Source organism: Saccostrea cucullata, unplaced genomic scaffold (assembly GCF_032062105.1).
Source record: "Saccostrea cucullata isolate Sc308-1 unplaced genomic scaffold, CSIRO_AGI_Scuc_v1 ctg2287, whole genome shotgun sequence".
NCBI classification, from domain to species: domain Eukaryota; kingdom Metazoa; phylum Mollusca; class Bivalvia; order Ostreida; family Ostreidae; genus Saccostrea; species Saccostrea cuccullata.
The window spans coordinates 1-144,179 of NW_026918818.1; the positions used below are offsets into that span (position 1 = coordinate 1).

Genomic DNA, 144,179 nt, shown 5'->3' on the forward strand with positions numbered 1-144,179 from the left:
TTTTGTGAAATAATTTTTCTCTAACCTGCAGTGTACTAAAAGTTTAGGTTGAATAGAATTCCCTGAAACCGATCTCAAGAAATGCTGATGGAAAATGACAAGGTTTATAGCTTCAGGGACCCCATGATCTGGCCACTGGGTATAGTGAAACATCCTCACGTCTCGTTCTTTGTGTTCCTGCATCCAGAAAGAAAGAGAGCAATGAAAGTCAGAAAAAAGGTGAGCTCGAGATTCATTATACCTTAAGTCAAGTGTTTTTATGGTAATCATGCGGTTTACGTTTAATGTTTTAGTAAGTAAAATATGTACACTAAAATAGCGAAACTTAAGTAAGGAGACTTACAGCAATATTTTGCACATGGAACTTCCTCGTCACATAATTTGCATAGGTCTTTTCTTCATTGCTTCGAATGGTAAAATGTCCATGTTGGATTTTCTCACTGTTGTTTGGCCAATATTGTTTACATTTTTCCTATTATTAGAAATGAAAATTCATAAATAAACAAATAGCAATTAATCAGGAATTTAGAAGGGTTGTTGAAAATAATTATATACTTGAAAGACCCAACTGTACTGGAGAATCAAAACACTAAATCGATCAATATTATAAACCAAATATGGAGGAAAGCGAACAGTAATCAAAGTCAAATGTCCATTGAAACAATACAAATGAGGACCAGATCAAACATGAACATATACAACCTTAGAGGTCGGATCAGGTGCCATGAAAGAATAAGCTATCCTTTTGACAGGTCACATCCATGTACCATATCATACTTGTCATGATTGGGTTTACTAAACAGAATTTTTTTGACAATTCAGTGCGTAAATAAAAGCTTAAGAATTGGTATGATAAAAATTCAGTTGGCACCGACCTTATGATTAATTGTGTTCTGGCAAAGTTTTATCGACCATGATTTGCGGAATGAATACTGAAAAGATACAGCTGATAAGCTCGTTCGATCAACTTGTTTGTTAAAAGTTTGCCTCGTTTTGGAAATTGTTCAATATGTAGAACATGTTTTTGCATATCTACAGCTGAAATTGAAAAACATATAGGGTCGAATGGTATATCACTACATTAGTGAGAGAAATAAATGTTGAAGGCATCGCGTTTATATAAGGATTTAAAGCTAAACTAACACAAAAACTCACAACGAATCCTAATTGATTATATGTCGTGGATATGTATAAATGTTGACTTAAGGTACACAGGTCTTTCAATTATTCTTTGTTTAGACATTTTGATAAATTCTGCCTCATATAAATTCAAAATTAAGTTTGATAAAAGTACGATTTCAGTGTTATTGTACACTTCGGCTGATGTGCCAGGACAATTACATATGTACATGTAACATAATGGTAAAAAAGCAAAACTAAAACAGTTTGAAAACCTTCACGCATCAATAATTTAACCTTTTTTGTAAACATTGGTATTTTCAAGTTGAATATAGTTCAATGGAAAACATATTTAGAAAACAGGTAATTATGATCCTATATAAGTGTACAATCGAGAAACACAAGTAGGGTTTGGTCATCTCTCAGAATCTTATCAGAGATGTACCTGTAGAGTAAGGTATATATGCTTTATATAGAAGAGCGAAGTGGTAACCTTATCTTTTAAGGACATGAAGGGTGCTTTATTTTTTATGTAACAGTTTTTAATGTATCTTGAAATCCATAATTCAAATTAATCAATCATATTGTTTACAAACCTTTGTCCCCTCTTTAAGGTTTGTCAAGCAAACAATCGTTGTAACTGCTTCTTGCCATACCATTTCCCAAAAGTCAATAATTGTTTTCTTTCTTGGACCTGTTTAAAAGGAAGATCGAGAGTTGTTAATACACAAATAAATTTTAAACAATTTAAGGGCTATATGCTTTTTCTTGCCTGAATTAATCTTTATGTTTCTTCACATTTATGCAATAAATTGTTTATTATACTGAAAAGAGCTTAAACGTAAAAATATGTAGTTTCGATTTCAATTTTAACTAGATGCTGTCATGAGACAGTAATACCCGCACTAAGGTGTTTGCCTCTAAATACACGCTCCTACATATTGGGCGGCTTTCCAAGGAAAAAGTCAAAATAATTCTATAATTTACATGTATTCATCAAATTGAGTATGAAATTCTCGGACCCTGTGACCTATAACTCAGAACTTCTTATATTTATTTTACATACTTAATTCATTATATACCAGTTTGAATTCTATTAATGATGTAAATCAGATTTTGATAAATGTTTTGCTCATAATAGGACCTTTTTAAATTTACTAATCCCCCCCCCCTCGACACTACAATCACACAGCACATACTTTTTGGAATAGGCTAGATGGAAAAGTTTTGTTAAAACATCGTTTTATGGATTAATTTAAAATTTGTTCTTGTACTATACATGTTAACATGTAAATTTCTACATCACATCACGTTGCGTCACCCATTATCATATTTTTAGATTAAACACCATTTGGCACACCTCGGCCGATTCCCACTTCATCTGATAAGGTGACGGAATCGGCCGAGGTGTGTCAAATGGAATTAGCACATGGCTGCAGTCTGGTGTGCATTGGATTAATTCATTTTGTGTTATAATTGGATTTATATTTCATGAAGTTGACGAGACCTGTGGTAGTTGGTAAGTACAAGTTTAAGTATAGTGGGGGGTAAAATAAACCCAAACGATTAGGTTAAAGTTCAAAAAGGGTCAAAGATCATCGCATGCCACACTAGACGAATTTCATATTGTGAAGTTATCTCCCGTTGTCGATGTGACATTCAGTTACTGCCAATACTGGTGCGGATCCAGAATTTTTTTTCAGGAGTAGGGAGGGGGGTTCACATCTCAGTCAAAAAATTCCAGCCCAGAATTTCCTGACAAGCAGGAGAAAAAAAACTGAAAACAAATAAACAAAATAAAAACAATGATAGTGTGGTCAATGTTTTCTAAGTTAGGGGGAGTATGTCCAAAGTCAGTTTTTATTTGCTTCAGTATATAGTCTTGTTTAGATAACAAAGCAAATTCCAGGGGGGGGGGGATGGGGGGATTCCAATCTCCCTACCCACTCCCTGTCCCTGAAATAACAATCTATTTTGTGATTCCAATTAAATAGTATATTTTTTTTCCATTTGACTAATTATACATATTTTGTTTCTTGTGTTTATATTATATCTGTCTAAATTATAACCTTGCCCATAAGTTTTAACTGGGATGGGCTATATAAATGGCTTCCACATTTTATAGGTTTATTTCCTTGTGACAATTAAGACCTTTTATTTGGGTACCATTAATTTTTACCTCTGATCGCTTGACCTAGGATACACATTTTTACAAGAAAAATACCAAACTTTAAACTTGGCCTAAATTTTGATCAGTAGGTGCTAGGGCTTTAATGCTTAACATGTGTATTCATTGTGAACTGTCAACAGGTATAAATATGTTTGACCTTGACCCTAGAGTTTGAACCACTTAAAAAAAATTAACCTTGGCAATTAACTTTTGAACAGGAATTACTAGGGATTTCTTTATTTCACATGTGCTTTCCTTGTGACAAGACTTTCTTCTGATATTAACACTTCAACCTTCGCCATAGGCTTCCATACAGGGACATCAGTGTTTCACAAACACATTTTGTCTTCATTATTATTTGGTGGTGTCACCATATGAGGGAAAAATTCCCAAGAGAGATGTATTCACAACAAACAAACAAATTACTAGAGAAAATATAAAACATGAAAATGTTGGTCATGCATATCTCTGCATGAAAAAAACAGCTTTTCAAATACTGCAACCATATTGTAACCCTTTCAAAACACTCATTTGAGCTTTTCTGGTTTCCTTAGCATATAACGTCTGTCGTGACGTATCGTCCATCTGTTTGTCTGAAAACTTTTTACATTTTGAACTTCTCTAGAACCACTGGGCCAATTTTACCCAATTCATATAGAAATATGTACATTTGTATGTCAGACTGTCCATCTGTCTCAATAAATTTAACCTTGCATGGTCATCACGGTCATATCTACTGAATGAGAAGAGACATTCATATTAAACTTATGTATTAGTATTTACCTGTGAGAATGGCATGGGTTTTTTTTTTAACGTGACCTAGAAGTTTGACCTACTTGCAAAAAAATTAAATTGTTATAAATTCATCATTTTGAAAGAGAAAAGTTAGGGCATTCATATCATAATGCATGTATATTATTACCTGTGATAAGACCTTTCCAAATAAATCATGACTTTTACTCTGTGACCTTGACCTTGAAGCGGTCAAGCCTAACCTACTTTTCAAAAATGTTGCATTTGCTTATAACTTTTGATTGAGATCAGATATGACTCTCACATTTGACATGTACATTAATTACTCTTAAGAATTCAAGGTGTTTCCCAGCATGCGATGCTTTTTTACCCCTTGACGTTGATGTTTTACATAATTTTCAAAATATTTAACTCTCCTAAAAGATGATTAGGCTTCTGAGGAACATTAAGGAAGACTTCAGGGAAGACAGGGCTTTTTGCACAAAAAACGTCATTTTTCGACCCACATTTGACCCCCCGCGGCAAAATCTAAATTCCAAAACCTTACTGCACATCTACCTGACACCACCAACCATCTCCCAAAAGATGATTAGGCTACTGTGTAAAATGTAGGAGAAGTTCAGGGAAGACGGGGCTTTTTGCATAAAAAACGTCATTTTTTGACCCCCATTTAAACCCCTGGGGCAAAATCAAAATTCAGAAACCTTACTGCACATTTACATGACACCACCAACCATCTCCCAAAAGGTGATTAGGCTGCTGAGTAAAATGTAAGAGGAGTTCAGAGAAGACGGGGCTTTTAGCATAAAAAACATCATTTTTCGACCCCCATTTGACCCCCCAGGGCAAAATCAAAATTCCGAAACCTTACTGCACATCTACATGACACAACCAACCATCTCCCAAAAGATGATTAGGCTGCTGAGTAAAATGTAAGAGGAGTTCAGGGAAAACAGGGCTTTTTGCATAAAAAACGTTATTTTTCGACCCCCATTTGACCCCTGGGGCAAAATCTAAATTCCAAAACCTTACTGCCCATCTACCTGACACCACCAACCATCTCCCAAAAGATGATCAGGCTACTGTGCAAAATGTAGGAGAAGTTCAGGGAAGACGGGGCGTTTTGCATAAAAAACGTCATTTTTTTTACCCCCATTTGACCCCCTGGGGCAAAATCAAAATTCCGAAACCTTACTGCACATCTACATGACACCACCAATCATCCCCCAAAAGATGATTAGGCTACTGAGTAAAATGTAAGAGGAGTTCAGGGAAGATGGGGCTTTTTGCATAAAAAAACGTCATTTTTCGACCCCCATTTGACCCCCTGGGGCAAAATCAAAATTCCGAAACCTTACTGCACATCTACATGACACCACCAATCATCCCCCAAAAGGTGATTAGGCTGCTGAGTAAAATGTAGAAGGAGTTCAGGGAAGACGGGACTTTTTGCACAAAAAAACATCATTTTTCGACCCCCATTTGACCCCCCGGGGCAAAATCAAAATTCCGAAACTTTACTGCACATCTACATGACACCACCAACCATCTCCCAAAAGATGATTAAGCTACTGTGTAAAATGTAGGAGGAGTTCAGGGAAGAAAAGTGTGACAGACGGACGGACGGACGGACGGACGGACATGAGTAACAACAATATACCCGAACTTTCTTTAGAAAGTGCGGGTATAATTACTGGTAGTTACTGAAACCCTTGGACATATAACACTGATAAAACAAGCAGCAATTTCGTTCAAGGAACAATAACTTTTACACTAGGTATTTGAAGAGGTTGAACATGATGAAATGTATGTCGACGACAGGGAAATTTGGAATATAACGTTGTATTACTTATTAGGAATGATTTTCAAAAGCATGTATATAGAATTTATCTTACCTTGAGTAGCAATATATTTCTTTTCTCCACAAAGGTCCTATTTATAAATAAATGGGAATTAATTATCAATTTTTTGAGTACCAAAGGTACAACAATTCTACAGAGATAAAAGAAAATAAGAAAATATATACATATATTTGAACATATTAATTTTACATTAATGCTCATGAAGTCTACATTATTTGAAAAAGTGAATCTTGAAATAACTTTCTGAGGTGTAAAAGAAGTAAATTACGAAAATTATGTATACAGAATTTATATAATAAAATCTTAAAGGTAAATCGCTTTTGGGAATTGGTTAAAAAAACGACTCAGGACAGTTAAGGTATTATAATACATGTTTTGGGAATTTTTTTCCACTCTGATGAGTCCCATTCCTTAATGCAAATATAATGTATGTATTTTTAGTATCATGGTACATGTAATTGTGAAAAAATAGGTGGAAAAGATGAAATTACCATAAGTATCAAGCATGCACATCATAGGGAAAGAGTACTTAAACATTGCCTTTCTTGATTAATAATGTATGAAATTACCATGTTTGATTTATATTATATCATTTCTTAGGAAAGAAAAAGAGTAAATGGCTATGCATGCACAAATTCTCTTTTAAAATATTTACCCGACACCTATTTTAGTCTTAGCCCTGTCGAGAAAAAAAGCCATTGTCTTAAACTCGGTTAGAATTAACAAATTAATTTCATTTTGATTGTTTTTCTCCATACTAAAAAAAAATCATGTAATTGGTCAATTAAAAACAATTCCTCTTTATTTTTACTTGACATGAGTAAAAGTCTGTTCATATAGTAATTAATTTACCTTGATGTAGTTAGCATTGATATAACCGTCGTTCTTGTTAGATTCTTGTAGAATGATACGAGTATGATCGTCTAGAATGAATGAGACATAAATAGGTTATACGCAATATTTCTTTCTTAATTTTGAATTGGTTTTGATTTCCAGTTTCACCTTCATTTTCATGAAAAAAATTGTTTCATTAAAATTCAACAGTAAAATTTTTTCTTTTTTTGTGTGCTATTTTAATATTGTAAACTGCTTTATCTAAAAAGAAAACCTTGTGATTATGTGACTTCGCATATGAACAAATACTGTAAATCACTAAATTTTCGCAACACCTTATTTTGGCGAGAAAGTCATTGACTCTTGATTAGCGAGACAAAATTTTCACGAGTTGTGGTTATTGCTCTATTTAATCTTAAGGAAACTATTATACGCGAGAATTAAATTTTCGCGAGCACACTGTCTCGCGTAAGTACGCGAAAATAAAGTTCTCGCAAATAAAGAGTTATTTACAGTAATACAAAAAGTATTACTTCTCTCTTTAAAAATCTTCTCAATAATTTTTTTGGAAGAGATAAAAGCCTTAATGTTATAGCCAACAAATTGTAAACAAGGTCGTCTTCAAAATTATAATAACATATTTTTTTTTATTTTAGTTTTTTTTTGTATTGATAAGGTCCTAATTTCTTACAGGGAAATGTCGTCGTGTATCTGTTCTTGTCTTTGTTTTCTTCTCTTTGACCAACTTCACATGGATGTAATTCACCCTTTGGAATCTCCTAAATAACAGGTAAAAAACAAATTTGTAAAAGGTAATTAAATACATTCCCTGATAAAAATAAAATACGTAATGTGTAATAGCAATTTAAAAATAAAAGAAAACATTAAACAAATTGATTTATATTCTAGATGAACTATCTTTATGATTTAATTTAATCTTTTGTGTAGCTTAAGTTATCATGACTATAAATTTAAAACTAAACTTTTTTTTAGCCTTAATACCATTGTTACAACGCACTTTGAAAAACTACGCACTTTGAAATTTTTTTTCAAAGTGCGTTAAAATTTGGGACCAAGATAACGCACTTTGAAAAAAAAATTAAGGTAAATACATAATTATATGAATGATTTGAGTATAGCATAGACATCGAGACTGGGCGAAGGGCCAGGGGAGTGGAGGGGGGGGGGGCTAAGCCCCCCGCTTATTTTGGAAAGATATATACATCGTATAAGCATTGAAAATGCAGCGTACCCTTTTTAGGTTTATTGCTCCCCTCCCCCGTTTGTTACCGAAACCTATGTATTGGAATGATAAAGATTTGAACTGAGGGATCTTATACCCGTCTTCTCCTCTTTTCGACGGGAGTAAATCAATTCATTTTTGAGGTTAGGGTTAGGCTTAGTTTTTTGAAAGATAAATAACAAATAAAATCTTTCCATGACTAAAATATGATTTTTTTTTCAAAGTGCGTTAAGTGTCTCCATGGTAAAATATATTGATGTAGACTCTTAACGAACTTTGAAAAATCTTTTCAAAGTGCGTTGAGTTGGTCCCAAATTTAACGCAGTTTGAAAAAATTTTCAAAGTGCGTTGATTTTGTCCCAATTTTAACGCACTTTGAAATTTTTTTTAAAGTGTGTAATTTTTTCAAAGTGCGTTGCCACATACCATATACTCTTCTGTGAACCCTGCATTTCCCTGAAGTGACAATTTCCTTATTGTTGTCCATAGATCTTTTATTTGAATACACCCTTGTTTTTTGATAAGTTTAGTCCTTTTGGGCATCTCATTTTTGTTTGAATGTATTTCATCTTCTTCTAATAAAAAAATCTGTATATTAAGAAAATGCACTTTCCGCTCCCAATTTCACTTTCCTTAACGTCGAATGATTTATATAATATAAATTACATAAAAGTATGAATTGTATTTCTTTCTGAATCTTAAGTATCATTTTTGTTTTCAATTAGAAATAAGGCATTGTTTGATTACACTTAAAACAAAAAAAAAATTAAGATCTTAATATAAATACCATGTGTTAGTTTATCTTCATGAGTGTTGTGTACAACGAATTCCAAACTTTGTTGACTTCCGTCATTTTTCTTTGTTACGGATCTCGCTTTTCGTCTCCTTTATAGTAAGAAAAAACTATTTTAACATGTTATTTAATGACGATTATTATCGGAGAAAACGAAACATGATTATGTGCAAAATTAAGATTACAACGTTTATTAACTAGCTAATACATTAAAAGAATCCTTGCCATATGAATACCACCACAACTACCAGGACTATAACAACCACCGCTACAACACCACTGACCACGCCGTATGTGACATTTCCTGCATTCGTCTCAGATGTCTTTAACGCCGATCCTGTAACATAATTTTATCTACCAGATAAATAAATACATGTCAAAAATACTAGTTTATATTTTACCCGAGGTTAGTTAAAGCGGCATTGTGACGCATAAAGGGGAAAATTGACAAATGTAGAATTTTTGCATGACCCTTGTTAATTTCGTTCAATTCCTAAAAGTATTAGGTTTAAGAAAATTACAGGTTTCAGAACTTAAAAATTCTATTTTTAAGGAGAAAAATAAAAGTAAAAATAGTTTTTGTATGCCCCAGACCGAAAATATTGCTCAATACTTCTTACACACCACTGTACGCGTGCGCAGAAAAGTTGAATAAGTTTCCATAGTTACCATGGTCTCGAATACCCAGGAATGAATGTAAGTGGACCAAAAATTTAGAGACGATTTTTTAAAACGTTGTTAGAATATATTTCTACCTTTGCATGTTCCAGTTAAATGTTTTTACAAGTAAGGCTAAAAATAAAAATGGCGTGACCTTCACAAACACGAAAACAACGAAACGGTACTTACAACCTTTGTTTTTCCGGCACTTATATCGTGCAGTTTTTTCTTGCAGTTTAAGTGTCATATCTAAGCTCGTATACGCATAATTTTCATAAGTCTTTCTCTGTATGCTACAGATAGCTTAAAAGAAAGACATGATTTTGACTCATTGTGCCCTTTTAATGTTATTCGTAATATTGATATTCAAGGAGGTGTTATATATATTTGACTGCTAACCTGCGAACTGACAGTTTGTATGCAAAATAAATTAAACTTAATGTGCATGCATTATATTTCATATTGTAAATACAATTAACTTAAACATTATAGGGGGTGTAGAGTACTACTTCGAATAAATCACTCAAATATTGATGAAATCATTAGTAGAATTACCTTTTCGTTGCTTACATGTATCACCCTCATATTCCTCTTGACAGCCATAAGGACAACTTCCATTTATAATATCACAAGTCTCGTTCTTCAGACAGTGTGAACTGCACGGTTCTTCACAATTGTGACCATAAGAACCAGAGCACACTATAAATATTATAATAATCACATGTACATGTTTTGTAAAACTGAATTTAAAAAAAAATTAAGCAAAGAGGTCTTTGCATGGGAAGCATAAAATAATATATTTGTGAAACATACTTTGGGAACAATTTCTATCAGTCCACCCTTTCTTGCATCGGCATTGTCCTTTTATAGTATCACAATCATCATGACAATTTAGAGAACACTTCGACAAACAATTTTTACCGAAGTATCCCGATTCACAATCTAAAAATACCAATAGATAAATAAATCTAATCAATAAGTGTCAAACATCGAAGCAATGATGCGAATGTTTCGCTTACTTATTGATAAATTGCAACATGAGAAACAATAAGCCTGGTGTTCCGAATGAAAAGTTAACTTACGTGCGTCACATTTCTTGCCTTGAAATCCCGCCTCACATCCCATCAAACAATGACCGTTTGTGTGAAAACAAGTTTCATTGTTTAAACAATTTCCACTGCAATCCTCTTTACACATTTTACCAAACTTTCCATGGCTACATTCTTCATACAATTAAAAAAATAGATCAGCATATTCAATCAAATTACTACACTGTCCTTCGACTCCCCACGGGCCTTATAATTCACCTGAGTATTAGGCAACAACATACAAACATTTAAATTTGATTCGTGTTTTAAACCAGAGGCCATGAAATTCACAATTTTGAAAGAGGCACCATTGCTTATTATAATTATAAACTTAGCATTTTACTCTATTTACTTAAAGGTACTTAGACACAGACTTGAAGTTATCATTTTCTCTATAATATTAGGACTCATACATTGTAATAGCATTTCACACAAAAATTAATTAAAAATCTTTTTTCATAAAAAAAGATATTAACATTTCAAATTTTTTGGCGGGTTTAGTAATAACAGTAATAAGTAATAATATTATAGAGAAAATATTGACTTCAAATCTGTGTCCAAGTACCTTTAATACCAAGAGGTAGATCAAAGTAACAAAGAGAAAATGCACCTCCACTTTATAACCAGTTATGCACATCACCCCAAAGGAACCACTAACCCTTGGGTCACATATTTGAACATTTTGCAAATTTTATTATAAAATGGTTGATTAATACCAATGAGCAGATTTCAAAGCATTTATTTATTTTCAGAATATGTATCCCCCGACCCAGGGGGATACATATGCACCATTCTTCATCATATATATATATATATATATATATATATATATATATATATATATATATATATATATATATATATATATATATATATATATACTTGGATCATTGGCATAAAACCCAGGAGCAAAGGAAAAGATTTTCAAAGAATTAATGCATTTTCACTATATAATCAATAGAGCCCCACCCTAATACCAGAACCCTTGATCCTGGGGCCATAAAATTCACAATTTTTGGAAGAGGCACTCTTGCTCATCATAACTATGTCCTTAGTTTATTTAATTCCCAGAAACAGAAGATTTTCAAAGAATAAATGCATTTTCACTATATGATCAATAGAGCCCCGCCCTAACACCAGAACCCTTCACTCTGGGGCCATAAAATTTACAATTTTAGAAGAGGCACTCTTGCTCATCATGACTTTGTACTCAGTTAATTTATGTAATACCCAGAATGAGAGAAGAAGATTTTCAAAGAATAAATGCATTGTCACAATATAATCAATAGAGCCCCGCCCTGATACCAGAACCCATGACGCTGGGGCCATAAATTGACGGTTTTGGAAGAGGCACTCTTGCACATCATAACTATGAATGTACTTAGTTAATTTGTTTATTACCCAGAAGCAGAGAAGAAGATTTTCAAAGAGTTCATGTATTTTCACTATATAATAAAAAGAGACCCAACCTAACACCAGTACCCCTGACCCTGGGGCCATAAAATTCACAATTCTGGAAGAGGCACTTTTGCTCATCATAACTATCTACTTAGTTAGTTTACTTAATGCCCAGGAGCACAGAAGAAGATTTTCAAAGAAATAATGCATTTTCACTATATAACTTATAAAGCCCCACCTTAGCACTAGAACCGCTTACCCTCAGCCTGGGACCATGAATTTCACAATTTTGGTGGAGGACTCAATACTCATTACATTCAAATATTAATACATGACGCACGACGACGGACGAAAACGGATAGCAATAGGTTACCTAAGTTACTCGGGTGACCTAAAAATTAGAAGTAAATTTAATCTGAACATAAATAGGTTATTATTCTTTTTTAACTTAAAACTATTATCAAAATATCAGTTAGTATAGCATATGAATATATACTGCTCTTGTTTAATCGAACATATTATGAATCAAATTAATTACTTTCATGGCATTTGTCATTCCTCCATCCTGGATTGCAACCATTATCACAGGATCCAGATACGTGATTACAAGAACTGTTCACACAGTGCAAGCTGCATAACCCAGAACAGTTTGATCCGAATGTGCCATGTTCACAAGCTTGATGTGAGAATAAAAGATCAGAATGAATATCAAAACCAAAAGGTTAGACATATTTTTTCACTTTTCAGCTTTCGTCCAAGTAGACCGGTAATGGTAACCTATGGTATGAAAAAGTATGGAGATAGTCTCTTCGATCGGTAGGCCAGGTTAATTTTTTTTGTTTGCCACCTCTTTTTCAACCTAAGATGTAAACACAGATAGTGACCATTCCTTTGTCAACCACACTGCATTAAAAGTGAATTGCACGAGTTTTTGTATGAAAAATAAAAAACCCATGGCCCATATTACGGTTCATGTTCGAGAACCCTTAATGCAATGCTTAATGGCTCTGAGTGCTGAGTATAGTTCTAAACTTGTAGCACTTCAACGGCATATATTTACGGTGACCTCTCTATTTAAGTAAAAAAAATCTCGAAGGGACTTATGGCAACATTCCATCAATCAATCTTTCAACTTGAAAAGTGCTTGGTGATGGTGACCTTTTCTAGACAATATTGATCTCCCTTAGTTTATAGTTCCATATAAAAATATGCAACAAGAGGCCCATGGGCCACATCGCTCAGCTGAGAAGCTTTGACCATTCTGTTCTTTACCAGATTTTCCCCTTTTAATACATAATGCAACCCCAACCTACCCCACTGATCATAATAAAGACATTTTGAAATCTACACTACCCCAGGATGCTTCCATGTGTACATAAGTTTCAGCTTTTCTTGAGAAGAAGATTTTCAAAGATTTTTCCTATATATTTCTATGTAAAACTTTGATTCCCCATTGTGGCCCCGCCCTACCCCCGGGGGTCATGATTTGAACAATTTAGAATCTACACTACCCCAAGATGCTTCCACATAAGTTTCAGCTTTTCCGGCCCAGTGGTTCTTGAGAAAAAGATTTTCAAAGATTTTTCCTATATATTTCTATGTAAAACTTTGATTCCCCATTGTGGTCCCGCCATTCCCCCAGAGGTCATGATTTGAACAATTTAGAATTTACACTACCCCAGGATGCTTCCACATAAGTTTCAGCTTTTCTGGCCCAGTGGTTCTTGAGAAGAAGATTTTCAAAGATTTTTCCTATATATTTCTATGTAAAATTTTGATTCCCCATTGTGGCTCCGCCCTTCCCTTGGGGGTCATAATTTGAACAATTTAGAATCTACACTACCCCAGAATGCTTCTACATAAGTTTCAGCTTTTCTGGCCCAGTGGTTATTTAGAAGAAGATTTTTTTATGATCCCACCCTATTTTTGTCTTTTCTTGATCATCTCCCCTTGTGAGGGGACTTGACCCTTTATTACAACAATTTAAATTCCCCTTCATCCGAGGATGCTATGTACCAAGTTTGGTCAAAATTGGCCCAATGATTCTTGAGAAGAAGTCGAAAATGTGAAAGTTTACAGACGGACAGACAGACAGCTAGATGGACAGACAGTAGACGGACGGACGACGGACAAAATGTGATCAGAAAAGCTCACTTGAGCCTTCGGCTCAGGTGAGCTAAATATGATCAAATTAAACTAAACTGTATGGCATTTTTCTTTGCCAAATGATAGTTGACAGCTTAAGATATTATATAAAGAAAAAATAAGTTTTATCTGATGAATAATTTGTTGACCATCAGTCTTCTTAAATCTTACACAAATGTATCCTTTAGATCAAGGGTTATCTTTATTTAAACTATATGTACTAAATTTATCTGACTATTCTTGACTACCTTGAACAAGATAACATGCATTGATGAGGAAGACAATTATGTCATGATTTGATTGCATCAATGCATGCTATTTCAAAGCATTTAGAACTACAACATAATATAATTTTATGACACTTACTTTCATTACATAAAGTTCCCTTAAACCCTTCCCTACATCCATCCATACATTCTCCATAAACCTTATTACAGGTTTTATTTTCGAAGCAGTTTCCACTGCAGAGATTTGTACAATTAGCACCATAAGTACCAAAATCACATTCTGCAAAAGAAATACATGTAGTGAATGAAAATTGATTTCAAAAATTATATATGATGAAACCATTCATGAAGCAGTTTTCTGCTGTACATATATATAAAATATATTCTTTTAAAGACCCTTTAAACGAAGATTTTTAATACAGATAACCCATTTTTTAAAGTTTGTGAAGCTTCCTTTAGGTAATTATAGACTAATACAATTCGTAAGCAAGGTTTTTTATAAAAAAAATAATAGTTTGTATAATTTTTTTGGTTAAGATGAAATGATAAAAAGATATATTGCTGTCGAAATACTTTTTTCTAACCATCATTAAGACAACAATTTATGTTGGGTATGTTTGCTTTGTTTTATCAAAGCACATAAGAAAAATACAGTTATCCGGATTATACAATGAAGTTTTGCTTATTACCTTCTTCACATTTAGAGCCTCTATAACCCCGTACACACCCTGCATTGCAATCTCCGCTCTCTTTGTTACAATCCTCCTGGTTTGCACAGTTTCCGCTACAATTCCTTTTACAATTTTCTCCGTATGTCCCATACCTACATCCTATAAAACAAAATTCACTCATTTTCCGTTACAGGCACGCCTAATTTACTCCAACAGTATTCCATACATTTTAGATTAAAACTCACTTTCAAATATTTTAAACGATAATTATTAATATTAATTTTTAAAAATAAATAAAAACACTGTATATTTTTTTCACTTCATGACAATGATTATCTTCAATCATTTTATTCCAGGATAATGGTAGGGTAAATCAAAATAGATTATTGAAGAAAATGAATAACATTTTACTAACCCTTTCCTTACAAATATATCATATTTTAAAGTAATATACGCCGTATGGATGCCGATTTGTATGTGAAACAAAATGATTAAATGATTTGAAACACATAGAGTGTAATGAAAAAATAATATTTCCACAAAATTTAACTATAAAACTCGTTGTAATAACAGAACAATAAAGCAATATCTGCAATCAAGAATTCAGTCTTTTCATGAATATTGATAAAGGAAGTGCGTAAACAGTAGGTCTAAATATAGACAGTATGTCCACGGGAAATTATAGACAACGAGGCACATTGCATTTTGACAACGATTATTAATAAAAGGATAATATGCGTCATAACAGAGTATAGATTTTTGATACTGATTACATTTAAAGATAAGTTATATTAATAGTAACACGCCATCCATGTCAAAAGTGAGTTGTATCTCAAAGGGCTTACCTAGTTTTCTTGACGCCGTGTTTGTTTATCAATCTAAAAGTAGCGACGGCGTCACGTGGTGGATTTACTTAAAAATAGACATTATTCTCCTTGCAGGATAATAAATAATTTTAATTTGATAACTTTATAACGAATTTTATTTAAATGGTGTAATTTACAGCATTTTCGTAACTTTTATTGGTAAACAAAATATATAAATTTCCAGCCGTATTTTAAAATGGCGCACGTTATAGCGTATATTACTTTAAGCTAACCTGCATTATTCACTTGGAGAGGAAACTTTCTTATAGTGCCTAGAGACGGCTCAATAATTTTGATAATTCTGTTAACATTGATGGTTTTGTTTGAAAACCCAATCCCAAATCTTTACCAATCCTCCCATATTTAGTCAAATTCTAAAGTACTATTATATCTTACTTTCATTGCAATCATATCCCATCCATCCTGAAATACATCCTGAACAATGACCAGTCACGTGATTACAAGATTTTTCTTGACATCTGACTGAACATGTTCTGTTGCACTCTGCTCCATAAAATCCAGCTGGACAAGCTTATAATATAAAGCACAAGACATTATTTTGTGTTTAAATTTACTTGTACAATCTGTACCCCATCTTTACAAAATGTTAATTTTTCGTACATTAATTCCTCCTGGTATAATTATAGCCATGTAGATTTTTCATAGGAAAAATGTGTATTTTTCACTATGGAACAAAATATCGCCCATAAATGGCTAAAGTATTGTCGACTCGGCGTTAAACTGTAATTATCCAATCTATCAATATAACAACCAAAAACTTTTGAGGGCTAAAAAATTTCCGTCATCTTATGCAAATCATTTTGAAGTACTAGAATGTTCTCGATATCATCTATATGTGTCTGAAATTTTGCGATAAAATTAAAACACAAGAAATCAAAATCACTATAAAATTTGACTTTCTTAATCTTACCATCAAGGCATTTTTCCCCGATCCAGCCATCGATGCATCCAACACAAGTCCCATTAGTTACGTAACACCTTCTTTCTTGGCAGTGTGAGGGACAGGTTTCATTACAGAGTTGTCCATAAGCATCATCTCTGGTACAACCTTTAGCACAATAAGATAATGTATAAATATTTTTTTTTGAAAATTAAATGATTTTAAAGGTATACATCTTTAAAGGCTTTATTTTTAACAAATCAAATGATGCTTATAGAATGATAAGAATTTAAGTGCGTGAAAAAAAAGAAGAATATTACCTTGTACAATTACTTCACATAGCTGTGTGTATGTTTCTTTTTGATTGACCCCGTTTGGATACGTCACACCAGGGACTCCTCTTTCGTTATAGAAAAATACATACCGACCGAATGAAACACATATATGAGTGACGTTAAGATCGGGTAACTCCGATCCTGAATGACTGTAGCACAAGTAAGCCTCGTGTAAAAGACTGAAGTCTGTACTGTTTGAGATATAGAGCTTGTATCCATACATACGCTCTCTCTGTCGTTGTTCTGTTTAACAATGAGGGGAAGAAGTTTGAATTTAATACATGCAATGCATTGCAGTCAGAATGATTGACATAAAAGATTTTGTAGCTCGGCAGCCAACAGGATTACGTTCTAGATAAAAAAGCTCATATTAGAGTTTATAACCGACTTTTACTGTACTAAATATTGTTATGTACTGTATGAAATATACAAAAATGGCGAAAATTAAAGGTTGTTCGACTTAATAATTTTGACTTTAAAATATTTAAATGCCTTAAATTTGTATTTAATAATGGCCTTCAGAGTTGAATACTGCTGGGTATCTCCATGTATTTTATATAACAAAACAGAATGGGTGACATATGCTAATACGACTTCGAAGAAAGATTTTAGTTCATTATTTTGTTTTGTTTGTTAGTTTTGTTTTTAGTTTGTTTTTTAAAGAGATCAATGGAGATGTAAAGGAAAGAATAGAAAGACATTTTTATTTCAGAAATCTTAAAAGTGTACTTACCATAGCTCTTATTATAAAGCCTGAAGTAAATCTGTACGTCATAAATACTTTTGACTTTCTGGAGATCCACATACCACCATGCTGGATTAGATAAATATGTAGAAGAACATGTGGATAAAGATCTGTCTACAGCGTTCTCTGCCAAATCCGTTCTTTGAAGACCTTGTTGTTTTGTTGGTTTAAATGCTGATATATCATCTAAAAAAGAGAAAATATAGATTTAATGGTTGAATACTAAATAACATAAGCTCCAAAACTCTTCGAAAGTGAAGTATTATGCTTTACGTGAGTAATATTTCTAATTCAACTAGTTTTTCAACATTTGTATTTTAAAATTTGAGTAGTAGTAGTAGTAGTAGACGTATTGTAATCATTTCATTTTGTCATTCAATTGCTTTTTTCTGTTAATCTCTACTTATGAAGAAAATTATATTCTTGTTTAAACTACGTCCTCAATACCTTCTAATTTCTGTCCATTTCAAAGTATCTAAAACACTAATTTATATTTATGTTTATATGGTATGGAACATTTTGTAGATGTGATGATCTTGTGTCATTTCTTTACTCAGTGTACGTTTTACTATCACATGCATATTTATCATGTTCATTTTTAAAAAAAAAAAAAACTAACTGAATACTATTTGTACCTCGTAAATATTAGGTCGTTTCTCAATTCAAAACGAAACTGTTTACAATTCAAAAGAAAGTGAATCATTTATACAAATTACAGTTCAAAATGTTATCATAAAAACAAACTTTTGATTGAGATGCTTAGCTTTCTAAGAAATAAAGATCCATGTATGCATGGGATATATATATGTATAAGAATAAATCATGTAAATCATGGTTTTTTAGTTAACAACAATATTGATAAGAGAACTCTCAGTCTAAAATCATCTTGACAAAATAAACACATTGCATTGTTTAAAATCAGTGATAATTCTTTCTTTAAGCATCAATACAATAAGCTCGATCGATATAAAATTACCATATAATCAATTCTTAAATTATGGAATACTGTTGGACAATTCTTTGTACAATAGGACTTGTTAATTAAATTGATTTATCATTTTGTAAGATAACTTGAAGTAACATACAACAAAAAGAGATAAAGAACGCTTGTTCATGAAATCAACGAACAGTGTCAACCTCAAAAGTCCATTAAAACATAACAAATTTGGAGCAGGCAAAACACAGACCTCCAAAAAGATCTGTAGCGGGATCATGTTACTTGGAAGAGTTGACATGTCGACAATCATATACGCCGTTTGCTACTTATCATGATCGTGCAAACTAAAAATCCGTAAAATTAAGATTCGGTAGAATTAATGGTCTAACAAATTTTTATGCACGCAGTTTTCGTTATTTCTCGATCACGAAGGAGCACACATTGGGTTTGACCGGCCGGCAGGGAATACTCACTCCTCAATGGCACCTGATCCAACATCTGATTTTTTAAAGTTCCGTGTGTGTCCTGCTCCTTTTTTGTAATGTTAAATGCACCTTTGAGATTGATATAGTTTGTCATCTCCACATATTTCAGGCAACATGCGACTTAATGTTAGATTGTGTTTAATGACAAGATCATTGTATCCATCATAGATTTTGCAGAATGTTTTAATTTTTTAACTAGAATATTCTTGTTTCATCAACTTATCTGGCAATAGCTTGTCACGTTTTAGAAAGTGAAGCGATTGAATGAAGTCACTTCTTTTTCAAAATTAATGAAATACTAGTGCTAATTGTAACGGGGACCGTTACAGATGTTCCCCAAACGCTCCCCAACTCCCTTTTGGTGCCATATTTCCTGTAAGCTTCATTAAATAACACAAACTCTATGCATTTGAGACTTTAACAACGTTTACCCAGAAATGTACCATGTTCATTCAAATTTCAGCATTGCATGTGTGCGCATGTGAATCATGTACCTAATGACCATATCATCTTGTCTACACAATATATATATATATTAATATACTAAATATCAAAGTATTTAATCCAAAAGTATTAAAAAAAATTCGCTCATTCAAGTGTATTTTTGATTTTGCTCATTTCACGTGTACGCACGTGCATACATGAGCATGGTGACCATACCTTCTTGTAGAAGTCCATTACATCTATCTATGTTCTAAATCCCATCCCGTTTGGTTGAAAACCAAGGGAGTTATAGCTGTTTAAAGTTTCAGCCAATCAGATTGCAGCGCACTTACACGCATGTGTACGCATGTGCATGATGACCATACCTTCTTATAGTAGTCCATTACATCTATCTATGTTCTAAATCCCATCCTGTTTGGTTGAAAACCAAGGAAGTTATAGCTGTTTAAAGTTTCAGCCAATCAGATTGCAGCTCAAGTACACGCACGTGTATGCATGTGCATGGGGACCATATCTTCTTGTAGAAGTCTATTTTATATATCTATGTTCCAAATCCCATCCTGTTTGGTTGAAAACCGAGGGAGTTTTACCTATTTAAAGTTTCAGCCAATCAGATTGCAGCACACGTGCATGCACGTGTTTTCATGATAATTTCTATATATCATGTTGTAGGATACCCTAATGCATGGCTATGTTCAAAATTTCAAAGGATTTTGTCAAAAAACAAGAAAGATATTGAGACTTTAGTTTCAGCCAATCAGAGCAAAGCGCACGTGCATGCGCGTGAGATCTTGCTATTTTGACCATGTCATCTTGTCTATATTACTAATACATCCTTACATTATGAGTTTCAAAGCATTTCATCAAAAATTACAAAAGTTACGCCTATATCAATTAAATCGGTCATTTCACGTGTTGCACGTGCGCGCTCTTGCAAGCACGTGCGCGCAAAATGACCTTTGTTCGGCAAATCTACATTACATGTCTACTGACCCTAAAAACATTTTACCTTAGTCGGATGTGTAGTTTACAAGATCACTCAAGGACAAAATTTTCCCAGGAATAATAATAATAACTAGTGCTAATTGTAACGGGAACCGTTACAGATGTTCCCCAAACGCTCCCCAACTCCCTTTCGGTGCCATATTCCCTGCAAGTTTCATTAAATAAGACAAACTCTGTGCATTTTTGACTTTAACAACGTTTTTCCAGAAGAATACGAATTATATTCAATTTTTAGCATTGCACCCAAGCTCATGTGAATGCATGTGCGTTATGACCATATTATCTTGTCTACACTATTTATATATTTTAATATACTATATATTAAAGCATTCAGTCCAAAAGTAATAAAAATCACTCATTCAAGTGTATTTTTAAATATACTCGTTTCAAATGCACGCACGTGCGTGCACGTGCATGATGATCATACCTTCTTGAAGGAGTCCCTTACATCTATCTATGTTCTAAATCCCATCCTGTTTGGTTGAAAAACAAGGGACCGGAGTTATAGCCATTTAAAGTTTCAGCCAATCAGATTGCAGCACACGTGTATGCGCGTGATTTTATGATTTATTTTAATATCATTTTGTAGGATATCCTAATGCATAATTATATTTTAAATTTCAAAGAATTTCGTCAAAAAACAAAGGAGAAATAGCCATTTAAAGTTTCAGCCAATCAGATTGCAGCACACGTGCATGCGCGTGATATCATGATTTTTTTTTCTATATCATTTTGTAGGATATCCTAATGCATGACTATAATTTAAATTTCAAAGAATTTCGTCAAAAAACAAAGGAGATATTGCCATTTAAAGTTTCAGCCAATCAGCTTGCAGCACGCGCACATGCGCATGCTTTCATGAAAATTCTTATATATCATGCGGTAGATCTTCATAATGTAGGACTATGTTCAAAATTTCAAAGGATTATGACAAGAAACAAGAAAGATATTGAGACTTTAGTTTCAGCCAATCAGAGCGAAGCGCACGTGCATGCGCGTTAGATCTTGCTATTTTGACCATGCTATCTTGTCTATACTACTAATGTATCCTTACATTATGAGTTTCAAAAAATTTCATCAAAAAATAGAAAAGTTACGGCAATATCCATTATATTGGTCATTTCACGTGTTGCACGTGCGCGCTCTTGCAAGCACGTGCGTGCAAAATGACCTTCGTTCGGCAACTCTACATAACATGCCTACTGACCCTAAAAAGGTTTCACCTAAGTCGGATGTATAGTTTACAAGATCACTCGTGGACAAAATTTTCCCAGGAAGAAGAAAAATAATAAGAACTAGATGAGATCTCGTTGCGAGCAACGAGTGGGTCTTCCGTTCGATTCTTGATGAAATGAGATGAGATTTTGATTGAGATTTTCATTCTTAAGTAATGATCTTCCATATTCTGTAAAATGACATTGAACAAAAAAGACTTCTAAAATCGACTTTTGGCCCCTCACGGCCCCTAACATTAGGGATCAGTCCTTTTATCTTCATAACATTTAAAAGCTCTCAGGATTTTGAACACTTTTCGTTCAACAACTATTCAGAGATTCTTTTTCGTTTTCGAGTTATTCGCAAAAGAAATATTTAGGGGCCAACCCTTCAACTCCCTAATGGGGACGTTTAGCGAAAAATGAAAGGTTGCATATTGTTCAGAACATCATTTTGAACATCTTTTGTTCAATATTACTTATCAAAATATTTCTCACTTTTGAGATACAAAGCGTCAAAGATTTTGTCTTCTGGCCCCTTGTGGCCCCTAATTATGTAATATACGACTTTAAAATCATAATATACTGTTGTAGATTGTTGAGATAAACATTTTTACTTCAGTAATGTATTACAAATTATTGACTGTTAAAGAGTTATCGAAAAAAGACTTTTAGCCCCTCTTGGCCCCTAATTTGTGTGTCCAGCCCCTTTTTCTGGATTTCATCTTAAAGCTCTTAGGATTTTGAGCACTTTTTGTTCGACAACTATTCAGAGATTCTTTTTCGTTTTCGAGTTATTCGCAAAAGAAATATTTAGGGGCCAACCCTTCAACTCCCTAATGGGGACGTTTAGCGAAAAATGAAAGGTTGCATATTGTTCAGAACATCATTTTGAACATCTCTTTTCTTCAATATCACTTATCAAAATATTTCTCACTTTTGAGATACAAAGCGTCAAAGATTTTGCCTTCTGGCCCCTTGTGGCCCCTAATTATGTAATGTACGACTTTAAAATCATTATATACTGTTGTAGATTGTTGAGATAAACATTTTTACTTCAGTAATGTATTACAAATTATTGACTGTTAAAGAGTTATCGAAAAAAGACTTTTAGCCCCTCTTGACCCCTAATTTGAGTACCCAGCCCCTTTTTCTTGATTCCACCTTAAGGCCCTTAGGATTTTGAACACTTTTTGTTCAACAACTATTCAGAGATTCTTTTTCGTTTTTGAGCTATTAGCAAAAGAAATATTTAGGGGCCAACCCTTCAACTCCTTAATGGGGACGTTTAGCAAAAAATGAAAGGTTGCATATTATTCAGAACATTATTTTGAACATCTTTTGTTCAATATTGCTTATCAAAATATTTCTCCCTTTCGAGATATAAAGCATCAAAGATTTAGCATTCTGGCCCCTTGTGGCCCCTAATTATGTACCATACGACATAAAAATCATAATATATAGTTGTAGATGGTTGAGATAAACATCTTTGCATCAGTAATGTATTACAAAATATTAACTGATAAAGAGTTATCGAAAAAAGACTTTTGGCCCCTCTTGGCCCCTAATTCGAATGCCCAGCCCCTTTTTGGGATCTCATATTAAAGATCTTAAGATTTTGAACATTTTGTGTTCAATAACTATTCAGAAATTCTTTTTCGATTTTTAACTATTAGCAAAAGAAATATTTAGGGGCCAACCCTTCAACTCCTTAATGGGGACGTTAAGCAAAAAATGTAAGGTTGCATCTTGTTCAGAACATGATTTTGAACATCTTTTGTTCAATATTGCTTATCAAAATATTTCTCCCTTTTGAGATAGAAAGCATCAAAATTTAGCATTCTGGCCCCTTGTGGCCCCTAATTATGTACCATACGACATAAAAACCATAATATATAGTTGTAGATGGTTGAGATAAACAACTTTGCTTCAGTCATGTATAACAAAATATTAACTGATAAAGAGTTATCGAAAAAAGACTTTAGGCCCCTCTTGGCCCCTAATTCGAGTGCCTAGCCCCTATTTTGAGATCTCATCTTAAAGATCTTAAGATTTTGAACATTTTTTGTTCAATAACTATTCAGAAATTCTTTTTCGTTTTTGAGCTATTAGCAAAGAAATATTTAGGGGCCAACCCTTCAACTCCTTAATGGGGACGTTTAGCAAAAAATGAAAGGTTGCATATTGCTTAGAACATTATTTTGAACATCTTTTGTTCAATATTGCTTATCAAAATATTTTTCCCTCTCGAGATATAAAGCATCAAAGATTTTGCATTCTGGCCCCTTGTGGCCCCTTATTATGTACCATACGACATGAATATCATAATATATAGTTGTAGATTGTTAAGCTTAACATTTTTTGTTCAGTAATATATACCAAAATATTGATTGTTAAAGAGTTATCGATTAAAGACTTCTGGCCCCTTTTTGCCCGTAATGTGATGAGTCAGCGCTTTTTTCTTGGTATAATATGAAAGATCTCGATGTTCTGCACAAATGATGTTCAGTATGTTTTAACAAAATATTTATACTTTAAAAGATATGATGCAAAATGTCTCAAAAAATCGGTCATGATTCGTGTCCTAAATTTTGACCCCTACCGGGCTCCCATACTAGGCACTTCCGGAAAATATCCTGACCCAGGTGCAATATGGCAACATGTCCTCTACCATCCCTGAAAATTTCAGCTTTCTAGCTTGACCCGTTTTTGAGTTCCATCACAGACATGGAGGTCATCTAAATTTTGATAAAAGGGCGATAACTTCCGACCGGAAGTGATTTTTTCAAAATCGAAGCGCCGGTACAAACTTCAGATAATAGTACATCAACACTGAAAATTTGAACCAAATCGATCGAGCCTCTCCGAGAAATCTTCTGCACAAAATCGGTAAGGAGAAAAAAGAATAATAATAATAATAACTAGACACGATCTCGTTGCGAGCAACGAGTGGGTCTTCCGTCCGATTCTTGATAAGATGAGATAAGATTTTGATTGAGATTTTCATTCTAAAATAACGATAAAGATTGTGAAGAAGAACGATTTTGCCTCCATAATCTGTAAACAGACATTGAACATTAAAACTTAAAATTCGACTTTTGGCCCCTCACGGCCCCTAATATTAGGGATCAGCCCTTTTTTCTTGATAACATCTTAAAGCTCTCAGGATTTTGAACACTGTTTGTTTGACAACTATTCAGAGATTCTCTTTCGTTTTCGAGTTATTTGAAAAAGAAACATTTAGGGGCCAACCCTTCGACTCCTAAATGGGAACATACAGCGAAAAATGAAAAGTTGCATATTGTTCAGAACATTATTTTGAACATCTTTTGTTCAATATTACTTATCAAAATATTTCCCACTTTTTAGATATAGAGCGTCACAGATTTAGCATACTGGCCCCTTATGGCCCCTAATTATGCACCATACGACATTCAAAACATAATATACAATTTTGGATTGTTGAGATAAACATTTTTGCTTCAGTAATGTATAACAAAATATTGAATGCTAAAGAGTTATTGATTAAAGACTTTTGGCCCCTCTCGGCCCTTAATTTGAGTGCCTAGCCCCTTTTTCTTGATCTCATCTTAAAGCTCTCAGGATGTTGAACACTTTTTGTTCAACAACTATTCAGAGATTCTCTTTCGTTTTCGAGTTATTTGAAAAAGGAATATTTAGGGGCCAACCCTTCAACTCCTTAAAGGGGACGTATAGCGATAAATTGAAGGTTGCATATAGTTCAGAACATTAATTTGAACATCTTTTGTTCAATATTGCTTATCAAATATTTCTCCCTTTCGAGATATAAAGCATCAAAGATTTAGCATTCTGGCCCCTTGTGTCCCCTAATAATGTAACATACGACATTAAAATTATAATATATAGTTGTAAATTGATAGGATTAACATTTTTGCTTCTGTAATGTCTAACAAAATATTGACTGTTTAAGAGTTATCGAAAAAAAACTTTTGGCCCCTCTTGGCCCCTAATGTGATGAGTCAGCACTTTTTTCTTGATGTCATGATAAAGTTCTTGTCATTCTGCACAAATTTTGTTCAGTATATTTTAACAAAATAATTATACTTTAAAAGATATGATGCAAAATGACTCAAAAAATCAGTCATGTTTCGTGTCCTAGATTTCGACCCCTACCGAGCTTCCATACTAAGCACTTTGGGAAGATTTGAAAGTATAGGTGCAAAACTACAATATGTTGTTTATTAGCTCTGAAAATGACAGCATTCTAGCTTTTGCCGTTTTTAAGTTTTTGTCCGGACAAAATGGTCACTAAAATTCGATTAAAGGGCAATAACTTCCGACCGGAAGTGAATTTTCAAAAAATAAAAAATATGAATAAGGTTTATTTCATGATACATCATTCCTGAAAATTTCAAGTCAATCGACTCAAGCATCTCTGAGAAATCGTCTGCACAAAAATGTGTAAAGAAAAAAATAATAATAATACTAGATACGATCTCGTTGCGAGCAACGAGTGGGTCTTCCGTTCGATTCTTGATGAGATGAGATCAGATTTTGATTGAGATTTTCATTCTAAAATAATAATTTTCCATAATCTGTAAAAAGACATTGAACAATAACGACTTCTAAAATTGACTTTTGGCCCTTCACGGCCCCTAAAATTAGGGATCAGCCCTTTTTTCTTCATATCATTTTAAAGCTACCAGGATTATGAACACTTTTTGTTCAACAACTATTCATAGATTCTTTTTCGTTTTCGAGCTATTTGCAAAAGAATTATTTAGGGGCCAACCCTTCAACTCCCTAATGGGGACGTTTAGCGAAAAATGAAAGGTTGCAGATTGATCAGAACATGATTTTGAACATCTTTTATTCAATATTACTTAACAAATTATTTCTCACTTTTGAGATATAAAGCGTGAAAGATTTACCCTTCTGGCCCCTTATGGCCCCCAATTACTTAATGTTAGACTTTAAAATCATAATATACAGTTGTAGATTGTTGAAATGAATATTTTTGCTTCAGTAATGTATAACAAATTATTGACTGTTAAAGAGTTATCGAAAAAAGACTTTTTAGCCCCTTTTGGCCCCTAATTTGAGTGCCCAGCCCCTTTTTCTCAATTTCATCTTGAAGCTCTTAGGATTTTGAACACTTTTTGTTCAACAACTATTTAGAGATTCTTTTTTGTTTTCGAGTTATTTGCAAAAGAAATATTTAGGGGCCAACCCTTCAACTCCCTAATGGGGACGTTTAGCGAAAAATGAAAGGTTGCAATTTGTTCAGAACATGGTTTTGAACATCTTTTGTTCAATATTACTTGTCAAAATATTTCTCACTTTCGAGATATAAAGCATCAAAGATTTAGCATTCTGGCCCCTTGTGGCCCCTAATTATGTAATATACGACATTCAAATCATAATATACAGTTGTAGATTGTTGAGATAAACATTTTTGCTTCAGTAATGTATTACAAAATATTAACTGTAAAAGAGTTATTGAAAAAAGACTTTAAGCACCTTTTAGCCCCTAATTTGAGTGCCCAGCCCCTTTTTCTAGATTTCATCTTGGAGCTCTCAGGATTTTGAACACTTTTTGTTCAACAACTATTCAGAAATTCTTTTTCGTTTTCGAGTTATTTGCAAAAGAAATATTTAGGGGCCAACCCTTCAACTCCCTAATGGGGACGTTTAGCGAAAAATGAAAGGTTGCATATTGTTCAGAACATCATTTTGAACATCTTTTGTTCAATATTACTTGTCAAAATATTTCTCACTTTCGAGATATAAAGCGTCTAAAATTTATCATTCTGGCCCCTTGTGGCCCCTAATCATGTATTATACGACATTAAAATCATAATATATAGTTGTAAAATGTTGAGATAAACATTTTTGCTTCAGTAATGTATAACAAAATATTGACTGTTAAAGAGTTATCGAAAAAAGGCTTTAAGCCCCTTTTGGCCCCTAATGTGATGAGTCAGCACATTTTTCTTGATATTATTTTAAAGATCTTGTCATTCTGCACAAATCTTGTTCAGTATGTTTTAACAAAATAATTATACTTTAAAAGATATGATGCAAAATGTCTTAAAAAATCAGTCATGATTCGTGTCCTAAATTTTGACCCCTACCGAGCTTCCATACTAGACACTTCCGGAAAATATCCTGACCCAGGTGCAACATGGCAACATGTCCTCTATTATCACTGAAAATTTCAACACTCTAGCTTAAGCCGTTATTGAGTTCTATCACAGACACGGAGGTCGTCTGAATTTTAAGAAAAGGGCGATAACTCTAGACCGGAAGTGATTTTGAAAAAATCCTTCAGCCGGAATTAATTTCAGATAATTCTGCACCAACCCTGAAAATTTGAAAGAAATCGTTTCAAAGATCTCTGAGGAATCGTCGGCACAAAATTTGTGCAGAAAAAAAGAATAATAATAAGAAAATTGAAAAAGAAACATAAGAATAATAGAAGGGTCTTCCGCTGAAGACGGAAGACCCTAATAAAAGTGAAAAAGAAACCGAAGAATAATAGAAGGGTCTTCCGCTGAAGACGGAAGACCCTAATAATAAAAAGAAACAATACAAACACTATAAGTCTTCCGTTGTGAACGGAAGACTTAACTAGATACGATCTCGTTGTGAACAACGAGTGGGTCTTCCGTTCGATTCTTGTTGAGATGAGATAAGATTTTGAATGAGATTTTCAATTTATAGTAATGATTTTCCATAATCTGTAAAAAGACATTGAACAATAAAGACTTCTAAAATCGACTTTTGCCCCCTCACGGCCCCTAATATTAGGGATCAGCCCTTTTTTCTTCAAAACATTTTAAAGCTCTTCGGATTAGGAACACTATTTGTTCAACAACTATTCAGAGATTCTTTTTCGTTTTCGAGTTATTCACAAAAGAAATATTAAGGGACCAGCCCTTCAACTCAATAATGGGGACGTTTAGCGAAAAATGGAAGGTTGCATATTGTTTAGAACATGATTTTGAACAACTTTTGTTCAATATTACTTATCAAAATATTTCTCACTTTCGAGATACAAAGCATCAAAGATTTAGCCTTCTAGCCCCTCGTGGCCCCTTATTATGTAATGTACGACTTTAAAATCATAATATACAGTTGTAGATTGTTAAAATAAACATTTTTGCTTCATTAATGTATAACAAATTCTTGACTGTTAAAGAGTTATCGAAAAAAGACTGTTAGCCCCTTTTGGCCCCTAATTTGAGTATCCAGCCCCTTTTTCTGGATTTCATTTTGAAGCTCTTAAGATTTTGAACACTTTTTGTTCAACAACTATTCAGAGATTCTTCTTTGTTTTCGAGTTATTTGCAAAAGAAATATTAAGGGGCCAACCCTTCAACTCCCTAATGGGGACGTTTAGCAAAAAATGAAAGGTTGCGTATTGTTCAGAACATGATTTTGAACATCTTTTTATCAATATCACTTGTCAAAATATTTCTCACTTTCGAGATATAAATCGTCTAAGATTGAGCATTCTGGCCCCTTGTGGCCCCTAATTATGTTATATACGATATTAAAATCCTAATATGCAGTTGTAGATTGTTGAGATAAACATTTTTGGTTCAGTAATGTATAACAAAATATTGACTGTTAAAGAGTTATCGAAAAAAGACTTTAAGCCCCTTTTGGCCCCTAATTTGAGTGTCCAGCCCCTTTTTCTGGGTTTCTTCTTAAAGCTCTTAGAATTTTGAACACTTTTTGTTCAACAACTATTTAGAGATTCTTTTTTGTTTTCGAGTTTTTCGCAAAAGAAATATTAAGGGGCCAACCCTTCAACTCCCTAATGGGGACAATTAGCGAAAAATGGAAGGTTGCATATTGTTTAGAACATGATTTTGAACATCTTTTGTTCAACATTACTTATCAAAATATTTCTCACTTTCGAGATATAAAGCATTAAAGATTAAGCCTTCTGGCCCCTCGTGGCCCCTTATTATGTAATGTACGACTTTAAAATCATAATATACAGTTGTAGACAGTTAAAATAAACATTTTTGCTTCATTAATATATAACAAATTCTTGATTGTTAAAGAGTTATCGAAAAAAGACTTTTAGCCCCTTTTGGCCCTTAATTTGAGAACCCAGCCCCTTTTCCTGGATTTCATTTTAAAGCTCTTAAGATTTTGAACACTTTTTGTTCAACAACTTTTCAGAGATTCTTCTTTGTTTTCGAGTTATTTGCAAAAGAAATATTAAGGGGCCAACCCTTCAACTCCCTAATGGGGACGTTTAGCAAAAAATGGAAGGTTGCATATTGTTCAGAACATGATTTTGAACATCTTTTGTTCAACATTACTTATCAAAATATTTCTCACTTTCGAGATATAAAGCATTAAAGATTAAGCCTTCTGGCCCCTTGTAGCCCCTTATTATGTAATGTACGACTTTAAAATTATAATATACAGTTGTAGATTGTTAAAATAAACATTTTTTGTTCAGTAATGTATAACAAAATATTGACTGTTAAAGAGTTATCGAAAAAAGACTTTAAGCCCCTTTTGGCCCCTAATTTGAGTGTCCAGCCCCTTTTTCTGGGTTTCATCTAAAAGCTCTTAGAATTTTGAACACTTTTTGTTCAACAACTATTTAGAGATTCTTTTTTGTTTTCGAGTTTTTCGCAAAAGAAATATTAAGGGGCCAACCCTTCAACTCCCTAATGGGGACAATAAGCGAAAAATGGAAGGTTGCATATTGTTCAGAACATGATTTTGAACATCTTTTGTTCAACATTACTTATCAAAATATTTCTCACTTTCGAGATATAAAGCATTAAAGATTAAGCCTTCTGGCCCCTTGTAGCCCCTTATTATGTAATGTACGACTTTAAAATTATAATATACAGTTGTGGATTGTTGAAATAAACATTTTTGCTTCATTAATGTATAACAAATTCTTTACTGTAAAAGAGTTATTGAAAAAAGACTTTTAGCACCTTTTGGCCCCTAATTTGAGTACCCAGCCCCTTTTCCTGGATTTTATTTTAAAGTTCTTAAGATTTTGAACCCTTTTTGTTCAACAACTATTCAGAGATTCTTTTTTGTTTTCGAGTTATTTGCAAAAGAAATATTAAGGGGCCAACCCTTCAACTCCCTAATGGGGACAATTAGCGAAAAATGGAAGGTTGCATATTGTTCAGAACATGATTTTGAACATCTTTTGTTCAACATTACTTATCAAAATATTTCTCACTTTCGAGATATAAAGCATTAAAGATTAAGCCTTCTGGCCCCTTGTAGCCCCTTATTATGTAATGTACGACTTTAAAATTATAATATACAGTTGTAGATTGTTAAAATAAACATTTTTGCTTCATTAATGTATAACAAATTCTTTACTGTAAAAGAGTTATTGAAAAAAGACTTTTAGCACCTTTTGGCCCCTAATTTGAGTACCCAGCCCCTTTTCCTGGATTTTATTTTAAAGTTCTTAAGATTTTGAACCCTTTGTGTTCAACAACTATTCAGAGATTCTTTTTTGTTTTCGAGTTATTTGCAAAAGAAATATTAAGGGGCCAACCCTTCAACTCCCTAATGGGGACGTTTAGCAAAAAATGAGAGGTTGCATATTGTTCAGAACATGATTTTGAACATCTTTTGTTCAATATTACTTGTCAAAATATTTCTCATTTTCGAGATATCAAGCGTCAAAGATTTCTCATTCTGGCCCCTTGTGACCCCTAATTATGTACCATACGATATTAAAATCATAATATACAGTTGTAGATTGTTGAGATAAACATTTTTGCTTCATTAATGTATAACAAAATATTTACTGTAAAATAGTTATCGAAAAAAGACTTTTAGCCCCTTTTGGCCCTTAATGTGATGAGTCAGCACTTTTTTTACGGAATCATATGAAAGATCTTGTCATTCTGCACAAATATTGTTCAGTATGTTCTTACAAAATATTTATACTTTAAAAGATATGATGCAAAATGTCTCCAAAAATCACTCGTGATTCGTGTCCTAAATTTTGACCCCTACCGAGCTTCCATACTAGGTACTTCCGGAAACTATCCAAACTCCCAGTAACCTGGGGACATGTCCTCTATCATCACTGAAAATTTCAGCGCTCTAGCTCAAGTCGTTTCTGAGATCAATGACGGACAAGAAGGTCCGCTGAATTTTAATAAAAGGGCGATAACTCTAGACCGGAAGTGATTTTCAAAAAATCCAAAAAATGGTATAAACTTCAGATGATCCTGCATCAACCCTGAAAATTTGAAGCAAATCCATCGAGCCATCTCTGAGAAATCTTCTGCACAAAATTTGTGCAGAGAAAAAGAATAATAATAATAATAATAAGAAAATTGAAAAAGAAACATAAGAATAATAGAAGGGTCTTCCGCTGAAGACGGAAGACCCTAATAATAAGAAACAGAGTAAAACCAATATGTTCCCCAACTTCGTTTGGGGAACATAATTAAGAAAACGAATACTTGATTGATTGTACGTTGTTTCACGTCTCGTCAGTGAATTTTCCATTTATATAGAGACGTCACCATATACCGGTAAACTTCAAATTTATACCTTTACTCAGGGCCATTGAGCAACAAGGGATGTTTATTGTGCGAAATTTGTGCGAAATCCTTTCGTGATAAGGAGCCTCGATTTAAAGGTCTCATCACAAGGACCCACAAGTTTCACTTCAAATTGCCGTGTGCAGTTGCTACCAGTTTTTCAATGACTTCGGTCAGTTGCGGCAGTGATTCGAACATACATTTTTCTACCAAATGAGGTACCTTGACGGCTAGAAGTCATCCTCAAAATAAAAATATAAAATATATGTTGGAATGTCATATACATGTATCCCAAAAAAGGGGATAAACATCTCTTGTGCATACAATTTCAGGAAACCTGTTTTTCGTTATACTTTACATCTACAGAGTGTGTACGAAACAGATGTTATTCAATTTTATTCACTTGAAATAGAATGATTGTACCAAGGGATAATATGTGGACACATGGGTACGCATAGAATACAAAAAAATCTGCATATACTGTGCATAACTGCAAACATGACAACAGACATGAAAGAATTGGTGAAGCTAGATAACGAACAGTGATCGACATATTTCGTAGTACGATTCCGACAGTATGTTGCTTTTCTACCCTTATCAACCAATCAAAAATTAAATTTACATTGAGATATTTTAACACTGACTTATTATTTTTTGTTTGATGATTTATTTATTTTATGGTTTGTTTACGTGATGGAAGGGTTGTTGTATTTTAGGGGGGAGCTGATGTTAGTAGACCGTTTATTTGAGAGCGCCCTACAGGGTGTGAAATAAGTTGTACTTGAGTTTGTTCATATCAAACATCCCTTCCTAGCAGTAGAAAAATATTTTTGTACAGGAGGTCTGTGTTTACTGCAGGTTAGCTCAAATTTAAGGTTCACTCTGACTATACAACATGTACTCTGTATACATTTATGTATCCTTCTCATTTATATTCTTATTAATGAAAAGAAAGATCTAAGGAATTTAGAGGTACAAGTCTACGATAAAGAAGTTTCAAAATATGAATTGAACTTTTACATGTTGCTACCAATTACTGTCTTACTTCCTGGTTCTAGTAATCATCAAATGAAATGAAAGAAGCAAAATTAGTGATATTCTAAGGAGTAAAGAAATATCTAATACAAACCGTATCCTAATGAAAACTTCACACTAAAAAACTTAAGAAGTAAACATATAAATATAACACGCATATTTTAAACATGTCATCTGGATTTTACATGTGTAACAGTGTGCAGTCAAGGACGACAACGTTATATTTTTAGACCAGTAGTGCAAGATAACAAACGTAAATGTTTAATCAATCCCTTTAAATTTTGTTCATGAATAATTTAAAAATATTTAAATTCTACGTCAAAGTAGAAAAAAGGTTATTTTAGTTTAATATCGATTCCTCATTCCTGAAAATTAGTCCAAAATCAAAGAAAATCTATCTATTATTTTTTGAATATCTCGATTAAGCATGTTTTAAGTGCATGTACAATATTTCTTTAAAAAATTTATTATTCAAAGAATATTAAATATAATCTGGATTGGGAAGCGGTTTTTGAAAAAGCGTTCCAGCAGAGATTATACCCGTTTAGTTTGGGTAGCCATTAAATTCATCTTTCAAATTTAACTTTCCCTTTATTATCTGTATCAAAATGAAGTCAAATTATCTTTCAATTTGACATCAAGTTGATTGTTGTCTTTTTGACGGAAGTCATTGTGACGTAGACAACACAGGATGTACGAGGGTTGTTCAAAAAGGTCGTGGAAGATTGACATCGTCCTCGAACTTTTATTTTATCAAAATTTGGTAGATATATTTGAAGAATAAATCCAAATGATTTGTATTAATCTATGCACAGGGACATCTTATCCACTCTGTTCTCTACTTCACAAATAAATTATTATATGTGAAGTAGAGAACAGACTGGATACGATGCCCCTGTGATCTATGTCAACATTTATTAAGATTTTCAAACTGCAAAAATCGGATTACGAAGCAAGTTAAAATTTAGTAAGATAGAACAATACACTGTCTGTAGTCATATTCTCTGTATCATTCACATCATTCACGGTAGCCTAGTGGCAGGTCGCTCGCTTCGTGAACGCGAGGCCCGGGTTCGATACTCGTTCGCAGCGCCGCGTCAAACCTAAAACGTAAAAATAGGTAGTGACTGTTCCTTCGCCAAGCGCTCGGCATCAGAAGTGAAAGACAAGGATCTTTCGGATATGACCTTAAAAACGTAGGTCCCGTGTCACGGTAGGCGCTGGCACGAAAAGAACTCTCACTGCTCAATGGCGCCCTGAGTGCCGAGTATAGGTATAAATTAAAAGCCCTTCACCGGCATACGGTGACGTCTCCATATGAGTGAAAAATTCTCGAGAGGGGCGTTAAACAATACACAATCAATCATATTCTCTGTAAAATGGAGATTAGGATAAACGTCATTGCATTTCCCTATGGATGCAATGACAATGTCGATAGTGTTGGAAATCTTTCTGGACAACTTTTTAACAATGTACATACACAGAGACGTAAACGTAACCATGGACATTGGTTTTACAATAAACCTTTGATACACGATGATTCTTTTGATTCGCTAGTATCTTATATGTTAATCAACAGTAAAGTCTTCATCATGATTGCAAAAAGGTTTAGGCTTCCCCTTTGAAACTATTGATGAGTCTTCTTGAAAAGGTCAAGGAAATTCTTCAACACAAGACTACATGCACAGTCTCGGATCTGCGATTATGAATATTACAAACCATAGCCTTTTTAAACCTTGGAACTTTACTAAAGAAGATGCAGCTTAAACAATCCGTTTTTTTCCTTTAACTTCAATATGATGCCAACAAAGGAATTCACGCGGTTAATATATAAAATAATATTCTTAATGAGGAAAGAGTCCAGTCTTGAATTCCACCATACTTCAAGTCAAAGACTACACCTTGTATTTCCTACAAATATACATCATCTACATCATACATCATCATCAAAATTTTTTACAGGTTCTGAATATGGTATATCTGAGACATATCCCTCCATCGTCTTCGTGTGGGTTTTTGTCATCATTGACAGCTGTTTTTTCAATAAAAATGGAACTCATAAATTTCTTTACTTACTTATCTGGTCATTGGTCATTTGTAAAATTATTTTGTTAAAAAGCATTCTGATAGTATACACAATTACTCTTAAGTTAGTATCCAAAAGATGTATGAGTTTCTAATTTCCTAATTGACAGTATCTATGTAGTTTTTGGAGACCAGGTCTTTCCACGTTCTATTGGAATTCCCATAGGTACCAATTGCGCCCCATTATTAGCCGACCTATTTTTGTGTTCATATAACGCAGACTTTCTGCAAAATTCTCTGCGTTAAAAGAAGAAATCTATTCATGTTACCTTCAACTCGACGTTTAGATATATCGAAGACGTATTGTCCATTATCAATGGTAATTTCCATTCTTATTTCCATACACATATACTGGTGGACTTGAGATAAAAGAGAGACTGACAAAGTCTGACCCATCTGTTTTGTATTTGGACATTTACTTGAAAAGACGTTAATTGTAATCTAACAGCCAAAATATATGATAAACGTGATGATTTTAACTTTTTGTATCGTCGCCTTCCCTAACTTATGCAGCAATATACCTCCATCAGCTACAAACGGGGTTTATACATGTATATATCAGATTATTTCATACGCAAAAGCATGCTCTATGAACAATTTCTAAAACGAGGTAAATTATCGACAAACAAGTTGATGAAACAAGAATTTCTCGTTTACTGTCATCATTTCGTAAGTTCTATGGTCAATACAATTACCATGTCAACAAATACAATTTATCATTGAGTCAAATGTTGACTGACGTTTTTCATACTAATTGCTACTCCATTATTTATACACTGAATTGACGACGGAGTTTTCCGTTATTTCCCGATAATGACAAGGAGCACACGGCAGGTTTGACCGTTCGGCAAGGGATACTCACTCCTCAATGGCACCTGATCCCACCTCCATTCTTTTGGAGGTCCATGTTTCCTCTGCTCCTATTTCGTATTGTTTAATGGATTTTTTTAATGGATTTTCGGTCTTAATACTATTCGTTATCTCCATATGTTTCAATTGACCCTGTAATGAATAAGGAATTCAAAATATGTCTATATGAATGAATAGTGGGTTCAGCTGTGAATTTAATCGAAATTGTTTCACGTAAAGTCTGCAACACGGTAATATTTCAAATGATGGAGAACTTTGTACCCAGTAATGAAAATGTGAATTTAATGATAAATATTATATGTAGATTGTGATGATATCGCCTCATAGTCCTTTGCAGTAACAATGTGAACATCTGCCTGTTAGATGTTTGTTTTAATCTCTGCGTCAAAAAAAAAAACAGTTGGAAAACTAATGATTTTTACGTCCTGAAATGCTCGGCAATAAACGCTATTTTTGGATGCATTAACTTCAATACCTGGTCCCGTGTCATAGTCAGCGTCAGCATTATAAAGAAGTTTCCTGACGGCAGATGTCGGAATACAAACAAAAAAACGGACGCGGTACGGTGAACACTCTATGATCAGAAAAGGTCATTAAAGCATTCGATTTCTCGAATGTAATATAAAACAACATAATTTAATTAAAATTTCCAAGTTTCTTCCTTGAAACCTTTTAATAAAGACTCATTTTTTTTTCACTTTAATCATATTGTTGCTGAGATTCAAAGGATACCACAAAAAACGGAACATGGGTTCTACTTCCTTTTAATCGTATCTAGGTTCAATATTATTTATAACCTGTTCAAGTTTACTATATTTATTTACGAGATTTTGATGTTTTCAATGTTGTTCCAGTTAATTGAACTATGGAAATAAATTTTATATTCGAGGAAAATGTAAAGGCCGCTTGGAAAAAGTAATTAATATACAATTATTACGTGCAATCAAGTGGAAACGTCCGTTTTGTCGTATGGTCGGAAACAATATCCAAACTTTTTTGCGTAAGGCAAACTAATGCTTAAGTCACCGTCGAACACCAATAGATACAGATAACATGGATAACTCACTACTGTATTTTGATCGGTTGGACGGAATAATCTTAAATCATTTTACTTTGGTGCATCATTAGTCAATGGACTATCAGTTAGTATATGTAAAGAATATATCAGACATAATATGATGAAAACGGTTGGCCTTATTTGCAAATAAGATCATTACAGTGCCAGTTGAATTCTGTTATCTGTTAAAATCGGCAGAAGTCAACCAAATATTTTAGGGCTATTCTAGACTATTTGGTTCGTATACTGATGGTGAAATATGGTATTATATTTCCACACGAATTCGGATTATCTTAGATACGTTAAGATAACCCTACGATCGAGCCGAATTTTCTGGAAAATCTGGTAGTCTGTGGAAAGTCAAGAACCCACCCTGTCCCTCTTGAATCTTTTCTGGTTGGCTTTCGTGATATTTTCACACTTGCAGATGAGAACCATTTTTTGGAATGGGTGTCTACGATAAAAGAAGTTTGTTTAGTTTAATTTCAAAAAAATGTTAAAGTTCTTGAATCATTTTTAGTTTATTAAAAATTAATTTCATTATTTTAGTTATAAAGCTTATAATGTTTACGGTTGTTCGAGGGTTGATCCAAATGAAACATTTACAGTCCGAGATAGTTTTCCGTGCAGCAAAAGACATTTATCTTGGAATAAATACGTAAAACCTTGTTAATAACATTTGATTAGCAGATGCATCGTTCCTTTTAATTCAACCCCGTAGTAATCTGGTTATGCTGTGTTTGTTCTGTTGTCACTTAGCGAGAGATTGCGATAAATGTGGACGGATTGTGTGGAATTTAGCTCTTCGTATGCGTGATTTTCAACATGGCCTTGTTGGAAATCCTCCCTGTCACTGATTTCGTAGAAGGGCTGGTCAGGTTCCTTTTTAGTTCTCTTCTTCCTGAAGTTAAAAATGCTTACATTTTAGTTTCAAACCATACTGTTTTTTCAGATCTTAACAAATTATAAACAAAATGATAAAATCTATTGTATACTTTTTTTATTGATATGAAACCTAGAATCTAAATATCGGTATGAAGAGGCCATATTCTATATTAATATTTGTAACTAATGATTTCCGCTGTCTTACCGGATCAGATGAAGTGTAATAAAAGAGAATCCCACATTCAGCAGGAAGGAGATAACCAATCCTGCTGTAAGTCCGCCAACACTGCTTCTGTCTTCCATACATGTTCCTGTAAAATCTATTGTAAGAGAAATATGCAAAATAAATATATATCATGTATAGAAAGCATGCTACAGCGTGAATAATAATCATATTGAGACTGCAAAGACAGTGCAAAGTACTAGAATGTATATATTAATTATATTACATATTAATAAAATTCATTTATTAGGACCACAAAGAAAAAATTACTGATAGGCTGTAATACCCATACCAAGTTCGTTTCGTCTATCACAACGTTTCCCTCGAAATCCATCACGACAACCCCAGAGACAATATCCATTTATATTGTGGCATGTATCATTGTTGATACAGTTTCCACTACAGTTTTGTTTACAATCTTCTCCATACCTTTCCCGTGGACACACTGTGGTTATAATATAATATAAAACTACAATTTATGCTTCATTTAAACTGAAAAATAATTGTATTCCGGGGTACTAAAACACACACATTTATATAAATGAGATTATAGAGGGGCAATTTTTTTAGTGTGAATACTGTTAGAGAGATTGAGTCAGAAGGCTAGATAAGAATGACTCTCAAATATTTCGATCAGGAGGTCCGGGTTCGATTCTCGTTTGCGGTGCCGCGTCACACCTAAGATGTAAACAAAGGTAGTGACTGTTCTTTCGCAAAGCGCTCGGCACTAGAAGTGAAAGTCACAGGTCTTTCGAATATGACCATAAAAACCACATGATAAGCACAGTCATAACTCTCTTTTTATAATCGTAATATTTCAAAAAGATATACCTTCAGTACAATGTCTTCCTATCCATCCGTTTTTGCATTTGCAGAGTCCATTTACATTATTGCATTTATCGTAGCAATTTACAGGACAAAGTTGTAAACATTTTTCTCCAAAGTATCCCGAATCACAAGCTGGAAATCCAACAACTAAATCAATTAGTAAAGGTAAAAGCTGCATGCGTATAATTAGAATATATCACAAAAAAATCTTTTAATATAAAATGCATCTCATATTTCAGCAAGCAAAACAAAAAACTCACGACCGTCACATTTCTCGCCTTGAAATCCTGTCTGACATCCGTGAATACACTGACCGTCCACATGATAACAAGTTTCATTGTTCAAACAATTTCCACTGCATTCCTCTTTACACATAATACCAAATTTACCATTTTTACATTCTATAAGATGAAAAAACATAAATTCAATTTACAACATTGATCTTTCCAGGAAAATACACGAAATAAAAGTTACTATAAAATTTAAGCATGATAAATAAATATCTTTGTTGTCTTTTTCATTATAAATCAAATATTAAGAAAATAATAAGTATCACGAAGAAGTTGAAGCATGGCTGATTAAATTAATTTGTTTTCTTTGTCAGTATCGGTAAATTTTATGAATTAATTACTTTCATAGCATTTGTCATTCCTCCATCCCGGTTTGCAACCATTATCACAGGATCCAGTTACGTGATTACATGATCTGTTCACACAGTGCAAGCTACATATGCCAGAACAGTTCGGTCCGAATGTGTCATGTTCACAAGCTTGATACGAGAATAAAAGAAATTTACTAAGATTGGATCTTAATATTGAAGACCTACCTTTTTTTCCCGACTATAATTCTTATTGGAGGCTTCTGAAATTTGCAAATTATGCAGTCATGTGGTTATTGAAGAGTACATTTTTGTGATTTAATTCTTTTTTCAAAGTTTTACCTGCTTTATGTTTTTCGTCTGATTTCCAAATATTTGATACATTTGTATACCTCTGTAAGATAAAGTATTGTTGCTATTATAAAATAAAGAAAATATGGCAAGTATCGACGTCTCCATATGAGTAAAAAATTCTGGAGAGGAACGTTAAAGAAAGGCTTGGTAGGGTTTACATTTTAACATAGTTTGATAGTCATTATAAATACGAGTAAAATGATATACAGCACAGCTACCACCTCTCTTGCTGATTAGAGATATTACTAAAAATAGCTTAGTTTACACCTGTGAGCTCGCACTGAAATTAGCTATTTACCGGAAGTGACGTGTGTGACGTCACAAGTGTGACATACAGAATATTGTATAGTCTAAAATGAAGAGCGAACAAGCATTAGTTCACGTAAAATTTTAAAATCAAACGCCTTTAAATCATGCAGGCAGTACGTTAATCTTATTTTCTGATTACTAGGCCTAATTTCATCTCTGGCAAAAACAATATAGTTCCGGACTACTTTTTTTTTGGATGCACAAGTTTTTTATCACTACGGAAAGGAAAGCCTTTCAATAATTAATTCCGATTTTTTTCTTTATTCTCTCTAAATTTTTTAAAATTAATTATTTTATTTTTCGTTTCGATTTTGCTTCTCCATTTTTGTTTTTTCACATTTAATTTACTAAAAAATTCTATTTTAGTTCGACCATAACTTTGAAAACGCTGGTACAAGCAGCACACCCCCCCCCCCCCTTCTAAAAAAACATCGCTCATATATTTGATCAATTACATTGTAATGAAGTGCCGGATCATTGTTTTGAAGTTCACATCATCAGTAAAGTGCAGGGTGCATGTAGATTTTTTTTTCAAACCTCATTAGTTCCGTATTCTTTCTCAATCATAGATGGCATTTGTAGAGGATCATGATAACTTGATATTTGGAAGCTGTGCACCCCGTTTCTTAGTGTTGACGTAGACCTAGAGTGTATCTCAATTTACACTGCGATTGTATTTAATCACTGCTTACATGTATATTTACGCTTGTGAACTCTTTATAATATTGCCTGTTGACTTCAGGACTATCTCTGTAAAATAACCTTTAAAAAGCCATTTCCCACAAATTAAGTTCCTTTCTATACCTGTCTGTTTACGGCATATGATTATTTTTTTTTCAATCAGGAATAAAAGAAATTTCGACATTTTTATTTTAAGATTTACCCACCCTGTCATAACTATAAGAATGAAAAATTAAATAGGATTAAAAAAAAATAAGTACGTTTTTTTTTTCTTCATAAAATCATCATTAATTTGTGACTTTATTAATTCTATTGGGGGGGGGGGGGTGTATGGCGTACACGCCTTGGATGGCTCGTATACCTGTGTTTGAATGGGGTGTAGCGGACTAAGCCCAAGATTGCCGATTGTGCACATTGGAGTTTATGAAGAGACTTACTTTTACATTCGACAGCTTACTTGGACATTTAAACCTGCGTCATGTACGGAGGTACGGAATTGAAAAAAGAAAATAGAAAACATCTCAAGAGGTGAAAGTTATTGTATTCGGGGCTTAGAAATAATTTATCAAACGAAAATTATAATTGATGGTAAAATGAAATTTATTTGGATACTTTATTCAAGCGAATTAATATATCCTTTTATTTTAAATAACTTAAGAAATGAAATTACTGAATAAAGAAGAAGACACATTTCGGTAGGAAAACTCGGCAGAAGTTAGTCAAGACTTGAAGGGAGGGTGTTGAGGGTAGGAATATTGCTGTTTTCGTCCTAGACAACGTAATATGATCTTTGAAATAGCCCGTTATTATCTTTTTGTTAAATATTCAGATCAATATTTTTTCACAAAAGAGCTACCGTATATTTTCCTGTTGTAAAAGTAAGCCGTCAACTGTAAAAGTCAGTGTCTTCGCAAAAGTCCATTATGCATAATGATCTGTATATCACAAATAATTCAAACTTTTGCTTACAGTCACAAGCTACCGAGTAAATATCCACTCTGTTCATTGTGTTGTAACCTTGACCTGTTATAGAGAGGGTATCTATAGGCTTAGCCTGTTGCCCAATCTACTCAGTTTACACTGAATAAATATTGTTCAAATTATATTGTTTGGATTTTCAGGAGTGAGACCCATTTCACACCATCTTTACTTAAACTGTTTTGTTCACATTGACACTGAATATGAATTTAATTGATTATTTAATTTACATGTATGTAACTGTGTATCAACTTCTATATTACAGTAATGTTTAGATTAGACATCTAGCCTGGGGGCCATAAAACTTCGACGAGCTCACTTTTGATCTCAGTCTCACTTTTCCACTATTAATTCCTTTGGAAAAAGTGAGACTGAGATCAAAAGTGAGCTCGTCTAAGTTTTATGGCCCCCCGGCCTGTAAGGTACCGGTAGAATGTCATCCGGGACCCTTGACTTGTTCAATAAAATACTGCATGAAAAACGTACAAACACGTGAATAAGGTGGCACATAAAAACAGATTATACATGTCAATTATATTTTAACAATTTTAGTATACTCTGAAAGTCGAATTTAACATCTGACTTCGAATTGATTGTGTTGCATCAAGCCCAGATCTCTCGTATATATACTCCTATATACGTAACCTATTTTTTTTTTTTAGAGCTTAACAAATTGAATTCCTAATTTATTTTGATATGAGTATAAAAACATTTTTATTTCTTTTTACAAAATTGTAAAACATACAATTTTTTTATATTTTCAAATTTATACTACTGCAAGAACCGAAGTAACGCGATTTTGTTCTAAATTAATTTCAAAAAGTCAGGCATCCATTTTTACTGGAGGAGCTGGGGTCATTTGTTAAAAAACAACAACATGGCAAATCATAAAAAAAGACAATGAAAAAAATATTTATTAAACCACAACAAATGAAAAAAAATGAACGCAAAATTAAAATCAGTAGGGACTTACATTATTCATGTTGTCAAAGCTGTTTAGGCTTTTATAAAAAGTTTTAGGGGGGGGGGTTAAATAGGTAATGTGTCGAATTGTGTTTTTATTCAATATATTTTATAAAATAATGATTTAAAATGCTACTCGAGAATATTTTCTATCGATTTACTCACATACCAATCAATAGTATAAACGTAAATAGTATGCAAACGATTTGCTTCCTCGGGTTCCACATCGTTTGTGGTCGATTCTAGCGTAGGGCTCAAAACGAAAGGGTTCTACTCCCAGATTTTTTATATTATTGCACAGCAATAAATCCTCATTAAAACTTGACGATCCACAAGAAATTTCTAGCGATTCTTTCTCTAATGGACTATCAGAATTATCCGAAACAGCTTTTTCTTTCATTTATTCACCTCTCACTCGAGGGAAGCGAGACACACTTGTGACGTCATTGAACTTGATTGCATTTAAACCGGAAGTGACATTGTCAAGGATTATTGATCGTTTTCACAGGTGCAAATGCAGACGTTCAACATTGATTATCTTTGAAATGGCGGTACCGATTTTAGTCGGGTTTTCGCCAAAATGTTTTATAAAGCAGGTTTAGTGAATTACGTTGATGGGTAAAAGTACTGTGGCCTATCTTTAAACAATATGCAATCCATTAATCTATCAAGCTAAATGTTAAATAGATTCTCAGCTTGAACATGTTGAATACTGTTCGTTATTTTCACATATTTCATGCTAAAATAAGTTATAGCTTAGTTCACCGAAAGTTTCTCCACAGAAACATCAATTTAAATGTTTGTAAGAGGTGAAGATAGGTGCTTGGTAGAGCATTTGTTGGACACGACAGAGAAATCTGTGTTTGTAAGGATTTTTATGAAGTTTAGGAATCCAGTATAGGTAAGGCAGATCGAACCAATCCTGTTCGATAGAATTTTAAGAAACATCGTTAGAATGTGAAACTGAAATATAAGATGGACTTCTAGCCGTGGAATTTAAACCGAATTCTTCTAAAATAAGAGGGCTGTTCGGAATTTATTGAGACAATTACATTTACTTCATAAAGGACGGAGATATTTTCATGAAAATTCATCAACATTTTATATAGAACGAAAAAAAAACACATATGCAAAAGTTCTAATTCCTATAATAATTAGATAAGTTTCGGTGAAATAATAAACATGCATATGTCTGTCGACCCGGAGCAGTATCGCCACATTATTTAACGTCACGTCAGCCGGAGATGTTTTCGCATGTGAAACGATCGGGAAGCGTTTAAAACTCTTCCTTCCTTATTATTACATATAACATTACAAAAATAAGATACTCTCTTTTCTTAAACTTTTCTTTAAAATGCATGCTGTTGCTACTTCAGTATAAATTTTCTTTTGTGAGAAGGATGACTTAGAATCACGCAATGCCGATTTATGCAACGCGGGTCAACGATATCAATACTGTAACGATATTAATACAGTAAGTAATAACTGATGGTCGTCCGGAGCTTTTGATTTTACTCTGGTTGAATTAATTGTTTAAAAAAATGTATACCAATGAAATAACAAACCCTATAACATTAATTTTTCTCGCTGTTATCGTTTTAGCAGGTCGTTCAGCCCGAAAAATAGTTCTACATTGAGCGACACAAAATTTTAGGTATGCTGGCTGCTCCGCCTTTGACGTCAAAATCTATTTTGTCGTCGTTAACAGATTTCTCTACCAAGCTTAATTTTTTTATGATCTCCGTATTTCTGATCAAAATACTAAGAAAGTTGCATAATATGAATTTGAAATAATGCTCAAAAAGTTATGCACATAAACTAAATTATTTTCGCTTTTATTATGGGTCCACGAAGAGTTAAAACGTTGGTGATGCATATTTTAAATAGATTACTTCGTGACTGCTCCGGGTACCCCTACTATTGACGCATTTAAATACCATTGTAGAGAAAATATTAAATATTTGTAAAATATCTCTTGCTTGTGTCAATTTTAGTGTGTGTCAAACGTACATGCAAATTTTCACCGAAAGACGTTCATTAGAAAGCAAAATATACAGAATGTCTCAATAATGACCAAACAGCCCTCGTATAGTTGCAATATGAGTCCTTCAAAGAAAAAAACTATATTATTTTGAAAAGACTTGCTGTTTGGATTCATGTAGCCTTTTAAATTCTTTTCTCTACACGTGAAAACTGAAGGAAAGATATTCTGCATATTCTTTTTTTTCAAATTTCTAAAATGATTTCTTCCAGATCAATTTATTCCTTCTGACAATGTGTTGACATCTTCGTTTTCATATTTAGCCCACCATCTTGCATAATTTTCGACAGAATCAAAATAGACATTGTTTGAACTGAAAGATCAGGACTTGGAATATTGTGGTATGCAAGACTTAACTTTTTTTAAATTAGAAATGATGCCTATATTCAAAGAATCTACGAGGGTTGTCCCATAAAATCGTGGACAAGTTGTCTAGTTTGAAAAATAATCATCTCTACGTTCTGAAATTTTCACTACTCTTTAGTACATATATTATGAATATATAGAGCAAATTTCAAATTGATATATGCATAAATAAACAAATTATTAGATGTTATGTCATGTATTGTATCGCCCTACGGCGCACGGATGATAACGTCAAAGTCTCTAAAAAAGCGTCAAGTTTTATCTTTGCTAAAATAAAGTTGGATAAGTCCCACTTAAATTTAAAAATTCCATTGATTCACATACGTGAGTGTCTATAACCAGATAAGGAACCCATCTGGCACACACATGCAATTTTTTGAAAATTCATTAGCAAGTTTTGGACAGTATATTCTCACCAGCATTTAAATAACATAGAATCTCATACATGTATCAACGGTCGACAATGACAGCGTCTTCTGCTATTACAATAGCAGTTTGTCCGTATATTTTGTACTACCTGAGGATTCAATCAAAAAGAATTCGCTAAGAAAACTTCCATTTCATTTATATTCTAAATATCTGGTGATTTTTGTCATTTTTTCTTTCTTCTGTATTCATTTAAAGTCTCTTAAGGTGTCATTACAACATTCAAATCTAACTGAACTGCTCTCCGATGCGCCGTAATGTCATCAAAAATCGCGATTTTTTGTGTATTGTGTTTACCACTTTCCAATTTTGAATAATCGGGAAACTGCCAAAAATTAACCTAATGCCTTGGAATTTTCATAAAGACGACAAAATTGATTAAGGAATCGAATTATGATACTTTTCATCCCATTTTTATGTACTGAAAACTTTTATTACGAATTAATTCTTGTGTATTCGAATTCTCTAAAATAACCTTGTTATTTTTACCGTGCGCCGTAGTACCGTACCCTGTGCACATTCAAGCATAATAAAATCTTTATTTTTGTCTATACATTATCAAAAATATCATGATGCACTTAAATATGATGAATAAACATTTACTGAAAATTTCAGCTTAGTGCGCCCATTACTTTTTGAGAAAAACGCTTTGTCCACGATTTTACGGGACAACCCTCGTATACCTATGTTGGAAAGTTTAAGTTTAAATACCTGGAGGGATGATTTGGAATTACTTTACCTTCGACACACGTGGTAGTCAAGAGCCTGTGTAGGGGAACATGAATTATCAAAAACACTAGTGTATATTCTGAAGTTCATAAAACTACAGTATGGAATTGGTGTATCGTCCTCTAATGGTCCATTCATAACCTTAAAGGCAAGTTAGTAGATTTATGTGCAAATATAATGAAGGCCTAATTGTTTATTGGCGTACGTTTATAGGGAATCAAATGAGACATCTTGTTTTATTGATAATATTCATTATCCATGAATACGCCTACATCTAGGTGTTGTTAAAATGTCCCAGCAAATTCCTTTGCATATTGTGGGTATTTGAGATTCCAAGTATGGATGTTGCAATGATACGGAAAGGCCGTACCAAGTTTCCCTGATCCAGTTTTTTTTATTGTGTACGGAAATGGGCTACTTGAAGTAGGGTTATTAATGGGATAGTATGTTTTTTTTATTCCCTCAAAGAAAAAATAGAGTGCTCAGGGGAATCGAAATGCATTTAAACATGATGATTGTCCCCATTATCAACATTTTCGCCCGGACCTTATTTAAATTTTAAGATATCTTTTATCTCTTATTGTGATACTATTGTGATGCTATTAGTAAAAGTCATGTAGATTCATATTCCTCCTCACTATAGTCCTTTTGGACATGTTATTTCTGGTGACATTAACATAGTAAATAATGAGGATCTTCAATCAGTAAAGTAAAAAGGCCAAAAATTAAGGCATCTATTAACTGGTGTAATAATTTCATGAAAAACATGAAAAAGAAGACCTTGACACGTTGTCGGAATAGATGAAATGTCTCGCATTAAGCGATATAGTAGCAAAATAAAATCCAGTTATCCTTCTGTGTTCAGTAATTCAGAAGTGAAAAAAGAACTAGATAGATTACATGATCAATAAGTACTGGTCCCTTTTGACACAGCAGGTAAGAACATTGTCTTTGTTTGTTAGACCCATTATTTAGATTTAGTAAGGAGGAACTTGGATTTGATTCTATTAGTGTAATCCAACTTTTGTCCATAACTCTTATTATGGACATAATAATAAATCTTATGCGAATGAATTTGAATTACATGTACAATATCTACATTGGATTCCAAAACTTCATAAAAAATCCTTAAAAACACAGATTCATAGCGGGTTCTAGTAAATGTACCAACAAGCCTCTTTCTTTAATCCTAACTAAAATATTAAGGGTAGTGAAGGAGAAACTTCAAAAGTACTCTGCGACAATATATTCAAGATGTTTGCAAATCAGATGTGGATATTTAAAAACTCCAAGTTGATTTTGGAAAATTTAAAATCACAAAATTGTACCAAAATCAACAGCATAAAAACTCAGGATTTTTCAACTATACATACAAATATACAAATAAAATATATGGAGATATTGCACAGCATTTAAGCTCTATAGTCCATTAAACATTCACAAAATTATAGCAGAAAAAACTAGGACCCTCAAAACATCAGAGGTGGCATAGAGTACTCTAGTAATCAGCAGTCTTGTTGAAAGTCATTATTTCGTAAGTTTCATGTAAATACAATGACTTTGTCAGAAAATACAATTCATCATTAAACCAAATGCTGAGTGACTTTTTTTAGGTCTTCATGTATACAAACTGAATTGACGATGGATTTTTGCGCATTTTCCCGATCATTAGAAGGAGCACCGTGCGGGTGTTACCGGTTGGCAGGGGATACTCACTTCTCCATGGCACCCGATCCCAAGTCTGATGTTTTGGAGGTAGGTTTTTGCTCTGTTACTATTTTGCACTGTTTAATGGACTTTTGATCTTAAATACTATTTGTTATCTTCATATATTACATTAGATATATGGATAATAATTTGAAATGAATACATTAAAGAGGTTAACATTTAATCTTTATATGGAGGAGAAAAGTAAATAGTTAGTTGCCTGCTTCGGCAACAATGCTTCATTTACAAGAAAAACAACATGACATAATATGACTTGCATTACTTACTTTCATTACATAAAGTTCCCTTAAAGCCTTCTCTACATCCATCCATGCATTCTCCATGAACGTTATTACAGGTTTTATTTTCAAAACAGTTGCCACTGCACAGTTTTAAACACCCTGCTCCATACGTACCAAAATCACATTCTGCAAAAAAAAAATTAAACTAAGATTAAAAGATGACTACGGTATGTCTTCTATATAAAAGAAAATAAAGATTGTTCTTTTTTATATAGATGTTTGTGAAAACAAAATATGATTTATATGACTGATATATGTTATATAAGTACATGTAATCAGGTTTTGGGTTTACCATTCTTGAAGCTCAACAAAACACAAATATGTCATTTTAACATAATAAAATTTACCCTGGTAACATTTACCATATACCCAGGCTCAATACCTAATTAGTCAATAATATACAGACGTATAAGTTTTATTTTACAATAAAGTTAAAGTAGAGCTATTTAGAGTCATGTGTTTTGTGTTTGGACAATACTATTCCCAGAAAGTTTTGTAGAAGATTATTAAGAACAATACACCGGAAATAGTCGTCTTAAAAAACTAGGGCGATATTCTTTTATGATACACTACTTTAAAATATTTATTGCATATTGGTTAAAGATACTTTGTAAAGATATATGATCTCTTATGCTTTGTAGTTGGATATGATATTTATCCATCGAGTTGCGTGATTTTTATCCCCGAGCCTTGGTGATAAAATCATATCCAACTACAATCATGGGAGATTCTTTTTTTCCCATGTTTACTACTTCAGATTCTATGTTTTACACTGTTTTAATATAGGACTCCACCATATTTTTCTTTATCACGCCAACCCAAAAACCATTGTGACGTCATAACTGCACTTAAGTGTGGGATACAAAAAGAATACTGTTCGTTATTTCCATATCCTTCCCTTCATATCACATGAGCTATAGCCACGGGATAAAGGGGTGAACATTGGACAAAAGATAATAAATACCTCAAAGAATGTAACTTTTTTTTTTCAGCTAAACAATATACCGGTGTATTGGTAGATTTAGAGAAAACTGGACATCAGAAGTGAAGTCAATGTTATTCAGACATGGTTTCCATTTTGTATGGCTATATCAAGGTGTAGCTGATAATCTATTATTTTTAAAGGAGTTCGTACAAAGAGTACAGGATAACTTAATGCATGTTTATTGTAAATTCAAAATTCTTTTTGATCCGGAAAGATATATAAATGTTATAAACAATATGTCTTTAGATAATCGTTTTGTAAATTAAGAACTACTATTGTTTGGATTCGATTTAAGGGTATTCCAAGAGGAAACAGCTACTGTCTCTTTTGTCAAATTGCAAATAAAATTTTTATTGAGGATGAAGAGCACTTTGTAGAAAATTATGAATTAAATACGGACATAATATTAACATGTAATATTTTGAAACACCTGAGATTTTATAAAACACTTTAATATGTTTTATATGGAAATGGTGTATTGTTAAATGATATAACAAAATTTTCCTTTTCAGCTTTCAAAGAGAGGGGAAAGTTCATTAAAAATCTTATATGTTGTGTAATACATGTTGTCGATACCAAAGCTATTAATAATATCATACTCTGTACTTTAAATTTTTTTTCTTATAAAATCCGTTGTCTTGATTAAGTTTTTTTTCTTTATCAAATGATTTAATTTCATGTTATTTAGATTTAATTTGAATGACGTCGAAAGCACGACAATATGTGCATATTACCCTTTTCACATTTAGAGGCCCTATAACCCGGTGCACATTCGTCATCACACTCCCCGCTTTCTTTGTTGCAATCCATCTGCTTTGCACAGTGACCACTACAATTCCTTTTACAATTTTCGCCGTATGCTCCATAACCACATGCTGTAATATATAAATATATTTTACCTAATTTATTCCTACAGTATTCCATAAGTTTTAAATAAAAAAAAATATTATAAATATTAAACCTATAGATATTTGTACGATTTTTATCAACATCTATTTTCAAAAGATAAAAAAAGAAAATTGTCGAATGGTTCGTTAAACAATAAACAATCAATTAATCAATCAAATCGTTCAAAAACATTTACACCTGACTTACGCCACTTCTTGAGTATATTGTATATTGTTGCACAGTACTCTTGAAGGTTCTACTTCACTTATGTGTTAATATCTTAGAAAAGAGTAAACTTAAGCAAGAGATTTGCTTGAGCATTTACTGGAACCCGCTATGTATCTTTGATTGTAAGGATTTTTATGGAGTTTTTTAAAGAGTTTCGGAATCCAATATAGCTATATGGTAGTTTAAATTCGGTTTGGTTCTTTGGGGTTTTAAAAATATTCGAAAGTGACATATAATTTTGAAGAATTTCTTCCTACGAAAGGGAACTATGAACTATAAATGTGAATAAAGACCAACTAACCAATTACAAGATTTTTTACCAAAATTTAGTAACATTTATTTTATTTGAATGCCATTCACAAATTTTTACGCTATAATTGTACCTTTTTCTTAAGTAGGATGAATTTAACTCATAAAACGTTTTGATAAAATAATTTTAAAAAGATAAAAATTATATACTAGTGTTCACATTTTGTAAATGCTTTTTCCCTCGACCCCCTCCTTTCGAGGGGAACATTCTACAAACTCTCCTGTCGTCGAAGGGATGTACATATGTAGGAAACAAATATTCATCAGCAATCCATAATATATACATATACTTTGTATCAGATATGGAGTCAATTCATCCTCCATAAGTTTTTAAAAATTTTAATAACAAAACTGTACGTATTTATCCTGATTTTTTAACTAATTTTGAAAAAAAAGAAATTTATTTTTATTAAAATAGGTATACGTGGCCTCATCGACCCCCTCCCCCGGAGAAACTTTAATTGTTTATTATACCTTTACATTTCTTATAGTGCATTTTCCTAAAAAACAACTTGAATCTACCCTACCTGCGGATGCTTCCATATAAATGTGATCAATCATCGCTATCTTATTCTTGAGAAGAGAATTATTCTTAACTCAAAATTCCAAGTCCTAAGAAATCATGTTTTGGTCTGTGTTACTCTTACTTTCATTGCAGTCATATCCCATCCGTCCTGAAATACATTCCGAACAATGACCAGTCACGTGATGACATGTTTTATTTTTGCATCCGTCTGAACATGTTTTCCTGCATTCTGCTCCGTAAAATCCAGATGGACAAGCTTAAAAAGACCTTATTTACTGACATTACTTTAAAATTTCTGACCTGAATTCATCAGCGAGATCCTCATTTATAATCTGTTTTTCTCATAACTAGAACGAACACCAAAAACACAAAACAAATGAACGTAATTAATTGGTGTTTTTGTTAGGTTTATAAGTTATAATCCAAAATTATCTTAGTGTATTACTCACTTTTTTGTTATATTATCTCAGTAATTCTCATTTCGGCGCCCATTAGAATAAGACGTTAAATGCAGGTAGAGACTAATCCTTTAGTAATATGTCAACTTTACATGCACATATATTTGTTTTAATCAAATGAGTGTAGGAAGGTTGTTGGAAAAAATTCGCAGGCAAGTTTTATTCTGAGTCCCTTATTTCCATGGAACATTGTAAATTTTCAAAATTTCAGTAAAAAGAATTGATTTTTTGCAAAAAAGTAAACAAAAAGTAAAAATTCAGACATTCGAAACACTTTACAATTCTTAATAGAATTCCGTTAATCAATGTGTCTGCAAATTATTCTAACAACCCTCGATCAAAGTTTTTTTTTTTTTATTATAATTTAACAAGCATAGATCAAATTCAATCCGATAAAGAAAACGAATCGTGATTGAGCTAAAATAATATACAGAGGGTCGTTCAATAAGTAATGCAATACTTAGTGTATCATATTAAATTTTGAGGCATTTGATTTTCTTTTTTCATATTTGAAAAGTTCTATATAAGATCTACTAAATACAGAAAACCCCACGAATTTTCATAGTGTCTTCGCAAAGAAATTCATTTTTAAATTAAGCATGGTCACTACACTGAGCTGAAAACTGTTTATAAATGATCTCCGCCAAGACGATGAAAATAAATGCGTATTTGAAAACTACGCTTTTTACATAAATCGCCGCAAACCTCATATTTAAGATAAGATTTTTATAAGTGGAAAAAATAATCTTTAAGGTTGTATAATTTACAGACGGATTCAATAATTCAGAAGAAAAAAACAAGGGTTCAAATATAACAGTCAATATGGTCAATTGAAATTTGTGGGGACATCAAAAAATATCAACTTTATGTGCCACATGTAATTTGAAAATGCTATATTTAAATGGAAAGACATTGTTAAAATACTTAACATTAAATCGTCACAACATTTTGTAGAATTCGGACAAAGGAACAACATATAACAATATTTCAATCAGATAGGCGTCCTATTTTCTCACAAAAGAGAACATTCTTTAAATGTGCATACGGTTTACCTAAAAACATATTTTTAAACAAAATTGAAGAATTGATAAACTTGCTTAATGTATGACGAAACATTGGTGCTCTTATTATATTCCTAAAATATGATTAATGATAAAATAATGAGGAATCAAAGAAAAGGGTGTCATTTAATTAGGATAAAGAGAAGTAATGGCTGCAAACATGTTTTATTAGTTTTCATGTATTTAAAGAGGTCCATTAAAACATGAACATGCATCCAAATGAAAGACTAACAATAGTAAGTTTTATCTTCAAATTGCATAAAGGAAAGTGGAACAGATATTCTGCAAAGGAAGTCCAAAATTCGGTGAACATGGTATTTTTCCTGTGCGTGACAACGCAGCTGGATATACTCTTAGAGAAAAAATAAAATTTTGAAGAAAAGAAAGTATACAGGATTTTTCAATGACCCATATTAGTTTAATCGCAGCCACTGTGAGATCTTTTCGTCCCAAAAAAACACATAAAAACAATCAAAGGAAGATTTTACAATGTAGGATATGCCATGGGAAATGATATTTTTCAGTGTCTTTGGGGTATCCCTAAAGGTAAGTATGCTGAGGATTTCTGTTCATGGATTTAAAGACTTAAGTCAAATGTAACTGGTAAGTGGGAATGTCCTTAGGGATTGAAACTATTAAGAATATTTATTACGTATTTTTCTTACTTTTAGATGTCATGTTGCATTATTTATTGAACGACCCTCGTACTAACAACACTGAACAAGAGGAGCGTTCAAGTGCCTATATGAGGAGTAAGCATCCCCTGACCTTGACTGCCTGTCTTACCCACTGTGAGCCTTATAAAATATTAATAAAGTAGACAAACAGATAACACCATCGACATATTAACTTTCAAATGATTTTTTATATTTTACAATAAATATATTTTACTCGTTAACAAAACAATTTTTGCTTGTAATACGCTTACAAAAATACAGAAAGAGCATATCCCACTTTATGTACTTTTATGTTATGTATTACCGTCAAAGCATTTTTCCCCGATCCACCCTTCGGTACATCCAGCACAAGTCCCATTAGTTACGTAACACCTTCTCTCTTGACAATGTGAAGGACAGGTTTCATTACAGAGTTGTCCATTAGCATCATCTCTGGTACAACCTTTGAATGAAAGATATGGAGTTAAAGAACGTTATTCAAGCTCACAAATCTTTTAAACAATACCAATTAGGAGCAGAGCAAATTTGCATTAGGATTATGCATCTAAAACATCAGAGGTGGGATGAGGTCCCATATGGAGGAGTGAGCATCCCCTGTCGACCGTTAACTACTGCCATTTGCTTCTTGTCATGATCAGATTTGAACGGACATATTCTTGTTTAACATCTATTTTGAAAGTCCTTAAGGTATATTTATAGCATTATCTTTTTTTATTAATCTTGTGATGCTTATAGAGCGATAATAAGTATGAAATGCAGAAAAAAAGCAAAAAGGTTATTACCTTGAACAATGACTTCACACAGTTGTGTGTATGTTTCTTTTGGATTGACCCCGTTTGGATACGTCACACCAGGAACTCCTCTTTCGTTGTAGAAAATTACATATCGTCCAAAGGAAACACAAATATGTGTAACATTAAGATTAGGTAACTCCGGTCCTGTATGACTGTAACACAAGTAAGCCTCGTGTAACAGATTGAAGTCTGTACTGTTAGAGATGTAGAGTTTGTATCCATACATACGTTCTCTCTGTCGTTGTTCTATGTTTCAATTAAAAAAAGAAAATATATACTGTATACTGGGAAATTTTCGCCCCCGTTTTATTTTCGCCCTTTTCGCCCTCTTCCTGTTTGGGCGAATTTAAAACGGTGCGAATTCAAATTACACAGCATAATTAATTTCTTAAACAAAAATATGACTGGGCGAATTTAAAACGGGCCAAAATAGTTCTTCAAAGCAAAGGGGCGAAAATAACACGGGGCGAAAATAACCCTGTATACAGTACATGTAAAGATAGCAGCATACTTCACAAAGGGGGATTAAAGAGGCGAAAAATCCATCTTTTGGTTTGTTTACGTATCTATTCATCAATCTTATAAGATTTAGAAGATTTCTTTCGTAGGTTGTATTTAATACTGAAAGAACGATTTAAATTTATTTTAAAACTCCAAACGACTTTAATATTTTAATTGTCGTTATAATGCAAAATTTCAAACAATAGAGAACCCTAAGGGTAGATTTGTCTCTGGGGGAAAACTTTTTTATTCATTGTCGAAATTAGATGTAAAACTAAATAATAGACCTATATGTTATTCATTTTCGAGTGATCCAAAGGAATGCATATGTCAAAATTTTGATCAAAATTTATTGAAATTGAGGCACAACTTTGGAAAACAATTTTAAATGACTGAAAAGGAAGATATTTTCTTTTGATATTATGTTTTCCTCTATTTTCTTACTCACCATAGCTGCTACTATAAAGCCTGTAGTAAATCTCTACATCATAAATACTTTTTACTTTTCTGAGATCCACATACCACCAGGCTAGACTAGATAAATATGTAGACGAACATGTGGATAAAGATCTGTCTACAGCATTCGCAGCAACATCCCTTGTTTGAACACCTTGTTGTTTTGTTGGTTTAAATGCCGATATATCGTCTGCAAGAAGAAATTGATTTTATGACAGAATTCAAATTCAAATTCAAATTCTTTTAAAGTGCATTATTAACTTTTTACAACAGTGAAAGTGCATCATTGTTAAAATATTTTTTGCAAAATTAGCCCTCAGACTGTGGAATCCATTAATTTAATTTTGATAAGTTTAAGTTTTGTTGTCTTTATATATATATATTATATATATATATATATATATATATATATATATATATATATATATATATATATATATATATATATATATATATATATATTTATTTATTTATTTATATATACATAGGGACTTTTATCCGCAACTCCTATTATATCGCTGAATAAAATTTAGTGAGACTTGCAGAATCTTGGTTACATAGTGGCATTGTGCATCTTCTATTTTACATTTTGATCCACCACATATTTTGGCTTTTCCATAGCGAAACATAGTCACTGTCATTCTTTCTAAAATTCTGACGGGTATCCATCTTTTATCCCAACTCTTCTTACTCATTCAATTATTATCCTTAGTCGGGAATGAGCATTCCAAGTTTGATTTATTTTAAACTTAGCGAACATAAGCATGGTAAGGATAAAGATATTTATATAGGTCATGAATTACTTCCTGGTTCTGGAAAAAATATCAATTGAAACGAAAGAAACAAAACTAGCGATATGATTTAACAGAGGGAATGAAATATATTACAGAATTATTTAATAAAAACGTACCGTATCCGGATGAAATATTAATACTGGAAAGTTTGAAAAATAAACACACGGATATTAGTCGCATATTTTTAACTAGTCTTTATCAATGGTTCTTTACCTGGATAACAGTGTGCAGTCAAGGACAACAACATCGTATTTTTAGATCAATGCCTTGAGATTATTTACTATACATTTTATCCTTTAACAGGACTTAAGTAATTGTCAGGGTGCCAGGGTAAGGGCTGAAGCAGGACCCTAGGGTTCTGTTTAACTCATTAAACGAATGTCTGACAAATATTCAAATGATTAGTCAGTTTGAGAGCAAAAGGAATTTTTTAATTTTATAGCTGCAATATCCTACACAAAGATAAATTAAACCTAAATGAAGAAAGAATGTGTATAAAACTGAAAACGTAAACCAACTAGTAAGTTAAGTGAGTATATTGTATTATAATTTAAAAAATACTTAATCAATTAAATGAAATATTTTTTTAATCAAATTGGGGAGGATATAATCAATTATAAAGCCATTCCTATATATTTTGCAGGGTCTTTTTGTATCAAAAAGACAAAATTTAATTTTTTTATACTAAAGATAAATTGACATGTAAGTTGACTATCATTTCACTAGTTTATTATTTGTGATACAATATCCCTTGTTATTTCGCCCTTCTCTATCCCAAAACACTAATACACTTGATACATTTTCTGGATAATGGTAAGTTCTTAATAACCTTTTTGTTACTCTTTGTAGACGAAGGATTTTGTAAGATTTAATATTAAAAAACTATAATTATGATGAAAACAACAAGTTATAATGGATACTTTGACAGCTGCTTTTTCAATAAAAATTAGAACTTGTAAATTTACTTACCATGTCATTGGTCATTTGCAAAAATATCTTGTTAAAAACATTCTGATTTGAAAAAGAAGTACTCTGACGTTGATAGCAAAAGATGCTTGATTTTCTGATTGACAATGTATAATGTAGTGGTGTTTTGATACCAGGTCTTCCAACAAGCTAATGAAATTTCGATTTTTATATTCACATGAAGCAGAATTTGTGCAGAATCCTATACGTGAAAAGAAGGAAACACTTGCTGTGGCCCTTATCTAGACATTAAGATATATCGACGACGTTTTATCAATTAACAATCTTTAAGGTAATTTTCATTCTTATGTCGATACGATATACCTTGGTGAGCTTGAGATAAAAGATACCACAGAGTCTGGCACATCTGTTTCTTGTTTGGGCATTTTTTCTTAGAAAGGAGTTTATAATGTTGATCTAATTACCAAGCTCTATGTTAAACATGATGATTTCAACTTTTCTATCAAAAACTTCTCTTTCTTATGCAACAAAATAAGTACCTTCATCATCTGCACACGAAGTTGATATATCACAGTTTATTCGATACACAAGAGCATGTTCTACACATGAACAATTTCTGTAACGAGTTGAATTATTAACAAACAAGTTAATAAAACACTAATATCAGCAGTTTCGTCTAAAGTCATCATTTCCTAAGTTCAATGGTCGATACGACGACCATGTCAGCAAATACAATTTATCACTGATTCAAATGCTGACTGACGTTTTTCTACTAATTGTTAGTACATTATTTATACTCTTAATGGACAACAGATTTTAAGGAGCAAGCGGTTGTGACTAGTTGACATTGGATAGTTGCTCCTCCATGGCACCTGATCCCACTTCTGCTGTTTTAGAGGTCTGCACATCTGTTGTGTATTGTTTCATGGACTTTTGATTTTGATTACTATTCTCTGAATAATTATAAGTTTGTTATCTCCATATGTTTCATTGAAAAAAAAATCATATGTGATTTTCTTGAAGTGTGAAGATCGAGTAGTCTTTTTGCATCCATGTGTCCAGTGAGGTGTAGAAGATAATTGATATTGATTGTGCAAATCAAAGAATTGGCACTTTTTAAAGAAAATTTACAGGTTTGCATAAAAAATAAACTACATACGTAGATGTAATAGCTTACGGTGGCGCTAATACGTGAGGTGCTGATTTTTTTTATTGTGTCTCTACATAATTTAACTGTGGCGGGGCTGCTAGTTAAACGGTCCATGGAGAACCTTGACTGATGTAACTTGCAGAGGGAATTGATGCTCATTGATAATTCACTGCATTATTTCAGAAAAATATATATGGAGTTTACACTGAATTGTCTATGCATTTAGGGTTTAAGAGATCATACGTGGGGGACACGGCAGATGTGGCAAACACAGGGTGTTTCACAATATATGTCACACATCTAAAGACAGATAGATAAATGACAACAAAACTACATATACATTTTATATATCATCTTAATCATCAGATATTCAAAATTATTATTTTGAGTAAGAGGTATCGAAAATTTTCCATTTCAGTTACTATAATGGCAACAAATCCTAAAATGTTACTCTCCAACTGTTTTTCTGACATTGTCCTAAATAACTTAAGAGACTCAGGCTCAAAAATTTTTTACCACCATTTTATAAGCTTCAAAGGATACTTGAGACATTTCTTGTTTTATATTTGGCTTTTAGAACCCCACAAAGTGCATATCTTTTTTTTTTATTTAAAGTTGTATTTCAATAAATGTATCGTTTCAGAACTACCGGTATGTGTTGGTGTCCACTTCTTTCGAAGAAATCTTGCAAAATTTAACTGACTCTGAAAGTCATTTGGCTTTAAATGCTGAAATCTTGTTTGCAGACACTCTCAATTAATATTAAAGATTTCCAAATACACTTGATACATTTTCCGGCATTGTTTTATATTCCATTTCCCTAAACATAGATGTCACTTTCGTGTGGTTCTAGTATTTTCCATAATTGATTCACTTTGGTATTGTTCTTATCTCTTCTTGATTTTTTGGGTGGTGTCGGGTTGGAGACAGAATTTAACTGAATTTCACCTTTACATTATTATTTTGTTCAAATCTCCAATTATTTCAATATATGAAAACTAGGCAGAAATTTCTTTGTGGATATTTTTCATCATCATACCCTGTACAATATTTAAGATATTGTTCTTATAATAAAATATTTTTGCTGCAAGTTGTACACCATTTTGAGAAAAGCTGGTATTATGACATCAATGATTATATAATCAGTAACTTCATGGTATATTATAATTTTCCGATAATTTGCAACATAATAATTTTAGATCAATACACATAGCTACAGTGTTTTGGGTACCACGCTTCATATTCAGATAATGTCCATTTAGATGTGTGACATATATTATGAAACACCCTGTAGATAGAGGGTGTTTTCTCCTCTACGGTACCTGTAATCATCTGATTTGTATTGTTAAAACTGTTTTCATCTAATAACTTATTTACATTTAAACCTCATTAAGGTTTCGTCAAAGGTCAACATGTCTAAAAAATTATTTTACAATAGCTCCAAAATCATGTGTGGTATATAGTCAAAACCTCTACAGTTTATAAATATTTCATTGATTAATAGAAAGAAAGTATCACTTGATAACAAATATTTTAAAAGAGATATTTTTTGAGAAAAATTATATCAGAAAATGTGCATATTTAAAGAAAAATGCACCAGCTTAATTCTGTCCTTTTTGTGAAAACCAACATTGTAGAAATAAAATATGTTTATCATTAAAGGGCAAGTTGGGCGTGAATGGTCTCTGAAAGGCTGTTTTTATAGGCCGCGCAAGAGCGCAGTCAATCGCAACTTCTCGGGCCTTTCCGACTAGCGGAAAAACGACCTCGAATGTACTAGGAAGACGCCATTACAACACCCCCTTTTCACGATCTTTGAAATAAATGCATGGAGACCTTTACTCTGTGGAATATGGAGTTCAATTTTATTCAATGTAATGATATTACCTAAAATAGTCCATAGAAGGAACTTCTATCTCCGTCTACACTATATTTGAATAAACAAGAAGATGTATGAATTTTAAACATCCGGTGATGTTAATACATTCGAGGTTGTTTTTCCCACCTCTGACGGAAAGACACGAAATGATGCGATTAGAGCGCGGTCTGTCCTGATACGGGTTTTGATTTTGTACATGCGTTTCTGCGGGATTAATGGTTTTCAATTTATTAATAAACTTTAGATAACAACGTACAACTCTCTTTCCTTTTACGTACATATTTTATTGTTTTATTATTAAAAAAATATTTTAATATATTAAAGTTCTTCTATGTATTAAAATAAACGTTACATAAATGCCGCATAAACTAAGGTTAGCTAGCCATTCTTTAAATAGACTACGCAGAAAGTAAAGTTCAACCGAAGATAGGAACTTGTACGGTGTTTGTTTCGGATTAAGTAATAAATCATTTATCTGCTTATATCATATCTTTTGGGGGGGGAAGGAAATCCAAACCATATATTATTGTAATTAAACCTTTTTTTAATGTATACATATTACTTTTTTCTCATGGAAATCCAAACCACATACAACTATGATTAAACTATTTGCTTCATATTCATTGTTTTCTAAAACCCCGTGGGGATCCGGGTTAGAATAGGTCCTCAGTACCCCCTTGCTTGTCGTAAAAGGCCACTTAATGGGGCGGTCCTTCGGATGAGACCGTATAAACCGAGGCCCCGTGTCACAGCAGGTGTGGCACGATAAAGATCCCTCCCTGCTCAAGGCTGTAAGTGCCGAGCATAGGCCTAAATTTGCAGCCATTCACCGGCAATGGTGACGTCTCCATATCAGTGAAATATTCTGGAGGGGGATGTTAAACAGTATACAATCAATCAATCAATCAATCAATCAATCATTGTCTTCTAAATGGAGCATTCCTTTCAAGTAAAACTATACCTTTTACGCTGTTTAAAACTTCAGACATGTCCATAACTTTTTAAAATGTTTATTATATATTAATATAAATTTATAATGCACAGTTTTTCAAATTATTAAAACATGATAATTTCACTAAGTCCCTTTAAATTCCTTATGAAATCCGAAAAGGATAGATATGCTCTTTGCAATGACAAGCTCGCTAAAAGACCATAAACTGAGAATAAACTTAAGTGACAATTTAGATTTGTGATATTTTCATCATTATTCAATAAACATACTCTAAAACTTGCAAGTTTGTTAAATATTTTAAAAGAAACAAAGCTTGAAAATTTTGTTTCATTTTGAAATTCATTTTTAAAAGTTACAATGACTGAAAAATTTTGACTTAACTGTATTCTCAGTTTATGATCTTGGAACAAGGCCAGTTTTCAGTTGATTGTAAAATTAAAGTGGCCTCAAGATTATATTATCATACATCTCAACCCACGGGCAAGTATTTGAGAACAAGGCCAAAGATGTAAAACAGATTGACTCATGTAAATGGTGGAACACATCTCAGTAATTCCAAAAATTTTTTGGAAATAATGCATACATATAGCATAATTCCCATTTGCATTTTCAATAAATTGTAAAAATTGAACAAAAAGGAATCAACACCAATTAAGATTTTGGATCATGGATTATTTTAAAAAGACTTTCCACGAGGAAACGGACGATAATCTTGGTTAAGGGTTATGAACAAACAAAGTTCTGACTAAACTACATATGTTAATTGTTTGCACCAATGTGGATTTTTTTTTAAATGGGCCAAGTGTCCATAATTTTGGGTGAACATGAGGGTTGGTATGTCAAAGATTACAGGTAGGCATCCATTCTTATAAATTTATAATCCAAGATTGCTCTGTGTTTGAAATAGGGCCCTCTGTACTCTTCATCCTAATTTCAGGGTACTTTCGTGTAATTTGACACACCCATCATTTGACATAAAATGGGATAAATTGTAATCTACACTATAAGACATATTTTAAAATAAATTTATTAGTTTTTTTGATATGATATTAGACAAAGATACGTGTAGATTGGTTGACTAAAAATAGTTGAACAGTTAGAATAATCTAACTGTGTCTCGGAACAAGCCTTCACCACCGGGGCCGGGGCAGATTTATCATTTTAATGATAGAACATTCCATCTAGTGTTCAAAATGTCCTTAAGAGGTTTTGCGGCCTGATATCTTTGACGCTTGCGTCAAGATTGTTTTCTTGTTGAAAGCATAACATATATAAAGACAAGACCCCTATAGAATTTACCATTTGCAATGTACTTTCACTTTCAAGTCTTAACAGTTTGACAAAATAAACAATGAAAAAAACTTTCCAGAGACTATCCAAGTCCAACTTGCCCTTCATTGATAAACACATTTTGTTTATGCAGTGATGGTTTTTACTAAGAGCACATAATTAATTAGGTGTATTTTTTGAAAATATATGCATACTTAAGAAGAATTTTTCTCAATTAATATTATTCCATGTATTTTTTTTATCAAGTGATACTTTCTATGTCTTAATCAATGAAAAATTTATAAACTGTAAAAGTTTTAACATTTTAGCCTCATATAGTTATGGGCTATTGTAAAAAAAAAAATGGACATGTTGACCTTTGACGAAACCTTAAACCACACTTTGCTTTGCTATTTGTATAGAGCGGACCTTCAGATATCCGGATGCTTCAGTATTCGGACGACTTTCATGGGAAAGGAATTTTTTAATGTTATTTTGTCTTGTTTAACTGGTTATTCAGATATCCGCACTCTTCACATATTTAGACAAATTGACTAGGAACCAAAGCGTCTGGATAAATGAGGCTCCACTGTATAAACTTCTTTAGTGATACAGCATCAATCTTTAGCTCGATTACAGACGATACAAATCCAAAATCACTTTGATTTCATTGGAGGGATCAATCTGGCAATATAGTAGAACTTCAAAACACAATAATGCACATCTTTTTACATAAAAACGTCTGGAAGATGCGTATCATATCAACAACCACAGGCTGGAAGATGCGTACCATATCAACAACCACAGGCACATTTTCCATATGAATATTCTTTTTCACTTATCCTTATATTTTCCTCACAGTAGCCCCCGCCATATGTGTTCAACCGATCCCTCTCCCAGTTAGGACACACAGCAAATGTCCTTCCAACAGTGGATACTTACTCCTTCATCCCATTGGAATTTTTGATGGTACTGTGTTAATACCCTGTTCACTTATTTGTATTGTTTGTAGATTCTTTAAATCGATGTTATTATTATCTACGCCCTTTTTAATTTGTCAAATACCACAGGCAAAGTAGGGCCATAACTGTACTATATGAGCATATGATTAGATTCTGGTACATATACATGTAATATACATTTTTATTGTATTAATGTGCTAAGAGATAGTACAGTAAAACTCGGTTATAACGAAGTCACAGGGACCTATGAAATCACTTCGCTCTATCCGAAATTCCTTATATCCGTATAAGGAATTCATTAAATTCATATAGTTGGGGATCCAAAATAACTTCGCTATATCCGTAAATTCGCAATATCCGTGTTCGTACTAAACGAGTTTTACTGTATACATTAAAAAAATGTTTGTTGGTTTATATAAATTGAGTTTACACTTCTTAGTCGGACCAAATTAAGTGAATGAATGCTAGGCATGTTATATGAATATTATTTTTGAGGAGAAAAACAATGTTGTAGTGGCGTATGAAGAATGGTTGAATTGCACTTAATGCATTCTATAAATCATGTACATTTGTATTTTATTTGATGATACGATCTCACATTTTTTTTCTCTGTCCAGGCTCCTGTAAATCTTACAGGAAAATGTCTCAATGATCTACCAGTTTATAATTTTAGGTTGCTTTGTGTGTTACTGGGAGGCACCAGGTTGGAGTCTAACTTAAATTCAAGCCTTTGAAACGGTAGTGTCTGTTCCTTCGCAAAGTCCAGCACTAGATCTGGAATGCATCGGACATAATAATAGGCTACTAGATATTCTGTTATTTAAAACAAATAAATATGTATTTCATTTTTTATTTAATAATCGTTATGATATACTGTATTTATATTTCATTTTTTAATTAATAATCGTTTTTATATAGTGTATTTATACAAGCGCAAGCACAACATATTCTCCGTGCATTCGCCTCGATCAATATCAATGTTCTTCTAGTGAATAACAAACCATATCAAAAACCAAAAGAGTCCATAATTGTATAATATTTACTTTTGCTATAAAGACATTGTTTTTGTGTCATTGAGCGGAGGTTTTGATAAACTTGAAGGACTTTTGTGGATCATGTGGCTTTCAGATCCTACGATCTATGAATTTCAATATGGCCGCCAGATGTTGAACTTTGATGAGAACCGCCTCTGTCAATCACCTCGTAGGAAGGCTGGTCAGTTCCTTTCTCGTTATTTTTCTTCCCGTAGTGAATAATGCCTTCGTTTTACTTTTATGTGATACATTTTAACTTAAATTTTAACTTAAATTATATACAAAACGAATAAAAGAAAACAGATAAATATATCCAATTCTTTTCAAGATTGGATTCACAGTATGTTTAAGTAAGAAAAAAAAATTGCCAATGAAAATGAGCAGTAATTTCAAAATAAACTGTCTTGATTTTGCCTCTGTAATGTAGATTTTAAACTCAAAAATTATACAAATGTTTCTTTTTTTCATTCTTTGGAAATTAAATTTTCTTTTGTGGATCATGTGGCTTTCAGATCCTACGATCTATGAATTTCAAGATGGCCGCCAGATGTTGAACTTTGATGAGAACCGCCTCTGTCAATCACCTCGTAGGAAGGCTGGTCAGTTCCTTTCTCGTTCTTTTTCTTCCCGTAGTGAATACTGCCTTCGTTTTACTTTTATGTGATACATTTTAACTTAAATTTTAACTTAAATTATATACAAAACGAATAAAAGAAAACAGATAAATATATCCAATTTTTTTCAAGATTGGATTCACAGTATGTTTAAGTAAGAAAAAAAACTTGCCAATGAAAATGAGCAGTAATTTCAAAATAAACTGTCTTGATTTTGCCTCTGTAATGTAGATTTTAAACTCAAAAATTATACAAATGTTTCTTTTTTTCATTCTTTGGAAATTAAATTTTCAACAAGCGCAAATGAAAACAATTTTCATGCAGTAGTGTGTTAATGTGTAATATACAAAAAAAAATGGTGATCATTCTCAAAGTCTAAATAAAAGTACATGTCGGGAGCTGAGCAGTCGCCTGTTCTGCAAATTATCCCATGTTTTCCACTATCATTGATGCCCTGGCACACTATACTAACTATACAGTGATTCCTTAAATAGCTTTCTTCATTTTTTTAATCGTACATAGAGCATGTACTTGCGTATCGATTCAACTGGAATAATTAAGATATCAACCTCATATGAAGGTGATGAGGATATACAGGTATTGCTACAAAAGTAAAGGGAATTGTCTTCGATAGAAATAAAACAAAAATTACTCAGCGGATATAAATATGAAATAGAGATTTCATCGGGAAAACTAAACATACCTGATGAAGTAAAGCACTATAAAGAAAAGTCCAACATCGATCAGGAGAGAAATAACCAAAACCGCTACTAATCCGGCAACGTTGTTTCTTTTGTCTTGACAGGAGCCTGTAAAATCTATTTTTAAGTTTAAAATAATTAATCTTTACTAATTGTCATTTACACTGAAAAAATCGTAATATTTGTCTTGACAGGAGCCTGTAAAATCTATTTTTAAGTTTAAAATAATTAATCTTTACTAATTGTCATTTACACTGAAAAAATCGTAATATTGTATTTTGAACAATGTATTTAAAATCCTCTTTCAAAAGTATTGTTAGAATATCAAAAATGTTTTGACGAACGTGTACAAATTGATGAATAAATGTCATTTCTGAGATGAAGGAATTACTTTTTTGGATGTGGGTTAACTGCATATGATGTACATTTGTGTGAAATTATATCGAATTCATGGAAACGGTTTACTAAAACACACATACCGTCAATGCCTTGTTCATCGCAGCGATTTCCTCGAAATCCATTACGGCAACTCCGAGGACAATATCCATCGACATTGTAGCAGGTGTCATTGTTAATGCAGTTTACACTACATATTTTCTCATAGTCTGCTAAATACTTGCAAGGGGGGCACTAAAATTGAGAAAAAAACAAGCAGTCTGTGCTAAAGGAAGAACTAATATGTATAGTTATTGCTTATGTACGTTCACCATTTTTAATGACGTTATCTCAAGAAAAAGCAATCAATTTAAAATGTGCAGTGATTTAGTGTTCTTGGTTTAATGCTCATGAACTTAGATTATCATCAACTAAGTCTCATTGTCTGGTATAATGAAAAATTCTTATATTTGCGTCAAATTAACTCAAGGATATTTTTTACACACATCATGCTTTCATTGCAATCATATCCCATCCATCCAGGTAGACATCCCTCACATTGACCAGTCACGAGATTGCAGGAAATGCTATTTCCACAATAGTCTGCAAATGATTTCTTGCATTCGGCTCCATATTTTCCAGCTGGACAGGCTTCAAAAAGCATTTACGTAAACATTGCTAAAACATTACTGTATTTAATTATACAACTTGTGCAAAAATGAATGATATTGATTGATTGATTGGTTGATTGAATGTTGTCCCTATTGAGAATTTCTCACTTATATGGAGACACCACCACTTGAATTGCAGGATACACACCATGATCCATACGGATGTATCAAATAGACAGAATATTCCATAGTCAGTTGGTATAAGAAAACGTCTGAAATCGAACATTTATTAGGAATATCATAATCTATAATCAGATTGTTTAAGGAATCCTTGTAGTTTGGTGGGTATGACAGGGCATCAACGGTATTTGGAAACGTTGGATAATTTGTTTAACGGACGAAGAATATTAGGCCTCCTTAGCTCATGTCCTTTCGCTTAGAAAAATTGACTTGTTGAATGAGTAAGAAATCAACTCACCTAATTTTCAAAGAGATATCAAAGACAAAACAGATAGAGATCTTAATATTGTGGAACATTTTCATGTCTGATACGAATACAGCTGATCACAAACTTCTGTTTCACATTGCTTAATCAAATGAAATGAAGCTACAGAGGATAACCTCGAATGGTTTTACCAGCACACAAGGACACACTAAGCGCATTGTGGACTCACTATTAAATAACACTGAGTTAGAATAACTCATAAAGTCATATGAATCATTAACGCCCTGTCACTCTGTATGCCATCAGGTCTGTCGTATGATTTTAGGGGTATTTTTCTTTATGCTTTTAGACAAAGATAGTAAGTCTATCTCCAGAAGATAAAGTTATTGTTTCCATTTTGTGCAGCTTCAACAAAAATTTGGCTTACGGTCTTCGGATTGGAAAATTATGCTTGCTGGTATGGGACTGGGATTATGTACGAAGGTCTCCCAAAACTTCGTAGACTGAGCTCATATTTTTTTAAGAAATTAAATCTTTATAAACTTATCTGGTTGGTTAAGGCGAGTTCTTGGCAGGAAATTACGAAGTTTTATCATGTTCACTTGAAAACAATTCGATTAAAACGATTTGAAATGATATCGTTCTTTAACACCCGGAGCAATTACTGCAAGTTAGAAAAAGACAAATGTTGATGGTTCAAATTTTAAAAACGATATTCGTTTTACCTGTGAGAATCATTCTCTTTATTGAATCAAAACGATTATAGAAATAAATGTGAAACATCTTAATTATTATGATATGATTAAACATTAAAATATGTAAATAAAGTATATGTATGTACACGAAGGAAAATATAATATTTTGAAAACCCTGTATTTCTATAGGCTTTTCGTCTTCTATGAATTTGAACAGTGGCATTCTTTCCAAAATTGTATGCCTGTCTTTTTATAGTTTTCGTTATTCACATACATAGAGAAACCATTTCAGAAATTTTAAATACTAAGCACCAGAAAATATTTCCTTGTCTATCAAACATTAATGACGCTTAAATTTCCATAAGAGCGAATTCAAGATCACAGGTCAGTGCGCCGCCTGTGTCTACGCAGCCGTCAATTTCAAAAAGTCGGATTTCAACCAAGTGTATATGAAACGTTATAAAATTCATATTTACTTATGCATCACACCAAAATTTGAGGAATTATAGTTTTTAATACAATATTAAGAATTTACATTTACATTTCCAAAATACTGTGTAGTAATTACTTTTCCATAGGATTTTAAATATTATATACAGATTTTTCATTGGAACTCTTAAGTACTGCACCACCTTCCTACTTGTACACCATACAATGAATTGCATCGTTTAGATAGGGTTACTTTTTGTAGTTACTCCATATTTGCCACTAAATTTATAAGTTAGTGTTGGTTTTATATATGTACAAAATTTTAATGATATATGACAATTTTCTCAAATTCATCTTCTTTCATTTCGTTAATTGATATCAAGAGAGCGATGCCAGATTTGCAGAAAAAAGTTTGTAGGCATGGGATATGTCTCATCTTTATTGACAAATCCGGACAATTTGCAAGTAATGATTAAATTATAATAGACAGTAACGTTCATTGGTTAGTTGGTGGTTGTTTTGATTTATACTCATAACAGGAACCTTAAATAATATCTATTTGAATATTTTAATGATGTACGTTACATATTCAAAATTTAAATCATAATGCTGTAATTATATTTTGTCAAAACTTTTGTAAAGTTATGTAACAGGGGAGATCTCTTTGTCATGTTCAGGGATTTTATAAAAGCAACTTGTGATGTCAGTATTGTCTGGATCTCCCCTTAGATTGTTGTTGTTATCATTATATAGAATGATAATATTTGATGTATTGTCATCTAATAAATGACAATATTCACACAATGTGCTATGTTATATTTGGATGGTTGATCGGTATGATATGATCACCAATATTACATAAAGCTTGTTTTGTTATCATTAAGCGAGAGATTTTGGTAAATATGGACGGATTGTGTGGCATTCAGTTCCTCGTATGCGTGGTTTTCAACATGGCTGACAGGTATTGATCTTTGCTGGAAACCTTCTCTGTCATTGACCTCGGATGTAGAATGGTCAGTTCCCTGTTTATTTTTCTTCTTTCTGAAGTGAACAATGTTTACTATTAGTTTGAAACTATACTGCATCATTACGTGTCCTGGAAATATTAAATAAAAAACTAATTATTAATAATAAATTTTATTTACGAATTTTATACAACTCTTAATTTAAAAAATGGTTTATTCCATAAAAATGATTTCCTAATATACAAATCTATATGAAAAAAGGCTTATGTTTAATGGACCTTCAAAAGAAATTCATGTTTGGCCGCAGAGAAAGATTTCAGACCTGCCCATGAGATGGTCCGTTTACATGTACTTCAGGAGGGAAGGATCATGCATCTGAATCTCAATTGCATTTGATGGTGTTCGAACGTGACAGAATTGATGGAGTTAATACAAGTTTACATTAGGAAAGACTGCACGAGTTACCCAGTAAATGCGTATAACATTTTTACTTCTAAATAATAAAAGGTATTACAAAACATTTATTTCATGTGTTCTTAGGCAAAATGCGTGTTGTTAACCCTCGGACCAAACGGATTCCTTTGGCCTATCGGACTCAGACAAACAGTGTGATTCTATATCCGATAAAATGCATGTTGCCCTCGAATACAGTCAATAGATATATATTTAACAAGGAACCATAGTCATAGTCCATATCAGGCACGTAGCATCGTTTTTGAAAGTGGAATGGGGGGGGGGGGCAACTAGAGAAACATTTTTTTTTTTTTACTTATCTTAAAAAGTTGACAAGCCAAAAAAAAAAAATCAAAAAACAAAACAAAAAGAACACGGAAAATTAAAAGTTGCCCAATCTGAAAAATCCTATTTCTTGGGGGTGGGGGTGGGTGGAGGGGTGTTGGTGGTGGTGGTATTGGCCAACTTTTACAAAGTCAAGTTACTTTCACTTCCAAAATTTTTCCCAACATTTTCCTACATTTCCTTGATATCACTATGCTATGGTAAAAAGTGTGTGTGTGGGGGGGGAGGGGCTGAATCCCCCCCCGGTTGCTTCGTCCCGGCATATTTATTTGAATATGTCTTCTAGATCTTGTTTCCATTTTAATAATACCTGATGAGTTTAATTACTGTAAAGAGGAATCCTACATTCAATATGAAGGAAATAACCAGTCCTGCTGTTAGGCCATAAACATAGTCTATTCCATAGATGCAAGATCCCGTAAGTGCTACTGTAACAAAAACATAAAGATTTATAATCACATTTACACCAATCAAAGCAGAGAATTTCCTGTCATCAGCATATTTTTCTGAATATGATTTACATAAAATGAGACAATTTCTTTTGACTGAAATTTCTAGAATATAACAATTGAAAATGTAAAATTTCATTCTTAACTTTTGTAACGCGTTAATCTTTGATTAATTATATTTCCTAAAATTTATATACATTTATGTTTAATGATGTGTCAATAAACCTATAAAATATGATTTCCTTATGTTTTATTATAGCATTAAATCTTTTGTTTGTTATTCAATCTTTGAAATTGTTTTGTGCTTTGAAAATGAACAGTTGATATATTTAATTTATTTCTCATACTCATGATCAGAAACTTTCTGATATATAACTATATGTAACTTGCATTTGGTTAGGATTACAATAAAGAAAATATTTTCTTTTTCGCACCAGGACTGTTTTGTTCATCACAGCGCTTTCCTCGAAATCCATCACGACAACCCCAGAGACAATGTCCATTGATGAAGTAGCAAGTATCATTGTTATCACAGTTTCCACTACAATTCCCTGCACAGTCTTCTCCAAAAGTTCCAGGTGGACATACTGAGGCAACAAATATATAAAACTGGTAACCGGTGCTACATATGACCTTATATGATGTTATGTTTATTCTTTGCTGGTATCAATAAAAAAAACCTAGTTTAAACATTTTATCTATGAAACCAAGGACGTGTATTAAAGTTTTTGGAATAAATACGTTTCTGACCGCTAAATAAATTAACAAATAAAACGAGTGAGGCTTTGTACATTCTACATGCAGTCGCTTTTATAATTGGTACATTTACGTATAGTACAAGTAACCCAACTCAACAGAAAACTTACGTGCGTCACATTTCTCGCCTTGAAATCCCGTCTCACATCCCTTCATACAATGCCCGTCAATATGGTAGCAAGTTTCATTATTCAAGCAATTTCCACTGCAGTTCTCTTTGCACATAAAGCCATAATTACCATTTCTACATTCTGAATAGAATGAAGAGAGTCCGGTTCGTGTAAGAATATTCAATTCAGATTACATGTACAATGTTGTACTTTCCAAAAACAAAAAAAAAAAAAAAAAAAAAACTATTACCCGAAGTACCAGTAACTATTATTGTAAGTTGAAGTTGCTTTTAATTTTAGAAATTAAAATTTTACAAAATGTTCATTGTACAAAATGTACCAAAAAAGTGTTAATAGGGTACAGGGTACATAAATATAAGTGGTTAAGTAATTTTTTTCTCAATCTTATCGGAAAGTTTTATGATTCGTTGATTATTGTTGATTGCGATTTGCAGAGCGTTTGTCTATACCTCAAAACCATAGAATATTTATGAGAAGAAACTCTAAAGTCTAAAATTTGGTTTTGATTATCTTGAATTCCATGTAACATATGTTCATTGAAAAATGCAATTTTATGTAACATACAATTTTTTAATGCATGTTGAAATTTTTAGTTTTTTTTAATATGTCAGAATTAATTCCAACTTTGAATTGATTTAAAATTTTGACTGAAGTTTGTTCTCCGTTTATGGTGTTCTATCCTAGAATCAGAGATCATGTCGTAGGATTGTCGAATCCTACTATGTGACGCAGAGATGAGACCTTTAAAGAAGCATCATAATGTAGTATGCTTAAGTTATTCTAATCTGACGTTTTTCATTCAACTTTTTACGTCAGTGCTTTTACTTTGAATTATATTTGGATATTTTCGTCAACGAGATCATGTAACTAGAAGCATACGGTTGATGTGGACGATAAGCACAGATTGACTCAATGCCACCTGATTGCTAATCCTGATGTTTAGAAGTCTGTGGTTGCTCTGGTACAAATTTTCCTTCTTTAGTAGAGTTGTTGAGCTTGATTACTGTTCTTTTCTTCATATTCCATTCACGAAAAATCATTACGGCAAGATTTTATATAATCATTGCTCGCAAAGGGTTCCTGATACAGTACTCTCCTCATATACCCTTGCTGTTAAAAACGATTGTTTTATTTCTGAAGTTGTGCTTAGAGTGGATCGACATTGATCGACCAATAAACAATTGTTTTTGTAAATGAAGATATCTGCTTTCGGGACATATTTTGACTACTTACTCTTGAGAATGAAAAACGCCAGTAAAAAGAAAAGACCACACGCTAATCTTGAGATATGTGCAAAATCAGAGTAAGATACTTTATAGGATGTTACATGTAGATGAACAATTTTAGTAACAAATGAAAAATTAATACTTTCTAGTTTAGTATTCTTAAAAGCTTTCATGATTTAGTTACGTTATTCATTTCTGTTGATGACGCAATTTGTTCCTGTTCAAAATTCAAATTCAGGTGGCAAAAAACAATCCCGTTTTTTCACAGCACCTTATGTTAAGGTTATATGATGAGATTAGCGTATTAGAAATCCTTATATACTACATCATTTTTTTTTGTTTCTTATGACTGAATAAATGGGTAAGTTTTCTCGTTTAATTGAAAGCAGCTTCTTTTGTTTAGTGAAATCTTTTGTTTAATCTAATGTATAAAATTTATCACTGTAGATCACTAAATTTTCGCCTCACCTTATTTTGGCGAGCTAATCATTGTCTCTTGAATAGCGAGATAAACTCTTCACGAATCGTGGTTACTGCTCTATATAATCTTAAGGAAGGCCATTATACTCGAGAATTATATTTTCGCGAGCAAACTGTCTCGCGTAATTAAATTTATAAAATAAAGCTCTCGAGAATAAAGAGTGATTTACAGTATGCAATTTTTTTGCAATACATAAAACAAAACCACCCATGCATTCTCCACTAAGTTTATTACAGGTTCTATTATGAAGACAGTTACCACTACACAGTTCAACACAATTTTCACCATAAGTACCAAAATCACATTCTGTATAATAAAAAATATGTAGTTATTTTAAATAATACATAGGAAAAGGCATTTAACAAGAAAAAACATTTTTATTCTGCCATCTCTCTCTCTCTTTCTTTCTTTCTTTCTCTCTCTCTCTCTCTCTCTCTCTCTCTCTCTCTCTCTATATATATATATATATATATATATCTATCGGTATATATATATATAATTTTGAAATAAGGCTCATTCTCAAGCCGAGTGTTTAATTTCCAAATGTCTTATGGAGTTTTGATAGACATATTTCAATCCAAGCGGGCAAAAAATGTGCGGTTGAATTTCTTTCATATTAATATAAAGAGAGATTTTGTTTCTTAGAACAAAATAACAAAGTTTTAGAAGCATTGAATTTGAGGAAAAATTTGACCTTTCTGTTGTGTTCTACCTTAAAGAATCGTTTTACTAATTTTTAAGCAGAATGTGGTCATTTTTTAACGATTCATAGCTAAAATTTTACCAAATTTTAACAACCTTTTTTTTCATTTGAAACGATATTAAAACAACAAAATACACACAAATCCATATAATACATGTAGTTGATGTCTTTAAAGGCAAAAACATTTAATAAAAATACTTAATAATAAGCAATGAAATATTGAGATGACAAACGAAAATCAATCTCAACAATATACATAGGGTCGACATATGAATGAATGTAGCTATTATTAAGGTAGGACACAATAGATATGCCAAATTTTTCCTCAAATTCACTTTTTTGCAACTTTGATATTTTGTTTCAGGATACAAAATTTCTCTTGATATGTGTTATGAAAGAAATTCAACCACACATCTTTTGCTTACATAGTCTGAAATATGGCCTATCAGACCCCTTTTAGAAGATTAGAAAATCAGACATTTGACTTGAGAATGAGCTTTATCTTAGAATTATCAATTGATCTATTGATCTTTGATATTAAATACTGTTCCTAATCTCCATATCATTCTATTGCAAATTCGTGTAATACTTTTAATAAAGATAACCTTTTTGTTACTTTAAATCAGTAAGTTATATTAATACTTAAAAATTTGAGTAAAATATTAAGTAAAAATAGAACATACGTAGCGTCGGAATTGAAAATTCACATATAAATATGCGACAGTTTAATTTAAAAAAAAATGTATAATTCAATTTTTAAAGGAAATCAACAGAATGATTCAAATAGGTCCCAGAATAAAATGATTAAAAACAAAGAAAAGAAACTAGTAGTTTCAGATATTTTGGCGATTAAAAGAATTTCAATGGCCAAAAAAAAAAACCCTGAAAGATTCAGTATATGACGTCACAATATTTGACCTTTGAGATCTTGAAATGACATTGACCTTTGTAGTACATGAAGAATGGAGACTCCTTTTATACGTCTCAAAATATATGCCCTCTACTATATATGTGTGATATAATGAAATCTATTTCTATATGTATTTATTCGTTTTTTATTTATTCTTTCATATCGTTTTGAGATTTATAATCTTAAAAAAACTTGATTAACTAAAAGTTATATTGCGCAAATAAATTCAGTTGCCTGAGTAAAGTTTTATTCTGTGATTTCATTGGATTGTTTATTTCTTATTTTGTCATCCAATCATACATTTTTCATTATATGTATGAATTTACCGCGCTTTACCTATGTATGTCAGTAATACGTTTCCAAGAAAGAAGTTCAGTGTATATTTATAATCCAGTATCCATCATACTCATCTTATGGCATGTAACTTGTATATTTTATTATGTGTTTCCTATCATATACAGATTTGATTAACATTATTATTTTGATTGCAAACTTTTTACTTAATTGTATTTTTGCATTCAATGTAGTAACGGAGTAATAATGAGTCTGTAAGATTTCAATTTGATTTGTTTACAGTACACATTTTTTCATAGAGTTCAATTTTCTTAAACTTTTACTGTAGGTAAATATCTCATATGTTAATTATTTTCAATTTCTGTGATTTTGACTTATTATGTACTTGTTTATTTTAGATCAATGCCTTTATTTCCTTAATAAATTATGAGAACACCATCTGCCTTACTGCTGGGTTACATGTGGAACAAAAGTTTCACTGCATTTTATAATAGACCATTAAATACTTGTTTATTGCACGTAGATATCATAAACACATTCCAATATGTAAGTTCCCAAGTGACCAATGTATAGGATTCTCAGATTTTTTCATAAAATATGACGCAAACCTGCAATATCTTATTTTTTTCTTCCGGGGATCATTCAATGTTGTCAATGTAGTAATATTATTCTTTTTTTTTCTCCAGTTCTTTTAAAGAAATAGGTTAAAATAAAATCCATCTTAATTGACAATAGTTGGTCGATATATCTAAATAACGAGTTGAAGGTCATAGACAGTGTGGCTCTTTTCTCATGTATAAGTTTTACATGTATGTATAGGCAAATATTCAACATAAAATGTGATGGATGTAAAGCAACAACAAATAAATTATGTTGTTTTTACCTTGTTCACATTTCGAGCCACGATAACCCGGTTTACATCCGTCATAGCAATCCCCGGTTTCTCTGTTACAATCTTCTTTCTCTTTTGCACAGTTTCTACTACAATGCTTTACACAGTTTTCGCCGTACATTCCATGAAAACATGCTGTTGAAGAATGATCCTTCCCAATTTCACAATATTGCAAACAGTTTAAATGAAAATACATTTTTTTTAAAGTTGAAATGCAAATGGGTGTTTGAATGGGTGTGTGAGTGCTAAATAGTCATTGTAATTTTGTTTCTAAATTAATTTGATAATGTATATGAAATCAGTCATAAAGTATACTACATTTCAATATATGACAATCGTATATCTCAAAATTCCAAATATAAGCCAATCAGAGTTTTTTGGTTTTGATTTTTATTTCATGTTAGATTGCCACGAATAACTTACTTTCATTGCAGTCGTATCCCATCCATCCTGATATACATCCCTCACACTGACCAGTCACGTGATTACAGAAATTATTTTTACATCGTTCTGGACATGTTCTCCTACATTCTGCACCATAATATCCATGTGGACAAGCTTATATATATATATATATATATATTTATATATATATTTATATATATATATATATATATATATATATATATATATATATATAAACTGGGTTGGATCAGTTTATGCTTAATAAACCGCGAAGCGGTTTATAAAAAAGCGTAAACTGTTCCAACCCAGTTTATACCATATAAAATGGTTAGCTATTAAATTCATTGTTTACAATTTAATTTTCATTCATTTGATGAAGACAAAAGATGATTGTTTTAACAAAATGACTTCGATTTGTTCAAAATTTGAATGTAACGTCAGGCGGATCGATACGTTTTTGACACAAGTCATTGTGACGTAGGCAACCCATTTTATACGATATAAAGTAAATTTTTTATCCAATCAAATACAGCGTTACAACCAAAATTAAATTATTCAACTATAAAACTCGTATGCATTTTTGTTAAACTGGATGGCGTTTTCTTCGAGTTTTCGATGACGAAGTACAATAGTACGGAAGCATAAATGTCTCTACACATGTTGTGTAAAAACTTGTAAATTGTCATATTTTATTACATTGTCTAATCAACATATTATATTAAGTTTTCTTAAAAATAACTCTTTATTAATATTCATACTTAAATTGCATTTTAAAAAAATTAATTACACAATTGAATGCACCTTTTTTATTTTAATTCATTTTATTGCTATAAGTGTCATCTACATACATTGTAATAAATATTTTGACTTTTTAAGATCAAAGAAAGATGTAAAATATATAAAGATAAAAGAGCCTGAGGTAAGTGATGAGTGGGGAAATTTTGAGAGCTTATTTTGGAAATCTGTAAGGTGACTTCACTCTTATTGAATTTTGCTTGGGGGAAAATGTTTGACGGCTATGTTTTAATACAGATGACGATATTGAGTAGAAAATGTCCTCAAATGTGTCGGTAATTTCATTTTTTTATGAAATATCTTGTACCAAAGTAATAGTATAACTTTTCCTAAGCACATTTGAGGTTAACAAGGATGCAAAAAATGAAGTAAATAATAATTATGTCAATCAGCTGCGCTGAAGAGATAATGTGAAAACAATTCAAAAATTATAAATAACCGGCACGTAATCGACGAAGTCATGTGATATCATAACAATTTTTTTTTCAGTGTATGTACATTTGTAAATTTAATGATGCAAATATACAATTCTGGAAAAACTTTTTTTATACCCTTGGAAAAAAACTTTTTTCCTTTTTTTAAAAAAATAATTAATTGCATTTTCAAAAACTTTTTTACAAAAAGAAAAGGAAAAATATTGAGAGAGAGAGAGAGACTGAGAGAGAGGGAGGACAGAGAGAGAGAGAAGGACAGAGAAGTCAAGCTAATAAATCAGTCAATGGCCTTCAGCTTTCATCAAAATCATAAAAAGAAAATGTAGTTTTATATAGCTAAGAGAACCCTTTATACAAATTCCTCATACTTTAAGTGCACATAACATACAAATAAAAATCAAAATTAACCTTGCAATGCAAACTCTACCAAGAGTTATCGTTCCACGTCTGTCAACGCGTCTGTCAACGTCTTTAAAAAAGTGTGGAAAGCGGAGGAACATGAATTATTTTTAAATGCTCTTTGAAATGACCAACAAGAAGATTCCACCTTTACATTTTTTATGTGTGTCAATGCTGCAAGTTGTTTGTCTATGAAAACTAAACCATATTGGTTTTTATTAGTCTTACGTTTTAAAATTTCCACTTTCGTAATATCCGCTGAGTAATATTTTTTTTGCAAGACAAGGTGAGAGAGCGATATCTGTTTCTAATTCTTATGCATTAACTTTTATTTAAGATGTTAAGCAAGAATACAAGACCGCTGATATTCTTGTTTCCTAAGCTTGAAAAAGACGTTTATCGTAATCTAATAACCAAGCACTATGATAAACGTGAGGACCATAATTTTGCAATCGTCACCGTCCCTTACTTATGCAGCAATAAACTTTCATCACCTGTAACGGAATCTATATATCTCAGTTGATTCTGCGTATGAAAAATTTCTTAAAGGAGGGAAGTTATTGACACACACATTGATGGGGCGGGAATATCGGTGATCTCGTTTGTGGTCATGGTTTCATGAGTTCTGTGGTCGATGCAAAGGTCTTTTCATTAAATGCTATTTATTGTTGGATCAGATGCTTGTCGGCGTATTTCATACCAATTATTGTAATATTATTTGCAAATTGTGTTGGCGTCGGTTTTTTCCCGATCATACCAAAGAGCAAGCGGCGGGTGTGACCTGGCAGGGGATGCTCAATACTCCGTAGCATTTGATCTCATATTTTGGAGGTCCGTGTTTTTTCTGCTCTTTTAGTATTGTTTTATGGATCTTGAATACTATTCGATATCTCTATATATTTCATTTTTTTAATACCTTGATGGAATACATTATTTGAAGGAAAATAAGAGGTTATAACAGATATTGATAAGACATTATTAGACAATGTAATACGATATAATACAAGACCTTTGGCTTTAGTTATAATATGTTATATAAGAAAATGTAATTTTGTATGATTTTTCAGTAAGGACATATGCTACGTATCTTACCTGAAAATAATTTTTCACGATATTCTTAATCTAAGATTATAGTGTCATCAGATGTTCATTAAAAATCAGCATGCATTACAAACGGATTTTGAAATATAAAATTTTATGAAAATTTTTGGATGATTCAAAGAAAAATATATAAAAATTACGAAACATATTTTCTAGATGTTTCTTTTATCCAAAATTGTTTTTGAATAAGTGTACATTACCATACGTAGAAAGTAAAATAAAACACACAGTTTCTTCAATAATTAAAACTCTTCAGCTCCATGGAAAAAGACAGAAAAGTTCAAACTACGTTGACCTTAAATTTAGCTATCTGTATCTAGATTTCTTAATATAATTATATTAGATTAAAACAGGGACTCCAAATTCTAGAATATACAATGATTCAAATAAGAATATGCTCAAAAGATCCGTATCGAACCTCTTTAAATTACATGTACATAAGTATAGCTTACCATCAATACATTTTCCCCCAATCCAGCCCTCTTTACATCCAGCACAAGTTCCGTTAGTTATATAACACCTTCTCTCTTGACAGTTTGTAGGACAGGACTTATTACAGAAACGTCCATAAACACCATCTCTAGCACAACCTTAAAACGTATATTTGTCATTGAAAATGCTTGTTGTTGCTATTTTCTATTTCTGTCTTTTTTTGCAATATGTCTTATTTAGTCCTTCAAATAAATTGTAATCAATTAAGGTGAATTAAATGTTCGTAATGTCAAAGTTTTGTGATTTCCCGTTCCAAAATCACGAAACATTTACATTGTGAATATCGGTTACATTCAAAAGAAATCAATTTACCTTGTACTATGACTTCACACAGCTGTGTATAGGTATATATTTGATTGCCAGGATACGTCACACCGGGAACTCTTTCATTGTAGAAGATTACATACCGACCAAAGGAAACACATACATGAGTAACGTGAAGATCGGGTAACTCCGGTCCAGTATGACTGTAACACAAGTAAGCCTCGTGTAGGAGACTGAAGTCTGAACTGTTAGAGATGTAGAGTTTGTATCCATACATACGCTCTCTCTGTCGTTGTTCTATATTGTAATTTTAAAAATTATTAAGATTGTTTCACATACACAATACATCTTTCATTATGTGCATTACTGATGGACAGTAATCATGCTCCTTAATTTATTATAGTAGAATTTTTGTGAGGAAAAACGACATTTGCTGTGGCGTCAACTAATCATTTAGATAAAACACTAAATTTCAACAAAACAGAATATATTTTTTTTTAATTTACTGACTATTAATAAAATATGAAGATATTCATTTTTTCAAAATACAGAACTGAATCAAAAAGATTTTAATATGTTTTCCCTTAGATTGAGCATGTTGAGGTAGAAGTATTTTTATTACTTACCGTAACCATTAGAATCGCTGAAGTAAATCTCTACGTCATAAATACTCTTGATGTTTCCGATATCTACGTACCACCATGTTGGATTGGAAGCATCAGAAGAACAGGTGGATGGGGATCTGTCTACAGCATTTTGAGCAACACCAATAAAAAAATAATCTTTGTATTGTTTTGATGGCTTATGTGCTGATATGTCGTCTGAAAATACATGCAAAAAGCTCTAATGGACACAAAAATGCAACTCAAAATCTAGCCTATTCAGCGGTGCATTAGAAAAATCATAATTATACATGTACGTATTGTTCCATCTTGGACAAGTTGAAGAATTAAGCAATATAGAATTTTGTATGATATACTGTCAAACCATTTTTAGCCATCATTGCTGTGCTTTTTTGTGTTTTATTGTCAACACCTTGACACAATTTTGTAAATAAAAGTTATTGTATGAGTTGTGTAATATCATTGTCTATCATCATTGTTCTTTCTGTCGTTTATTTCCTCAAAAGTGACCATTCTAATTCTTACTTTAGATGAGGATTTTTATGCTTGGATTGTGTCAATGTAATACAAAGTCACATGACGTGCCAAACAGAGCATCAACCGACCAGCTATTCAAAATATTTATTAATATATTTTCTGGATTATTTTAACAATATATAATGGATATAATATAAATACACACACAATGCTTTTTTCTACTCCATACGCATGAAAAAAGCAGAAGGAGATAAATTTAAGATACAGTAAAACGTTATTTTTTACAATGAAATGTAAATAAAAAAAATCACTTCATGGTTTGTTGGGTATGCCACGCACATCAACGATGGTTGTAAATGTTGAATAATTTACGCATAACGGACTTCACCTTCGCATCTCCAACAAACTAAAGAGGGATTCATTTAGTATAATGATATTTAATTCATCAGCTAGTATATAGAGAATAATACAAAACCTTTTCCATATCATATCCTGTATCAATCCGAGACACCAATATTAGCCGGAGGACCGACGACCAGAGGACTGATACAAGATGTGATGTGGAAAAAAATGTTTTATTATGTTTATTACATAGTTAGAAATAAATTACAGGTCACTTAAGTTGAGAAGAAAATAAGTAAATACACATGCACGGACTTCATACATATATACGATCTATTGTCTCGTGCAGTTTGGCTTTGTTTCTACTTCTCTTTCAAATGTGCCCGATCCGTAATTTTGATATTTATTTATTGGTCATTTAGATTATCATTCTTTCAAAAACTTTAAGTTAGAATTAAGAAAATATATGTACCCCCAAAATGTATGTATGTTCACAATTACTGTTTATTAGATTTAATTTACTAGGGGTGTACTATTGATCTTATGGGTCCCGCAAATCCATATCAGCCCTGCAAATCCTGCAGGGCTGATACGGCTATTGTGACGTCAGGCATATCACATATGCAAAAATTCTGTATTTATTATCAAGTATGTAATAAATGAAGTTATTATTAGCATTGGTGCTTTGTGTAGTATAACGTAAATTCAAGAACCTCTCCACAAAACGAAAAAATGAAATTAAAAAAAAAGTCTTTCTGAATTTGAAATGCTATTTCTGACGATTGAATGTTTACTTCTGCATGGTAATTTAAAAACGATTTATTAAAGAAAGGGAGCAAAACTTTAAAATATTTTGTTGAGATAAAAAATTGTCATACAAACCGTATCCTGTAGAAAACTCCATACTGACGAAGTAGAGAAGTAAACATTTGAAAACTATACGCATTTTAAATTTTGTTTTCCAGATTTTATGTATATTAGTCAATGACTTGCACATTATTGGTGATCCAATATGCATTAAGGTTAGTGTTTTTTTTTTTAGATAAAAAAGCCATTTACCTCTTGATAAAAATATTTGACAAACTTTAAATCGCTTAGTTTTACTATTGGAAGGAAAAGCGTAGATATCGTTTAGTTCCAACTTCGTCTGGCAGAAAATCGATCATCTAACATAGGTAGCAAAGACATACAATTCACTGTAGTCTTATTTTTGGTAAATTTTTTTAAATAATGGCCAGAGAAATAAAGTCCCAATGTGTTATTGTTCTTCCCTTGGAGGAGAGTTAAAATATGATGGCATAATCAATATTTTCTCAGTTGTAGCAATATTGTATAAATATTTTCTGTTCAAATAATTCACAGTGTAAAACTTCGTTAATTAGAGGAGTACTTTTATTTCACTTTAAACATGTTGAATATTCCACAACTTATATGTCAAGTAATAAACTCAAATAAATAAATATCTTTCAGACAATTAGTAATGCTGGTATTTATTTAATTTCATATTTTTCTTATTCAGTTACATTTCATCGTTGATTCATTCACCCTGATACCTTACAACAGCCTATTTATATATCTAATGACATTTTTGTGAAAGGAAAGAAAATCTCCAGTTTGTCTCACTTTTGATAGTATTTTTCATAATATGGAAAATACCATGTTTATTCTATTAATTTCAGTGTATTGAATACGTTGATCATATAATTATAAGAAATTCATCTCAAAACTGAGGAATTCAGATTAGTAATTAAAATATGAAAATAAAAATTGGAATAGCAGTCTGAAACTTGTTAAAATCAAAATTCCCATACGTAAAATGGGGTTCAAAATTCAACAGGAAAAATATATAAAAAAAAATATAGAAAAATCTTTTTAAAATTTTCTTAAGGAAAGATAAAACAAACAATTTTTTTCTTTGAAATGGATTTAATATCATGTCACAAGTTAAGAAAAGTCGATAATTCATAGCATTTTTTCTCCTAAAAACTGAAAAATGAAATAGACTTGTAATATATTACTAATATTTCAATGAAAAAATACATATAGACAAATAACACTCAGTAAAGGTTTACAGGTGAAAACAAATTACAAAATATGTTACCTTGGTGCTAAAAGTGTAATATAAACTTTAGAAAAATACACCAAGCCAGGTGAATTTTATGAGAAAATACAAAATGACAAAAAATAACCAATAAAACATAGGCTGATTTTTGCCATTTTGCTTTTCTTAATAAAATTCACCTGGCTTGGTATATTTTTCTAAAGTTTAAATTATACTTTTTCCACCAACGTAACATATTCTGAAATTTGTTTTAATTTGTAAACCTTTACTGAGTGTGTTCTGTCCATATTTGTAATTATATTGAAATATTACTAATATTTTCCAAGTGTATTTCATTTTCCGTTCTTAAAAGAAACAAATCTATGAATTATCCTCTTTTCTAAACTTGTGACATGATATTAAGAAAAATATTGTTTATATCATCTGTCCTTAAGCAGCAGGTTATAATTTATCAAGATGCATTATTATCCTTTTGTGTTTTGACTACTCCTTGTCAGATAATCTTCTGTCAAAAAAAGCAATACTGCATACGATCAACACATTCAGTTATGATAAAGCAATCTTTTAACAAAAATTGTTCATAGAAACCTTATCATTTTATTTTTTTTAAAATGCTCCTTCACCATTGCATTCAATTTCTTATCTCAATATTTTTTCCACAATATTATTGTTTTCATGAAACATAAACATGCTTCAAGATGTTTTTGTTAAGTTGCTAAGATCGCTTTACTGGAAGACTGAAACAAAATACAAAGATTTTGACAAATCTTTACATATGCCACAAATTTTTCACATAAATTTAATCACTGATAATTTAGAAATAATCATTCAACGTTAAAGTCTGATTCAAAGAAAGTACAGTTATTACTTGGAATAAAAGAGGGATTTATATTCCAATCACAGCTTGTAAAGTATTTTTTCTACTTCTCTTTACAATAAAGTAACATCCATATAAATAAAATATCAATCTTTTAATTAAAGCAAAATTTTGTTTATTTGGACTTGATAATGATTTTAAATCTTCGTCGTCATCTCAATTTTAGCATTCTGTTACAGATTTTTACTTAGCAGAAGACCACTACTGTCTAGTAAAAAGTTTGGGCTTTAATAAAAGAAATCATTGTCATGAAAGGATATCCATCCAGAACATTCATCACACTAGAGTTGCAATAACGAGAATTTTTGCTTTTGAACTTTCGGATTTAAGATGCATTTCCCGTGCGTGAGTTGTAGGTGTGAGTTGTAGGTTCCAAATACAGACCAAAGGGGTTCCGTAAAGTCCAAGTTCCGGAAAGTCAGTCTGATTAAAACCATGCAGCCCCCTTCTCCTAAAGGAGAAGGGGCTGGTTTTAATCAGACTGCCGGAAAGTGAAAGTTCTTGTGAAAAAAGAACGTCCTTTGGTGGCACAACATGTCGCAAGTATAACATCTATTAACAGCACAAATGTCTCAATGATCTATATATTTCAAGGTTGCTCTTGTTTTTGGAAGTCAACTTTAAAATAGGTAGTGACTGTTCCCTCGCCAAGCCAAACCAAGCACAAGAAGTGGAATGTATCAGACATAGTTTTAGGCTTCTAGATTTTCTTTTCCTTAAAAGCAGTTAATATGTGTTTAATTTGCTATTGATATTTAATACATATTTTTGCTATTAAGAGCCTGTTCTTGTGTCATTGAGCGAGAGATTACGATATACTTGAGGGGCCCTTGTTGTTCGTGTCGCATTCAGATCCTCATATGTATGATTTTCAAGATGGTCTTCAGAAGTTCTTTGTTGGGAAGGCCCTCTGTCACTAACCTCGTATGAAGACTTGTCATTTTCTTTCTTGTTCTCGTTCTTCCTAAAGCGGGTAACGTCTCTCTTCCTACAATGAATAATGTCTTCGTTTTACTTTCTTATAATAATTTTCTTAACTTTAATAATTTGAAAAACAAATAAAAAACATATTGGTATCTTCTTTAAATATCTAAGTAAGAATAAAACATGCAAAAGGAAATAAGCAGTGATTTCATTATAGACTAAACTTTTTAATGATATATTTTATATGGAATGTAAAAGCTGGAGAGAACGAAATGTCCCTTTCGATAAGTGTCCTCTGGCTTATCATTTGATTTTACTGCCTTTTTAAAAAAAATGAAACATTTTAAATGATGTCAAATTGCTATATACTTACATTTTTGTTTATATCTATTTGCAACCATCTCCCTCACAAATGTAAAATGCAAATGCTGGCTTAATTTCATTTTATATAGTTTAAATATACCAATTCTTGCAAAAACTGTATACGTTGCCATATCATACTTTTACTTAACAATATCTATCATTACACATGTTGTAAAGTATTCTTTTAAAAAATGTTCTATTGGGTATGAATTTAAATTCATCACAATTTTTGCAAAAACCTATGACATGGAAGGATGGAAATACATTTTTTGCACAGAATAATTTGATGGCATGTAAAATGAAATACAAACGCTTCGACTCCACGCGTTGAGGAAATCATAATATAGTAAACTATTCCTTATTATTATATGATTGAATAATTTCCATCTCTCTGATTGGCCGAGATCCAACTATGTTAGAAAAATATTACGTTGTATTGACCTGCACGTGACGTTCCAGGTCAATACAAGGATTTATTTCCTCTACATTGATCTAAAAATAAACTGGGGAATTCCAAATTGATACAAATTGTTTTAGAAAGCTATTTAAAGGACTATGATTTTTATTTTCCTGTGAACAAAACATCAGCAAATATATATTTTAGGTGAGGGTGGTAAGAGGGGATGCAGAGACCCCCCTCCAATACTTTTACTGAACAACAATTTTTTTTTTTACTTTTTGGCAGTCAGTTTTCCCTGATAATACTCCTTCCTTTCAAAATCTATCCTATAAAAAGATTGACATTATATATATTTCTTTCATGGCTACTAAAATTGATTTTAAAAAAAAATTGATACGACTAGTAAGGTTTATTAACATTTTAATTCTGTTACTCTCTTGTATTTGGCTAGGACTTAATAAAATGCAAACAAGTAATGAGCTGTATCATTTTATCAGTGAATCATATAATAAAACAATTATTGCTTCGGGCTCGGTGAATATTGTACTCCTCAGATGCCTAAATCATTGTATTGCCCTAACAAAAAAATACTATAGTTAACTATAGTTAACTATAGTGAGAACTTTGACACTTTGAAAACTTTGATTTACTATAGTGATAACTTTGACACTTTGAAAAACTTTGACGAAAACTTTGACACTTTGAAAAACTTTGACGAAATCTTTGACACTTTGAAAAACTTTGACGAAAACTTTGACACTTTGAAAAACTTTAGCGAAAACTTTGACACTTTGTAAAACTTTGGCGAAAAACTTTGACACTTTGAAAAACTTTATCAAAAACTTTGACACTTTGAAAAACTTTGGCGAAAGATTTGACACTTTGAAAACTTTGGCGAAAACTAAGAAAAAGTTTATCGTAAACTTTGATACTTAGAAAAAGTTTATCAAAAACTTTGATACTTTGAAAAAGTTTATCAAAAACTTTGATACTTTAAAAAACTTTATCGAAAACTTTGACACTTTGAAAAATTTTATCAAAAACATTAACACTTTGAAAAACTTTATCAAAAACTTTGAAACTTTGAAAAAATCGAAAACTTTGATAATCAAAAAAAACTTTATCGAAAACTATGGCACTTCAAAAAACATTATTGAAAACTTTGACACTTTGAAAAACTTGGCGAAAAAATTAACACTTTGGAAAACTTTGGCGAAAACTTTGACACTAAGAAAAACTTTGGGAAAACTTTGATACTTTGAAAAACCTTATCGAAAACTTTGATACTTTGAAAAACTTTATCGAAAACTTTGATACTTTGGAAAACTTTATCGAAAACTTTGACACTTTGAAAAACTTTGGTGAAAAATTTGACACTGAAAAATTTGGTGAAAACTTTGACACTTTAAAAAACTTTTGCGAAAACTTTGACCCTTTGAAAAATTTTGGTGAAAACTTTGACACTTTGAAAAACTTTGACGAAAACTTTGACACTTTGAAAAACTTTGGCGAAAACTTTGACACTTTGAAAAACTTTATCGAAAACTTTGACACTTTAAAAAACTTTGGCGAAAACTGTGACACTTTGAAAAACTTTGATGAAAACTTTGACACTTTGAAAAACTTTGGCAAAAACTTTGACACTTTGAAAAACTTTGATGAAAACTTTGACACTTTGAAAAACTTTGGCGAAAACTTTGACACTTTGATTTGCTATAGTTAACTATAGTAAACTATAGTTAACTATAGTAAACTATAGTTAACTATAGTGAACTATAGTGAACTATAGTTAACTATAGTGAACTATAGTTAACTATAGTATTTTTTTGTTAGAGTGACCTCAAAAACCAGCAATAATTGTATAATATCGAAATAACTATAATTCTTCATCATTTTTTACAAAATAATTGCTTTTCAAATTTCGAAGCTAATGAGTTCAAGGACAAGGGGATCACGCGCGTGACACCTGATAAATTTTAGTTTATTATATTTTATGGGAAATATATTATTTTACTAGGTAAACTGCTCTTTCAGGGATTCTTCCTACTCTGGGTCAACAACAATTGCTCAATCATATGTTCTTGTTTTTTGTTTTATTTGTTTTCTTCCTTTTTGCTGATTATATTTTATTATATAATTATTTTTTTCCTATCCATTTGTTAATATATATATATATTTTCTTATCATTCCTCTCTCTCTCTCTCTCTCTCTCTCTCTCTCCCCCATGTACCAATTGATAATCTACTCTTCATACATTTTTTCAATGTTTACATGTACTTGTAATTGTACCTTGACCTATGGAGAGAACGATCATAGGCATTTATGCCTTCTGTTCAATCCATTTCTATATATGAATAAAATATCTTTAAACTAAACACCTGATGATACCTTGGATCGTCCGTGTGATATATTAATGATATGTGGCTTCACGGAATTTGATCATGTGACAAAGAAGATCTTCAACATGAAATTGTTTCATTTGTTATTCAGGTGTCACTGCTTTAAATACGCTCCTCTAATCTCCACTGGTACAAATAAACATACCTGATGAAGTGAAGCACTACTAAAAAGCAAAATCCAACATTGATCAGTAGAGAAATAATCAAACCCGCTGTCAACCCGGCTATGTTGGCTTTTTGGTCACTGCAAAGGCGATTAAAATCTACTATGTAAATAAGAAAAGAAATTACATGTAAAAAAAAAACCAGTAAATTTTAACATCAGTTATAAGGGAGAAAACATCCTTGTATCTTTTTTTTGGACAATTCAATCATAATCCACTTTCAGAAACATTGTTAGAGTATAAAAATTGTTGTTTGAAATACAAAATACAAATTGATCTTGACATTCCATAAAAAGAACCAGTTATTTTTCGTATTAAGCTAAATTATAATTGCCTGTAAAAATATATATATACATTTGTCTGAATAACATTGAACTATCTACAATGATGTACTATGATACTCATACCAACAACGCTTTGTTCATCGCAGCGATTTCCTCGAAATTCGTCAAGGCAACCCCGAGGACAATTTCCGTTGACATTGTAGCAGGTATCGTTGTTAAAACAGTTTCCACTACAGTTCTGTTCACAGCCTCTTCCATACGTGCCAGATGGACATACTGAAAATGTGTGCTAAATGATGAACTCGTATTGTTTCTGTACTTGCAATGCAAGTTCTTAGAAATATTTTTACATTAATCATTGTCTGGTCCTTTTTTTATTTCTTTGATATACTGTAAAAGCACAAATATTCGTGGGGGATTTAATTTCGTTTATTTCGTTGTTAACAAAATTCAACGAAATTAAATCCCACACGAAATTTTATCTGACTATATATTGAATAGGGTTAGTTTTAAAACAACGAAATTAAATGCACACGAAATTATTTTTGATGACAAAACAACGAAATTTTATGCCCACGAAAATTTGTGCTTCTACAGTATTCTGCAATGAAACCACAAATATTTTACTCTTACCCTCGTACATGTTTTCGTCGCTCAAGTCACTTTAAACACTTTGTATTTTATGCACAGATGTATTTCTCCAAACTTAATTGCTTGACGACATACAGGATATCATCAATATGTTTTATAAATTGAAATTTAAAGGTTGAAAGAATTATGGAAGAGAAATACATTATGATTTTTAATTGAAAATTTATGTTCATATATTCAAAGATTAATCCCCCCTCTTCTACTGGACAATTTAATACTGTGATGACGTCATGACAAACACAATGAGTCTATTAAGAGCAGTAATTTTTTAAAAGATACAGTGGTAGGTTTTGTTGTAATTCGATATTCATACAGATCTTGTAATATTAAGTACTTCATAATTTTGTATTAAAAGAAGCTCTGTTTCTTTTGCGTGGTCACAGTAAATTCCAGAATAATTCTTCTCATATCTTACTTTCATTACAATCATGTCCCATCCATCCAGATAGACACCCCTCACACTGACCAGTCACGTGACTACAAGAAGTATTATTTCCACAATGGTCTGTACATGTTTTCTTGCATTCGGCTCCATATTTTCCAGCTGGACAAGCTTATAACATGAATTGAATTTTTTTTTATACTTTTATATTTAATAATACAGCCTGTTTAAATAATATGAGATTTGGCATAAATAATAATCTGTGAGGATTCTCATTTTTCCTCATTTTTTTCTTTTTAAGATAAAATTTAATCATTATCATTTGTATTAGTTGGACAAATATTTTTAGAATGTGCATAGATTCAATGAGCAGATGTTATTCTCAGTACCATTAGTCAATTGTTCGCATTTTGTGTTTTACCCTCATAATTTTGTACTTAGAGCTAGGAAGTGTTTCGAGATTTAGATTTAAATATCCCTGCCTGACAGTCTTCAGTTTTTAAAATAAGAGAAATTTCTTGTAGGACAATTTGGAGAAAATCTTTAAAGCTAGGTAAGGACTACTTGAAATTCGGTTAAATTACAGATGATTTTTGTTGACTCCTTTGCATATTGAACTCTCTCTATCCCTCTCTCCGTAGTAAAGAGATTTATGAAATGATGTATATAGATAATAATAAATGTCTTTAATTGATGATTTTCTCAATCTTACCATCGAGACACTTTTCCCCTATCCAACCGTCTTTACATCCAGCACAGGTACCATTAGTTATGTAACACCTTCTCTCTTGACAATTAGAAGGACAGGACTTGTTACAGAAACTTCCATAAACACCATCCTTTTTACAACCTTTGAAACGTATGTATGTCTTTCAACGTCTCTCGTCTTTTAGAGTAATATTAATTATAATCTTATTTTTAAATAAATCCAAAAATTTTGAAAGTGTATACATTTCATCGCAAACTGTTTACAAATGAAATAAAATACAGTATAATTTGTCCAAACCGGCTACCGCCGGTTCCATAAAATTTGGCCGGTTTAGACAGAATCCGGAGTGCAGGAAAAATGCAGGAAAATATCAATTTCGAAAATTTTGTTGTTTATTTACAAGTACATCATATACATATTATAAATAAAATTAAATGATGAAGTCAATCAATATTTTGGAGTCTAGAAAATATTAAATAGTCTCACATAAGTTACTACTATATTTTCTTATTTGTTCACAAATTTTGAAAGTCGGGTGAAATGTTACGGTACGTCAATCAAAATATACAGGCGCGCATAATATAGGCCTACTATGTATCAAGCGGATCGGGTTTCGCTTGTCAAAGACCTCATTCAATGTATTAACAGTAATGCACAATTATTTACGATGTGCTAATTATAAGATTGAACTTTTAATTTTTATGTAAAAAATTACGTATTCTCCCACAGTGTTATGGCGCCATTTTTGTAATGCGTTCGATTTTCGATCCCGATTCATATTTTGATTTGTAAATCGCGTACTACATATATTTTTGTGCTGATGTTATAATGTGGTAAAAGGAGTTAAAACAAAGTTAATTTTTTTTTAAATTGTAATTTAATAATATAATACATTTTTTAAATGGGCTGTGTCACTGAGTTCGTCTCATGGCACTAATCATGCTAATGTAAACACGGATTATCACATCCACCGCGAAAGGTGTTAATTGCTTTGAAGTAACTCAGGTGTGGCCGGATTAGAGGGAATAATTACCATTAATTATGAGCAGTTGGGACCAGTATGGCCGTTCGGAATACAGAATAGACAGTATCCGGACTACACAGAATTTTTTTAAATGAATTTGTTAAAGAAGTGCAAGGGACTAAAATTTATAGACGGAATGGACAAAAGTCCGGAGTACTCAGAGTCCGGATTAGACAAATTTTACTGTACTTTGTACTATAACTTCACACAGCTGTGTAAATGTTTCTTTTGGATTGACCCCTTTTGGATACGTCACGCCAGGAACTCCTCTTTCGTTATAGAAAATTACGTACCGACCAAAAGAAACACACACATGAGTTACATTGAGTTCGGGTAACTCCTGCCCTGAATGACTGTAACACAGATAAGCCTCGTGTAGGAGACTGAAGTCTGTACTGTTAGAGATGTAGAGTTTGTATCCATACATACGCTCTCTCTGTCGTTGTTCTATATTATAACAAAAAAAAATAAGTACTAAGATGTCATAAATGTAACACATTTTACATGTATTTTGGAAATACCGAAGGTCCCAAATTGTATTCTCTTATTTTAAAAACCGTTGTATGTGTTTATCAAGTAAAATTTATTGTTGAAAAAAGCGTATTCATCAGAAGGAATTCCTAGTGTGCATATAACTCACTGTTTAGAGATTTCAACGGCGTTTTATCAAATGACAATATTGTATTAACATTTGCTGTGTTTTTATGCCTAAACAACTTTGAAATTGATTTGAATGTTATTATGTGTGTACTCACGCACAAAAATTATACGTAGTAGTTACCCCATATAATACTGTTGGTTATGTGCATATACCCGATGGGCGTGTTAATAATGACACGAGGGAGCGTAGCTCCCGAGTTGTCATTATGACCACGCCCATCGGGTGTCTGCACATAATCAACAGTATTATATGGGGTAAATGACTTGTACCATAGTTTTCAAAAATCATTCATTTGTAAGTCAACTAAAATTATAGTCGGACTGATTCATGTGATTGAAAAATTAGGTGTTTGGTTTCAATGATACATGTAGATTTTATATGATTTTACGCTCCTGCGTGTCCTTATGACCACGTCCATCGAGTGTAAGGTAAGTGAATTGTATACTACTTTTCAAAATTTGATCTTATGCTATTTAACGTTTTTCTCGAGAATTTTTCACACGTATGTAGACGTCATCTCTTGCCGGTGGAGAGCTACAAATTTTGTCCTACTCTAGGCACTTATATAATTTGGGCCAGTGAGCATGCATTGAGGGATCTTTTACGTGCCGGCAACTACAAAGTCATGGGGCCTTGATTCATACGGTCTCATCCGAAGGACCGGTCTCCACATTCCACAGTGGGATTCGAATTCGCGACGTTAGGATTAAAGAGTTTGGTTTCAATGAGATATGTTGATTTGATTTGATTTTTTTTCTCATAAATTTAATTTCAAACGTCAAAATCAAATTATTGAAATATATTATAAATTTAATTTTTTGTTAAGCCGATACATACTTTGTCGTGCACAGTGGTAAGTTGATTGAAATTTTTGTTAAGGATTTTGTATATTTCAAGTTAATGAAAATTAGATCTTTGATCGGCTAGATCCGCAATCGAAAACCTAATTATTAAGCACAGTTATGTTTATGTACCATGTTTCCTTTGTTGGTTATGAAAAGGATGATATTGGAATCTATACTAATGTAACATCACCCTGGTCAACGCACTTTAAAAAAAAATGTAAAAATAAAATGAGAAATAAAACAATAATAAAACCAATCTATTTCTGAAGAATTGTTTTCAATTGTTGACGAAAGTGAAAGTTTTAATGCCGTTTTTGATTGATAGTTATTACATAATGCTGACCGTTTATGGTAGGTCAGTCGGAAGAGCGCTCGCTTTGTGATCGGGAGGTTGTGAGTTCGATTCTCGGCCGCGACTGACCTTAGTCGATAAAAAATGGGTAGCAACTGTTCCTTCGCCTTGCGCTCAGCACTTTGAAGTAAAAGTTGCGGGTCCTTCGGATGAGACCTTTAAAAACCGAGGTCCCGTGTCAGCGGCAGCCGTTGGCACGATAAAGATCCCTCACTGCTCAATGCCCCTGAGTGCCAAGTAAAGGTCAAAATTTGAAGCCCTTCACCGGCATATGTCTCCATATGAGTGGAAAATTATCGAGAGGGACGTTTAACAATATACAATCATTTAATACATATTACATAATGATGTCTCCAATTGATAAATTTACTTTTTTTTTACACTCATCAATTTGGTACAACTAGCCCGCATGATTGTTTCCCTTTAAAATTGTGCATGGTTTTATAGTTCTTTTGTCCAGACTACCTGGGCGGAGCTATAGAAAAGTGTGGGTTATGTTCAGATAACCCACAATTTTAACGAAAGAAATCGCACCTAACTCTGGTACAAGGCCGAGTTAGCCACTAAATTAACGGGTCCTGGAGTGTCCACGATTGATATTATAATCATTTTATTCATGTTACATTTCACTGATCGATACGCTAACGCTTCAGTTGAACATTTAATTGTGTTTGTCATTGGATGTTTCTATTTTGACATTGTCAATCGTACTACTAACTACAAACTATGGAAGATTTTTGCGCAAATTATACTAGGTTTCGAAGATTGTTTTTTATCTTACTTTGAAATCTTCGTTAGGGGTGTATTGAATGAAAAATATGGAGATATTATCATTAGAACAGTATTCAAGATTAAAAGTCCCTAAAACAATACAAAATAGGAGCAGAGCAAACGCGGACCTCCAAAACATCGGAGATGGATCAGGTGTCATGGAGGAGTGAGCATCCCCTGTTGACCGGTCACACCCGCCGCGTGCTCCTTGTCATGACCGGGAATAATAGAAAAACCCGTCGTCAATTCAGTGTATGAATAATGGCCTAACAATTAGTATGAAAAGCGTCAGTCAGCATTTGACCCAATGGTAAACTGTGTTTGCTGACAAGCTAAGGTCATTGTATCGACCATAGAACTTCCCAAATTATGACTTTATACGAATCTGCTTAAGGTAAGTCACTCGTCTGCATTTTATAAAAGTTCCTGCAGAACCTCTTACTTAAAAAATATTTATTAAAATTCAATTTTTATAAATATTTATATTCAACAATGTATAATTTTTAACATTCATCGAAAAAACTGCTTAAAAATCTACAAAGAAGCAAGATTTATGAGGGACTATTTCTTGTGGTGGAAGGATATTCAGATTTATTAAATTTTATTAAATTACTGTCTTGAAATGTTAGCCTCACATACTTTTACACGGAGGATATTTTCCGTTATGATTTTGCAGGAATATTTAATATAGGTCTTAATTTATATTTTTAGAACAAGTTTTACACCTTCCCTCAACAAACTTTGCCAAGAAATGAAGATATATTAAAGAAGCCAAGATAAAATTTACACCATTTTTTGCCTGAAAATCACATATTTTGACCAATGTTTCAAAATTAACATCAATGACCCAAACTTTTTCTCTCATTTTTTTAAACTACTCGATATTTGTGACTGATCAGCACTTAACTCCTAAAAAGCTTGATATAAGAAAATATTTTATTGCCAATTTAGTTTTTTAATACCACAAATATGTTATTTTTTAGTGCAAAAAGGTCACACAATAATAAAAGCGCATTAATTTGCAATATTTGTTCAATGATAAATATTATTCAAACTATTTTATGTAAAATAAGATTAAATTTATAAACGTAGTAACATCTGATAAAATAAAATTAGAGATAAAGTAATAAATCAATTAGTTAAAATTTAAGTGCAAAATGGTCAATTTAATTGTACAATAGATCAGTAAGATGCACACTGACCCCCTATTTTCTCTGCGATTTTGAGTCATACTATATGAGTACTAATCCAAAATATACTTCCCAAAAAATCCTTGATTTAACAAATTTTACGAGTGACTTACCTTAAATTCTTGTTACATCAACTTTGCCAATAATTTACCCCGTTTTAGAAAATTGTTCAAACGTAGAGCATGCTCTTGCGTATATAATCAACTGAGATATGTGTTTTTATAATTTTTTTGGCAATCAGATGCTACACTACGAATCTAAATGGTGAAAAGAGATATTGTCTAGTTTCATGGTGCACAAATAATAAATGATTATAGTTTATGGAGTTGCACAGTGGCACTCTTGCCCAGTTCTTAGGCCTTTCTCTTTTTTTAGTTTCCGTTATTCACTTACATAGAGAAACAATTTCAGTCATTTTAAATACTAAGAATCAGAAAACATTTCCTTCCCTACCAAACATTTATGACTTTATGACTTTCTGAATCAACATACTTGATCATAATCCAGTGCACCGCCTGCGTCAACGCAGCCGCCATGTTTTAAAAGTTGGATTTCTACCCGGTGTATAAAACGTTATAAAATTCATATTTGTGAAAGTATAAACACCCAAATTTGAGGAAATTAGATTGTAATACAGTATGAAGAATTTGCATTTGCACTAAAAAATATAGAGTAGTAACTTTTTCGTTGGATTTAAAGTGTAACATACATATTTTTAATTGCAACTTGTGGATACTGCGCCGCCTTCGTACACAAGAGAATGAAATGTATCATTTAAATAGGGTTAATTCATGTAGTTATTCAATACCTGTACAGAAAGGAGTTAAAGATTTTATTTTTTTTTAAGTATTTCATTAAATAGATCTATATGTGTCAATTCATATATTTCTTACTTACCATATTCGGTACTATAAAGTCTGTAATATATCTCTACGTCAAAAATACTTTTGACTTTTTGGAGATCCACATACCACCATGCTGGATTAAATAAGTCTGTAGAAGAACATGTGTATATTGATCTATCTACAGCATTCGCAGCTACATCTATTTTGTGACCGTAACCTTGCATTGTTGGTTTGTATGCCGATAAATCGTCTAAAATACCCAAAAAATTTGTATCAGAAAAAGATCTTAAATTACAGAGCTTTGAATGTAATAAAAGCAAGGCCTATGAAGAGTGCAAAATCCTCATATCAATATATTAGTGACTTAATATATATATATATATATATATATATATATATATATATATATATATATATATATATATATATATATATATATATATATATATATATATATATATATATATATATATATATATATATATATATATATATATATATATATATATATATATATATATATATATATATATATATATATATATATATATATATATATATATATAAATATATATATATATATATATATATATATATATATATATATATATATATATATATATATATATATATATATATATATATATATATTTATATATATATATATATATATATATATATATATATATATATATATATATATATATATATATATATATATATATATATATATATATATATATATATATATATATATATATATATATATATATATATATATATATATATATATATATATATATATATATATATATATATATATATATATATATATATATATATATATATATATATATATATATATATATATATATATATATATATATATATATATATATATATATATATATATATATATATATATATATGAAGATTTTGCATTTATACTACTGTCAAATAAAACTAGTAATATCAGTAGATGAGACATTAAGAAAAAAGTCATGATAGTATTTCTATATATACATGTACATGTTCATCAGTAATATATAATTAAATCAAAATCATAGCTCTTTTTTCAAAAACAACTATCTGGGGGAAAAAACCGCCTTCGCATTCAGAACATGATGATTGTGACGCTAGAAAAATGCAATGGAAATGTTAAAAAAAAACGTTCAATAGGCATTCAATAAACACTGCACTATCATTACAATATAGCGCCGTAAATCTGAGGCAAACGGATGTACGTTGTTTGGTGGAACGATTACAGATACCTAAATACTGTGCGACTTCTAGACGATATAATCAGATAATAGATATATATATCACTCCGCAGCATTAAGGAACCGGTCATTCGGAAGACCGTATTAACCGATGTCCCGTGTCGCAATAGGTGCTGGCACGAAATACATCCCGCTGCTCAATGACCCTAAATGCCGAGTATAGGGCTAAAATGCGCAGCTCCCGACCGGCAAGTGGTGGCGTCTCTATATGAGGGAAAAATTCTCGAAAGGGACTTTAAACAATATACAAAATAATAGCAATGCCACGATCGTTGCAACCTCACTGATCACCATTGGAAATTTTAACAGTCAACTTCGTATCAGTACAAAACACACTAAAATTAGCTTGACTCTTAAATGAGTCTAGTGTAAATAAACTTCCTGGTTCAGGCCCAAATGACTACTGTATTCATTGATGTTTAAAAATAAATAAAACAAAAGAATTAAAAGCACTAGCTCTATTTGGGATGAAATTGTGCCATACGAACCGTATCCTGTAGAAATACCCATGCTGACAAATTGGACAAGTAAACAGTTGAAAAGAAATCGCATCTTAAAAGCTTGCTTTTCCGGTTCTCATATGCATTATCCAATGTGCTTTCATGAGTATCTGTTTTATTTTTAGAGTTGTCTTTTAAGATAACAAGGTCTTTAAACTCTTGCAAGGTAAAACCTATTTAACATACTTTAAATCGTTCAGTTATATTGTCGAAAGGTATAGGCGTATAGTCTATGTCTTATGACTGCAAATCGGTCTCTAATGGTCAAAGTTCTGAAACGAAACGATTTTTTAAATGTATGAAAGATTTCAAAAAAATTTGTTTATAAAAAAAGATATACATATTCAGTTGAAATCAAATCCCAGTTTATAATATGTTATAACTGAAAATCAATTTAGAAAATGATAAAATGAATTTGTTTCTTGGTGGTATACTATAACAATTTCTTTTCCAATAATTCGCAATGAAAATGTAAGATATTTGGCAGTATACAAACGTCATATAATACAAAATGTTTAAAAAAAATTGATACCGACCAATACATCATATTAATAAATATTTTAATGCATTTATTCCGGGCGATCCTAATTTAAAGCCGCTTAACCCGAAACAGGCACATATTATCTTGCACAATAAAAGTACGCCATTACATAGATATTATATAAAAATAAATTATAAGATTGATTTAAAAGTTTATTACAACAATCCTTACATGGCCAACGCAGAACAAAAACCTTATTGACAAACAGTAGTTCCTGACGGAAGTTAAGATCTGTTGTGAAGTCAATTTTGAAAAAATAAGTTTATCGGATATATCTAATAATGAAGATAATTCAAACCCGAGTATTTTTTTTCTCTATTAGTAGAAAACCTTAGTCATAATACATCTTTTCAAAATTAAGAAATTAATTGAATATATTCCATAGTAATTTTTATATTAATATGCATATTTAAAGAATAAAGGAAAATCAGATTTTTTTAATGATTTTTTAAAGGAGCTAAAATATAGTCCGTGTACAGGTAATACAAGATTTACAAGAGATACAAGATTTTATTAATCCAATTTGGGCCCCCGGAGGAGCAAAAAGATTTACAAATAGAAGGAGGAGGATCCAAATGATAGAACAAACATGATGATGATATTACAAATAAAGAGCAATTGTTAAAAAAAAACAAAAAAAGTATATAAGAGATATACTGAATATACATACATGTATTGTATTGTAAGTTACATACAAATATATATAATTTATACATATATATATATATATATATATATATATATATATATATATATATATATATATATATATATATATATATAGTTAAGGGCAAGAAACTGGGAAAGAGGTATATAATTTTTTATGCTTATCACAATATCTTCAATTAAGGTAAATTACTAAGGAATGCAGCAAGTGATCTAAGGATGTCTAAGTCTTCATTAGTCATGAGCCAATAAAATTGATTATCATAAGATAGAGATTGAAAATTTTTACATTTAATTTTACAAATATTTATGAGTTCAAGTCTTTGTACATTAAGATGAGGACATACAAGGAGAAAATGAATTTCATCCTGAATCTCGTTGTGATGACAAAGTGAACAAATTCGTACAAATAAACAAATATATGTACTTTGTTGTGAAAAAAATGCTCGGGTTTGTTCTTCATGTTTTGAGATAAACATGTAAGCGATAAATTTAATTTTTAGAAGGTGATTTCACGCAATATCAACAATGATCAACATAGGATTTTTCTTTGTGTGACCTAACAAAAAGTATTTTTTTTAACTTTTGAATTTTAATATCTTTTAAAAGAAAAAGACTTTGGGGATATAATTTGACAAAAGTTGAAACAATTTATGGACAATTATTTTTCAAGAAGAAAAACGAATATATATTTTTAGCGATTAGAATCGGACCAAGCGGCTTTAAAGACATCTTACATTTTACCAATTGACTTACCTCAGATACGTGATTTATTTACTATTACTATCTTAAAACAGGGAGTGCAGTTTTCCTTACAATCTAAAAATTCACAGGAAGTTTTATCGCAATTTTTATTTTTTTTTTTTTCATAACGTGTATATGTGGTTTTTAAATAAATAACAGTATTTCATTACTGATATATGTATATAGCGAATAGAACGTCATCTCAAGAACAGATGGCGTTAATAAGTCATTTGAATATATTTGCAAATATATCAGTCTCGACTTTGTTCGCCATATTCCCCAAGAGTACAGTGGGGGCAAAAAGGGATACAAAGTTAAGCATGGGAACATGAGGTAGAGAGAGAGAGAGAGAGAGAGAGAGAGAACAGTATTCAGGCCCATAAATTGGATAAAAATTCACGGGTCTCTTCCTACCTTGAAAACAACGAAAATTAAACCCCCACAAATATTAGTGATTTCACTGTATCAACTCCAGTATTAATTCGACATCACTCAAGAGATCGATAAAAGACATTACTATTATAAAAATCCAGAATCACATTAATTTCATGGGATGGTTTAGTCTGGCAAATTGGATAGAGTAGATTTGAAAAACACAATAATATACATTTTTTTTGCATAAAAACATCTAGAATATGCGTACGACACCAACAACCACTTCGCACAGGCAGAGTATCTACACTTAACAAAACTTTTTAGTGTTCACTCTAATAAATGTATTTATTTAAAAACTACTTTAAAGAATGGTATGATTTATTATTAATTTATCAAAATTATTACAACAAATGAGTCCTTTCAACAAATATTGAAATAAAATCCAATATCATCAACGAAAGCCATGAGTCCTTTCAACAAATATTGAAATAAAATCCAATATCATCAACGAAAGCCATGCAATGTTTCGTGACGAAGCTACAAAACAATATATCTGTACTTTGCGGCACGTGTTTTGTGTAAATACATGTATCATCTTTTCATGATCATTATCAAATGTTAAAATCTGGGTTTACTTAAAAACACAAAGCATTGGCAAAATGACCATTGAAAGAGAGGGGATAGCAGTTGGAATGTTGATACTTGGATCATCCTTGTACCACGTTTTACTTTTTTTTTTTTTTTTGGTTTTAATTGTCCTTGATATTACTTTTAAAAATTAACAACCAGTTTCAAAACCCTTTAAACTTTAAATTTCTACTATAGGCTGTGCGTCATTTTTCTTGCCGATTTATCACAATTTGAGAGCTTTTGGGAAAAAATGTAACCAAACCGGAAGTGATCTGGATCTTTGTCTGAGGCCAAGGTTTTGCCTCACACCAGGTTAAAAATGTGTTTAATTATCCTGAAACAATTTCAAAAGCATAAAAACAAAGAATATTATTTTAATTGTATGAAAATGATAAGAAATCGGTGCCCTTGATAGTCTAATATCATCTCAAACAGTCAGAATCATCCTTAAAGCGGTGACAAACAAGGACATTGATTAAAAGGCATCTGTGTGATAATGCACTGCCAAATCCTCGGGTCTGAATCTCGTTGAACACATTTGGGATTTTTATAAGGAATGTCAACCCCTCCCCCCTCTCCACACATTATCAGCGGTGTGAGAAGATCTAGGCAGTAGGCGTGGCAGCTGGTTCAATCTCCATTCCTTTTTCGGGGGTACATGATATCTAACAGTAAAGGATGTCCTGCAGTAATAAGAACGAATCTTCCTCCACAGACATACTTTTGTGTGAATTTTCATTTTAAGGGTACGTGAAATATGCATAATTAACTATGAATTGAAAAAAATATTGTACGCGTTTGTTCTTTCAATCTTAAAAAATGTTAGGTGAACACTTCGAAGTTTGGTTCAGTGTATATCAATATTCTTTTTCACTTATCCAGACAATTTTTCTACAGAATATTGATGCAGTACTCCACGCCATCCCACTCTCAGATAGGACGCACAGCAGGTGTGCGATCAACAGTGGACACTTACTCCTTTTTCTAAACTTTGGAATTTTCGACAGTACCTGTTAAGGCATTGTTCATTTACTGTATTGTTTGTAGATTTTTTTAAATCAATGTTTTCATTATCTACCCTTTTTTATTTGTCACATAGCTCGGGCAAAGTAGGGCCATAACTGTACTATGATAATCATTCATTTGCTATTTGTTTCCGGTAAACATAATATACATTTTTTTATTCTTTATGCTATGAGATAATATACATTTGTTTGTTTAAATTGAGTATTTTTACACTTGATAATCGGACCAAAACGAATGCTTGAAATGTTATACATGTTATATGTCTTTAGTTATTATTAAAAGCAGTGCAGTAGTGGCATATGTAGAATGATTGAATTTTACTCAATAAATTTGAATACACCGCATTCTGTGAAACATTTTTTGTCTGAGTCCTGTAAATCTTACAGAATTTAATTGTCATTGCTTTATTTGTAATATGGCTACTACTGAGGATAAACAGTCAAGCAAAACAGGCGTTTAGTTCCAATTTTATAATAGCTTCAACTTTACAATCTGCGAGTATACTAGTATATCTCATTCTGTAAAAACAGCACAAATGTCTCAATGATCTACCGGTATATATTTTGAGGTTACTCGGTCTGTTATAATAGGGGGCACCAAGTTCGATTCAAATTCGAGTCAAACTTAAGACATTAAAAAAACTTTAGGTAGTGTCTGTTCCTTCGCCACACTCAGGACTGAATTCGAAGTGGAATGCATCGGACATAATCATAGGCTTCTAGATGTTCTTTTATTTAAAACAAATAAATATTTCATTTTTTAATAAATAATCGTTATTATGTAGTGTATTTATAGTCCCTATATAATCTATACAAGCGCAAGCACAACATATTCTCCTTGGATTCGCCTCGATCAATATTCATGATCTTCTGGTGAATGACAAACCATATTAAAAACCAAAAGAGTCCATAATTGTATATTTACTTTTGCTATAAAGACATTTTTTTGTGTCCTTGAGCGAGAGATTTCGATAAACTTGAAGGAATTTTGTGGATCATGTGGCATTCAGATCTTAAGATCTATGAATTTCAAGATGGCTGTCAGATGTTGAACTTTTATGGGAACGCCCTCTGTCAATCACCTCGTAGGAAGGCTGGTCATTTCCTTTCTCGTTTTCCTTCTTCCTGTAGTGAATAATGCCTTCGTTTCACTTTCATATGATACATTTTAACTTAAATTATATTTTAAAAAAACGAATAAAAGAAAACAGATTAATATATCCTATATTTTTTCAAGAATGGATTCACAGTATGTTTAAGTAAGAAAAAAAAAACTTGCCAATAAAAATGACCAGTAATTTCAAAATAAACTTTCTTGATGTTGCCTCTGTGATGTAAATTTTAAACTCAAAAAGTAAACGAATGTTTATTTTTCCATATTCTTTGAAAATTAAATTTTCAACAAGAAATCACAAATGAAAACAAATTTCTTTCATGCAGTAAATTGTGTTAATGTGTATTATACAAAAAATATGGTGATAACGAACAGTTCTCATTTTCAAAGTCTAAATAAGAGTACATGATGGGGGCTGAGCAATCGCGGACAGATGCGGGATCAGGTGTCATTAAGGAGTAAGAATCTCCTTACAATCTATACACCAGCTGTGTCCTTCTTTTCAGAATGGGGTAAACAAAAAAATTTGTAGAAATTTTGTTGTGAAAAAATTGCCTTAACTATAGTCAGCATTTGTCATTGTTAATGCAGTTTACACTACATATGGTCTCATAGTCTGCTAAATACGTGCAAGGGGGGTCCCCTAAAAATGGGATAAAAAACAGGCAGGCTGTGCTAAATGAAGAATTAGTACCTAGTTATTGCTTATGTTTGTTCAAGTTCTAAGTTATAACTTAAAATGGCTCATCGTTTGATCCTTTCTTATGCCATGAAACTCCTCAAAATGTATATTTCACGTTATAAACTTTTTATTATGCACAGAAGTATAAAATTTCTACAATTGCTTGAATGCAAAACAGATTCTCGTTTTATGCATTGTATATTATACATATAAAATTATGGGTTGTAAAAATATAAAAATAACAAAAAGGATATAAAAATGATCTTTTTCTAATTGTGAAAATATGTATATACACATGTATATGATTATACATACATTTATTTGAAAATTACATGATTTACCTTTTCCTGTACAGGCTAATATAATATAATTTCCTGCAGGCTAAAACATTTTAATGACGTTATCTCAAAAAGAGCAATCAATTTAAAATGTGCAGTGATTTAGTGTTCTTAGTTTAATGCTCATGAACTTAAAGTATTATCAACTAATTCTCATTGACTGGTACAATGAAAATTTCTTTTTGCGTCAAATTAACTCAAGGATATTCTTTACACACATCTTACTTTCATTGCAATCATATCCCATCCATCCAGATAAACACCCCTCACACTGACCAGTCATGTGATTACAGGAAGTATTATTTCCACAATGGTCTGTACATGTTTTCTTGCACTCGGCTCCATATTTTCCAGCGGGGCAGGCTAAAAAAGGATTAACGGTAAACATTGCTAAAATATTGCTGTATTTAATTACAGCTTGTGAAAAAAATGAATGATATTTATTGATTGATTTATTGATTGAATGTTGTCCCTATCGAGAATTTTTCACTTATATGGAGACACCACAAGTTGTGGAGAACTGCAAATTTTGTCCTATATTCGGAACTTAGGGCCATTGAGCAGTGAGGGGTCTTTTTATTGTCAAAACCTACTGCGACAAGGAACCACGATTTATACGGTCTCATCCGGAGGACCGGTTCCCAAGGCCCACAGTGAAATTTGAACTGCTTTTTTAATAAAAATGGAACTCGTTAATTTACTTATATGGTCATTAGTCATTTGCAAAATTATTTTGTTAAAACACATTCTGGTTGCACACACAAGTACTACTAAGTTGACATCAAAGAGATGCTTGAGTTTCTAATTGACAATATCCATGTGGTTTTTGGAGAACAGGTATTCCAACAATCTATTGGAATTCCCATGGGTACCAACTGCTTTTCGTTTTTAGCAGACCTATTTTTATATTCATATGAAGCAGAATTTGTGCAAAATCTTATGTGTGAAAAGAGGAAAACACTTGCTGTAGCCTTCAACTCGACTTTTAGGTATATCGACGACGTATAGTCAATTAACAATGGAAATTTCCATTCCTACGTCGATACGATATATCCTATGAGATGTACATAAAAGAAATCACATCTGACACATCTGTTTCATACTTGGATATTTTACTTGAAAAGACGTTAATGGTAATCTAACAACCAAGCTATATGATAAACGTGATGACATTAAATTTTCTATCGTCAACTTCCCTTACTTATGCAGCAATATATCTATATCAACTGCATATGGAGTAAATATATCTCAGTTGATTCGATACGCAAGAGCATGCTCTACGTATGAACAATTTCTTAAACGTGGTAAATTATTTACAAGCAAGTTGATGAAACAAGAATATCAGCAGACTCGTTTAAAGTCATCATTTCGTTAGTTCTATGGTCGATACAATGACCTTGTCACCAAATACAATTTATCATTGAGTCAAATGCTGACTGACGTTTTTCATACTAATTGTTAGTCCATTATTTATACACCGAATTGACAACGGATTTTTCCATAATTACTTGATCCTGACAAGGAGAACACGGCGGGTGTGACAGTGTCAGCAGGGGATGCTCACTCCTCCATGGCTCCTGATCCCACCTCAGATGTTTCGGAGGTCCGTCTTTGCTCTGCTCCTATTTTGTATTGTTTTATGGACTTTAATATTGAATACTGTTCGTTATCTCCATATCCTACTTATTTTGCGACTCTAGGGCAGACACTGTGAAACCACTGTACCACGTGGGCGACTGAAGAATGAGAAATAAACTGCAATTTTCTTTTTATTTGCAGACATTATATATTAAATTCAATCTCAAATACTTTTAAAAATATTTATTCCTAGTATGTGCAATGATACAAATAGTTGATTATTTCATAGGTATCATGTTGCAAATTAACGTTTCCAATATGTGTTTTATGGCCGTTCTCTTGGTCTCTTGTATTGCAATCCATTGCTGAAGTGTATTAACTTAAGGAGATTAAATTAATCAAACATATGGAGATAACGAACAGCATCAAAAGTTCATTAAACAATACAAAATAAGAGCAGAACAAACACAGACCCCAAAGCATCGGAGTTGGGATCAGGTGCAATGGAGGAGTAATCATCCCTTGTCGATCGATCACACCCACCATGTGTTCCTTGTCATGATCGGGAAATAACGTAAATCCGTCGTCAATTCAGTTTATAAATAATGGACTAAGAAATAGATGAAAAAACGTCAGGCAGCATTTGACTCAATGATACATTGTATTTGCTGACAAGATCATTGTATCGACCGGCAAATGAGTTTCAAAAGTACCAATGGGAAAGTAAAATGCAAAAAATAAGCATGGATAGATGGAAATCGACAATGATAAAACGCCTAATATACATTTAGAATGACTTTCTAAATCTTACCATTAAGACACTTTTCCCCAGTCCAGCCGTCTTTACAACCAACACAAGTTCCATTAGTTACGTAACACCTTCTCTCTTGACAATTAGTAGGACAGGTTTCATTGCAGTTAAATCCATAAACACCATCCTCTTCACAACCTTTGAAAGATAAGCCTTTTGTCTTACAAAATATCTCGTTTTTACCTGTCTCTTTTATGCCTTTTGATAATTTAAAACTGGTAATTTGTCTATTTTAAGTAGGATCTGTTATAGAGATATGAAATTACCTTGCACAATTACTTCACATAGCAGTGTGAACCTTAGTCTGTTGTTGTAGAAAATTACATATCGACCAAACAAAACACATGTATGAGTTACATTAGGTGCGGGTTTTTCCGGCCCTGTATGATTGTAACATAGATAAGCCTCGTGTAACAAACTGAAATCAGTACTGTTAGAAATGTAGAGTTCGTATCTATACACATGCTGCTGTCCCTCTACCAAGCCTATAAAGCAAAAAAGATTTCATACATACAACACATCGAAATTTAAAAACACTAATCAAATAGTCTAACTCTTTTTCATATTTAAATGTGTAACAGAATGAAGGCAATTAGGGTGAACTACCAGCTTCACTGTTTTTAAATAAAAATGATTCAGATTTTTGATTTTAAGCTTCTTTTCATGTAGAAATATTTTGATACAATGTATCTACCTACCGGTAGGTATTTATCATGTTTACATAGCTCAACTGATTCTAAGTGAATACAGTGCTATGAGGCCGATAATGCCTCATTTTTTGCCAGCTTTGTTTTCTTAACTCGATTCATAAGATTAATCAATTTTCGTTAATTTCATCTTTTACGATGAGGTGAAATTAGAAGATGTTGAATTACAAGTTCTTAGACCCCTGAGAATAAATATGACACCTGATTATATATATGTAGCTTCTGTCAACAAAAGAACTAAAATGATATATGTAGCTATCCTTCTCCAAAATTAGTTTCAGTAAAAATCTTTTCGCTTTTTATAAAGATACAGAAAAAACATATTTTTGCAATTGTCATGTTTGTGGTTAAAATGAGTATAAATGGGTATCTCAAACGTATTTTACTATACTGAATAAATGTGTGTTTGTCTAAATTGTTACTTACCAAAAGTACATGATGAGTAGAGACTGAAGTAAATCTGTACGTCATAAATACTTTTGACTTTTCCGAGATCTACATACCACCATGCTGGACCACTGAAATCTTTGGTAGAGCATGTGAAAATAGATCTATCTACAGCTTTCTGGGGAAAACCCTTTTTACCCAAGTATGTCCTTTGTCCTGTTGGTTTATATGCCGATATATTGTCTGAAATAAGACACATACAAAAAGATTTGATACATGATGGAATACAAGTATGTGAAGATAAGGAACGGTAATCGAGCTGAAAAGTCCAAATATCTGCAGTTATTTTTCCAGCTTTGAAACATCACAAAAAGGAGCAGAGCAAACACGGATCTCCAAAACATCAAATTGAAAGGTCGTGAAATTTCATGAATCACTGAAGCAGACCGAAATACAAACTCATCAAGATTCACTCACATGCTAAAAATCAGCAGCAGATCTAGCTGCATGCGTTTAGAAAAAAGTGCGGAAAACCGAATGGGACACACTGACAGACAGAGGGGCAGCTAGACGGACAGACGGTCAGACCCAAAGGAAACCTTTAGTCCCCACCGGTTTTTATTTCGGTAGGGGACTACATGTAACAAGCATTCTGAAAGTATTGCAGAATAAATATACGACAAGTGTAATCTGGTTCCCATTAAAAACTGAAAACGCCATAATTCCTTCAAAAATCAATGAAGCGGAACGAAATACAAATTTCATCTATAACTAGAATCGTGGTTCTAAAATTATATACTCTGGGTCATATTCATCAGCTCTGTTTATATTATTATATGCAGTGGTAAGTTATACATGTATTATTATATTTTGTGGTTCTATAATTATTTGGTTTGGTTCTATATAATTATAATTTGCAGTTCTTTTATTATATGCTGTGGTTCTATCATTATAGCCTGTGGTTCTATCATTATAGGCTGTGGTTGTATTATTATTATTTAATGTTGTGAGTCTTTTATTATTTATGTGGGTTTTTTTTATTATATGTTGTAGTTCTTTTATTATATGGTGTGGTTTTATTATTATATGATATAGTTCTATCATTAGTTGTGGTGTGTTTTTATTATATGCTGTGGTTTTTATTATATGCTGTGGTTCCATTATCATACTGTGGTTCTACGTGCAGTGGTTTCATTGTTATATACTGATGGATTATATTTCTATAATGTGGGTTTATTATTATATGCTCTGTGCCTAATATTGTATGCTATAGGTCTATTCTTTATATGCTTTTGGTTCATAATAATATGCTGTGTTAACCTTTTCGGCTTTACATTTACATATTTAAAAACTCATTTTCGGCTTTACAGTTCTATATTTAAAATGCTCCTTTTCAGCTTCACAGTTCTATGTTTAAAACACTCCTTTTTGTCTTTACAGTTTTATATTTCAAATACTCCTTTTTGGCTTTACAGTTTTATATTTAAAACACTCCTTTAAGGCTTTACACTTCTATATTTAAAATACTCCTTCAAGGCTTTATGATTCCACATTGTTTCATACTTTATATATATATATATATATATATATATATATATATATATATATATATATATATATATATATATATATATATATATATATATATATATCCAAATTTGAAAATTTCACAGTGTCCGGTTTTTATATAGGTAAAATTAAAATAAAAAAGGCAACACAGATTAAAACGTTAGCGCTTTCATTACATCTTCAGACGTTTTACAAATGCATTCTTTATCCTGACTGCAATGTCTTACAAAACTATTAATACTTTAAAAATCATTATCTATAATTGAATCTGACAGCAAGCAATTAAATGCTTGCAGTTTGTTCACACCTTTGAAACCAAATCCGATATGTGTTTATACTCTTAGCCGGAGAACATCGAAAGGTTACACTCTGTGTGAAAGTTTTATCAGAAATCAAATTAAATCAAACTGTTAAGACTGGGATTAAATTTTTGAATGAAATATTTCTCTTTTTCTCTTCTTTCTGTTATATTGTCTTTAAAAAGTTTATAAAAAGGGAACACTTTAAACTGTCCTTGTCCGCATCTATCAATGTGTTCGCTGAGTTTGATCTTACGGTACTCAGGAACTTGAATATGCTGTTTATGCACGCGAATTCTGGCTCTCAATGTGGTCCCCGTTTCACCGATGTAGAATTGGTTGCATCCTCCGCAAGTAATAACATATATTAAATTTTTGGACTCACATGTCATGTCTGAATTAATAAAGAAATCTTTTCCTCTGAAATTAAATGATGTTCCTTCTCTTAAAACAGAACATGTGCCACATCGCGGATCTTTACATTTTGTCACGGATTTTGTAGATTTCGTTATTTTGGAAGGACAGAGTATTCTTCTGAGGTTTTTGGGCTGCCTTTTGCTGTTTATAAACTTGAATTTTGAAAGAACATTTGACATTTATTCATCCGTTTTGAGAATTTCGTTCAGATTTTGAACGATAGGTGTAATATTTGGGTTTTTAGGATTGTAAGTTGTGACTAGTGGTAATATTTTAATATTTTCCTCATCATTAGGAGTTGGATTAATTAATTCTTCTCTGTCTAATTCCTTTGCTTTTCTGATGCCGTCGTTGATTAAGCTTAAAGGATAATGTTGGTCTGTGAGAAATATTTTCAATTCATCCAGACGTTGATTTCTGGTTTCCTCCTCACTTACTATTGTGCATATTCGTCGGGCTAGGTTGTAAGGTATTGCTCTTTTAATGTGTCGCGGGTGGGAAGATCCAAAATGCAAATATTGATGAGTGTCAGTACTCTTATAAAATATATCTGTTGCAATTTTGTTGTTTTCCTTACAGATTAATACATCTAAAAATGGTAATTGAGTAGAACTTTTTTCCATTGTAAATTTAATATCTGGGTCTAATTCATTTAAGATATCATTTAAAATGTTCAAATCTGAATCATCTTTTTTCCATATAATAAAACAATCATCCAGATATCTTTTCCAGTTTCTCTTAAGATATTCGCAAAATTCTGCATCAAACTGTTCATTAGCTTTTTCATATAGTGCTTCTTCTAGGTATCCAAGGGTAAGTGTTGCATATGTAGGGGCCATTTTGGTACCCATGGCTGTACCTTTCACTTGATGAAAATATTTGTCATTGAAAGTAAACACATTGTTCTTTAAAACTAATTCGGTGGCTTCCAGTAAAAATTCTTTTGTAAACCGGTTGTCAATTTTGTTTCTGTAATTTTCAATCCAAAAATTTAAAGCCTTGATTCCTAAGGTACTGGTTATATTGGTGTACAGATTTACTACATCTAAGGTTACAAGTTGTGTATTAAAATCGACCTGTTTAGGTAGATGTCGTAAAAAATCTAAATCGTCCCGAACAAAACTTTTAACGTGTTGGCAGAGAGGTTTCAACACTATATCTAGTAGATTGCTGAGACGTTGGGTACGTGGCACATGTTCGTTTTAAGAGAAGGAACATCATTTAATTTCAGAGGAAAAGATTTCTTTATTAATTCAGACATGACATGTGAGTCCAAAAATTTAATATATGTTATTACTTGCGGAGGATGCAACCAATTCTACATCGGTGAAACGGGGACCACATTGAGAGCCAGAATTCGCGTGCATAAACAGCATATTCAAGTTCCTGAGTACCGTAAGATCAAACTCAGCGAACACATTGATAGATGCGGACAAGGACAGTTTAAAGTGTTCCCTTTTTATAAACTTTTTAAAGACAATATAACAGAAAGAAGAGAAAAAGAGAAATATTTCATTCAAAAATTTAATCCCAGTCTTAACAGTTTGATTTAATTTGATTTCTGATAAAACTTTCACACAGAGTGTAACCTTTCGATGTTCTCCGGCTAAGAGTATAAACACATGTCGGATTTGGTTTCAAAGGTGTGAACAAACTGCAAGCATTTAATTGCTTGCTGTCAGATTCAATTATAGATAATGATTTTTAAAGTATTAATAGTTTTGTAAGACATTGCAGTCAGGATAAAGAATGCATTTGTAAAACGTCTGAAGATGTAATGAAAGCGCTAACGTTTTAATCTGTGTTGCCTTTTTTATTTTAATTTTACCTATATATATATATAAATATAATGACCCATAAACCATCCATGGTACCCACAACGTGAGTGAAAAAGACGCAAAATAACCCACAATCCGCATAGCACAAAAATTAACCCACAATATTTTATATACTTTTCCATGAGTATTGAAGTGATAAGGAGAAACGGCTAAATTTTTGGATTGAAAATTACAGAAACAAAATTGACAACCGGTTTACAAAAGAATTTTTACTGGAAGCCACCGAATTAGTTTTAAAGAACATATATATATATATATATATATATATATATATATATATATATATATATATATATATATATATATATATATATATATATATATACTTCTTGCAGTATAATCAAAAACGGATCATGCAGAATTTTTTTCAAAATTTCAAAAATCGTACTGACCCCCCCCCCCCCCCCGCTCCAGTTCCTCATCAATTATCGAGCTTGAGAAAAATTCCTTATTTTCATTTTTGCTTGTCAACCCCCCCCCCCTTTTTTTGGTCAGGTAATAAAGTTGATTTTTATTTTGTCTTGCTGGAATTCATGTACAGATATATTATTTTTCCAGCTTCGAATCTACCATGCAACGTGTTAATTTAAACCTTCCAATGTTTTTTAATCAACCTTAAGAAATCTACAGCCTTTTCACTTTATGTACATTTATGATAAACAGCATATAATTATGAAACCACAAGATATAAATATGAAACCATAACATATTATTATGGAGACTCAGCATATAATTATGAATCCAAAGCATATAATACAACACAACATAAAATGATAGACCCACAAAATATAATAAAAGAACCACAACATATAATACACTGTACTACACTTCGTTCCACGGCATACAACATATAACACCCAACACAAGGCAGCCATGGCGTTCCATTATCAAACGTTTAGAAAATAATTGCGGAAAACCCAGAAATTTTGAAAGGTCGTGATATCGTCAAAGGTCATGAAATGCGAACTTGATCTGCTATCTTATTTGATGTAAAAACTAAATTAATGGTATCGTCGGTAGGGGACAAATTAATAAATATGGCTGTAGTAAACTTCTAATTTTACAGTCCTTATTCCATTAAAAACAATGTTTTTTTCTCAACAGTTATGTAACATTATTCTTAGTGATACATCTTATTTTTAATGAGTTTCAAAAATATTTTATTATTAAATATTTATATCTGAATTTTAAAAAAACAGAACGCTGATCATTATTCTGTTTTCCCAGCCTTTTGAATGGCGTTCTCATGAAATCCACTTCCTGGTCCGAAACCAAATTATTAATGAAAATAAATGAAACGAAAAAGGAAAACTACTGATATTCTATGATGAAAAATGATTTAACAAACCGTATCCTAGAGAAATATCCAGGACCACAAACTGGACAAATAAACATTTGAAAAAAAGATACATCTTGAAATCTAGTTTCTCCAGTTATCAATAACTATTCATGTACATTCATGAATATCGATTTTATTTTTAGGTTAGTTTTTTTAGCTAACGATGTCCTTTAAAGCTTGCTTGGTACAAAAAAAAATATTTGACGGATTTGAATCAAATCCTTATTTAAATTGTCGAAGGGGTGGGTTTTATTTGATTTTGATATATCGACTGCAAATGATGAATGACAATATTTGAACATTTTCCTCAATTTACAAAAAATTTCTATATGAACATGCATTATATATATATATATATATATATATATATATATATATATATATATATATATATATATATATATATATATATATATATATATATATAAAGCACTAAAAATGACCAACGACACGAACATTACAAATTGTCAAATTTTCGGGACGCCCTGTCCGTTCCTCAGGACAAAGAAAAAAGTAAAAAGTCAGAGAAACAAAAACAACTAGCACTACTACTAAACACTATATATTTACATACTTAGTTACATGTTGAATTGGAAATTTTCAAGAACACTTTTTAAAGAAAGAAATCAGGACTGCTATGAAATACGTCCGGTCTATCGGGTATACTCAGGTGAAGTGCGATTTACGTAATTGAACGAATTAATTATGCTAATTAATTACAACAATCAGTAAATCGTACATTGTTTCATTCTCTCGAAACGGCGTAACTATACTTGATAAAGATTAATCAAATTAAAATAATATAGCAGGGATATTTTAACATATGAATTATGATCTATTAAAAATTTGAAATATTTTAGGATTTATTAACGGGGAAAAAATTAACAAAGGCGTAAGCAATACATAGTTATGTCGGTTGTTCGAGAGTTGGTGCCGCATTTTAACTGTAGAGTTTACCCTAAATTGAGACAATAATATTGTTTAGTATCATCAGGAATTGGATGTAGTTTACGTTCATTCTGGTGAAATCATTCAGTTTGTAAATACCATTAGGACGGAATGACTTCAATCTGGTGAAGTCATTCAGTTTGTTAATACCATGCATTAGGGCGGAAAGACTTCAATCTGTGCATCCAGAACCTTTCCTTGCTTTTTCTCTGAACGTCTGTCCATCTTGGGTTATGGTCAATCACAACTACTGTCATGTCCTCCCATTGTGACCCTCAAGGTTGAAATGTTCCCCAACAGGTTCATTGAGTTTTTTGGTCCTAATGGTCAAACGGTGGTTATTGACTTTCCTGCGGAGATCTCATGTTTCACCAATATACTATTTGGAGCAAACTTTGCAACTGATGAGATAAATGCAGTTGTCAGTATGACAGGACTAATTCCCTAGTATTTTGTAGCTGCGGCCTGTAACAGTGCTGTTAAAACTGTCTTGTCAGTGCTGTGCTTACAAATAAGACATCTTCTGTCAGAGCAAGTTTTAAACCCCCGTTAGGTAATGGGTTGTCCAGTCTGGTTCTTACTACCATGTCCTTTAGGTTCCTTGGGCGTCTGTATGCAGCAAATGGGGTTTCTATAAAGACCTCTGCCATTCGTTTGTTTGAATGGAGAATTGGTAGGTTCTTTTGAAGGATACCGCAAAGGTTCTTAAGGACAGGATGGTATGTTGTTACCAGAGGGACCCTGCCGCTATTGTCTTTCTCCTTGTAGCGTAATAGGTTTTGTCTGTCATGTCCCGCCATCTCATCAATGGCTGTTTGTACGGTGCGGGCATTGTAGCCTCTTTTGCATAAGTTGGACTGAAGAAGACCACTTTGCTCCTGATATAAGGTAGGGGACGAACAGATACGTCGAATTCTGGTGGCTAGACCCTTAGGCACTCCCTCAAAAGTGTGTGGGGGATGACAGCTAGAGGGCATAAGATATAGGTGGGAGTCTGTGGGTTTGGTGTGGAGACTGAATTCGATATCACTATCATTCAGGGTAGATGTTGTGTCTAGAAATACGTTTTTGGAATTAGATACGTCTACTGTAAATTTGTGGACTATGGGGCGACCTGGAATACCTTCTTTGTGTATTTTAGGAAGCAGATAGAATTGTGCTGGTCTACAGTCAATAGGACTTAAGGTCTCATAGACGTTGATACCAATCTCATTTTTCTCAAAAATATCCTCAAGAGTTTTGGTAATGGCGATGGAGAATTCTTTAGTAGGGTCAGGGTCTAGTTTCTTATATAAACGTTTGTCTGAGAGTTGTCTTGTGGCCTCCGCCATGTAAGTCTCTTTATCCAGTACAACAACTGTAAAGCCTTTACCTGCTTTCTTGATTACAATGTCATCCCGATTTTTTAATGATTGTAAGGCAGATCTCTCTTCCTTACTCAAATTGTCGGGAGTCTTGTCTGGCATTGAAAGGAGCTTCTCAATGTCTGACTCAATGGCTATCACATATCTAAGTTGTAAGGGTGAGCTTGTACTTCTTTTTTTTGTTAGCAGCAAGCATTACAACATAGTCTCATTCATTTATTATTCAGCCTGTTTGTTTGTCATACATTTGTCACTTTGGTCCAAAATTATAAATGAGAAAACACAATGCTTTTCTTTTTCACATGTATACATAAAAGATGCCAACACTGTAACAAGTAAATAAGGGGCAATATCCCTAGAGGCTCCAAATTTTATGATTTTTTTTTAATTTCAAACATTGATTTTCATTAACGACTATAGCATTAAATTCAAAAGGAAATAGTTTGGAGTATGAAGCCTTGCTCACTTTTCCAGAAATGAATAATATGTCAAATCATGATGAGAAGAAAATTTGATATTGTAAATAGAAAGAGATCAATTATTTTTATCTCACAGTAAAATTAGAAATATGAGGTATATATAGAGATAATAAAAAATCTCAAACCTATCTAATTCTCATTAGAAAACATACTGAAGCGTTGCTTTTTAAATCAGAATATATCACATTGTTTTCTCTGCTTGTAACAGGCACGTATAGCAACAGGGGGGCTACCCCCCTGCCTTTTCCTAATATTACTTTTACTATTGTAAATGTTAATTGAAAGGCTTGTTGCCCCCCCCCCTTCCCCACTTGATACTACAAGAAAATGATATAAAGGAAATGTAGTATTGGTAGTTAAAATAGATCGATTGTTTGATTGATTTGTAAGGGTGAGTCTGCGTTACCGTTTTGTTTGCAGCAAACAACATAATGCACAGACTGAAATTGCCACAACAAGAGCTAACACTAAACCAAGTGTGCGACCGTTGGGCCTTCAAACAAAAAAGACAGGTATAACACTTAACTTTTGTTGCCTGTTACTAAAAATATGTCTTATGCAACAAAATTTGAGGTATTTTTATGCCCCCGTAAACAAACTTTCGGGGGTATATAGCTTCTGTCGTGTCCGCCTGTCTAGCTGTCTGTCTGTCTGTCTCTCTGTCCGCAAAAACTTAAACCTTGCCCATAACTTTTGATTTAGTGGAGCTCTTTCATATTTCATATGTGTATTCCTTGTGACAAGACCTTTCTTTGGGTACCACCAAATTTGACCTTTTGACCTTGACCTTGCAGTTTGACCCACTTTTACATGAAAATTTAAAAATTTTACTTTGGCCATATCTTTTGAACAGTAGACAACAGGACATTTTTACTTCACATATGTAATGTTAAAAGACCTTTCACTGGATACCAATAACCTTAACCATTTGACCTTGACCTTGTAGATTTACGTACTTGTGACAAAACTTTAACCTTGGCCATAACTTTTGAACGGTAAGGGATAGGGCTTTCATGCTTCATATATGTAATCCTTGTGAGAAGACCCTTCATTGAATACCAAGAACTTTGACCCTTTGACCTTGACCCTTGAGATTGACACACTTTAAAAAAGCAAACCTTGACCATAACTTTTAAAGAGTTAGGGCTAGTGCTTTCATATTTTACATTTTTGATCCTTATGACAACATATTTCATTTGATAACAATAACTTTGACCCTTTGACCTTGACCTTGGAGTGTGACCTACTTTTTAAGAAATTGAACGTTGACCATAACTTCTGAACGGTTAGGGCTAGGGCTTTCATGCTCTACATAAGTATATTATGTGGCAAGACTTTTCATTTGATACTAATTACATTGGCCTTTTGACCTTGATCTTGTAGATTTTTGTACTAATTAAAAAACTTTAACATAAGCTTACTTTCAAATTTCACAATTGTTTTCCAGTGAGAATAGTCCCCCGCGTGGCGCAGTGGTTAGAGCGTCTGCTCTAGAGTCGCCAAGTAAGGAGTCAATCCTTACGTCGCGGGTTCAAATCCCACTGCGGGACGTGGAGACCGGTCCTTCGGATGAGACCGTATACACCGAGGCCCCATGTCGCAGTAGGTGTTGGCACGAGAAAGATCTCTCCCTGCTTAAAGGCCCTGAGTGCCGAGCATAGGACAAAATTTGTAGCCCTCCACCGGCAAGTGGTGGCGTCTCCATATGAGTGAAAAAAATCTCGAGAGGGACGTTAAACAACAATCAATCAATCCAGTGAGAATACCCTACTTTGGTACCAATTAATTAAATTTGCATTTAAGAAAAGCTTAATCTTTGCTATGTTGCCATTCGGGGGCATCAGTGTTTTTTACAAACACATCTTGTCTTAAACATATTACTTATATTTGAGGAGAAATAAAATTGCAACTTTAAAATTATTCAAATATTCTATTTTATAGTAAGGGAATAAATGTTATTTCTCCTTAAATGCACAGTCGGAATGATCGACATTCATTTTGTTTAAGGGCTAAAAGGTCATGAATATGAAATTGGCATTGTTCCAATATTCGGTAAAAGTGACAATTTTTGGTTGATTTGAAGCTACTCTAGTAACAAGGTGGACGGTGGGATATTTTAATCCAGTAAATTTTATAGCTTATTGTTATAGATATTTATGCTGACAAAAAAATCTATCGTTGGCAAATTTACGCTTTAGAATATATTGAAAGTCAAAGCTTGTGAAATTTTCACATCAAAAATTTCAAGGATGCAGTTAGAGCTACTCATAAAATACCTCAAAATATGTCCAAAAATTAAAAAAAAAAAAAAAGGTTTAGATTTACTCATATCTGTATTACAGAATTAAAACATACATAACTCTTAATATAATAGATAATAACTTTAATTCTAAAAAAAATACATCAAAAGAAGGGGAAGGGAGGGGGTATTTACCAATTCCTTATAAACCACAACATGGATTCAGTGTAACCCTTTTTTTACATTAAATGCATGTATACATAATTGCTCTATATTTACACAAGTTTACACATCATTCATCAGTCATTTGATCAACATATTCATTAATTGAAAGTTAAGCAGAAACCATTTCCGCAAATTTTCAACATCATTGATACAAATATTGAAATATTTCAGATTTCTTTTTACTACGGGAAGGTGAAATGACCTGAATATTTTTTTTATAAGTGTGAGACAATACATCCTCCACTTTGTGAGCTACTTAGCTATTTGTACGGTTTCATATACAGTTATTCAGAGGCTGATATTTAAAAGATTCTGAAGTCTTCATTGACACTAGTTAGGAGGTATACGGAGGTCTGACCCTCCAACTATTTGGTTAATGTATCAAATCATGTATTTGTTTTAAAATGAATGTTTTAAAACCTTTTACTTGAAAAAAGAATATAATCTTCAATTCCAATGATATATCCAAAACGTTTTATCTAAAAACAATATTCATTTTTATGTTATATTTGATAACAAGACCATTTTTACTACCACAGAATGTTTGTATGCCGATTTTCACCGGTTGTTGGAATTTCTATAATATTATGCAGAAGACTCTCACTTAAAAAAAACTATTCGCACTCAGATTGTGCTCTTGAGTATCGAATCCATTAGAAATTTTGACACCATACGTAGGTGATAGCGAGATATCAGTTTACTGTAATTAAGAAAAATTGAAATTATCTTGTTTGTCAAACAATTTAGCTGTATGTTTGCCATTACTGTCATGAATCAATACAACATTTAAATATAGAACAGACTACATGCATGTTCAATTCAAGTTCACTAGGATATATGGAACTGACATATGAATGAAAGTAATTAATTTAAACAATATTTTATTCACAGATGTTATTGTGAATAGGATTGGGCAGCAGGCGCAGCCTATTTTAGCCCTCTCCCTACATTTAGGTCAAGGTACAAAACAAATAGTGATAATAAAAGAATGTACAAAAGAAGAGAGAAAAAACACAAACAAAAGTGAACAAAGTAACATAGAAAAAAAAACAGAAAAAGTCATATATAGAAAATTAAACAAAAGAGAAAAATAGAATGAACAAAATAACAAAAAGGGCAAATTACAGGGGGAGACAAAATACAAAGTAGTACCGGTTTGGGAGTACTAAATTATATCTATATATAGATATGACAGTGTTTATATAAAACGTTTTGTTGCTGCTATAAATGTATGTACAGCTTCAAATATTTGTATATTAATGTCAAGTCCATGGTTAGAACTACCATTTAAAAATAAATCACATTCAGGAATATTATCACAGTTTATAATATTATGTGTTGATTGAAAGAGTACATCTCTTGGAATTGTATATTTTGGACAGACAATAAAGTAATGATAGGCATTTTCAATACAATCAGTACAATGTTCACACATTGGAGTTTCAGCTAAATGTTGATTATATAAATCTGCTTTCAGATTACTAGCATTATTCCTTATCCGGCAATGTATTATATTATACTTTCTTATTCCAAAATTAAAAAGTTCAATACTTTTCCTACAGAAATGAGATTTTAAAAGACTTTTGAATGAACATATTCCTGGAGCATTTTTAATATAATCTGGCAAGGTATTCCATTGTTTGACTGTAGAGGGGAGAAAACTTTCCATATAAGATGTTGTTCTAATATTAGGAATTTTGAATTGAGCATTATTAGTTCTAAGATTATACGAATGACTTGATGGGCGATAAGGTTCAATCAGATCATACAGATACTGTGGAGAATAACCATTAATAATTTTATAAAATAATATTAACTTATGAATTTTTCTCCTTGTGTTTAGGAGATCCCATCCAAGTTCATCATACAATTTTGTACGAGAAGAGTTACACCTTAATCCAGTTATAATTCTACCTGCTTCAACTTGTATATCTTCTAAGAGTTTAGAATCTTTTTCAGAACAATTGTCCCACACTACATCAGAATACTCTAACACAGGTCGAACAAAAGCAAAATATATTTTAATGAGTGTTTTACGTGAAACCTGGTACATGTGGTATTTGAGCATTCTAAGAATGTTTAATCTTTTTGAATCTTTTTCGTGTATTATCTGTATGTGTGATGTCCACATAGCATCTCTTTGGAAACGTAAACCTAAATGGGTATGAGAATCATTTTGAATACCCGGTAATAGGTGGGCCATATTCACCAAATTTAACAGGAGAATATACAATATTTTTTCTACTAAAATTTAAATTTACAGTTTTGTTAGGATTAAAATCAACTAGCCATTTCTTTGACCATTTATCAATATGTTCTAGATCATCAGTAAGTGATTGTGTAATATTTTCTTTGTCTACAATAGCATATAAAGAAGTGTCATCAGCAAAAAGTCTTATATTGTTGACTAGATCATCGCAAATATCATTAATATATAAAAGGAATAGGAATGGTCCTAGAACAGAACCCTGAGTAACTCCAGCATTTACTGTTTCAGAGTTTGATGTAAAACCATCTATTACAACTTTTTGTTGTCTATCAGACAAATAATTCTCAATCCAACCTAGTACATTGCCATTTATACCATAATTTGACAGCTTTGTTAAAAGGCCTTTATGCCATACTCTATCAAATGCCTTAGAGATATCACAAAAAATAAATCTTACATCTTTACCTTTATCAAGATTCGAAATGATAGCATTATATATTTCTACCAGTTGATTAACAGTTGAATCTCCAGGTTGAAAGCCAGACTGATATTTGTATAATATGTTATTGTCCTTCATAAAGTTATATAAATGTTTAAACAGTATTTTTTCCATCAATTTACACAAGACACTTGTTAGAGATATTGGTCTATAATTAGATACCTCTTGAGCACTCCCTTTATTTTTAAAGACTGGTGTTATTTGCGATAACTTCCAGATATCTGGTAGTTTTTTTTTCCTTAATGACATATTAAAGAGAGTTGTTAGGGGCTTTTTAATAGATGTGGATATTTCTTTTAGTACTCTTGGAGATATGCCATCAGGACCAGGTGGTTTACTGTTATCAATGATAGTTAACTGGTCATAAATTTCAGCTTCGGTGATAAGCATTTCAGAGAAAATGTTATTTTGTTGTGGTGGACCAGGTCCATGAAGAGGAATATCTGGTTCATTATCAATGGAGGAAACTTGGGCAAAGTATTTATTTAGGACTGTAGCTTTTTCAACTGGATGGAAAATAAGTTTACCATTTGATTTTAATGGTGGTAAGGGTACATAATTTTTATTAAGTTTTGATATTGATTTAACAATTCTCCACCATTTCCCAGGAGGAATTGATTTATCGATCATTGAAGACATTTTTTTATTATACCTTTCCCGGGATTTTCGAATTTCATCAATGACTGTATTTCTAAGTTCTCTGTATGATTGCCAATGCAGAGGATTGTCTGTATGTTTAATTTGCTTTATAGTGAGTTCTATTTCGTTTTCTCATGAGTTTGCGTATTGTATTATTCATAAAAACTTTATCCCTTGGTCTGATGGTAATTGTTTTCTTAGGAATATGTTAATCAATACACTTATTTAAAGTACAGACAAAATTAGAATATATTTCATTAATATTTCCAGAATTGACTACTGTATTATCCCAGTCAACTTGTAATAATTCCTCATTTATATGACGATAATTTGCATTTTCATAATTTCTCACTTCTCTTTTGTAAGCATACTGTTTGTATATAGTGAATTTTACTTCTACACTAGTCACACAATGAGAGCTACAGAAGGGTGCTGTTGTATCATGATTTGCAATTAAGCTGGTATTATTGGTCAAAATGAGATCAATACATGTTCCTGATTTGGTTGTAAAGTTAGTAGCAACATTTATAAGATTTGTTAAGTTAAGCCTTTGTAACATTAGTTTAAATTGTTTACTTTGGTCAGACAACATGTTTACATTGAAGTCACATAATAGTATGGTAGGAATATTTAAATCAAGGACTTGTTGCATGTTGTTTAGGAAATGATCCCAATATTCTGCCCTAGAACTGGGCGGCCTATAAATGACACCAACAAGTACTTTATTATTATTTACAACAACTTCTGACCAAAGAATCTCCATATGTATGGAATCAAGATCTTTTCTTTCTAAAAAATGTATGTTTTTTGATACGTAGAGAGCAACGCCTCCTCCAAAACGATTTCTGTCTTTTCGAATAGGTTGATGATATCCGTTAAGCAAAATGTCATCGTCCCTGATCGAATTATCTAAGTGGGTTTCAGTAAGAGCAATAATATCAAAATCAGATAACTCAGTTGATATAACATCAACTTTTGGTAGTAAGCTACAAACATTATTATGAGCAATACGTAAGTTTGTCATTAGTGGATTATCAGGATGTGGTGGTCCGGGATTTGTTTCAATGCCAGATAATATGAGCAAATACTCGACCACAAATAATAAGAAGTGGATATTATTCATAAGTGGTTTGCATATAAGAAAACGTACATACCTAGTAAGAGATAAAGTCCATGGCCATGTTACTAACTGTGATTGTCTAGTCACCAGTATCAAAAATAAAAAAAACACTCACAAGGAGAAGAACTGGCCATGGATATTAATAATAGTATAACACTGCACATGTAACTTTCACATCGGAAAATAATATAAGCTATGTAACTATAAAACCGGTACTGGTAGTGTACTCCGGATTCCGGATTGGAGAAACACAAAAAACAATAACAAAATATATGAATAGCGTATAAGCAGAGGAAAAAATTCCTCACATCATACCTCTCATGCAAGTACGAGCTATTGCATGCAAGGAGAAGACATATATACAAAAACCCATATTCTGGAAGCATTTTCAAAGAGAACAAAATGCATAAATCAATACAAAAGAAGAAGAGTTGAGAAAAAAGAAAAAAAAAGTAAATATATCAGTCGGCACCGACAAAAAAGATTTTGAAATTTATATTGATCATTTCAACTGACTAGGAAATTAACGTCTATAATCCACATTAACATGTTAACTTCATGTTCAGCCACTTATATAACTGGTTTGCGCATAATCATAACTGTGCTATAAATAGCCTATAGGGATTTCCCTAAGAATGTAAACAAGAACAACCTGAGATGTCACTTACAGGGTGCTGGAGTAGATGTCCACGGTTTCACAGAAGGGTTTGACAATCTGTCAATGTCATCATCGTCGTTGACAACAAAAATTTTGCCCTTATTCGACTTCACTACGATTCTACCATCGTGAGACCATGTACTTTCGATAATATTGTTTTTGACGAGTTGTCGAGTTCTGTATAATAGACCAACGCGTCTTTTCGTCAGCGCTTCATTCAGAAATATTTTATAAGCGTTAGACTCATTTTCATTGAATGAAAGTAACAATTAATATACACTGTAAACCATGCATAGTAAATCTTCCCATTCAATCCGTTTGCTTATTCAAATGCACATTCTCACTACCAGGAAAGTTACGTGACATGACGTATTCGTATGACGGTGGGGGTAGTGTATAGTCTATGGTATGAGATGAACTATTATTATATTCATTTGGAGATGAAGTCGATCGAAGGTCTGTCTGACTGCCAGGACCTCTACGCTCAGGCTCCAGACCTGATTCTTGGTGTCGCTCTATGTTTTGTCCGTCGGGAAAGACAGGCGTTAAAGTTGCAGCATCCGATTCCTCCGGATTTCTCTGACGAATAACAACTGTTCCATTGTCTACAATTACAGTAAAACTCGGTTATAACAAAGTTGACAGGGCCTATGAATTACTTCACAATTTCCATAATTTGTTATATTCGTGTTTGTACAAACGAAGTTTTATTGTATAACAAATTACTGAGAATTACCTTATTGAGATGCTATTGTTTAATTTGTAAATAACTTCTTACCGGTTATAAGCTACAACTTCTAATTTTTTTTGTACTTCTTTATTTGTCCGATTTTATTTCTTTTAAACGAAAACGAATAGAGATTGAAGAAAATTGCTAAATATTACAGTTAAACGAGTATATCCAGGTAATTCAATCTCATATTTAAACTAACAATGCTAAACGTCTTTTCTATCTGGTAAAAATTATTGTACTTGTATCCCTTCGTGATAATGATGTTTTTAATGTAGTTTAAGGACTATCAATTCTTCATCAAGCCAGTTTTTAATACCTGGTCCAGTTAAACAATTAAAATAGCCAATGTATTTTATTGATCATTAGCTAGCCATTGACTCGTAATGTTTATCAATAGAGTTTCACAATGTTGTTGTAAAACTCTAGAAATATTTATGCCTAGGTCTATCGAAGGTATAGATGTATATTATTTAAGTTTATAGGCGTAATTTAGCTTACATAAATCTTTGTTGAAGAGCAAACTCTTTAATCTTTTGATTTTGACAATCTGTCTCATTTACATGTTAAATAATTTTGAAGCATGAGAAATAGGCATTTGTACGGATAGAAATAATTAAATTGATCCACGACTACTGTACTCGAAAGAATACTGAAGCTTTCGTCATATTATAAAGTAATTATCTGTGTGTTTCGAATTTTTTTTTTTAGTAATTTCTACAATTTTGAAATGGTCTCCATTTTTTTTAAACAAAAGATATATGAAAATTCAATAACGTCTAAATTATTATGTTCTACATCAGCTAGAAATGACATAAAAAGTTCATTTACAGTAAAATTTTAAATAATATCGAATTTATTATAAAAGGAGCTGCCTGCTCAATATACTTTTTTTCTTAATTAAAATAAATTATCTATATCTGAGAAAAAAAAATTGCCAGTTCAAGTAGGAAAATTTATAGATTACTGTTTGTAAGAGAACAATGTTGTGACTTACCAGAACGGGATACAGTCATCGGTATAGATGTTTGAGCTGCGTTGTCACTATTGCATAATTTAACACAACAGTATACACACAGACATGTTCCTACCCCGACACCGATAATAATGCCCCATACAGAAGCCGTAGGACTGTTTGAAAGAAAACATTCCATTGATTTCTTCACAGAGAATCAAAAGAAACAAAAGCGGCTTCATCATACACACTTACAAGGATCAAAAGTAACTAGAACTGTCCAAACGGGACAAAATACCCCCCGCTGGGTTTTTCAGAAGTAAGTTTTTCCATAATAAAAATATGTATCAAACACCAATTATAAAATTTTTATTCCAGTGACCTTGAACTTCCCCAGATAATCTTGGGTCAAGGTCATGACACACCCTTGGGTCATGGGCAATCTTTCAGTGAAATGAGAACCTACCAAGTTTATCCATAAGAAAGATATGGACCGGACACGAATTATGATATTTTTCTTCCAGTGACCTTGAACTACCCCAAATGACCTTGGGTCAAGGTCATGACACACCCTTAGGTCATGGGCAATCTTTCAGTGAAATGAGAACCTACCAAGTTTATCCATAAGAAAGATATGGACCGGACACGGATTATGATATTTTTCTTCCAGTGACCTTGAACTACCCCAAATGACCTTGGGTCAAGGTCATGACACACCCTTGGGTCATGGGCGATCTTTGTGTGAAATGAGAACCTACCAAGTTTATCCATAAGAAAGATATGGACCGGACACGAATTATGATATTTTTCTTCCAGTGACCATGAACTTCCCCAAATGACCTTGGGTCAAGGTCATGACACACCCTTGGGTCATGGGCGATCTTTGTGTGAAATAAAAACCTACCAAGTTCATCCATAAGAAAGATATGGACCGGACAGGAATTATGAAAATTTTCTTCCAGTGACCTTGAACTTTCCAAATTGACCTTGGGTCAAGGTCATGACACATCCTTGGGTCATGGGCAATCTTTGTGTGAAATGAGAACCTACCAAGTTTATCTATAAAAGATATGTATCAAACATGATTTTTGAAAATTTTCTTCCAGTGACCTTGAACTTTCTCAAATGACCTTAAGTCAAGGTCATGACACACCCTTGGGTCATGGGCAATCTTTGTGTGAAATGAGAACCTACCAAGTTTATCAATAAGAAAGATATGGACCGGACACGAATTATGAAATTTTTCTTCCAGTGACCTTGAACTTCCCCAAATGACCTTGGGTCAAGGTCATGACACACCCTTAGGTCATGAGCAATCTTAGTGTGGAGTAGTATATTCTAATGTCCCTCTGTAAGAAAGATATGGACCGGACACGATTGCACAGACAGAGACGGACAGACGGACGGACGGACAGACGGACGGACACAGACGGACAGACGGACAGACGGACAAGGTGATTCCTATATATTCCCCCCCCAAACTTCGTTTGCGGGGGGTATAATAAATTAATCATACACACTTACAAGGATCAAAAGTAATAAATTAATCATACACACTTACAAGGATCAAAAGTAATAAATTAATCATACACACTTACAAGGATGTATTATCTTCGCTCTCTTCCTCCGGTTCGCTTTGGTACTTGTAGCAGCAGTCCTTTTGACAACAATATTGGTCAAAGGAGCAATAAAATGAAGACTGCTGAATTTTATAACGAACTTTGAAATCTATCTCATTCACAGAATAGAAAGTACTCCAACTATTCAAATTTTTATCCAAGGCTGTTTCGTAAAAGTAACACGTTTCAGCATCTAAAAATACATTTACATGACTGTATAAATATTAACAGTTTTGTAGGTATGTGTAATAAATAATAGTATGTTTTTATTAACGCTAATGGGTAAAGAACCGTTTAATTGGTGTACTGAATGGTTTTTATTCAGTTTTTCATTTTTTGCAAAATTAGTAACAGGGTATAATTAAATACCAGTTTGTAAGGGCGCTTACGTTTTATGAATGAAATTGAAGAAAGGTTGATGTTATAGTACGAAATATTTTACTTTTTAGTGTATCGTCATCTCTTCCATTTAAATCCATTTATATAATGTTCTTAAGCATACTTCTTTTTTGTACTACATAAAATACTTAATAGGTTCACTGACTTTTACGCCACTTAATAGACTAACATGCATAAAATACAAATACAAATATAAAACATCTTTATAAATACTAAAGAATATTTTTCTCTTTTTCCGATTGTAATTTTTGCGACTTTTTTTAATAAGCAAAAGTCCGCAAATTTATCCTATCGCAAAAAATACTCGTTATACGGTATTTATGGATAAAAGTTTACGGTAAAGTTTTATAAAAATCATTTTTAAAAGTATCAGTACAAATTATACAAATCAATGTTTACCAAGCAGAGGAATGAAAAATATCCACCACACCAATATATAATAGCAGTTTACGGCTCCCATACTTCTTTGACCTTGTAGTCGCGGTGAGTCGTATCAAGTATCATATCTCAGAATCTCCCATTGAAATTGATAAATCCGTGAACCTATAGTATTTAAAACTAGTTCTTTTTTCTTCGTACATCGTAACATAAGGATTTTAAATCAATAACAATTACCTCTTGACCTCTTTTAGAATAATACACACATTTTACATTCATTATGTTGTCAAGATTTATGGCGCGCTATAGCCGACAAATATTCATTAAACTTGACCAAAGCTTAAAACTCCATTATTTTGAATTTAAGCTATAGATTATCTTTGGGAAGGAATTATTCGTTATTTAATGTTGTAGGAAATACCAAAAGGCATCTCCCAATTAAAATAGAAAAGGTGATATCACCAATTTAAACATCGTGATATCATGAAATGTAAGTCGAATTTAAATGAAGTTCCAAGGTAATTGTGATGAGAGGCCTTGTCTCGAGAAATATACCTGACGTCTCGCACGGTGTTGGTATAAAAAAAAGTTAAAAAGTACTACCGGTATTGCGGCGGCATTTGCGCTATTTTCATAGTTTTAAAACAATTCACTGTATGAAAACTATATATCATTTGGTCGGTTTTTGTATACTTAATATTTACATTTGCAAATGTTTTCCCTTCTATAACACTACTGAAAGGAATGCGTATCTATAACTGTATAAATACAGGTACGGGGTCAATAGGTTATATATAGATGTGCGTATGGATAATTGTTTGACGTAATTTCTCAGTGACGTCATAAAGGGTCGACGCGCGTTCAGTGGATTACATACTTGCCGTTGAGTTTGAAAAATAATGCATTTCACACGCTAAAATTCACAATCAGGCAAACATAAAGTATGAATAAGTCACAAATGTAAATATAAGTAATAAGGTATCATTTTAAAAACACTATCGGGCTATAAATACGGGTTGGTACAAGATTAAATTCATCATAAAGCCCTTCGGGCTTTATGGAATTTAATCTCGTGACCAACCCGTATTTATAGCCCGATAGATGTTTAAAAATGATACCTTATTTCTTAAATACATTTTAACAAAAATATTGATAAAAAAATCCATTTGTCAAAGATATTGATTTGACTATTCCTTCAATTACGTGAAAAACGCATGTAGATCGGTAACAGGGGCGTCGCACACGCAATTACAAGATGTTTATAACTTCCTTAAAACAACTAATACAACATAAAATTTGGCAGAAAAATTCAAAATACTATGTAAATCACGTAAATTATTAAAATGTAATGTCATTGAATCCGTATGCTTTGAACGCGTCGCTCAAAATCCAAGACAGAGGTGTATATAAGCGTTAATCGACGAAATATGTAACACACATAAAAAGTCTTCGGTCGCTTAGAATAATAATTACATGAGCTAAATTTATTTTTAAATTACATGTCAATACTCCTTTTTGTGTGTTTAGAACTATATTTTTATAAAAGACTGATATTTTGGGTTGATATGTATGTTGGATTTCTGGTATTCAGCCGATTTATTGTGAGGATGATGAATAAGACGGTGTGTCACAAGTTTGGAGTTTCAATGTTACAAAGTTTTAAGATTCGTAAAATGGTAAATTTTGAAATGCTGGGTGAAAAGTTAATGTTGAAAATTATTTTAAATTCTACAAAATGTTGCCATGTTATTAAAGAAAAGATCTCGAGACAGAAATTTAACTTGCGTTGTCTTAAATTTTAATGATAATTGCTATTTGTCACAATTGAATTTGACGGGAAAACGTCACATTTAAATGCTAAACTCCCGCAATTACCTTCATTTTAAGAAATCGTTTTTCTGACTTGGCACCAAATGACATTTAATACAAAATGTGCAAAATCAAAACTTTATTTAGATATAAAACTGAAATGATTTTTAGGCAGTGTTTGTTTCACAGGCGTTTTACAATGTCAACATAAATGTCACACATTGTCCAAAAGTAATAAATTCAACTATAATTGTATAAATGTGGTAACATAAATCATAATATAGTCATTAAAACTATACATATTGAAAATTAGAAGATTTTTATGAAATGTGCATCTTTTCAAAAAGTTATTAGTATATTCCAAAATAATTTTCAATGGAATGTTGACAAAATCCTTAAAAAATATATAAGTCAACATAAATGTCACACACGTAAACATTTGGCGTTATTACGCTATTACGTTCAATGCATAAAATGTTATCTAAAGCGGATCGCAGATGGAAACAAACACATTTTAATTATTTTATATAGACTATATGAGGAGAAACATTAGGAAAATACAGTTGATACTTTGTAAGACAGTCCATGATGATACCCGACCAGAAGAGAATTTCATTTAATCCATGGATCAAGATTAACTCATACATAATAAATAAAGCCAAGTTTATTAAATCATGAAAACTATTTTACCTTTAGTCGAGACCTATTCAACAAATATTGAAAAAATAACATAACAGAATAATTTATTTGCTGTATTATATATATCCACATTGAACTACTTATGTACTTGGCGGTATTACTGGGTTTTTATTTTTTCTTCGTAAAAATTTGTTAGCGAAAAAATCAACGTCAAATATGTTTTCTACAACTTCACGTAAAATAACGTCATTTTGACGTTACCGAAACTGACACCAACACCGTGCGCAACGTCACCTGCGATTGTGAAAGCTCAAATACCAACTGTTGAAAAGTTATTTTTTTCAAAACTAAGTAAAACGTTAAGTCCAAACCGTCAAATTCAATAGTACAAAAACGTATTTGTCGCCAAAAATACACACGTGAAATACATGTAGGAAAGCTTCAGTGCCAAATTTTTATAAGTTTTGAACTAGAGTAATAATTTTGAAAAGTAGGTCAAACTCCAGGATGCGAAGGCAAAGGTCAAAACTGTTTTTAGAGAGGAAGACATTTAATAGGAGAAACAACGTGAAATATGGAAGTGCTGGAACAACGGTTTGAAGGTTATTGTCAAGGTTAAAGTTGTTTTTAGCTCTACTGGTCAGAGACCAGAAGAGCTTATGCGGTAGTAATGCGTCCGGCGTTCGTCCGTCTGTCTGTCTGTAAACAATTTTTCAAAATCCTACTCCTCCTACAGTTTTGGTCTGATTTCAAAATAACTTGACACACAAGTAGACTACACTGAGATACATAATTCTGTGTATCGGATTTTGATTTCGATGAACGGTGTTGCCGTGGTTACTAAAAATAGAAATTTCTGTGAAATTCTTTCAAAATGCTACTCCTCCTACAGTTTTGGTCTGATTTCAGTGTAACTTGGCACACAAGTAGACTACGCTAAGATACATATTTCTATTTATTATATGATTGAATAATTTCCATCTCTCTGATTGGCTGAGATCCAACTATGATAGAAAAATATTACGTTGTATTGACCTGCACGTGACGTTCCCGGTCAATACAAGGATTTATTTCCTCTACATTGATCTAAAAATAGATTGGGAAATTCCAAAATGATACAAATTGTTTTAGAAAGCTATTTAAACCACTATGATTTTTATTTTCATGTGAACAAAACATAAGCGAATATATATTTTAGGGTGAGGGTGTAAGAGGGGATGCAGGGACCCCCTCCAACACTTTTACTGAACAACATTTTTTTTACTTTTTGGCAGTCAGTTTTCCCTGATAATGAACATTTTCGGAATCTCATACACCTGACACCGTACTACGGACTGCGGACTTTCGAACAAAAGACCGCTTTCAGGGAACGTATAGAAATACGTTTTCAGTCTTTCTTAAATTTACTGTACCTATTTTCATTATTCTGGGATTTTTTCCATGCATGTGACACAATTTAAACATGGAAACAGATAAAAGAATCAACATAATTACAAGCGTAATTTGTGTTTATTGAGTACCCCGGTAATTAAAATGAATCTATATGTATCTTAATTATATGCACAAACGTGTAGGTAATAGTTTTTAGTAATGTGGATAAATCAAAGATTGTGTTGGAATCTTCAGGGGCGTAGGCTCTAGGGTATCGCAACCAAAATTTGTATCGCGATATATCATGACTTTCCTCCAAAATATCACGATAATATCATGATATTTTTACAAGCAAATTTTACAATGATTTCAAATGAATAATTACCATTTTTCTAATAAATATACTAGAAAAACAAAATTTCACTTTTTGGAACTTTTTTTAAAAACCTAAAATTGATCATGTTTGGATGGTAAGATGCCGATGTTTTCACCCTTTACAACATGTTTTAGACTTTCAGTAGTTGTTACTTGAAAGATTGAAAAAATAAATGAATAATTTCTGGACTTTATAATATGTACCATTGTACCTAAATACCGGTCTTGTAGAGAAGGTTTTCCCCCCTAAAATCTTTCCCCCCGGAAAACTGGCTCTAGAGTAGGATTTCCCCGCAGGAAAACTGGCTCTAGAGTATAGGATTTACCCTACAGAAATCCCACACCAGAGTCAATTTTCCGGGGGGGGGGGGGGTCCTTCTTTGTGTTGTAGTTATAGAGTGCGATTTCCCCCAGAGCCAATTTTCCCCAAAGAAATCTAATTGCTCTACTTATGCTTTGAGGGGGAATGGGTGGTACATTGCTACAAGTGTCCCTTTTAAAAAAAAAATGGTGAACAGATGTATTGAACATACGTATACGAAAAATAACAAAAAAATTGAATCTTTTTTTAAATCAAATAAATTATTTTTGATAGCTTAACCCAAGTGCAAAATAAAATTTTAGCTTTAATGAAAAATTAGAATAATATCTATTAATCAAATATCGATTTAAAACTTTTGTAATTTTCATTCCATACATATACTTTTTCGTTCAAACTCTACTAAAAAAAAAATTGTTTTGTCTTAAGGACGGATGATTTAAACTCTTGTCAAATATTTTGAAAATTCCAACTTAAGTCCTGTTTAAATAAGTAAAATGAACAATGTTAAACGCACAAGTTTTAATTTTTCATGAAAAGTTCCATAATAATGGGATCAAAGCAGATTTAATTTGACAACAAAAATGTAAAGTGTAATAAGAATGGTTACAGAAAGGTTGAAATTTGAACACCATGGTAAGTTTATAATTTATTAATATTCTAGAAGGTTTGTCATTTACAACCAAAATAAGTCTAAAAATACATACCAATCCAGACATCCATTTTTTGTTTGTTTCGTCATATTTTCAGAATATTTACATTTTTGTGAATGCTATATACTAGTATGTTGGCTGCAATTCCATGATTTGAAATATATGCTCAGAAAATTCTCAGGACATTAAACGAAATAAAACCCCCACTCATTTACCTTTTCAAAATCACGTTTGTCGTTTATTAATTTTTTTTTATAAAAATATAACGAGGGGCGAAATCCTACTCTGCGAAAGAAAGAGGGGGATATTTGGCTCTGGTGTGAGATTTCCCCGTGGGGGGGGGGGGGCTACTCTAAAGTACGATTTCCGGGGGGAAAGCTGGCTATGGGGGAAATCCTGCTCTACAACGGGTATTTATGTCTCCGTATCATGATAAGTATCGCGCAATAAAAAATCATGATATACCGTATACCGATAAAATCGCACATACCTATGCGTAGCTTCCATTGTAGCAATGAGGCAACCGCCTCACTAGATTTTTCAGCAACATTTCCCTTCCCATGATTAATTAATAATACATCACAGAAAACATTTAATTTATTTCTTAAAACCAAATGCTTTTATTTATCATTTAAATAAATCTATAAATTATTGTTCTGCTTCAAATTTCATGAAATCAGGCTCTATAGTTCTAAAACCTTTTTTTTTTTTGAAAAAAATATATATGGACGACAAGAACAAGGGACAGACAAAGTTGAATACCTTTTCTATGGAAAAGGAATAATGAAAGTCTAGAAACGGCGTCACGTACATGTATTTCATAAACCTGTAAAATAATGAATAATTTTAGTATTTTTCCAAATGATGCCATTTTTCCAAATGATGCCGAATTCAATATCTGATTTCGTGAATAAAAAGGCCCGTAACTCTAAGGTCTTATGTAGTATTTCAAACATTAAAATTATAGGGGGGGGGGGGTTAAATCACTTTATATCAACTTCTGTGCGCAAAATTTTAAAACTTTTCTTAAAATTTAAAGCATTAAAATGAATGAAAATGAATTGGAGATATTTATAATACACTAGCACACGCACCCTAATTGAACATTTTTATAATACAAGATTCCTTTGTTAGTTTTGGATTAATACGAATCGTTTTCTAAAATACTTCTTTTTAGTTATTTTAGTCCAACTGGTTAGATAAAAGAGGGCGCATTTTTTTAATACGTGTTTTTTTTTCTGTAAATAAATATCTATAAATTGATCTTAGTCTAACCCCCCCCCCCCCCCCTCACATACACACACCATATTCAGGTGATAGATATTCACTGTATATCTTGATACACTTAATGAGTAAATTCACTCATGTTAAGTTATTGAGACGTTTGGAAAATAAACAAAATATTTTGGATTAGATAAACAATTAGCAGTATGCATGTTTATCTAAGAAATATTGTTAAGAAGGCTTAAATACTCTAACATTTTGTAGGTTTGCATGAGGTTAATTGTATCTTCATAAAAATAATTAATAATAGTATTCTAATCGAACAGTTGAATTGCAATTATCAATTTTAAAAAGAAATGCAATACGTAGAGGTATATTCGTTAAATTACGCTTTTGACATGTTCCCTCACCTGTAAAGTCCGCAGTCCGTAGTAAGCTGTCAGGTGTACGTGATTCCGAAAATGTTCAGTACTCCTTCCTTTCAGAATCTTTCCTATAAAAAAGACTGACATTATATATTTCTTTCATGGCAACTAAAATTGATTAAAAAAAATATTTCAAATTGATACGACCAGTAAGGTTTATTCACATTTTAATTCTGCTTCTCTCTTGAATTTGGATAGGACTTAATAAAATGCAAACAAGTAATGAGCTGTATCATTTTATCAGTTAATCATATAATAAAACAATTATTGCTGTTTTTTTGGGTCAATACAATGATTTAGCCATCTTCGAAGTACAATATTCACCTCGCCCTTCGGGCTCGGTGAATATTGTACTCCTCAGATGGCTAAATCATTGTATTGACCTCAAAAACTAGCAATAATTGTATAATATCGGTTTTTGATTTCGATGAACGGTATTGCCATGGTTACTATAAAATAGAAATTACCGTGAAATTCTTTCAAAATGCTACTCCTCCTACAGTTTTGGTCTTATTTCAATATAACTTGGCACCCAACTAGACTACACAAAGATATATAATTCTGTATATCGGTTTTTGATTTGGATGAACATTGTTGCCGTTGTAACTAAAAATAGAAGTTTCTGTGAAATTCTTTCAAAATGCTACTCCTCCTACAGTTTTGGTCTGATTTCAATATAACTTGGCACACAACTAGACTACACTAAGATATATAATTCTGTGTGTCGGTTTTTGATTTCGATGAATGGTGTTACCATGGTTACTAAAAATAGAAATTTCTGTGAAATTCTTTCAAAATGCTACTCCTACAGTTTTGGTCTGATTTCAATATAACTTGAACATAAAGAGGCTCAATCAAGGATCATTATTCTATTTATTACTGTTGTAAAGTTTCAATTCCCAACTGCTTATTAAAGTATTTTCTCTTCCTTTGCTATAAGTACAAACCAGTAGAGCTTCAGTCTCGACAGAGACTTCTTGTTTTTTAAATCTCATCCTCCATGGAAAAGGTCAAATGGTCAAAATTGTCGGTATGCACGAGAAAGTCTTTTTACAAGAAATCCATTTGTAAAACCTGAAAGCCTAAGAACTATTAGTCCAACTGTTAGTTGTAATAGTTGGAATTACTTATGAGAGCCCTAATACAAACTTTTCATAAATCATGACCATCGTTAAAGTTTGGTAAATGGGTTGAATTTCAAGATCAAGAGGTACAAGAAAAACGCTGACAGACAGACAAACAGCTAGACAGACAGGGCAAAAAATTAAGTCCTAAAAACTCTTTGATTTTGGGAGCATAACAAAAAAATTATAACCAGCATATCAAATGATTATCTATCTGTCAACTATCTGACAACTAAATTTACTCAAAGCAATATGAGCTGCATTTTTGAGATTTTTTTTTGCTTGTAAAATGTGCTTTTGTGATTAATTTGTATGTCATTTAAACCCTTATGACCAATTAGCCCAAAATAAAATTTAGAAATGTTTCAAAAGAAATATTTCTGTACACCCGAAAATACAGCATCACATCAGAAATCATTATTGTACAGGACCACAATAAATCAATTTTGCTTCAATCAAAGCTAATAAAAAAATTCTATCGCAAATATGAACAACAGAAGTATATAAATGTTTCATTTTTCTGTCATTGAAATGGTTAGTTACGCAAAAAAAATTTCAGATGTTAAATATGCATCTCATATTGCTTTAAACATGAAACAGACAGGTTGTAGACTACACAATTTTATTTACTGATTAATTGGAAGAATTTTACATACTGTAAATCTGTCTTGACTCTGTCAAAGGATATCAGTAAAATCATACTGAGTATACATGTACAAGTGTATACGCAATCCAACCAACTATTTGATAAAATTATCTATTCATAATCATTTACTTCAAAATTTAAAATTCAAATATTGTTATGATTGTGTTTTACAAAAGAATTTATTTTATGAAATATATGGAAATAACGAACAGTATTCAAGATCAAAAGTCCATAAAACAATACAAAACAGGAGCAGAGCAAACACGTACCTCCGAAACATCAGAGGTGGGATCAGGTGCCATGGAGGAGTAAGCATCCTTACCGACCGGTCTCACCCGCGTGTGCTCCTTGTCATGATCGGGGAAATAAGTTAAATTGGAAAACCCGTCGTCAATTCAGTGTATAAATAATGAACTAACAATTAGTATGAAAAACGTCAGTCAGCATTTGACTCAATGATAAATTGGGTTTGCATTTGCTGACAAGATCATTGAATAACCATATAACCTACAAAAAATGACTTTAAACGAGACTGCTGATATTTTGCATTACTTAAACATAATATATGGCAAGTAATGTCAGCTGCATGACTGATTTGTAAGTCTCACTTTCATTCAACATAGGATAATTTTGTGAAATGACGTCATCATAAGATGGCGGGGGATCTGTAAGATCTAAACATTCTTTATAGTTATTTGAACCTATAGGAAACCGTGAAGTCTGAATTTCTTGTGAAGAATGTGTATGACTAATCATTCGCCCCGTTGATGGTGAGGGATGTGTATGTCTAAGCATTCGCCCCATGGGTGGTGAGGAATGCTCCGGTCTTCTGTCTGAGGTAGTTGTTGACCTAATCTGGGTTCCATCATTTACTGGCGATTGTTGTACGATCACCGTTCCATTGTCTACAAATAAAAGTTAACAAATAAACACCATATATAAATTTATAACACCATAAATAATAATACAAGTGTAAGTTAACAGGGTTGGAAATAAATGTACTATCCGTTAGCTTTACTTTGCATTTCGATCATAGTTTGACTCTAAGAGTCTTTCGTGCACCAGTCGTGATGGAAATGCATAATACAACTTTTGTGGAACCAGTTTCAGATTACGTAACTCTTTTGAATTGGAATTTGGGAGTTATAATGGCTGTGGCGGTTTCTGTGAATTTTGTCTCTTGTGTTATCCTCGTGAAGACAAGGAACTTAGAAAACACAACCAAGCCCTGGTTTACATCATAATCTCCCTGACAGTAGTCTTTATTGATACTATGTACTAGGTGATGGTGCTGTGGAGGGGAGACACCGAGTACGTCTGCTTGGTCGTCTTTCTTCTCTTTGGAATTGGGCGGGAAAATACCCTATTACATTTACTGTATCTAAAGATGGTTTGTCCTCAACATATCAGCAAAAAATATTTTCGAAAAATTATAACTATTAAAAGTCGAGTGATATTTTTGGGAATTTATGTGCTTTGTTCCACATTTGTTTTCACTCCAATAATTTTACAGCACACAGAAAAACATGCATATTCGTGCACTCCAGGCATTATGTTTGGGAAACACGAAAGGCTTGTTTTCGGATTAAGCATGAATCGCCAGAAATCGTAGCCATGGCTGTTATTATTATATGATTGAATAATTTCCATCTCTCTGATTGGCTGAGATCCAACTATGTTAGAAAAATATTACGTTGTATTGACCTGCACGTGACGTTCCAAGTCAATACAAGGATTTATTTCCTCTACATTGATCTAAAAATAGATTGGGAAATTCCAAATTGATACAAATTGTTTTAGAAAGCTATTTAAACGACTATGATTTTTATTTTCATGTGAACAAAACATTTGCAAATATATATTTTAGGTGAGGGTGGTAAGAGGGGATGCAGGGACCCCCCTCCACCACTTTTACTTTTACTTTTTTACTTTTTTACTTTCTGGCAGTTAGTTTTCTCTGATAATTCTCCTTCCTTTTAAAATCTATCCTATGGAAAAGATTGACATTATATATTTTTTTCATGGCAACTAAAATTGATTTAAAAAAACATTTCAAATTGATACGACTGGTAAGGTTTATTCACATTTTAATTGTGTTTCTTTCTTGTGTTTGGCTAGGATTTAGTAAAATAAGCTGTATCATTTTAACAGTGTATCATATAATAAAACAATTATCGCTGTTTTTTTCGGTCAATACAATAATTTAGCCATCTTCGAAGTACAATATTCACCTCGCCCTTCGGGCTCGGTGAATATTGTACTCCTCAGATGGCTAAATCATTGTATTGACCTCAAAAATCAGCAATAATTGTATATTATATTACATTTATTTAACCAAGAAGATCCATTCATTGACTTTGCCAGTCTCAAATACATTTTTTTCTCAAAGAATCATTGGAAAAGAGCGTATCCTGGTACATGTAATAATGATGTTCAATTACAGATATTTTGTATTGAGGGAATTTGCCATGAACGTCTTTCAATTTTACATGTACAACCAATAAATGTTTATGGAAATGCTTATTCTACGTCGAAAAACATCCCAAGAAACACAGAAAACATCGAAAACAGTGATAAATCCTAAACCAGGCAAAAGATGGAAATGAAGAACATTTAAAATGTTGCAGTCAGCCATTTTTACCACTGTAATTCCGGCCACCCCAATGATGGTGATACAGACACTGAACTATGTTGTTCCAAACACTTTTAACAATACACTTAATATTGTAATCTCGTTATGTAACATTACTCACGCCATACTCTTTCCCTTAGTTTTCATTACCTCTGTCAAACAAAAATTAATACAATGCTGTTGTCAACGTTGTAGAAAAAATGACTATTTCCAGAATTAAAGAATCAAAAATATTTTTCTGACTTTTAAAATATATTGCTCAAGACTTGTTTCATGTAAACTAGTTTTTTTTCACAAAAAATTATTTTAATCGTACAATATTCATTGTAGAGACAGAGAGAGAGAGAAAGAAAGAGATCAAGGACATACGTATACACATTGTAGCATTTTTATTGTATAAATGTATTATAATTGTATACGCAACACAGTTAAGGTGCGCAATGGAAATATCGACTAAATTTTGTATTTAAAATGTATTTGTAATCAGGATGGCGTTATTTTTAGTACATTATTTATATCGGATAATTGTAATTATGATTATTAACTACATATCGAGGACGATTACATTTTATATTTAGACTAGTCACGTGATGCGGCAGTCACGCGATTTTAGCACTTAAGAAATAAGATATCATTTTTAAAGTTTCATTGGGGTATGACATGAAGTCGGTTACGTGATCAAATTCTATAACGCCCGAAGGGCGTTATAGTAGATTTGATCACGTACAGACTTCATGTCATACCCCTATGAAACTCTTAAACAAGAGGCCCAGGGGCCACATCGCTCACCTGAGCACATCGGTTAGGAAAAAACACATTATCCGATCAGAACCGAAAGTTTACCGAGGTGTGTGTGTGTGGGGGGGGGGGGGTAGGGGTGGGGAGGGGGCTTCAATTTTAATACTATTTGAGAATGCCTTCATATCACTACAGCATATGACTTTGCTGTTATTGATAAAAAGATTTCTTTTTTAAACATTTTGTTCCTATATATTATTTTGTAACAATTATTTTGAATTAATTTGATTCCCCATTGTTTCCCTCCCTATCATAAAGGGCTATGATTTGAACAAATTTAAATCTTCAATACATGAGGATGCTTACACGCCAATATGACTAAACATAGCTTTTCTGTTCTTGGGATTTTTTTCCTTTATTTGATCCACCATAGTGGCCCCACCCTACCCTTTGGGGTTATGATTTGAACAAATTTAATTCTACACTACATGAGAATGCTTCAACATAAATACTAGTACTACTAATCATGGCTTTGCCATTCTTGATGAGAAGACTTTTAAATATATTTTAATGTAAAACTTGGATCCCCCATTTTAGCCCCACCCTACCCCCAGGGGTCATAATTTGAACAAACTAGAATCTAAACTATCTGAGGATGATTCCATATAAATATCTCTAATCATGGCTTTAAAGTACTCGAAAAGAAGATCTTAAAAGTTTTCAATATATATACCTATGTAAAACTTTGATCGGCCATTTTGGCCCCACCCTACCCCAGGGGGTCATGGATTGAACAAATTTGAATCTACACTACCTGAGGATAATTTCACATAAGTTTCATCTTTCCTGTCTCAATGGTACTTGAGAAAAAGATTTTAGAAGTTTTTTCCTATATATTCCTATGTTAAACTTTGATCGGCCAATTTTGGCCCCACTCTACCCCCGGGGGTCATGATTTGAACAAATTTGAATCTACACTACCTGAGGCTAATTTCACATGAGTTTTATCTTTCCTAGCCCAATGGTTGTTGAGAAGATGATTTTTAAAAGATTTTTCTTATATATTCCTATGTAAAACTTTGATCAGCCATTTTGGCCCCATCCTACCCCCGGGGGTCATGATTTGAACAAACTTGAATCTACACTATCCAAGGATGGTTCCACATGAGTTTCATCTTTCCTGACCCAGTGGTTCTTGAGAAGAAGATTTGTAAAGATTTTTCCTATATACTCCTATGTTAAACTTTGATCGTCCATTTTGGCCCTACCCTACCCCCGGGGGTCATGATTTGAACAAACTTGAATCTACGCTACCCAAGGATGATTCCACATAAGTTTCATCTTTCTTGGCCCAGTGGTTCTTGAGAAGAAGATTTTTTTTAAAATGCCATTAATTTTCTCAAATTTATGATTATCTCCCCTTGGAAAAGGGCGTGGCCCTTCATTTGAACAAACTTGAATCCCCTTTACCCAAGGATACTTTGTGGCAAGTTTAGTTGAAATTGGCCCAGTGGTTCTTGAGAAGAAGATGAAAATGTGAAAAGTTTACGACGACGACAACGCCAACGACAACAACGACAACAACGACTACAAAGACAACGACAGACAACAGACAAATTTTGACCGGAAAAGCTCACTTGAGCCTTCGGCTCAGGTGAGCTAAAAAGGGATTGTTACAATGTAATATAGGCATTATCTAGACTTTGATTTTGAAATGAAACGTAACGTTACTACGACGTCATTTGACGTCACAGTTGAAACTTTCCAAAATGCTCGTTCAGTTTGCTTTCCAAACGCAAGAAAGTCTAATCATGTGACCGACTGCATGTCATCAAAAACTGAATCTCAATTTTATTAGCATTGTTATATAGGAAAGACATCAGCAAATGTAAATATATTGACTTAAAGTATTGATGTTACATTATAAATATCACTAGTGCAAGGGCATAACCAAGTTAAATTTCCAAGTTTAGTATATTTAAATATTTTCAACACGCATTGTAGTTTCTAAAAAGTGGTGCGATCCTGTCTAAATTCTGCAATTTCATTGTTAAAATTAAACTTGTATGACCGAATGCTATATTTTTTACTGGCCAGCGGCATGAAATATTGATATAATTAAATTATTTTTAAGATTTCATCAGGATCGCAGTACTTTTCAGATACCTTGATAGTTCTATAGTTGAAATGTAAAAGCTTATTTTGATCCATAGAGTGTATTCCCTTGCACTAGATAGATTTAATAAGACCCCTCACATTACCCTCCGATGTACTTGCCTACAAATATACGGCAGTGTCAATTAAATACGTAATGTACAGAAAATATATTAATAAAATAGTGAAGAAGTCATTAAATTCAAGTTATTGGCCCATAGAATATCTGTAAATAATATTCTATTTAATTAGAGAATACATATTTTGTTGAGAAAATATTACTTGATCTGTCTCTCACTTTATACAAACTACATGTAGCCTACGTCACGTTGTAAGAAATGACGTCATATTGACAAGTGTATTGCGATCAGTGGCCTCCTTTTTCTAACATTAACTGTGCTGCGTAGTGTACATTGTACCGTTAATTGAAGGACAAAAATATGTGACTTTTGTTCGATCACCAGCGGCGTATATTCCTTTCTGTTCATGTGTAGGCTAACGTGAATCGGAGATTCACCTGAGGCGCGAAGCGCCGGACGGAGGTAGGTACGGGAGGGGGTCGCCCCATCCCGTTGGAAAATTTTGAAAATCAGATACAAAATCATGCGATTTTACGATAAAAAGATTTTTAAAACGAATATATTTAAAACTTTAAAGGAATATAAATTCTTGTACTACCACTGAAAAAAGCAAAATATTGTTCTGTAGGAAAATTTGTATTTTTATTTTTATCTTGTCTTTACGAAACACTTTATATTATCGTGTTATATAATCGCCTTTGCTTTCATTCTGTTTTTTGTTGTTGTCCTGTTCAAAATTAAGGTGGAATGCCAAACCAACTTTTTATTAAATATTCAATCTTTGAGTCATCCTTTTTAAACAATGGTTTCAGCATTGAGAGGTCAATATTAGCTCTTAATTATTTTTTTTTTATTATTTTTTAATATATTTTTTTTTAAATATTCTACGATAGACTTCATAGTAAATTTTGAAATTTCACCTTGTATGACTTAACCCACATATTGGAATCAAACAGTCGTATAAAGTAAAGTCCAGTTTGCTAAGAATTAATACGGCCTTTTTGCTATTTGACTTAAAATGAAATAAAATTTAAAAGGCAAGACCTATAATTTTGAAGCAACTTTATTCATAACTCTTACCTTCAGATATATATATATATATATATATATATATATATATAATTATAAAAGAAAAAGAAAATGAAGTTTCCAAATTTCATTTAACACAAGCGCTTTCTGGATCTCATAATCCGTCTTCAGGTGTACATAAATTGAACTGATTGTTTTGCTTAGTAACATTAACTATGACGTCATGACGTCATGAGAGTCTTTGCAGGGAAGGAAGTAATCCTGACAAAACAATTATGAGACAGCTCAAACAATTATGCAAAAAACATCAAAATTTATTAAAAAAGGATGAGGTTGACTATTTAATAAACTTTGAAATGAAAACCAGCAACTTTTATGGACTACCTAAAATACATAAAAGCAGTGATATTAAAACGGCCATAGAGGAACAGAACGGAACATACATTGCTACTCAAGAACCAACAGATCTGAAACTTCGACCGATTGTGGCTGGTCCTGCGTGTCCCACTCATAGACTGAGTAATTTTATAGATATACTCTTGAAGGATCTGTGTGTAAAAGTCCCGAGCTACATAGGAGATAGCATGGATTTTTTAAACAAAATTCCCGAAAACGTGGAGCCAGATACACTACTTGTAACCTTTGATGTGAAAAGTTTGTATACTAATATTCCACATGATCTTGGACTAGAAGCCATAACATTTTGGATTGAAAAGTACCCAGAGTCAATTCCAAGAAACATTTCTTCAGAATTTATCCTAGACTCAGTTAGATTTATACTGGAAAACAACACATTTCATTTTGATGGAGATTTTTATAAACAGATCAAAGGAACCGCCATGGGGACTAAAATGGCACCAACATACAGCATCCTTGTTATGGGATTCTTTGAAGAAACATTGTATCAAAAGGTTTCCGATGAACTGGGCCAAGAGATTGGAAAACATTTAAGGGATTATTGGAAACGATTTTTAGATGACTGTTTCCTATTTTGGAACAAATCAGAAGAGGATTTACAAACACTCTACACGTTACTAAATTCAATAAACCCAAATCTTCAATTCACAATGGAGCACAGTGATTCCTCTATTCCTTTCCTTGACGTCATGGTCACAAAGCAAAACTCACTTATTTTAACGGATATTTTTTATAAAACCACGGATACGCACCAATATCTAAACTTCACTTCGTGCCATCCTACTCACACCAAAAGAAATATCCCTT

At 32.3% G+C, this 144,179-nt stretch overlaps 8 protein-coding genes and 1 long non-coding RNA gene across 9 annotated transcripts; all 9 read right to left on the reverse strand.

The window, feature by feature from the left end:
- Window positions 1-25: 25 nt before the first annotated feature.
- On the reverse strand, window positions 26-35,889 carry LOC134271742 (multiple epidermal growth factor-like domains protein 10; the record flags this gene model as incomplete). The annotated part of the gene is made up of 14 exons (XM_062753960.1): window positions 35,829-35,889; window positions 35,435-35,506; window positions 17,799-17,996; window positions 16,761-16,898; window positions 16,226-16,360; window positions 14,982-15,122; window positions 14,432-14,572; window positions 10,517-10,657; window positions 9,990-10,133; window positions 9,011-9,111; window positions 7,430-7,517; window positions 6,757-6,827; window positions 344-472; window positions 26-177 (listed from the first exon to the last, which is right to left on the reverse strand). Coding segments are annotated over exons 1-14 (1,712 nt in total), but the record flags the coding sequence as incomplete, so codon positions are not given.
- A 2,326-nt stretch (window positions 35,890-38,215) lies between these two features.
- On the reverse strand, window positions 38,216-56,400 carry LOC134271685 (multiple epidermal growth factor-like domains protein 10). Its single transcript, XM_062753901.1, has 11 exons — window positions 56,346-56,400; window positions 55,752-55,949; window positions 54,791-55,048; window positions 54,313-54,450; window positions 50,596-50,736; window positions 48,862-49,002; window positions 39,683-39,823; window positions 39,426-39,554; window positions 38,881-39,039; window positions 38,577-38,691; window positions 38,216-38,387 (listed from the first exon to the last, which is right to left on the reverse strand). The coding sequence occupies exons 1-11, from the start codon at window positions 56,398-56,400 to the stop codon at window positions 38,216-38,218; spliced, it is 1,647 nt and encodes a 548-aa protein (XP_062609885.1).
- Window positions 56,401-65,262: 8,862 nt separating this feature from the next.
- Window positions 65,263-66,674, reverse strand: LOC134271764 (uncharacterized). The gene is made up of 3 exons (XR_009993085.1): window positions 66,521-66,674; window positions 66,040-66,158; window positions 65,263-65,349 (listed from the first exon to the last, which is right to left on the reverse strand). It is a non-coding gene; the product is annotated as an uncharacterized LOC134271764 (long non-coding RNA).
- Window positions 66,675-68,544: 1,870 nt separating this feature from the next.
- On the reverse strand, window positions 68,545-71,811 carry LOC134271754 (multiple epidermal growth factor-like domains protein 10). The gene is made up of 4 exons (XM_062753967.1): window positions 71,675-71,811; window positions 71,243-71,395; window positions 70,670-70,787; window positions 68,545-69,637 (listed from the first exon to the last, which is right to left on the reverse strand). Exons 1-4 carry the CDS (start codon window positions 71,787-71,789, stop codon window positions 69,451-69,453), a joined length of 573 nt encoding a protein of 190 aa, XP_062609951.1. The 5' UTR covers window positions 71,790-71,811; the 3' UTR covers window positions 68,545-69,450.
- A 1,295-nt stretch (window positions 71,812-73,106) lies between these two features.
- Window positions 73,107-82,530, reverse strand: LOC134271695 (multiple epidermal growth factor-like domains protein 10). Its single transcript, XM_062753908.1, has 8 exons — window positions 82,416-82,530; window positions 80,718-80,912; window positions 80,140-80,388; window positions 79,788-79,925; window positions 76,625-76,759; window positions 76,193-76,336; window positions 73,607-73,708; window positions 73,107-73,138 (listed from the first exon to the last, which is right to left on the reverse strand). The coding sequence occupies exons 1-8, from the start codon at window positions 82,528-82,530 to the stop codon at window positions 73,107-73,109; spliced, it is 1,110 nt and encodes a 369-aa protein (XP_062609892.1).
- Window positions 82,531-84,748: 2,218 nt separating this feature from the next.
- Window positions 84,749-96,660, reverse strand: LOC134271705 (uncharacterized). Its single transcript, XM_062753917.1, has 8 exons — window positions 96,489-96,660; window positions 91,962-92,219; window positions 90,752-90,889; window positions 90,073-90,210; window positions 89,130-89,282; window positions 88,704-88,824; window positions 85,292-85,460; window positions 84,749-85,024 (listed from the first exon to the last, which is right to left on the reverse strand). Exons 1-8 carry the CDS (start codon window positions 96,658-96,660, stop codon window positions 84,749-84,751), a joined length of 1,425 nt encoding a protein of 474 aa, XP_062609901.1.
- A 7,217-nt stretch (window positions 96,661-103,877) lies between these two features.
- Window positions 103,878-106,846, reverse strand: LOC134271716 (protein draper-like). The gene is made up of 4 exons (XM_062753928.1): window positions 106,826-106,846; window positions 106,721-106,793; window positions 104,557-104,694; window positions 103,878-103,954 (listed from the first exon to the last, which is right to left on the reverse strand). Exons 1-4 carry the CDS (start codon window positions 106,844-106,846, stop codon window positions 103,878-103,880), a joined length of 309 nt encoding a protein of 102 aa, XP_062609912.1.
- Window positions 106,847-110,278: 3,432 nt separating this feature from the next.
- On the reverse strand, window positions 110,279-115,690 carry LOC134271725 (uncharacterized). Its single transcript, XM_062753940.1, has 2 exons — window positions 115,348-115,690; window positions 110,279-111,144 (listed from the first exon to the last, which is right to left on the reverse strand). Exons 1-2 carry the CDS (start codon window positions 115,688-115,690, stop codon window positions 110,279-110,281), a joined length of 1,209 nt encoding a protein of 402 aa, XP_062609924.1.
- An 8,248-nt stretch (window positions 115,691-123,938) lies between these two features.
- On the reverse strand, window positions 123,939-127,998 carry LOC134271733 (uncharacterized). Its single transcript, XM_062753951.1, has 4 exons — window positions 127,759-127,998; window positions 126,940-127,153; window positions 125,384-125,517; window positions 123,939-124,261 (listed from the first exon to the last, which is right to left on the reverse strand). The coding sequence occupies exons 1-4, from the start codon at window positions 127,817-127,819 to the stop codon at window positions 123,966-123,968; spliced, it is 705 nt and encodes a 234-aa protein (XP_062609935.1). The 5' UTR covers window positions 127,820-127,998; the 3' UTR covers window positions 123,939-123,965.
- Window positions 127,999-144,179: the final 16,181 nt, after the last annotated feature.

Bases quoted from the DNA above. Each gene is read 5' to 3' on its own strand.
- LOC134271725 (XM_062753940.1), bottom strand. From the start codon at position 115,690: ATGCCAGACAAGACTCCCGACAATTTGAGTAAGGAAGAGAGATCTGCC. The intron at 111,145-115,347 runs GTATTCCAGGTC...TTGTAACCTTAG, and splicing joins TCCTAAAATACACAAAGAAG to ATGTAGTAAATCTGTACACC.
- LOC134271705 (XM_062753917.1), bottom strand. From the start codon at position 96,660: ATGCAAGGTTACGGTCACAAAATAGATGTAGCTGCGAATGCTGTAGAT. The intron at 92,220-96,488 runs GTAAGTAAGAAA...GTTATAATATAG, and splicing joins ACTTTATAGTACCGAATATG to AACAACGACAGAGAGAGCGT. The intron at 85,025-85,291 runs GTATATCGTAAT...TGCTGTTAATAG, and splicing joins GAACAACAAGGGCCCCTCAA to ATGTTATACTTGCGACATGT.
- LOC134271754 (XM_062753967.1), bottom strand. From the start codon at position 71,789: ATGTGCAAAGAGAACTGCAGTGGAAATTGCTTGAATAATGAAACTTGC. The intron at 70,788-71,242 runs GTGCGAAAAAGA...TTTTTGTTACAG, and splicing joins TGATGAACAAAACAGTCCTG to TAGCACTTACGGGATCTTGC. The intron at 69,638-70,669 runs GTATTATTAAAA...TGTTCACTTCAG, and splicing joins ACAGTAATTAAACTCATCAG to AAAGAAGAAAAATAAACAGG.
- LOC134271716 (XM_062753928.1), bottom strand. From the start codon at position 106,846: ATGGTGTTTATGGATTTAACT. The intron at 106,794-106,825 runs GCAATGAAACCT...AATTGTCAAGAG, and splicing joins TGGTGTTTATGGATTTAACT to AGAAGGTGTTACGTAACTAA. The intron at 103,955-104,556 runs GTAAGATGTGTG...TCCCATTTTTAG, and splicing joins GGGATATGATTGCAATGAAA to GGGACCCCCCTTGCACGTAT.
- LOC134271695 (XM_062753908.1), bottom strand. From the start codon at position 82,530: ATGTGCAAGTCATTGACTAATATACATAAAATCTGGAAAACAAAATTT. The intron at 80,913-82,415 runs GTTTGTATGACA...ATGTATTTTCAG, and splicing joins GGAGTTTTCTACAGGATACG to ACGACATATCAGCACATAAG. The intron at 76,337-76,624 runs GTAAGTTATTCG...ATTCTTCAACAG, and splicing joins GGGATACGACTGCAATGAAA to CATGTTTTCATGGAATGTAC.
- LOC134271685 (XM_062753901.1), bottom strand. From the start codon at position 56,400: ATGACAGTGACTATGTTTCGCTATGGAAAAGCCAAAATATGTGGTGGA. The intron at 54,451-54,790 runs GTAATAACCTTT...TTTCATTCAAAG, and splicing joins GTGTGAAGTCATTGTTCAAG to GTTGTACCAGAGATGATGCT. The intron at 38,692-38,880 runs GTATTACAGCCT...CTCTTACAATAG, and splicing joins ACGAAACGAACTTGGTATGG to ATTTTACAGGAACATGTATG.
- LOC134271733 (XM_062753951.1), bottom strand. From the start codon at position 127,819: ATGGGAGCCGTAAACTGCTATTATATATTGGTGTGGTGGATATTTTTC. The intron at 125,518-126,939 runs GTAAGTGTGTAT...TCTTTCAAACAG, and splicing joins AGCGAAGATAATACATCCTT to TCCTACGGCTTCTGTATGGG. The intron at 124,262-125,383 runs GTAAGTCACAAC...CTGTAATTGTAG, and splicing joins GATGACTGTATCCCGTTCTG to ACAATGGAACAGTTGTTATT.